The sequence below is a fragment of the Perognathus longimembris genome, chromosome 6, assembly GCF_023159225.1.
Source record: "Perognathus longimembris pacificus isolate PPM17 chromosome 6, ASM2315922v1, whole genome shotgun sequence".
NCBI classification, from domain to species: Eukaryota; Metazoa; Chordata; class Mammalia; order Rodentia; family Heteromyidae; genus Perognathus; species Perognathus longimembris.
Window position 1 is genome coordinate 66,347,516 of NC_063166.1, and position 138,177 is coordinate 66,485,692.

A 138,177-nucleotide genomic window follows, 5' to 3' on the forward strand; every position below is an offset into this window, starting at 1 on the left:
TCCTAGAGACCACCTTAGAATTGTGCTTGACCTCTCTAAGCTGTTATCAGTCTTTTCCTTCCCTTTCTTCCTCTCTCCTAACGTACCTTCCTCTCCCTTTCTTCCCTCTCTCTCAGCAGTGCCAAAGATGAGCCTTGGGCAGCTACACATGTAGATCATATGTGATCTGAGCTACACAGCTAGTCCTACACTTGATCTCATAGATCTTTTGTCTTCCCCTGGCTTTATAGTTATCTGGTTACTTACCTCTCTCCTATTGGAATCTGAGCCCTAGCTCAGTCTGGCATGGCTTTGTTCTTCCCATTAGCATGTAGCAAGTGGAAGTGACTGTCCTGTGCAAAGTTAGGATCCGCCAAGCACTGGTGGCTTCACGCCTATAGTCCTAACTACTCAGGAGGCTGAGAAAGAGTTGTGGCTCAAAGCCATCCCAGGCAGGAAAGTCCATGAGACTTGTATCTACAATCAGCCACCAAAAAACTAGAAATGGTGCTGTGGCTTAGAGTGGTAGAGTGCTAGCCTTGAGCATAAAAGCTCAATGACAGCTCCTAGGCCCTGCGTTCAAGCCCCACAATCAACAACAAAAGTTGAAACTAATTAGTGACCTGAAAATCCCAGTCAACACCAACACAAGTTTAACCCTCTGGCTCCATCTAGCCCAAACCTGAATATGGTTTACAAGTTTCTGCCTATGTATGCTTACCTATCTTCACCTCATGCCAAAGTTCACTTTACTTCCTACTGTGCCACATCTGGTTTCTAGACTTTGCTTTCTCTTAGCTCCGTGCCCAAGCTATATTCTTGCCTGCACCCATTTACTGTCCCTATTCCTTCCCTTTGTTTGTTTATTTTATTGTCAGAGTGAAGTACAGAGGGGTTACAGTTTCATCCGCAATACAGTGAGTACATTTCTTATCCAACTTGTTACCTCCCTCATTTTCCTCCGTCTCCCCCCTCCCCACTTCCCTCTCCCCCCATGAGTTGTACAGTTGGTTAACACCATAAGGTTTTGTAAGTATTGCTTTTGCATTAGTTTGTCTTTTTATCCTTTGTCTCTCGATTTTGGTGTTCCCTTTCCCTTTCCTCATTCCAACCCCTGATAGCAATGTAACTGATTTTAATACTCTGGATATTGTATATCTCTTCCCTTTAAAATGCCACTATCAGCTAGCCCTGGTGGCTCACACCTGTAATCCTAGCTACACAGGAGGTTGAGATCTGAGGAGTGTGGTTCAAAGCCAGCCCAGGCAGGAAAGTGGGTAAGACTTATCTCCAACTAACCACCAGAAAACCAGAAGTGCCCCTGTGGCTCAAAGTGGTAGATCACTAGCCTTGAGCTGAAGAACTCAGGGACAGTGCCCATGCCCTGAGTTCAAGGCCCACAACCTACAAAAAATAATAAAAATAAAATGCCACTATCCCCAGGAAACTTCTTCACACCATCCAGCTCCAGTGTGTGGTTTGTTGTTGCCCTCTTTGGCCTTCTGTGACCATTGGGGTTCCACTTTCTATAAAACTTGGCACTGCTATAAATGGAAAGAAAGCGTCTCTCCCCTGCCAGTCTAGGGCACAAAATGAAGCTTCATCTTGCTAGTTCCAGCTTAGGCTTGGGTGTAGGGTGAGTAATGAATATTTGTTGAGCAGACAAATGAGTTGGGTGATCTCCATGTTTGTGCTTTGAGATCTTCAGGATATTCATGTTTCTGAGTCCTTCTCCCTTAGCTTTTGTCGGTCTGGGAAGTTGGTTTATGTATAGCACATTCTTGCTTGATACTTAGCACTCCTTTTCAAGGAGAGGTGCATGGAAATAATAAGATAACATAATGTATTTGAGGGCATGCTGGCATATTCAATTTCACTGTGGTAGAGTGCTGTGCTGTCCAGAAGGTGGTGTGCTAGCCTAGGACAGGAACTGAGTGCTTCCATGAAATAGCTACGTCTTTACTTATTCATTCATTTCATCGTGTGTGTGTGTGTTTGTGTGTGTGTGTTTGTGTGTGTGTGCACGTGCGCACACATGTACTTGACAAGGCTCAGTCCTTGAGCTATTTCATTCACAGCTGACATACTACCAACCTTGAGCCACAGCTTCTAATTATGGCACTTTGGGGGAAGGGGTAATTGGAGATAAGAATCTCATAGTTTTTCCTGTCCCAGCTAGCTTCCAGACATGATCCTCAGAGCCAAGCCTCCTGAGTAGCTAGGATTACACTCAGGATTACACCCGCGAGCCACCAGTGCCACGCCATGGACTCACTTCTTTCCTTTCCATTCCTTCCTTCTTTCCTTCCTTCCTTTTCTTCCTTCCTTCCTTTCTTCCTTTCTCTTTCTTTCTTTCCTTTCCTTTCCCTGCCTTCCTCCCTTCCTTTCTTCTTTCTTTGTCTTTTCCTTCACCTTACGGGGGGGGGGGGGGGGGGGGGGGCTTGAACTCAGGGCCCGGGCGTTGTCCCTGAGCTCTTTTTGCTCAGGGCTAGTACATTACCACTTTGAGCCATAGTACCAATTCTAGTTTTTTGGTGGTTAATTGGAGATAAGTCTCACAGCGTTTCCTGCCTGGGCTGGCTTTGAACCACAATCCTCAAATAGCCTCCTGAGTAACTAGGATTGTAGACATGGAGACAGGAGCTACCAGCTCCTGGCACACGCTCCTTCTCTCCTCTCTCTCTCTCTCTCTCTCTCTCTCCCCATTTAATTAATTAATATTACTTAGTGCTGGTCCTGATCTTTAATTCAGGGCCATAGGCACTGTCCCTCAGCTTTTGTTTGTTAAGGTTGGTGTTCTACCATTGAACCACACCAGTTAATTGGAGATTAAATTCTTACGGACTTTACTGCCTGGGTTGACTGCAAATCATGAACCTCAGATCTCAGCCTCCTGAGTAACTAGGATGATAAACATGAGCCATTGGTGCCTGGCTAGATATTAGTTTTAAAAAACAAAGTAATTTCTCATGGAAGCTCTGTGTGTGTATATATGTTTGTGTGTGTGTGTGAGAGAGAGAGAGAGAAGGGCTTTCCCTGGAAATCTCTTTTAAAAGAACTTACACTGTAACAATCAACTGTGGAGCCTGGATTAGACAGGATGGGCAAGCAATTATGAGTTTCATGGGCAGAAGGTCCCAGAAGGAAAAACTGTTATGGTGGGGTTAAAGAAGGGGTTGTTAAGCTTCTAAAGCCATGAGAACATCTGCTTAGGTTCTTTCATTTGGAGACGTAGGGAGTGAGGCACAAAAAAAAATAAAAAAAAAATCTGGGTGAACTGAAAGGAATGTCCCTAGAGATGAAGAGACTCCAGTCCTGATGAAACATGCTTCTGGATGAGGGGCTGCTGGGAATCTCCTAAGTGGATGGGGCCCCTAGCTCCTGGCAGTGGAAGCTGACCAGGAAGGCCAAGGTCCCGCTGAATTCTGAAGCAGGTAAGTCTGGCAGGAGCTCCAGGGGGCGGGAGAGAGAAGGAGGGGGGAGGAGGGGAGGGAGAGAGAGAGAATAAATCCTGGGTAAGCGCAAATGTGAGTCCATTACTGTTTCGTACAGTAGCTGTCACAAGTTCAACATGAGTTCAGCACTTTCACTGCGACTGTTTTACGGGGAGTAAAAGTAACACAATGACAAAGTGTAGACCCCTGGTTGTTTGGAGAAGGGGATGAGGAGAGGGGCCGATGGTAGAGGGGATGAGGTAGATTGGAATACACCGCAAACGTGCAGAAATGTAACGACGGGATTCCGCCCCGTAAACCTAATGTAAGCTAATTACAAAGAAACAAACACCAAATAACCGGTCCTGAACACAGGAGAGCGCCGCCCTCCACGGTTCGGATGGAACTACATGCACAAAGCCATGCGCGGTGCTTCTCCCAGCCACGCAGGCCGCCAGCGCGCATGCCTGGGCCCCGCCCCGTGGAAGCTCACGTGTCTGTGGGGGCGTGGCCTCGCGCGCGCAGGCGCATCGCGGGCCCTCAGAGCCCAGCCTGGCCCGGCGGAGCGGGCGCTACGGCCGCGGCCGGAGCCGCGTCTGTACGGCTCCAACATCTGCCGGGGCTCGGGCTGGGGTCCGGGCCCCTAAGGCAGCCCGAGCCCCCGGGGCATGGCCCTCCGGAGAGCGCAGGGCGACGGCCCCACTTTCAGCCGCTGGAACGGCGGCTCCGAGAAGGCAGGTACGGAAGCCGGCCGGGGGCGGCCTGCGAGGCGGGCCTGACGGGCAGGCAGAGGGGCCGGGACAGCTGACAGGGCGGCGGGCGGGCCGGGGGGCCGCGGACGGGGCGGCTTGATGGGCAGGCGGAGGGTCCGGGGGCTGCTGACAGGGCGGCCTGATGGACAGGCGGGGGGCTAGGGGACAGCTGAGAGGGCCGCCGGGAGGCTTCGGGGGAACCGAGAGGGACGCGGGCCCCGGCTAGTCGTGTCCGAGGTTGGGACTGAACCGGCGGAGGAAGGACGCCCTGCCGCAGCGAGCCCGGGAGAGAAGGTCCGGGGCCTCCTTCTAGCCGGAGCGGGGAACTGGGGCGTCCGGGTAACCGAGCCGGGGCCTCGCCCCACGCCCGGCCGCCGGCCACGTCCGCAGACGCTCCCCCAACTTCACTTCCGCTTGACTTCCGCGCCGACTTCTCTGAATTACCAACTAAGACTCGCTCTTTGGAAGCGTGCTTCGGGGAGAATCTTTGTGCACTCACAAACTTGGGCACACGTCGACACCGTCCACTTCCAGGGAAACCTCCTTCCCCCCTCGGCCCCCCCCTCTTGCAGCAGTCACACCCTGTCCCCCTGCGCCCCGCCCGGGCCCCCTACTCCGGGCCACCGCTCTCTAACCCTCTCCCCCAACCCATGCACCTGTATTCATGTTACTTCATTGTGTAACCAACCATCCGCTGGGTTTATACACTGTTTCAATCTGAATAATTTCTACGAAGGCATGGGCTTTTGTTTTTGTTTTCGTGCATGTTCTAAATTATGTTCCCCGTACAGTAAATACATGACAGCTAAAATTCTGAATGTGTTCCCCATGCCAGGCAAAGGAATCTGCTCCGCAACACAGGTACCACACTACTTTGCCATCCTATCCCGGGTGGTGCCCTTAATAGAACTAACCACGCCACCCATTTTACAGATTTTGAATTCCTGGTATTGACATTTTGTTTCTTGAGCTCACTTTTTTTTTTTTTCTTGGTGGTCGAGGGGCTTGAACTCAGGCTTTGGGCTCTGTCCCTGAGCGCTTTTTTTTTTTTTTTTGCCAGTCCTGGGCTTGGACTCAGGGCCTGAGCACTGTCTCTGGCTTCTTTTTGCTCAAGGCTAGCACTCTACCAGTTGAGCCACAGCGCCACCTCTGGCCATTTTCTATATATGTGGTGCTGGGGAATTGAACCCAGGGCTTCATGTATACAAGGCAAGCACTCTTGCCATTAGGCCATATCCCCAGCCCCTGGCTCTGAGCTTTCTTTGCTCAAGGATAGCACTCCACCACCGAGCCACAGTTCCACTTCTTGTTTTCTGGTGGTAAATTGGAGATGAGATTCTCATAAGACTTTCCTACCCCAGGCTGTGGACCAGATCCTCAGATCTGGGATCCCGGCCTTGAGCTCACTTTTATGTTATAAAGTGCCTCTTCTTTTTCTAATACTGGCTGGAAGTTAAGCTGGCACATTCTGGGCTCCTGTTCATTGCAATCTTTTGCTGGGGTTTGTGTGACATCTGACCTCTTGGCATAGTAGTCAGCGCCCAAGTTGCATGGGTCTTGTGACCTGTTGCTGCATCTAGGTTAAGACTACCAGTTGCACTTCCCTTGATTTTGCTTCTCTGGATGACAAGGAATGAATTTAGAGGAGCTGCTTTGGTTGTGTTTTCTTTTTAAACATTGACACAGTTACTAATGCTACAAGTCCCCCTGCATAGAGTTTGTGGTTAGACTGGTTTACTCTGAGGACTGTTTTTCTCCATTGTTGGAGCAAAGCAACCTTTTTCTCTTTGGAAGGGGGGGTGTGTGGTAACTTGGAGAATGAATGTAAGACCACTAAGGTACATCCTACACCTTTTATTTTATTTTGAGACAGGGCCTTGAACTTTCCAAACTCCTGCTTCAGCCTTTCTTTATATTTTAGGTAGCTAATGAATCCCTTCTAATTTTGGAGCTATTTTGTAGGAGCTAATTAGGACTGCCAAAGACAGAGGGCTACAAAAAAACAAAAAAAGACTCCTACCCAGAATACAATAAGATTTTCCTCTTCTGCTTTGTCCTTCAAAGACCTGAAGTTCAGGCATACATTTTCCACTTACTTTCTAAAGTCCATATCAAGAGTTCAGGGGTAGTGTAGGGGTGTTTGTAGAAGTGTTTCTCTGGCTGACTGGAGTTGCTTTGCTTAAGGCTTATTTTATGGTGGGTCATGGGGCTTGAACTCAAGGCCTGGATGCTGTCCCTGAGCTCTTTTGCTCAAGGCTAGCACTCTACCACTTTGAGCCACAATACCACTTCCAGTTCTCTGGTGGTTAATTGGAAATAAGAGTCTCAGATTTTCCTGGCCAGGCTGACTTTGAACCACAATCTTCATATCTCAGCCTCCTGAGTAGCTAGGATTACAGGTGTGAACCACCAGTTCCCAGCCAAGGCTGTCCTTTTTTTTTTGGCCAGTCCTGGGCCTTGGACTCAGGGCCTGAGCACTGTCCCTGGCTTCTTCCCGCTCAAGGCTAGCACTCTGCCACTGGAGCCACAGCGCCGCTTCTGGCCGTTTTCTGTATATGTGGTGCTGGGGAATCGAACCTAGGGCCTCGTGTATCCGAGGCAGGCACTCTTGCCACTAGGCTATATCCCCAGCCCCAAGGCTGTCCTTTTTAATTTGAGTTTAACTTCTGTTTAAAAATTATAAATGCTGGGCTGGGGATATAGCCTAGTGGCAAGAGTGCCTGCCTCGGATACACGAGGCCCTAGGTTCGATTCCCCAGCACCACATATACAGAAAACGGCCAGAAGCGGCGCTGTGGCTCCAGTGGCAGAGTGCTAGCCTTGAGCGGGAAGAAGCCAGGGACAGTGCTCAGGCCCTGAGTCCAAGGCCCAGGACTGGCCAAAATAAATAAATAGATAGATAGATAGATAGATAGATAGATAGATAGATAGATAGATAGATAGATGCAAGACCTAATATGCAAGCTTAATACCAAATAGTTGGGATGGAATTTTGAACTCTCACTTAAGCTTCCGTTATGTAATGGTGTAGCTCTAACTCAATTGTTTGAAGTTGTGGAGAAATTTGAGAGATGGCATAGTTCTTTCTCAGGCCAAGTGCTTTTGGAGGTACTTGTTTACTTTCTGGTGGCCGCAGTCTCTTCCTGGGTTCTGTACCAGAACCAGGATGAGCAGTTGTCTTTATCTGAATGGTTAGGAACTACTGCTTCAGTGGCCATTATCTAAAGAAGCAGTTTAGGAGTATAACTCAGTTGTAGAGCGCTTTCTAGCATGTACAAGTGAGATCCTGGGTTCAATATCTATCACTGCAAAAATCATTTAGTGGACAGTAGGCAAAGCAGTGCCCATACCAATCTCTTTGCCTTTTCCTTGTCAAGTGAGTTACTTTTTCAGGCAGCAGGGATTTGTTTATAGCAGGGTATATTTTGCAGCCAGCTCTAGGAAGTTATTTCATTCCACCACATTATGGTTTTGATAGCCAAATTCTCTACTACAAAGGAATTTGGAAGGTGTCAGCTTTGGAACATAAAATATACTTATCTTGTGAGGCAATAAAGGACTTGTAGAAGGAAGGCCTCGAAGAGAGCAGAGCGGCATTTCTGATTTCAGTAGAGGCAGTGTGTGGACTTTCTTCCTGAGCCAATACTTTACCCCTCAAGTTGAGATTCGTGTTCTGCTCTATAGTCCCTGTGTAGAATTCACCTCAAAGTGGTCATTCAAATCTTTTTCTGGTTATCCGAGGGTGGCGGTGTGATTTTTCTCTTTCTGCGTGTGAATCCGTTGTTCAGTGCAGAGCCTGCTAAGCTGCTCTCTGTCCTGGCTAGGCTAGCAGGTGACTGTCTCACTGTGGTCTGTACACCTCCAGCTCACTTGAGTTTTGTTTTCTCTTAACTTTGTGTGTGACAGTGAGAGCGTACACATTAGGTGCTGTTGAACGGTGTTGGGGGGGGGTGCCATAAACCATTATCAGTCCCCCAAGGAAGGTGGCACCAGGCCTGCACACGGCAGCCGCAGCTCACATTCCAGTAGCCCCACTGCGGGAAGCACATGGAGCTGTAGAGATTCTGCAGTGTGTGTGCTCAGACTGGTGTGTGGAAATAGAAAGCCATGCTACTTACTACAGGAACTAAGCTATGTAATTTACTCTATTGCGTTCACACTTATGGAATCCCACAGAAAACTAAAAGCAAGACATTAAGTTTGAAATTCAGGATTAAAAGAGAATTGGAGCTTACTTAAGAGAAGCCAGTATTGGAGCTGTGCCCTGGCTTCTGAATGAGTTAATGTTCAGGCCAATATTCGCCCAAATCCCATGGAAACCTTGCTGATTGTAAACCATGCCCTTCTCCCCAAGCTCCAAGCGGCAGTCTCCCTTCCCCCTACATTGCCAAATAGCTTACATGGAAACGGGAGCAGAATAGATAAGTCTAAACAAGTTTGAGAAAAACATTCTCTATCTTCAACAATGGGTTAGCCAAATTTCTAAATATCAGCTTCCTTGAGCAACTTGGAGTCGTCACTTCACAGCTCTTAATCTGGGCCTGAGGTAGGTGCACAAATACCCAAAACAATGAAATACCCACTCCTGTTTGTTGTATTGTTTTGTGCTGGTCCTGAGCCTCAAACTCGTGCCTGGGCCCTGTCCCTGCGCTTTTGTGTGCAAGGCTTATCACTCTTATCACTTGAGCCACAGCTCCACTTTTAGCTTTTTGGTGATTAATTGGAGATAAGAGTCTCACAGACCACAGACTTTCTTGCCAAGCCTGGCTTTTTGAACCATGACTCTCAGATCTCAGCCCCCAGCATAGCTAGGATTATAGGCGTGAGCCACTGACACAGGACCTGCTGGGAGCATGGCTCAGTGCCAGTGCTTGCCTGGTGTGTGCAAGGCCGCCCCCTCAGTCCCCACCCCTGCAAAAAACGAAAGCCTTTGTTTTCTGCTCTAGCAGGATGCATCCAGCCCAAGCTTTGTGGGTTTGTTTTTGTTCTGTTGTTTTTGTACTGGAGCTGAACTCTGGGCCTCACATTCCTTAGATAGGTGCTCTACTGCTTGAGCCCCGCCTACAACCATTTTTTTCCTCTGGTTATTTTTTAGGTCACAATGCACTTTAATCCTAGTTGGCTTACACTGCCATCTTATATATGCTTCCCTTCACAGCTGAGATGACAGGCACTTGCCACCACACTCAGCTTTTCCATTCAGATGGGAACTTGTGACGTTTTTTGCCCAAGCTGGCTTGGAACCCCACAGTCTTGGCAGTCTCAACTTCCCTTGTAGCTGGGATGATAGGCATGCACCACCACGGCCGGTTCAGATGGGTTCTTGTACATTGTTTTCCTGGACTGATCTTGAACCTCTGTCTGTTCTCCACCCTCCAATTAGCCGGGATTACTGGCAATGAGCCACTATGCCTGGATCCAGCCCAGGCTTTGACTTCCACCTCTGTTCTCTGTGCCTAATACAGCTTTTCACAGAACTTTACCATGCTTCCTGGACATGGTGTTTTCCCGACAAGGTCTTTGCACCTTCCCTTTCCCCCGTCAGGAACATTTCCCTTTGACACACTCTTCCGTGTGGTAGCATTTTCCAGAAGGTACCAGAGAAGCTGTTGGGAAGCTTTTCTTCCTATGGGTTCCATCACGAGCATGTTGTCCCCTGTGTCACCAGTGTGCCTCTGCAGGATCTTCTCAAGGGCTGGGCGGGAGCCATCCTCACCTCTGCCCCAGTACAGAAGGCTTTACCTGTGACGATGACCGGTGGACAGATGGGCTGGAGAACAGGACACCTGTGGCAAGAGCTTGATATGCCTCAAAAAACACATGACTAGGGCTGGGCGCTGGCGGCTCACGCCTGTCATCCAAGCTACTCAGGAGGCTGAAAGCCGAGGATCACAATTCGAAGCCAGCCTGCGCAGGAATGTTTTGAGACTCTTCATTCCAGTTAACCACATGAAGAAGTAGAGCTGTGACTCCAGTGGTGGTAGGGTGCTAGCCCTGAGCAAGAAAAGCTCGGGCATTGCATAGGCCCTCAGTTCAAGCTCCATGACTGGCACACAAATAAATAAAATTTTTTAAAAGGTTGAGGAGGGAATTGATGTACTGACAGGGAACTGCAGGCTGGATCTTCATGATTTCTAGGGAAAGCAACCATTTAACTTAGCATTCAAACTAGGCTATTTTTGAGAAGGCAGGGAGTACTCTGAGTTTGCACTGAACAGTTAACAGTTCTGTCAAGAGGGTGGGTGTATACTGAGAAGGTCTGGACAGTGCTCTCCCTCCCAGGTTTCCCTGGGCCTGAAGTCACCTAGGTTATTTCCTGTCTACACCTCCAGTTCTGTGTGACTCCAAACCTCTGCTTCTGTGGCTTTTATGTCATAGCTCTTAGATTGGTCACCGGGGCTCCTAGTACCAACTCTTGCTTGTGTCAGGAATGTTCTGTCAGCTTTGTCATGGAGATAGTCATGGGCTGTAGAGAAGATGGCCAAGAAAAGTTTCTTAGTGTGATAAGTGATTTGAGCTCAGGGCTTTGGCTTGCTGGGCAGGTGTTCTACCACTTGAGTCATACCTCCAGCCCATTTACTTTAGTTATTTTTTAGATAGGTTCTCACCTTTTGTTGTGTACCGGTCATGGGGCCTGAACTCAGGACCTGAGCGCCATCTCTGAGCTCTTTTGCTCAAAGCTAGCACTCTACCACTTTGAACCACAGCTCCACTTCCCATTTTTAATGCTTAATTGGAGATAAGAGTCTCACAGACTTTCCTGCACAGACTGGCATCGAATTGTGATTCTCAGATCTCAGCCTCCCGAGTTGATAGGATTACAAGCAATTGCCACCAGCACACGGTTAGATCTCACTTTTTGCCTATGTTGTTTGTGAACTATACTCCTCCTACAGCGTCCTATGTTCTAGGATGGCAGGCACGAACCACCATGCTTGGTTTGTTGGTTCTCATAGCATTTCATTAGCTTTTTTTCTCTAGCTACCTTTGAAGTACCTGGGATTACAGACATGAGCCATTGTGCTAGGCTTTTAGTTCTCTTGTAAAGCTTAACATACCTTCCGTTTACTATCACCCTAAATTGTTTTTGTGATATACTACTCTGGTTGGCCTGGCCTTTGCCTACATTCTGTTGTACTGCTTGGCCTTTCTTGTCTGCAATGAATAGTCCAAATGCCTTGTAGCATTTGGTGTTGCCATGTTAAAGTTTTCTTGTGTTTTTTATTATTTTCTCAATAGTCCATGTGTCACCATCAGACTTGACGAGCTGTTCCTAAAAGCAGACATTGTCCCTGAGAACTCTGAGGGCCTCTGGCTCATGATTTCATATAGGAAACGGGTAGGTGGCAGTCACACACTCCTGCCTGGTTCCTGCACGGCTGCTTGGGCAGCAATGTGCTTGTAAATGATAGTCTCCTTCCGGGGCTGCGGCACTGAGCTTCCTTCCCAGCCCCAGAGACACAGTGCGCCGCTCCCCACTGTCTTAGTGTGTACCTAGGATAAAATACGGTGTGGAGAGTTGGCATTTGTGGTGCTAGGAATCAAACCCAGCACTCGCCCCGTGCTCTGCCACTGCGCCTCAGCCCCAGCACTAGTACTGAGTTTTGAACTTTTTTTTTTCCAGTCCTGGGCCTTGAACTCAGGGCCTGAGCACTGTCCCTGGCTTCTTCTTGCTCAAGGCTAGCACTCTACCACTTGAGCCACAGCGCCACTTCTGGCCGTTTTCTATATATGTGGTGCTGAGGAATTGAACCCAGGGCTTCATGTATACAAGGCAGGCACTCTTGCCACTAGGCCATATTCCCAGCCCCTAGTACTGAGTTTTGAAATACACTTCTCTTGTGTAAAATGAGTTCCTGGGAGTTCCTGTGGAACTCAGGCCTTGCACATGCTGGGCAAGTGCTCGCTCACTGAGATATACCCCGCCCAGGAAACGTTTCCTATATTGAGCTAGATAGGCATTGTGATGTTTGGGTATTGAGAAAGAAGAGGAAATTTTAGTAACAGCTAACTCCTTACTTGTTACCTACATGATCTATTTATGTAGTGTTTCACACATTATGTGCTAATTAAATCTGTAGGTTGATTTTTTTAAATGTGCTGTGAGAGAAGAGGAAGTTATGTTTAATAAATGGCAGCTTTGTGCCAGGGTGACTGTCCTGCCAGGAAGGCCTGGGTCCTGCAGCCTGGAGAGGAAATAATGTGCCGGAGGCTCTACAGCAGTTAGGGCAGAGTCAAGATGTGAGCCGTGGGCTGCCTGCTCTGCATGCATCCTTTTCTTTTTTAAACCATGTCTTTCTTCTTTAAACATATACTTACTGCTGGGCACCAGTGGCTCATATATGTAATCTGAGATCTCTCTGGGCGATTAAGATTCCAAGCCAGTCCAATCTGGGCAGACAAGTCTGTGAAACTCCATCTCTCCAATTAGCCAGGAAGAAAAAAACAAAAAACCAAAAAACCCCAAGGCTGGCATGGCGAAAGTGGAAGAGAGCCAGCTGTGAACAGCAAAGTCAAACATCCAGGTATCAGTGGCTCATGCCTGGAATCCTAGCTACTCAGGAGCTTTAAGGTCAGAGGATCACAGTCCCAAGCCAGTCCAGGCAAGAAAGTCCATGAGACTGTTATCTAACCACTAAAAAGGCAGAAAAAGAGCTGTGGTTCAAGTGGTGGAGCACCAGCCATGAGCAAAAGAAACTCAGAGACGGCACTCACGCCCTGAGTTCAAGCCCAGGAACTAGTAAAAACAAAGCAAAACATAGGATTGTAAATTCATGGCCAGCCTGGTCTGAGTAGTTACACACTGTGTCAAAACCCACCATGAATTATTCTAGACTGTGCCTATGATTGCTTTTCAAAAGGAAGCAACTTGGTATCTATTTTACTGTATGTGTCCTGTTCCCGCCCCTAGATTCAGCACGCTGGGCCTGAAACCGGAAGTGCTGCTGGCTCTGAGCTGCGATGCCAGCCCATGCCCTCCAAGCTGTCTAAGACCTGTGTCACCTCCCACCAAATAGACACAAAGCTAGTCCTGCTAATATGTGCCCCATCCTCCACTCACACGCATGTTTTCCTCCTCCAGATTTTAATGCCAAAAACAAAAAGAAAGTGGCAGAGATATACCAGGCCCTGAATAGTGATCCCACTGACGTGGCTGCCCTCAGACGCATGGCTATCAGTGAAGGAGGGCTCCTGACGGACGAGATCAGACGGGAAGTGTGGCCCAAGCTCCTCAATGTCAACACCAGTGACCTGCCACCTCAGTCAGGTAAGGGGAGCTTGCCTAGTAGCAGGGAGAGAGCCCTAGGAGTTCTGATCCCCAGGCTTGAAGCAGGAGTGGCTGCCTCAGTGGAAACCTGTAGGAAAGGCTTGTGCCCACGCGGAGAGCACTGCAAGGAGCTCGGCGGGGGTGAGGTACAGGCCAGGCAGGGTTTACTTCAGTCCAGGCTGGCTCGGTGGGAGGCAGGTTGTCAGAGGCGAGTCCGGCTCTGGGCTGTGGTAATACATTTTAAGAAACAGAGCAAAAGCCTTATTGGGAAATACAACAGTCCTTTGGAATTATAGTATGCAGAAATGGCTCTGACAGCTGTTACTTAACTCGTTGGCAGAGTCTGGGCTGCAGCTAGAAAGACAAATGACAGCGGTTTCCCCTCACCCTGTTGTTCCCTTTCTTGTTTCCCTGCTCTTGTGGCAAAATGCCAGCCGAAGGGACTCTGCTCTTTACTTGGCAAATCTTTGGGCTCCTGCTGTGTGCCGGGAGCTGGAGGTGACTCTGCCACTGCGGTGTCACCGGCACGTTCTTTGGAATGGGTTGCTTCAGAGCAGTCAGCATTTTGTTGGAAGGCAAATGCACTGGCATGTCCCGCTCAGTCCCAGGGGAGGCTCTGCTGTCACATTCGCGATGAGATGAGGCAGGGCATCGCGGGCGCCTCTGCTACCCTTCAGTGTGGGCCAAGGAAAGCACCCATGTGGGTGTGTTAGCAAGAGCTCCTTCCTGACTTTAGTTCCAGCCTCCGCTTCACAGTGCCTTAGGTGTTGGGTTTGGGGGCAGGGATGCCGTGGATCTGACCCAGGGCCTTGCGCATCCTAGGCAAGTGCTCTACCACAGAGCTCTGTGTGCTCCCCTCCCGCTTCGCAGGCATGTCCACAGTAACGTGTTCTCCTCTAGGGAAGGACCTGCGGCAGATGAGCAAGGACTACCAACAGGTGCTGCTGGACGTCAGGCGGTCTCTACGGCGCTTCCCTCCCGGTGAGAAGCTCGAAAGCTCTCCCATCCTGCCCCACCTGGAGCAAGGCTTCTTGTCCCCCTGTATTGGCTGTCCCCAAGTTTGCATCCCCTCATCCAGTGACCTTCCATTATGACAGCCTGCCCCAGTGGTGGAGAGGAGAGAGCAGGGAGCTGGCCTTCGTGTTTCCTTCACCCCATAGGAGCCATTTGATGGGGATTACTGGGCCATGGCCTGGCTTTGGGAGGCAGATGAGTTTGGAATCCAATTTTCAGATGTGACAGGCAGGGAGGCCCTTCCCTCATGCTTACAGAGTCTGCTCCTAAAACTGCTTCCTGCTTCCCAGGGAGCAGGGCGAGGGAGCCAGCTTCACGCCTTGTCCGCATGCGGTTCCCTCTGGGTCTCCACGGGCGCTTCACCGGCCTCTGTCCTGCCCCATCCCCAAAGATGCTCAGAGACGCTCCTGCCTCCTGCGCTGACTTCATTTTGATAAGACCTGGGCCATTGTCTGGTCTCCTTTTCTTGCCCTGCTAGTCTGGACGTGCGTTCCCTTCCTTCCCTGGGAACCCCCTTTTCCCTCTCCTGTTTTTGTCACATCCATGCCTCAGTTTCCCCTGGTATGCTTTCTTTCTCCATTCATGTGTCAGACAGACTTTAATTTTCACTCCTCTGCTTCGTTATTTAACCTCAGGGCTTCTCAGTTGACTTCGTTTGGGTTCTTCTGTATCTTTGACAGTATGCCTTTTGGGAGATGCTCTTCTCCCGTCCCTGTGTTCAGTGAGCTGGGCCTTTGCCTGGCTTTTGCTCTTCCGGTGTTTTCCTATGAGAGCAGAGTCAGCAATGCAGTATGCCGGGCTTCCACCACAGTTCACGAGGTCACAGGTCTATCCAGATGGTGCTTTGTCTTGCAGCTCACACCAGACGGAAATTCAAAGTGACCATCCTTGCCTTTCATCTGGGTTGCACGTTGTTCTGCCATGCCTTGTCCACGTGAGCCCCTGAGAGCTGGCCGCCATCAGTGTGACTCTTGCGAAGTCGGGGTCCCCTGGGGTGCCAGTGCTCATCTTCCTTGGGCTTTCCAAGTTGGCACAGACAGAAAGAACTCTCTGTGCTGTTTATTAAGACCACTCACTTCCCAGTGAACTGGTTTCCATTTCATACTAGCCAGAGTTGCATCTTCTGGAAACATTTCAGAAGAGCTGCTACAACAAAATTTATGATTTAGCTTTCTAGTTATTACCACCTTGAGTTAGCTGGACCTTGAGGTCCAAGTTCACCCCAGCTCAGAAGTACCTGGGAGAGGCAGGACTTGAACCAGTCAGGCTTCTCTCCTTGGTCTGGCACTTTGGCGAGGCTTCAGCCCTACCCTTTTCCGCACTAACTCAGGCAGAGCAGGTTGGCCATCGTACTGAAGAGCAGATGAGGGCGAGGCAATGCAGGCATTGTATTCAGTGTGCACTGTGAAACACGGACACAGGGAAGGTGAAGGAGCCAGTGACAGTTTTCAAGAAGCATTGTACTCATTCCCTGACTTGTGGAATTGTAATCCCTTTGTACAACTACTTAATAATAATAGTAAAGAGGAAAGAAAGAGGAGAAGCCAGATGAGCATTTCATTCTAAAAAGTTGCAAAATAGGGCAAAGAATTCCTTTTCCTCAGGTTTCTTTTCTTTTTTTGCCAGTCCTGGGGCTTGAACTCAGGGCCTGGGTACTGTCCCTGAGCTTCTTTTGCTCAAGGCTAGTACTCCACCACTTGAGCCACAGCACCACTTCCGGCTTTTTCTGTTTTTATATGGTACTGAGGAATCAAACCCAGGGCTTAGTGCATGCTAGGCAAGCACTCTACCACTAAGCCACATTCCCAGCCCCTCCCCAGGTTTCTTTGTGTGAACATTTTATCATATCTGCTTTAACTGCCTGCTCTCTTCTTCACACATAGAAATCTCATTGTGTTCTGCGTAAGAGTAAACAAATGCAAACCCTTTACCCAAAACAGCGCAGATCAGTGAACACTGAAAAGTGCTCTTAACTAATCTACAGAATTATTCAGCTCTCATTATTTATCCAATAATAATATCCTTTGTGTGAAGAAGAAACACAAATTGTTGTGTTGCCTATTCAGCCCTTATGTATGTTTTTTATTGTATTAGAAGATGGGTAGCAGCACTGGGGTTTGAACTCAGAGCTTTGACCTTGCTGGACAGGTGCTCTACAATTTGACTTTAGTTATTATTCAGAGGCTCACCTTTTTTTTGCCAGAGCTGGCCTCACCTAGCAATAATCAAATCTTCGCCTTCCACATACCTGGGATTACAAGTACATACCTCCATACCTGGATTATTGATTGAGGTGGGATCTGCCTAACTTTTTTGCCCACTGTGGCCTCAAACCAAAATCCTCCTGATCTCTGTCTACCAAGTAGCTGGGATTACAGGCATATACCACTACTCCTGGCCCTCAAAATTTTCTTTATCTTTGAGACAGTATAGGTAGTCTAAGCTCTTGTGTCAGCCTCCCAAGTGCTGCAATTTACAAATAGGCACCACTGCACCCAGAAGTTGTCAGATCTCTTCAGCCTGGTTTAATCAGTAACCATTCCTTTGTATTTTATGGCAGGGCAGTTGTCCTGCTAAATGCCCCTCACGCTTCCTCGTGCCATTCAGGACTGTGTACCCTATAGATATTACATAAGATGTTCTCAACTTATTTATCTTTATATTTTCTTATTGGACACCTTTGTTGGGAATTTCTGGCCCTCTTCTTAACATTCTTGATACTGGATGGTAGGGTGTTCATACAGACCCTCCTCCTCCCCAGGCATGCCGGATGAGCAGCGCGAAGGGCTGCAGGAAGAGCTGATCGACATCATCCTCCTGGTTTTGGAGCGCAACCCCCAGCTGCACTACTACCAGGGCTACCATGACATTGTGGTCACCTTCCTGCTGGTGGTAGGCGAGAGGCTGGCAACTTCGTTGGTGGAAAAACTGTCTACCCACCACCTCAGGTACGCATGCCCCGTAAGAAAACCCCTGGCCCATCTTCTAGTCAGGTGTTAGAATGGTTTGGACACGCCACCCACCCACTGCCCTAGAGCAGGCCCCAACCACGCCCACCGGGTTGTCTCCCTCCAGGGATTTCATGGATCCCACGATGGACAACACCAAGCACATTTTAAACTATCTGATGCCCATCATCGACCAGGTGAACCCGGAACTCCACGACTTCATGCAGAGGTATGTCTGTTTCCTGCACACAGGCCTGCCTGGCACTGCCCCTCCTTCATTTCCTCACCAAGTTCCATTCAGCTTCATTACTGTCTTTCCTTGATTTGTTTAGTTGATCCAGGTTCTTTTTTCCAGTCTGAATAATGAGTTCAGCACAGTGTTAAGAGTCCTGTCTGAGTTGCGTGCACTTTTTCCTTGGGGATGCAAAGGATGGCAGGGTCATGGTCTGAGCTTAGATGTAGAGGGCAGAGGTGGACAGGCAAGTAGGCCAACACAGACTCTGACATTTTTGCCCCAACTTCCACAGGCCTGGAGAAGGAAGGAGAGAAAGATGACCACTGTGCACAGGTTCATCTTCCAAGTACTAAGTACCAAGTACTTCTGCAAAGAAGTCATAGATTAAAGGGGAGGAAAAGAGCCAGGCATGGGTGGCTCACGCCTATAATCCTAGCTACTCAGGGCTGAGATCTGAGAATCGCAGTTCAAAGCCAGCATGGGCAAGAAAGTCTGTGAAACTCTTATCTCCAATTATCCACCAGAAAATCAGAAGTGGTGCTGTGCTGTAGCTTAAAGTGGTAGAGTGAGCGCTATCCCTGAGCAGGAAAAGCCGAGGGATAGCACCCAGGCCTTGAGTTCAGGCCCCCACAACCAACAAAAATGAAGGAGGAGGAAGGGGGAATTTAAGGTTTGGAATATTTGGTTCTGTGCTGCAGAAACGGCCTAGCACGTGCCAGGCAGGAGGTTATGGGGCTCCAGGCAGCTCAGTGGCCTCACAACACTGAAAGTTAATTTTATTCCCTCAACAGGAGTGGACTCGAGGAAAACCTAGGCATCCCAGACACGTCAGTTCCTTGTTCCTGTAGTTGAACATTAGGAGGGCACCCAGTAGCTAGGCGCCAGTGACTCACACCTGTCATCCTAGCCACTCAGGAAACTGAGATCCGAGGATTGCGCTTCATAGCCAGCCTGGGCAGGAAAGTCTATGAGACCCTTATCAGCAATAAATTACCAAAATAGATCAAGAAGCTCAGGGACAGAACCCTAGGCTCTGGAAGTCCTAGGACCAGCCCAAAACAAAAAGAGAGCAACCAGTGAGATGAGATACAATTTTGTTTAATTTATATCTTATTTATTTTTCTGATGCTGGGATTAAATCCAGGGCTTTTCACATACTAAGCAAGTGTCCTACCACTGGTGTATTCCCAAACTCAGGGTATTGGGTGTTTGTTTTTGTTGCAGTAGTGTTGGTACAGGGTTTTAACCAGGGCTTTGTGTTTCACTCATGGTTAGTGCTCTACCATTTGAGCCACACCTCCACTTCCAGCTCTGTCAATTATTTGGAGATGAGAGTCTAGATGATTTGTCTGCCTCCCAGAGCCAGGATTATAGGTGTGAGCCACCGATGTCCTGCCCTCGTGGCTGGTTTTACAAACATTATATTTTGTGAAGAGAAGATGCTGAAACCCTATGTGGCCGAGTTTCCTAGAAATCCTATTTCTCAAATGCTTCTTTCTCACCAGTGCTAAGGACAAAGAAGGCCAGGGAAAGGGGAGGGAGGGCCCTGTGGGAAACCTAACATCCGGATTTCCTTTGCTCCTAGTGCTGAGGTGGGAACCATCTTTGCGCTCAGCTGGCTCATCACCTGGTTCGGCCACGTGCTGATGGACTTCCGGCACGTTGTGCGGTTATACGACTTCTTCCTGGCCTGCCACCCGCTGATGCCCATTTACTTCGCAGCCGTGGTAGGCACCGGCTGCAAAGCCCTTTCCTAGGAAACCTGCAAAGGGTAGTGCTTCCCCAGGCTGGGGCCCTCCACGCAGCTCTGGCGGTGGGCTGATCAGCGCTGAGGTTCTGCGTTACTCCTTCCTTGGCGGACGCAGAGTTTACTAAGCATCTGGGCAGAGAGGCTGCAAGGCGGGTGACGGGGTCCCCCCTGCGTCTAGTCTCTGAGGCAGTGCCTTCCTCCCCGCAGATTGTGTTGTATCGTGAGCAAGAAGTCCTGGACTGTGACTGTGACATGGCCTCAGTCCACCACCTGTTGTCCCAGATCCCCCAGGACCTGCCCTACGAGACACTCATCAGCAGAGCAGGAGACATCTTCCTCCAGTTTCCCCCCTCGGAACTCGCACGTGAGGCAGCTGCCAAGCAGCAGGCTGAGAGGTGAGGGGATCCGGAGGAGGTGGGGTGCCTGGGGCTGGGCTGGGCGGGTCCTGCCATCGGGAGGAGTCCCCTCCTTAGAGCTGTGGCTGTCTCCAGAAAGAGCTCCAGTGGCTTGTCCTCAGCCCACTTAGCGCTCCTTTCCTTGCCCACCGGTGCCCATGGTGTCTCCTTTCTTCCTCCCCCTAGAATGGCAGCCTCTACCTTCAAAGACTTTGAGCTGGCATCGGCCCAGCAAAAGCCAGACATGGTGCTGAGGCAGCGCTTTCGGGGAGTTCTGCAGCCCGAGGCTCACACAAAAGATGTCCTGACCAAACCAAGGACCAAGCGCTTTGTGAAACTGGCCGTGATGGGGCTCACGATGGTCCTGGGGGCAGCAGCGCTGGCTGTGGTCAAGAGTGCCCTGGAGTGGGCCCCCAAGTTTCAGCTGCAGCTGTTCCCCTGAATTGGCCAGAAGAGCCACTTCCTCGCCCAGTACAGCAAGGGCCTCGCCCTCCGTGGGAGGCTGGATTGCCATGATTAAAAGGGTTTCTGCCGAGGGTGATGGGCTCGTGCACCCTTGCCTGCCTGTCCGTGTCCGCCTTGGCCTGGGCGGCAGCACAGCAGCAGAGCCGGCCTGCCGCCCGCAGTGCACCCGGGGGCCCGGCTGCCTCCTGGTGCTGGAGACGGGAGCCTCCCGGCTGCCAGGTAGAAAGTGAGCTGGCAGACAGGAGGGAAGGGGCTGCTCCACAGGGCCTTGCAGTGAAAGCGAAGGGGTGGGGGAGACCCGCCAGGGCGCCCAGCCTCCACCCAGGGCCCCACGCGAGAGCGCAGCGCCACTCGCTGATTAGGTCCAGAGTCAGCCGTGGCCTGTGTCAGTCCAGGAGTCGTGGGCATTCCCAGCCTCGTGAGGAGGAAGCTGGCTTCTGGTTTTGTCTGCCTTCCTTATTCTCCACAAGCAACTTTATGTAGAAAAGATACTTTTATTACTATTTTTAGAACTCTCTACACCTGACAAGGTAGTCTTACCTTAAAAATAATAGTTCCTTCACGGAAGAGATGATCCTCATCAGAGCTTCTGAGAGCCTCAAGTTACTTTCAGCTCCTCTGTGTGACCCTTCCCTTCCCCTTGGCGGCACCCCCGGTGTTCTGGCCCACTTCCTTTCTCTTCCCGTTTTCCAGTAGGTTCCACTCACTTCCTTCGCCTTGTCTTTGGGTTTATCTCAGCTGTCAGTCTCCGCCTGGTTGGGAATGTCATTAGAAACTTAAGGGCACCCAGCAAAGGGCAGACAGCCTGAAGAGCCCTCAGGAGCCGCCCGGGGGCCCTGTCCCAGGGCTCCCCAGGGCTCCCCAAGGCTCTGGGAACAGGGGTTACTCAGTCCTTCTGGGACAGCTTTCCTGTGAGCAAAGCCAGGTGAACTCCATGAACTCTGGCGTGGGGGAAAAAAAAAGTGCCTTTGCTGCTCTAGAGGAGGAGTGCTTGCGGCACGCGCGTGCTCCCCATTCTTTTCTGGGCACCGCGCTCATGGTGGCTGGTTTCTTAGTGGACGTGCCAGTAGCACTGTGCCCAGTGCCCACCTTGGTCACAGTTCCACACCCTCCCCATGTGCCCAGGCAGCTGGGTGTCTGCTGAGTTACACGAAGCACTTTAAAGCCAAAACGCACGCACAGTGGGTCATCCCCCATGTGTGGTCCTGCCTGAGCGGGCGAGGACGTGGACAAAGGAAAACCCTTCGGGACTCAGAGGCAGTGGACATCCGTGCTCTCCCATGGCAACCTTGTCCTAAGCAGGGGGGAGGGGAGGGGAGGAGGCCCATGCTGGAGTCCCAGGCAGCCGGTGGGGTTTGTGCTGTGGCCTGGGGCGCGGTTTGCCCCGGCCCTGCTCCCATCGGGCCTCTCCCAGCCACTGAGGAGAAAGCATTACCTATTTACGTTCAGGTGATTTATTCTGTAAAGAATATGTGTAAATATTTTGTACAGAACCCTGTATGAAATAAACAGCCATACGTGGTAACTAATCCTTTGTCCTCTGACCAGCCCGCCTAGAGCTTGCTGAGAACAGGCCTGCCCTCCAGCTCCTGGCCTGCCGCCCTGCACTGCAGGCGGGCCAGCTGCAGTCTGTGTGCTCCCCGTGGCCTTGACTTTCCAGGAGACCTTGGGCAGTCCTGCTGCACCTGTAAGCCTGAGCTGCCTATTGCAGCTGTTGGGGGGCAACCCTCACTCCCAATTTTCTGTTCTTGCCCATGCACCAGCAGCCTCATTGTTCCTTGCCCTGAATAGAGTCCCCCAGCCCCCAGGGGCAGTGTGAAGGCCTAGGGTTGGCAGGACTGCTTTACTGTTCCCTCCCACCAGGCCAGGCTGCCCCTCGCTGTGTCAGCCATGAGCAAGGGCTCACCCCTGAAGGCTGTGTGTGCACTGAGTAGTGGGGGTTGAAAACTGAAAGAAGGGGCCATGGTGGAAGGTTTTGTCTACACTTCAGGTTCCTAAAACCCTTGAAATTCCCAAGGAGTGGAAGACCAGTGGCTTGTTGCCCTTACCGACCCCCCGCCCCCCACCCCTCAGATGGGCTAGTGAGGTGACTGTTCAGTGCATAGTTTCAGGGTGTCACTGGAAAGACCAGGCAGTTAGGTGGACCTCTGAGGTGGGGTCCTGGGGGTGCAGCTGAGCTTCTGGGGAGCAGGGTGGGGAATGTGGAAGCCCCTTCCCCAACCTCTCCCCCATCTGGCTGCTCCTGCACTGAGTCACTCCACAAATGACTGAAGGTACACAGGAACGGCAGAAGTGTGTCAGGGCGCCCCATCTCCAGCTAGTGTGAGGATCAAGTTAATGGATCACAGCGGGGGTCAGCCCCACATGTTCTGAGGACAGCTGACTACAGCGTGAAGGCCGTGGGTACAAAGCCTGGTGTGGAGCGGGCCTTGTGAGCAGTGAGCGGCCGTGGGATGGCTGTCCCTCCCCCTCACACGTCCGTGGTACCTGCCTCAGCTCTTCTGAGTGGGCACCCTGTGGCAGATTGGCATCCTTTCCAGGGTTGGGAGCAAGTACCTGCTGGGAAGGCCCACATCACGAGCCGACTGTGAGCTGAGTGCCAAATGCGCATCTTGACCGGCTGGGCACCCAGAACCATGCTTCATTAACCTCTGACCAGCAGAGCAGGGACTAATCCTCCATCTTGCTGAGATGGCAGAGGAGAATGGGCCACCTTGACCCCCACAGCAGCAACCTCACAACCCCACCAACCTCCTGGGCTACCTCAGCTCCCCTCCCTTCACCCCGCAACTTCACACACTGACCCTGCACTCAGCCTGTCCCAGCCTCCTCCCACTACTGAAAACAATGGACCCATTCCCAGAGGACTGCTCTGGGCTTCACCCCTCTCAAGGAAGTCCACACCCCTTCCTGGGAAACCATTTTAATTCACTCTGAATGGCAGAATGGGAGACGCAGAGCCGGGCCCAAAGCACGGCGCTTCAGCCCTGCCCGGTCTCCCTCTGGCTCTGAACAGGTTCACAGCAGCTCTAGGAGGCACCAGGCCTCCAAAAACAGCAGAGCAGTTACCCCAAAGATGGATAGGCATGGGAGGTGGTGGGGGCTCTGTGTCCAGGGCGGGGGTGGCATGGGAGCAGAATGGAGTTGCAGGGAAGCTCACAGAGGCTCCAGCCAGGGAGACCTTTGTCTAGAGGCTATTGTAAGGCTAGCATGGGCAGAGGAGGGAGTTGCCAAGAGCACTGAGGTCCAGCCAGCAAGCCCTGGAGAGGGACAGACACTGGGGCAGAGGCCACTATGGACAGCAGCTGACTCAGGCTAGGTCTCGCGAGACCTTGCGAACGTGCCATCCATGCAGCTCAGGCCTTCGCCAAGTACAAAGGCCTCTCACAGGCCAGAAATCTGGGCCAGAGCTCCAGGCGCAGGCTGCCCAGCCACTGCCTCCAGGTGTAAGGCCAGAATGGTGAGGGGTCCCGCCTCCTTCAGTTAGTTCAGTGGCAGTTCTGACAGCTGGGGTGGCAAGGAATCCCATTGACCCGACAGCGGCAGCCCCCACTGGTGTCCCCTGGGCCCTAAGAGACAGAGAGATGGGGACGTCAAGCCCAAACCCGGCACACCTGCCCCTCTGTGCCATGACTCCAAGGTCCTCCCCCAAGGGTATACCGCCTTGTCCTGGCTGCCTGGAAGGAGCCCCCATGGGGCCCTTCCTGGGCCTCTGCAGCCCCCAGCTGCAGAGTTTCAGCCTCCCTGGCCAAGAGCAGAACAGAGGAGCCTTGCCTCGCGTGTGTTAAAAGCTGTGAGCTGTACGTTACAGGCAGCCAGTTGCATCTGGCTTATGGCCTGTAGTTTCCCAAGCTCCCGCTAAGGCCAAGCCCAGCTTGCTGTTCTGGGGGACTTACACCGGGGCCCCAGCGTGGGCCCTTGGTGACCCAGCAGATCTCTGTGTGGCACACGGTGCAGCGGATCCAGTCGCAGCCGTCCTTTTTCTGCACCACAATCTGGCACTGCGGGCAGTGCATGGCCTCGCCCTGCTGCAGCATCACCTGGGGCGAGGCAGGTGCTGAGCAGGCCCACTGCGTGGGAGCAGTGTGGGCCTGCTGGGTTTACAGCCAGCTCCCCACTCCCACCATCTTCCTGGCCGACTCCCATCTCCCAGTGTGAGTGTAGCCAGGGGGGCCCCCGCCTCCAGGAAGCACGAATCCAGCCCTTCCTAAGCCCCGGCTCTCAGAGCCCCATGCCCACAGCCCCGCCTCACCCTCAGCATCTCTGTCGTTTGCCGGGCAGCCATGTCATTCTGAGCCCGAAGGGCCAGGTCGTCCTGATACTCCTTGCAGTTCATGCGCTCGTGGATGGCCTGTGGGGGTGAGGGGCTCTGGGTGAGAAGCTTCCCCAGAGAAGTGGTACTCACTAAACACTGTTGAAGATGAACTATACAACTTGTGGCTGGGGACAGGAGGGAAAAACAGGAGAGCAAGGGAGAAAGTGACATTGTCCAAAAAGAAATGTACTTACTACCTGACTGGTATAACTGTAACTCTATGTAAATCACCTTTATAGTGGCAATGTTTAAGAAGTTAAAAAGAACCAGGAATCTGTGGCTCACACCTATAATCCTAGCTACTCAGGAGGCTGAGATCTGAGGATCACGGTTCAAAGCCCAGGCAGGAAAATCCATGAGACTCTTATCTCCAATTAACCACCAGAAAACCAGAAGTGGCGCTGTGGCTCAAATGGTTGAGTGCTAGCTGAAGAGCTCAGGAACAGCACCCAGGGCCAGAGTTCAAGCCCCATGATCAATTTAAAAAAGAAAAAAAAAGGAAGCTGGGAAAGGAGGGGTGCAGGGCAGGTTGGGACACTCACTACATAGCCCAGGCTGGCCCAATCTCAGTCACTGTGCAGAAGAGAGCACAGAGAGCTGCAAGCAGGGAGTGGGAGGAGGGGGAGGACGGGGAGGGGGGGCGGAGTGGGGGGGGGGGAGGGCTGCTCCTGAGCTGTGGCTCCCAAGGGCACAAGCGAGAAGGCCTGGGGAGGACCAGCAGGGCGGTCTGGGTTTGAGGTCAGAGCTCAGTTCAGATCAGGATTGTGGTATGGTTTGGGGCCAGGCCTCCATGGGGAGCCAGAGCCTGGACACAGGCTGAGATCGGGGCTGGGGTCCAGTCTGGGACCTGGACAGGGGTATTGCTCAATGGGGACTAGAATTCAGTGGATGGCTAGGGCTAGAGTTGGACTCTCCACGGCCAAGTCTTGGTCCAGGTTCAGAGCTCAGGATGGGGCTGAATTAGTGTTGCGATCTGAGTCAGCCTGTGTAGAGCGAGGCTCCTGCAGGGGCCAGGCCCCTCGCTGATAGCAACTGCGGTCAGGGCCCCCTTCCCAGGGGAAGGAGCGGAAGTGCGGTGAGCTGGCAGGAGGAGGGTGTGAGGCAGTGGGCCCCGCCCACCTTGCAGAGCAGGCAGTTGACATGGAAGCACACCGGGCAGGTGAACTCGTTGACATCGTCCTCAAAGAAACACCAGCCCCTGCAGTCAGGGGTCTTGCAGTGGTAGCTGAAGGCGCTGCGGGTCTCTGCCAGGGAGACGCTGAGGTCCAGGAAGCGCTGGTAGTCCTCAGGGGACAGGAGCTGCCACGGATATACATGCTCTATTCATTCACACTCAGAACCCCCACAGCCCAGCTTGTGCCAGCAAGTAGCAGCCCCCTGCAAGCCTAGTCCCCAAATTCTACCCTGCCCACACTAAGCTCTTCACCCAACTTTCCCAGGCTTAAAAATGCCGCCCAGAGGGCTGGGAATGTGGTCTAGTGGTAAAGTGCTCGTCTCGTAAACATGAAGCCCTGGGTTCAATTCCCAAGCACCACATATATAGAAAAAAGCTGGAAGTGGAGCTGTGGCTCAAGTGGCAGAGTGCTAGCCTTGAGCAAAAAGAAGCTAGGGACAGTGCTCAGGCCCTGAGTCCAAGCCCCAGGACTGACAACAAAAAAAAAAGGAAAAAAAAATGCCACCCAGAAGGTCTGGGAATGTGTCCTAGTGGTAGAGTGCTTGCCTCACATACATGAAGCCCTGGGTTCAATTCCTCAGCACCACATATATAGAAAACGGCCAGAAGTGGCGCTGTGGCTCAAGTGGTAGAGTGCCAGCCTTGAGGAAAAAGAAGCCAGGGACAGTGCCCATGCCCTGAATTCAATCCCCAGGACTGGCAAAAAAATAAAATTAAATTAAAAGTGCCACCCCAGAAAGCCTAAGGCTCTGAAGGTGAGGGAGGTGACTGCAATGCCTGGACTGTGCACTTCAAAATGGTTCAAAAGGGGCTAGGTGTAGTGGTGCATGCATGTAATCCCAGCTAGTTGGAGAGCTGTGGTAGGTGGATCAAGATCTCAGGACAGCCTGGATAAAAACTTAAGACTCTTAGAAACAGAGTTCTGGCTCAAGTGGTAGAACACCAGCCTTAAGCAAAAGGCTCAGGGACAGCACCCAGGCTCTGAGTTCAAGCACCAGGACAGGAACAAAACAAAACAAACCAACAGAAGATCCTGAAAGGCAAACTGAAAGCAAAAAGGATCACTTGCCTAGCAGGTATGAGGCCCTGAGCTCAATCCCACTACCAACAACACAATAAAAAACCCAAGGTGATTAAATGTTATGCGCATCTGACCACAACAGAAGGAAAATGGAAAACATTACAATGAATAACGTGAGTGGTGTGGTTAAATCAGCACCTGGACATGTGCACTCGGAGAGGGCAATGCTGTGGTAGAGACGGCACTGCTATCTCAGCCGCTCCTGGACGTCAGCCGAGGAGGCGACAAGCAGGCTCCCCCAAGCACCGCTGACGCGGGGTGACCTCAGCAAAGGCTCTGCAGCGCACTCGCCTGTCCCCCTCCACCCTGCCAGGGCTCGGGTCAGCTCCTCCGGCTCCTCGGGCTCCGCAGCCCTCAATCGCCCATGGCGATGCCCCTAAGCAGAGACGGATTCCCCGGCAGCCCGAGGCCTGTGACAAGCACTGAGAACAGAGGGAATGTCCTCAGGGGTGTCTCAGGCCACAGCAAGCACACCTCAGGTGGCCAGAGCTGTCCCGCTCAGAGGCCCCAGGGACTAAAGTGGGGCTGCTCTGATGTCACAGTGAGTCCTCCTTCTTTTCCCTGGGCCCAGCCCTGCTTCACCTCCAGGAAACGCTTGGGGATGTTTGGGGAGGAGAAACAAAGTCAAAGAAGAGATGCAGGAGTGATAGGGAGAACCTGGGGCCTTGTGTACACATCTGGGTGTTCTTTCCAAAGCAGGCCATCTCTAGCCCCTGGCTCCATGTTTTGGCCAGAGAGCTCAACATGTCCAGTTCTGGAAAGGCTTGTTTCAAACTATGATCCTCAGATCTCAACCTCCTAAAGTAGCTAGAACTACAGGCAGGAGCCACCAGTACCCGGCTGTCCTGGTTACTTTTGGAACAATGTGTCTTGCTTCCTGTCCAGGAGCATGCCTGAATATTGATCTGCTGATTTTAGCTTTCTCATCTTTGTAACTTGGATGAGAGGCAGGTGCCACTGTACCCAGATATCAGTTAAGATCTTACAAAATTTTCCCTCCACGGCTGGGAATGTGGCTTTGCCATAGAGTACTTGCCCAGCATGCATGAAACCCTGGGTTCCTTCCATTCCTCAGCACCACATAAACAGAAAAGGCCAGAAGTGGCACTCTAGCTCAAGTGGTAGAGTGCTAACCTTGAGCAAAAAGAAGCCAGGGACAGTGCTCAGGCCCTGAGTCCAAACCCCAGGACTGGCTAAATAAATCAATCAATCAATCCCTAGGCTGGCCTTAATCCATGAGCCTGCTGAGTAGCTAGGACTACAGGTGTGAGCCCTCTGTACCGTCCTTACTGTCTTCTACTTCAATCTTAAAACAGGAACTACAACCTTGACTGTGCTAGCTTCTCACTTAGGTCATGTAAAGGGAAAGTTTTAGTCAGTAGGTTTCTACTACTTCTCAACTCCTGTCCTGCTCGGGCCCAACACCCGCGCGGCAAGGCTCTTCATGGAATATGTCTGCTATGTGAGGCCCAGGCCCCAGCCAGTGCTGCCGGCCAGCTCCCGGCCTGCAGGACGCCCTCCCTCCCCTCCCCGCCCTTACCGCCCGGATCTCCCTCTCCAGCAGCTTGCCAGGACAGGAGTAGGTGCTGTCAATGAAGGGGCAGGAGACCTCAGCCTCCTGGCTGTTGCGAATGGTGCCCTGCAGGCACTCCCTGCGGGGGGAAGGTGGGAGCTAGGCTCGGGCTGGCGTCCAGGAACTCCACTCACCGCGCACAGCCTGACCCAGGGCCCTTCCTCAAGTGCTCCCGGTTTGGCTACTCTTCAATTCCCCCTTTCCCATGCCACTCGCCGCCCATCACCAACCCATCACCGAGAGCACCACTTCTGGGCACCCAGGGTCTCAAGCAGGCCCCCTCCCGCCTCCATGTACCATACAGGCCCGTGGTTGTGGGGCTTACAGGGCCTTCCCACCACTGGGAGGGGAGCCCGGCCCCCCAGCACCTTTCCCAGCCCAGGGGTGGGAGAGCTCCGTGGGAGGCCCATGGGGGCCAGCTGCCCAGCAGCCAAGGGCAGAGGCCCAATGCCATGCACAGACCGGGCAGCAAGGGGTGGAGGGAGGGTGGCAGCTTGGACCCTGAAGGCTGAAGCGTCCCTCCTGCTGAACCGTGTCAACCAATAAGAAGGGTGCTGCAAGGCCCCGCCCACGCCCCTCCCGGCACAGGGGGTAGGGCGAGCGCACCTGCAGAAGGTGTGCAGACACTCCCGCAGCACCACGGCCTCGCCCGGCGCCAGCGCCGAGTAGCACACCGGGCACTCGGCGGGCTCGGTGTTCAGCACCAGGCTCCGCTGCTCGAGCTGGACGTGCTGCTGGTAGTTCCCCTCCTGCTGCTGCTGCTTCCGCTGGGCACATGGGCGGGGCCGCGGGGTGGGTCAGGGTCTGGGGTGGTGGGGGGGGGGCAGGGGTGGAGGGGTGGGGAGGGACGCTCAAACACAGAGCTGGGTGTTGGGCAGGCAGTTGGGGAGGCCAAGGGGCAGGAGGGGGTCCAGGCTGGAGCTACGGCAGGGTCAGCCAGGAGAGGGCAAGGCCGAGGCCGGGTTCTGAGGGGCGGGGAGGTGAGGCACAGGGTGGAGCCAGAATGGGAAGGGCCAAGCCAGCCCAGAGCTGGGCCACTGATGCCGCTAGGCATGGAGTCAAAGTGAGGGTTGCTGCATGGGTAACACTTGGGGCCGTCACCCCAGGAAGGGGGGGGGGGGGTGAGGAACCAGGTCACAGGAAGGCAGGGAGGAGCCCATGCTAGAGATGGCCTTGGGGTAAGAGTGGGGTCCCAAGTGAAGTGTCACTAGGTAGAAAAGGAGCAAGGTCACAGACAACAGGGGTGAGGTCAGGGTCACAGCTAGGGTGTTGACAGCCAGGAACAGGAGGGAGGGAAGGGAGGGATTAAAGGCAGGAGCAGAGATGCAGCCCACATGGGGCAGAGTAAGTAAAGAACCTGGAGGGCACGGCACATGCCCAGGGTGACCGCAGAGAGGGTGGCAGCTAGCAGTGTGCTCAGAGGGGCAAGGCAGTGGTAGGGGCGTGGCGGGTGCAGGGGCCTCCCGCTCCCGGCTGTCCCAGGACGGGCACCCACCTGCTGGTACTGGCGCAGCGCTTCCTCCTCACCAGCCAGTCGCGCCCGCTCCTCGTCGTCCGGCTGGTAGGATGCGGGGACCTGGTAGGCCTCGGGCCGTGCCCTGCAGCACATCTCGCAGCCGGGTCTCGTGGGCTTGTTGATGAAGGTGCACCCCGGGCACTGCCAGCCCACCTGGAGGCAAGGGGGCTGTGAGTGGAGTGGCGGACAGGCTGGTCTAGGCAGGTGGGTCAGGGGATGCAGAAGGCGAACACTTACCGGCAGGGGCTCTGCCCCTGGCCGTCCTGCTTCCTGAGGGGCTCCGGGCTTGGGAAGGCCAGGCTCCCGAGGACCGCGGGGCTGCAGCGTGAGATCCTTGAAGCCCAGATCTGTGGAAGCAGGCAAGGAGGGGTGGATCCGTGTCCACACTGGAGCGGCCAGGCTGGGCCCTCCTTGCGATCCTCCCTTCCTTCCTGGGCTAGCTCCAGCCTGTCCTGCCAGGTGGGCACCCTGGATCCCGAGGGACCAGCCCTCGTGCACCCACCGCTGTGCTTGTGCACAGCTCTTCCCCGAGCCACCTGAAGGACGGACACTACTACACTGAGGTAGGCCTGATCAAACACAGACTTGCTCCATCCATGAGGGCACTCCTGCCAAAAAGCAAGGAAGCAGGTAGGTGCCAGTGACTCACGCCTGTAATCCTAGCTGTTCAGGAGGCTGAGATCTGAGGTACAAGGTTCAAAGCCAGCTGGAGTAGGAAAGTCTGTGAGACTCTTCTCTCCAGTTAACCACCAAAAGGCCATAAATGGAGCTGTGGCTCAAGTAGTAGAGCACCAGCCTTGAGTGAAAAAGCTAAGGGGCAGTGCCTGAATTCAATCCTCAGTATCCACACACACACACTTTTTTTTTTTAATATAAAGTAAGTAGCTGGGTGCCAGTGACTCACACCTATAATCCTAGCTACTCAGGAGACTGAGATCTGAAGATTGCAGTTCAAAGCCAGCCTAGGCAGAAAAGTCTGTGCGACTCTTGTTTCCAATTAACCACCAGAAAACCGTAAGTGGTGCTGTGGCTTAAGTGGTAGAGTGCTAGCTTTGAGCTGAAGAGCTCAGGGACAGTGCCCAGACCCTGAGTTCAAGCCCCATGACTGACAAAAAAAAAGGAAGTGCGAGAACTTTGAAGTCAGCTCAGGAGTCAAAGGACCAAAGGAGACCCAAGATAAGAAGGCTGCGATTTAATTCCTGAATGCCATGTTGCTAGCCACTGACTGTACTAGACTACTGGCAAAACCAAAATAAGCAAGTGTGCCACCTTTGTGGACATTTCCTGTACTGCAGAGGCGTAGGTGGTAACATAAGAAAATGATCTGGTTTTTTTGCGGGGGGAGGGAGGTATGGTGTCTAGTCATGGAGCTTCTCGGGGCCTGTGCGCTGTCCTTGAACTTTTTTGGTCAAGGCGAGCACTCTATTACTATTCGAGCCAGCCACAGCACCACTTCCAGTTTTCTGGTGGTTATGTAGATAAGAATTTCACAGACTTTACTGCCTAGGCTGGCTTCGAACCTCAACCTTCAGATCTCAGACTCCTGAGTAGCTAGGATTATAGGTGTGAGCCACCAGCGCCTGGTAACACTTATTCTTCTTTGTTTGCTGGTCCTGGGGCTTGAACTCAGAGCCTAGGCGCTGTTCTTGAGTCAGTACTCTACCACTTGAGCCACAGTGCCACTTCCAGCTTTTTCTGAGTGGTTTATTGGAGACAGTCTCACAGACTTTCCTGCCTGGGCTGTCTTTGAACAGTGATCCTCAGATCTCGGCCTCCTGAGTAGCTGGGATTACAGGTGTGAGCCACCAGCGCCCTGGCTGAGACCCTCCTTTTAAGGGAAATCTACACCAAAGCATTTTCTAGGTGAGGACACAGAACGACTTGTAAATCATTTTGTACAAAGAGAATGATAAAGCAAGCCAATGTTAACATTGGAGAATGCATGTTGAAGGGTGCACGGGAACGCTGCACCGTTCTTGGTATGCTCCTTAAACTTTTCTACAGCTCTGAAATATTGCAAAAGTAACACATTTAGAATGAACGCTAGTCCTAATTAGCCTCACACGCAATTTCTGCATAGAGAAAACAGGCACACAGACAGGAAGGAGCTTGCCCAGGGTCACACAGCTGGTGACTTGGGACAGCAGGGTTCGTCGAGGCCCAATACCATGCCAGCTGTTGTCCAACTGCCCCCCTAACGCCCGTGTCCTGTGTTCCCCACAGGCAGTACCCGCACCCCGCCGGGGACACACAGGGCTACCGGGCCAGGGCCTCACCTTCCAGCATCCGGAGCTGCCGCTGCCGCTGCAGCTCCTGGGGGTTGAGGGAGGTGTTGCAGGCCGACAGCAGGTACAGGTAGGCGCTATCCCCGTTCCGCCGCACCCCATGGGAATGCAGGGTCTCCTGGTCTCGTGCCAGCCGTTGCCCAATCACCCACTGCTGCAGGGTGGGTGGAAAGCCGTAGTCCAGGAAGACCTGGGGGGGGGGACACCCCGAGAGGGAGAGTAGGAATTGGAAGCCAGAGAGAGAGAAGACACCAGCAAAACAGGAACACCCCCACGTCAGCACCCTCACTCACCATGTCCTTGAGGGAGGCCACGGTCATGTCTGGCCGTACAGTGAGCCAGATTGTCACAGTGTGCATCTGGGCGTCTTCCACGCTCACGCTAAGCCTGCAGGGAAGGCAGGCCCAAGGCTCTGGCCATGCGAAGAGCTTTTCTTGCATGCATGCACAAGCATGTGCATGCCCAGCCCCGGTCAGGGGAGGGTCTCCCTGGACTCCTGTACCCCTCAGCTGCCTCCTCTATCTAACCACTGCCCCCTCCCCTCGCCCGCTCACACTTTTAGAATAAACCGGGCTCAGTGCACACAGGCCCCAAGCCGTCTCCCACCACCTCTCAGCCAAGCCACCGGCAGAGGCCACAGCCTCAAGCCAAGGCCCCGCAGTGTCCCCGGAGTGCATTAAAGTCAGTGAATCTGCTCAACCACCCCAAGAAGTGGGACTGTACCCCTTTACTACAAACACATGCACGCTACCTGACTGCTAGCATATGCCGTAACTTGGAGGCAGGATTTAAATCCAAGTAGTGGTATTCCAAAGTGCTCTTTTACTTCTTCGCAGTGATGAAATCAAACCCAGAGAATCCCCCATGTGAGGAGGTGGTTCACCACTGAGCTGCAGCCCAGCCTGATATTTCAAGCACCCACTTTGTGTGTGTGTATGTGTGTGTGTGTGTGTGTGTGTGTGTATGTGTGTGCCGGTATTGGGACTTGCACTTAGGGCCTAGGTACTATACCTTATTAACCACTGCCTCATCACACATCTTTAGAAGACCAAAACCAAGAAAAGGAAGAGTCTTGATGCAAAAACAGAACTGACCCCAAAGGAAACAGATCTAGGGTAGGGAACTGGATGGAGACACAGAGAATGACAGGTGAATCTCTTTGATGAGGATCTATGCAAAAACTCTCAATAAAATTCTTGCACACTGAATTCACCAACATGTTAAAAAGATCATAGCCAGGGGCTGGGGATATGGCCTAGTGGCAAGAGTGCCTGCCTCATATACATGAGGCCCTGGGTTCGATTCCCCAGCACCACATATACAGAAAATGGCCAGAAGTGGCGCTGTGGCTCAAGTGGCAGAGTGCTAGCTTTGAGCAAGAAGAAGCCAGGGACAGTGCTCAGGCCCTGAGTCCAGTCCCCAGGACTGGCAAAAAAAAAAAGAAGATCATAGCCAGGCACTGGTGGCTCATGCCTGTAATCCTAGCTACTCAAGAGGCTGAGATCTGAGGATCGCAGTTCAAAGCCAGCCTGGGTAGGAAAGTCTATGAGACTCCTATCTCCAATTAACCACTAGAAAACTGGAAGTGGAGCTAGGAATCAAAGTGGTAGTCTTGAGCAAACAGAAGATCAGGGGCAGCGTCTAGGCCTTAAGCTGGACAACTGGGGCCTCCTGCTGGCCAGGGCCTCTCAGAAGGCAGTTCTCAGGTAGGACCCAAACTTCTGCCCATGTTGCTGGTTCACAAGCCACACTTGGAAGCAGCAAGGCACAGGCTGCTATTATCCACACGGTGGGTAGCAGTTCACCTTGCAGAGCAAACTACTGTACCATCTGCAAGTGAACTGGGAGAACTTTCAAGAAAAGTCAATGAAGGCTAGGCCTCAGGGCTGGGAATGTGGCTTAGTGGTAGAGTGCTCACCTAGCATGCATGAAGCCTTGGGTTCCATTCCTCAGTACCACATACACAAAAAAAGCCAGAAGTGGGCACTGTGGCTCAAGTGGCAGAGTGCTAGCCTTGAGCAGAAAGAAGCCAGGGACAGTGCTTAGGCCCTGAGTCTAAGCGCTAGGACTGGCAAAAAAAAAAAAAAAAGAACGAAAAAGAAAAGGCTAGGCCTGGCCACACACATCTGGAAGAAGTCCCCTGTATCCATTCTCCCTCCTTTCCTTTGTCAAGTACAGCCTCTGAGTTCTAGCTGGATGCCTGGCTGGCTTTCACAGCCCCCATTCAAACGGAGCACGGTTGTGAGAGGAAGATCAAGTCTGTAAGCATTGTACAGAAGTATGGGAACTTCTGAGCTATGTTCTTAAGTGTCTTCCCAGCTGGTACCAGTGGCTCACACCTGTAAGCCTAGCTACTCAAAAGGCTGAGATCTAAGGATTATGGTTCCAAGCAAGGCCAGGCAAGGGAGCCAGAAATGGAGGTGTGGCTCAAGTGGTAGAACACTAGCTTTGAGCAGAAAAGCTCAGGAACAGTGCCCAGGCCCTGAGTTCAAGCCCCAGGACTGACAATACACACACACACACACACACACACACGTCTTCCCTTCCTTCTGATGGAACGGCCACAGCTGGAGCGGCCATCTTCAACCACGCAGCTGTCCTCAGAACAGGGGCCATGAATGGCAGAATAATAAGATGGGAGATGGGAGAAAGAGGAGCCTCCACTGGATCTGTTCATTCAGTTATTTTTTTTCCTGCCCCACATCTTAAAATACCTCCTAAGCAGACAGTTTTATCCCATTTTAAAAATGAGAAAATGAACTGAAATGGAAAAAACAAAAACAAACAACTATCCTGTATCTCATAATTGTTTAGTGACAGAACTGGAGTTTGAAGCCCTATCTTCTGACTACAACTTGCCAGCGAAGCCATGGGTTCGATCCCCCCAGCACTGCACAAGCAAAACAACACGGGCTGCCCACAAGGTCCCTGCCAGCCGTGTGTTCCTCACCTGATGTCCTGAGTCAGGGAGACCTCGGGCTTCAGTTGTACCCGCAGGGGCACCCGCTGCTCTGCTAGCCAGATGGCACATTTCACAGCTGCTTGCTCATCTCCGCCGGCCACTGCCCGGGCCAGGCTCAGGGCCATCTCCTCCGCTGAAAACCAGCACAGAAGCAGTGAGCACCGGGTTTGCTTTGGGGGAAGTCAGAGTGAGGGGTGACAGATGAGGCAGCCCTCTGTCTCCCTGGTGAGCTCCATGTCCTGCACCTAGATTAAAAGCCCCTTTCGCTGAGAGGCCTTCTCTTACACTCCCCACTGTCCTCCACCCCAGGCTCATTTGCTTCCATTTGTCCTTCACATTCAGAGTCCCCCAGACTTCCCACTCATTTATATGACAAAATAAACACAGCTCCTACTGTGTGCCACTCACTGTCCCAGAAACTGGGCTTAGATAGATAAAGCCCCTCAAACTCCCCATTCAGTGCAGGAGACAGAAAAGAGGAAGTTTAACAAGAGAAATTAGAGCGATCCAAGCTGGAAATAAAGAAAGAAACAGGTGCCTGGTGCTGGTGGCTCACACCTGCAACTGTAGCTACTTAGGAGGCTGAGATTTGAGGATCCAAGTTTGAAGCAAGCCTGGGCAAGAAGGTCTCTGAGATTCTTATCTCCAATTAACCACCGTTTATTTAAAAAAAGGCTAGGCCTTGGTGGCTCACTCCTGTAATCCTAGCTGAGATCTAGAGACTGAGATCTGAGGACTGAGTTTCAACCCAGGCTGGGCAGGAAAGTCCATGAGAATCTTATCTCTAACGACTAAAAAGCCAGAAATAGAGCTGTAGCTCAAAGTGGTAGAGCCCTAGCCGTGAGCACAAAAGTTGAGGGATAGCACCCAGCCCCAGAGTTTAAGCTCCAGATCCAGCACACACACACAAAGAAGCCAGCGTGAGCACACGCCTGTAACCCTAGCTACTCAGGAGGCTGAGATCTGAGGATCGAGGTTCAAAGCTAGCAGCTGCAGGAAAGGCTGTCTCTTAACTCCAATTAACCATCAGAAAACGGGAAGTGGTGCTGTGGCTCAAGTAGTTGAGCTCTTGCCTTGAACTTAAGAGCTCAGGGACAGCACCCAGGCCCAGAGTTCAAACCCCATGACCGACCAAAAAAAAAAAAAAAAAAAGGAAAGGATGAATTAAAGCAAGGAAGAGAGGAAGAAGGGAAGGAAGGAAGAAAATAAATAAATAAGGGTTTCTGGGAAGAGCTCACACAGGCTGAGAGCTGAAGGAGGCGGGCCTTGCAGGCCTCCCAGGGTTCTGGGCTTGATTCTGAGAGATCCATTTCCAGTAGTCAATCCAGTGACACCACATGAATGTTCTACTCTGTTCTATGGTGCCAAGGACAGAGGCAAGAACCTCTGATACTCAAATGCACTCAGATCTGTCTCCCCACCAGCCCAGGAGGTCCCCAGTTCGGGGTCCTGTGTCCTCTGGGAGTGACCCACCCAGCCCCCGTGCAGACCCGGCGCCCCCAGAGGAAGGAGGGAGAGCCCACTTTCCGCTAGCCCGCCTCCGGCCGGCGCCCACCTTTCTTTGTCTTCTCGTCCATCTGCGCTGGCTGCGCCCATCCCCCCGGGGGGCTGCGGCTCCGGGAGAAGGCCACCTCCGGGTCACCTGAGGGCGCGCGGCCGGGAGTGACTCAGCCCCGGCCCGCGGTCCCCAGCGCGGGCCCAGCACCCTCCGTGCCCCGGAATCCGGGGCAGCAGCCGGGCGGCATCACACCACCCGGGACCCAGGTGGCATAGGGAAAAGGCCAGGGCCCTGCGTGGGACGGGACAGGCGGGGTGGGGAGCGGAGGGACGGCCCGACGCCACGCGGCGGGGTGCACGGGGGTCCCCGCGGCGTCCCGAGGCCCGGGCTCCGGGAAGGCCCGGGTCATTCCGAAGAGAAAGCGAAAGTACCGGCCCCGGAAGTGAGGAAGGGGGGGGCCGGAAAACTCTCCTCATCGGGACCCCCACCCCTCCCGCAGGCGCCCGGCGGCCCCGGAGCCACCGGCCTCCACGCGGCCTCCCGGAGGCCCCACCCCGGCCTCCCGTGGACCACCCACTCCCGGGCCCGCTCACCCGCCGCGCCGCGCCCCAGTGGGAGGGCGGGCCTGGAGGACCGGAAGGCGCGGGGCAGACGGAGGGGCGGAGCCTTCGTGTGGGCGGGGATTGAGGCTCGGGGCGGGGTCTTGCTAGGGCGGGGCTTGTAGTGGGGCGGGATCTGGGCTAGGGCGGGGTTTGTGATGGGGTTGGAGGGGCCGTGAGGACCCACAGATGGCCTTCTGCTGCTGAGGACAAGTTAAACATCCTACTGGAAGCCGGGAGCCAGTGGCTCACTTCTTTTTTTTTTTTTTTTTTTGCCAGTCCTGGGCCTTGGACTCAGGGCCAGAGCACTGCCACTTGAGCCACAGCGCCACTTCTGGCCTTTTTTTTTTTTCTGTATATGTGGTGCTGGGGAATTGAACCCAGGGCCTCATGTATACAAGGCAAGCACTCTTGCCACTAGGCCATATCCCCAGCCCAATGGCTCACTTCTTGCAATCCTAGCTGAGATCTGAGCATTGGGGTTCAAAGCCAGCCTGGGCAGGAAAGTCTGTAAGACTCTTACTCCCAATTAACCGTCAGAAAGTCGCAAGTGGTGCTGTGGTTCAAAATGGTACAGCTCAAGGTTTGAACAGAAAAAGCTCAGAGACAATGCCCAGGCCTGAATCCAATCCCCTCAAACAACAGAAAAAGGAAAAAGAGAGAATGAGGAAACAAGGCTCTGATTATGATCTGCTCAAGGCTACTCTATTGGGATAGGGAGTTTGGGGTACTGGGATTTGAACTCTGGGCTTCGAGCTTCTTAGGCAAGCACACTACCTCTTGAAAGGTTTGTTGTCTTTTTTTTTCCAGTTGTGAGGCTTGAACTCAGAGCCTAAACACTGTCCCTGGCTTCTTTTTGCTCAAAGCTAGCATTCTACAACTTGAGCGTCACTTCCCACTTTTTCTGATTTTGTGGTGATAAGGAATCAAACAAGTACTCTGCCACTAAGCCACATTCCCAGTGCACTTGAAAGCTTTTTGAACTTAGGGCCTATGTAAACTAGGGCTCTACCGCTTGAGTCACATCTGTTTTTGCTGGTTATTTCGGTGGACTTTGGTTATTTTGCCCTAGCTATCTTCAAATTGTGATTCTTTGGATCTGAGCCTCTGGATTCCAGCCATGAACCATCTGGCCTGCCTCCTCTTCTTTCTCTTTCCTTGACAGGCATGAGGGTACCCAGTATCTCAAGGCTTTCTTCTTGCTAGAGAGGCACTTTCCCACTTGAGCATGCCTCCATTCCAACACTTTGCTGGTTAATTAGAGATGGAGCCTCTCAAGACTTTTCTGTCTAGACTGGCTTCAAACTGTAAACTTCTAGGTCTCAGCTTTCTGAGTAGCTGGGCTTATCAGCATAAACCACTAGTGACCAGCTTTTTCAAGACAGGGTGGCATTACTGTAGCCACCTGGCCTGAAACTTGTGATCCTCTTGCAATTAAAATGTAACACCATGCCTAGCCTCCAGTGTGTGTGTGTGTGTGTGTGTGTGTGTGTGTGTACGACCTACTCCTATGGCTTAAACTCTGGGACTGGCACTGACCCTGAGCTTTTGCAACTCAAGGCTAGTATTCTGTCACTGAAGCCATACTTCCACTTCCAGCTCTTTGGTGGTTAATTGGAGATGAGAGTCTTAAGGACTTCCCTGCCTGGGCTGGCTTTGAACTTCAAGCCTCAGATCTCTCCTAGGATTATAGATATGAGCCACCAGCACTCAGCCAGTGTGAGTGTATTTTAAAGGCCACATATTTTTAGCAACTCCTATCAAAAGTCTGTTTTACTGCCTGCTGAGGTGAGCTATGGGACATGCTGTTATTTGCTGTTGCAATGCAAGCACACATTTGAAACCTGTGGATCACTTCATGACTTCATGGAGTCGGGGCTGAGCCCCTGGAGGATGCCACAGGCAGAGTGAATTAGTAGGAGCACATACCCCTTGCTGGTGATTGTGACCCATCCTGGTGTGTGTGGAGAAGGCTGCATCACTTCTAGGGGAGCGTCTCCCATCCTAGGGAAGAGCTCTGAGAATGGCAGCACTGAGTGGTTTTTGCAAGGTTAAGCTGGGCATTGCTTGTTCTGGATGTTTAAACTCCCTTGTCTTGAGTTAAGCACTATTATCACAGCTCTTACTGATGAAGAATCAGAGGCAAAGTGATTACGAACCTTGCTGATGGTCCAACAGCTAAGTGCATGCTGGAGGCAAGGATTTAGTTCTAAGCAGCCTAACTCCATGGTGTTAAGTTCTCAACTACAGCAAGGCCACTCTCCTTCAACTAACGTAACATATGGTACTTCTCTCACTGTGTACCAGCTCTCTCCAATGACAACAGAGCCAAGCATGGAAGAAGCTAGGAGACTGGACATTTTGGTCCAATTGGCTCTGTGAGTTGAATCAACCATTCCACCCCGGTCACTAAAGTCTAACCCATTCACTGACTTTTTGCTTTGTGCAAGACAGATCTTTTGCTTACACCACTTGCTTGTCTCCATGCCTTAAGCACACAAGGCAAGTGCTCTATCACTGATATGCTCCCAACCCTTCTTTTCTCAGAAAGGTACCCCCACCTCAGACCCCATTACATCTAGAAGAAACAGGGAGTGTGCTGGAAGATCAAAAGGGCTGTGGGGAATCTGTTGTCATAAACCTCTCAACAGAGGTTGAGACATGTCTGGCCTTCATTGTGGGGTTAGGGTTGAAGACAGAAAAAAAAAAACTGGCACGAGATGATCAGGGAAGGTAAAGGAAATCTCATCGAGAAACCAAAGTATTTGTTACTCTTTACTAGGCACAATGTGAAAATATACATTCTCGATTACCAAACCATAGAATTGACAGTGGTCCTGGACCCTGAATGTCCCCAGAACAAGTGTCTATGTGGACCCAGGAGTGGACAGGCCTGGACCCCCATTCCAAACCATGCCCTGAGTCAGATGAGTAGTCTCATGTTGGATTCTTGTCCTTCCAGCCCACATTCTTGGCTTGGCCTGCAAGGAGATTCTTTTATTGTTTTTGTGCTGGTCCTGGGGCTGGAATTCAGGGCTTGGGTGCTGTCTCTGAGCTTTTTTCTCTCAAGGCTAGCACTCTATCACTTAAGCCACAGCTCCACTTCCAGCTTTTGGTGGTTAAGTGGAGATAAGTCTCATGGAATTTCTTGCCCTGGCTGGCTTCAAACCTTGATCCTCAGATCTCAGCCTCCTAAATAGCTAGAATTACAGCCATGAACTCCCAGTACAGGCTGAAACTCTTGTTTTCTTACAGTGCTGGAAATCCAGGGCTTTTCATACGCTAGACAAGCACTCTACACCCCTCAACCCAAGGAGGCTTTTTTTTCTTTCTTGGCAGCATAGGGGGTTTGAACTTAGGACACTGAAGCTGCTAGGCAAGTGCTCTCCTATGTGAAGCATGCCCTCAGCTCCAAAGAAAGTCTTTTTTTGTGTGTTTTTGCTAGTCCTGGGCTTGAACTCAGGGCCTGGGCCCTGTCCCTGAGCCTCTTTGTGCTCAAGGTTAGCACTCTGCCACTTGAGCCATAGCACCACTTCCAGTTTTTTCTGAGTAGTGTATTAGGGATAAGAGTCTTGCGGACTTTTCTGCCGGAGCTGGCTTCGAACCACAATCCTCAAATCTCAGCCTCCTGAGTAGCTAGGATTACAGGCATGAGCACCGGTGCCCAGCTCCAAAGAAAAGTCTTGATGGGAGGCCAGAGCTGAAGGAGCCCAGTTCCGGCCTGACCCAGGTTCACAGTGTTGAGTTGCAGGGTCAGGCCTGCAGCCTTTGGCACAGAGCTGTTCCCAGATCCCAGGCAGCCAGATTGTCAGGAGAGGCCTGCCCTGTGGTCAGCAGGGCTGGCACAGCACAAGTGAACAGTGACCCTGGTATGGCGTGTGCCCAGCCAGACTTGTGGGCACATGCCCGCTTAGCTCCACCAGCCGGGAGTCCTGCCTCCCTTGCTTACTGTGGCTTTCCCAGCACACAGAGCAAGCCAGGCACACACGCACACACAAAGCATCCCAGCTGACATGTGGATGGAAGTGCACGGGTGTGCCCACAGCACACCTGCTCCTCCTCTCCCCCCACCCCTCCCACAAGGCACTTAAGTTTGGTTCATTGCAAAGGGGCAAGAGGAAGCTGGGAGACCCCCACATTCAGCCTGCTGTTTGAAGCTGAGAGTCTACTAGAGCGGCCCTAGCCGTAGAGACTCAGCTCCCCGTCGCCCCCTTCCTCCTCCTCAACCTCCTCCAGCCCTGGTCCGTCGCCGGGGACCACCTGGTCGGCCTCGCGGCGGCGGGGTCGGGAAGGGACTGAGGGGAGGGGGTCCCCTCGCAGCCAGGGGTGCAGCAGGATGCTGGAGGCCGGGAGCCGCTCTGCTGGCTCCCGCCGCAGGAGGCAGCGGACCAGGCAGCGCGCTGGGGCGGACAGGTCCTCGGGCAGCGCGAAGGCCCCGCGCCGGATCTTGCCAAAAAGCAGCACGGGCTCCGTGTCTTGGAAGGGGTAGTGGCCGGCCAGCATGGTGAAGAGCGCCACGCCCAGGCTCCAGATATCCGCCGCCTTGCCGGAGTAGGATGTCCTGGAGCTGAGGATCTCAGGTCCCACGTAGGCCGGACACGCGTGCTTGTCCCGCAGAGAGTCATCCGGGCCGGTCAGCACGCAGGCGTCGTCCAGGTTCTCCAGGACCAGCCGGGTCCTGGGGCAGACACAGAGGCGTCAAGTCCCCAGTGGAGTCCCCACGCCACCCTCCACGCCATCCCCTACGCTGGGACCCGCGACCATGCAACAGGGAAGGGCCAGTCCCGGGCCGCTACACGGTGGATCCTGTCTCAGACAAGGAAGCCCGGGGCTCCGAGAGGCCAAATCATTTCTCAGGCCCACGGGGCAATTAGTAAGATTCCCAAGGGAGCACACTTCCCTGCAAGGGGCTGCAGGGGTTAAGTTTCTCTTGCACACTCAGTGCCCTGGTGGCTGATTAACAGGGGAGGAAACAGGATGGGTGCCAAACATAGCAGGGTCCTGCCTGAAAAGGTCCAAATAACAACACTGTGGCCCAGTGTTTATGGCCTCTGGGTACCTGCCCCGGGGCTAAGCTCAGTTCCTGGCTCATTTCCTTCACCCTGGCTACAGCCAGTATGCAGGACATGTTGGCACAGATCCAGGGCACCGGCCTGGTCTCCACCCCCAGAGCCAAGGCTGCAAACCAATTGTCATTCTCAGGCTCCCATTTCCTGTTTGGTTCAAAGAGAAGCCAGAAATAGTGACTTCAGCCAGGCTCCTGTGACTGCTAGTCAGCCTGTAATTCTGGCTACTCAGGAGGCTGAGAGCTGGGCATGAAAATTCAAAGCCAGCCTGGGCAGAAAAGTCTGTGAGACTCTTATCTCCAACTAAGCAGCAAAAAGCCAGAAGTGAAGGCATAGTTCAAGCAGCAGAGTGCTAGCCTTGAGCAAAATAAGCCAAGTGAGAAGGCAAGGCTCTGAGCTCAAGCCCCCAGTACCAGAACACATGTAAAAATTAATTTTGTTTTATTTTTCATTTTTATTTTTGCAGTGTTGGTGCTCCAACCACAGACCTTCCTTATGCTAAGCAAGCACTCCACCACGGAGCTATACCTCCTGTCCCAGAGTACATATTTTAATGAAAAAAATTCCAGTTTTCAAGATGTTGGTAGCTAATGTCAATTTTTAAAAAACCGATGCCAGGCACCAGTGGCTCACACCTGTAATCCTAACTACTCAGGAGGCCAAGATGTGAGGATTACAATTCAAAGCCAGCCTGGGCAGGAAAGTCCATGAGACTTTTATCTCCAATTAGCTATCAGAAAACAGGAAGTGGGACTGTGGCTCAAAGTGGTAGAGCTCCAGCCTTGAGCAAAAGAGCTCAGGGACAGTGCTCAGGTCCTGAATTCAAGCCCCTCAATTAATAAAAAAAAAAAAAAAGGAAGGAAGGGAGGGAGGGAGGAAAGGAGGGAGGGAGGGAGGGAGGGAGGGAGGGAGGGAGGAAGGAAGGAAGGAAGGAAGGCATGCTTGCAGGGGAAAAAGAAAAGCCTGCATACCCTACTGTTTGCAACTTCTACTTCATTTTTTCTAGTGCTAGCAAGGGGTGGGAGATGACAGAACCCAGAGCTGCTGCTTCTTCTTCTTCTTCTTTTTTTTTCTTCCCAGTCCTGGGCTTGAACTCAGAGCTGGGGCACTGTCCCTGAGCTTCTTTTGCTCACAGCTAGCACTCTACCACTTGAGCCATGGTGCTACTTCCGGCTTTTCCTGTTTATGTGTTACTAAGGAATTGAACCCAGGGCTTCTCGCATGCTAAGCAACACTCTACCACTAAGCCACATTCCCAGCCCCCCCAGAGCATCCTAAAGGCAACACACTCTCCCACTGAATCACATCCCCAGCCCGGCAACATCTCCTGTAAACAACCCACAGAGCACTCCTGATGTGCCCACTGCTCGAAGCACCACTTCCTAAGTGCCTCCTGGTATTGCACAAATGCTGACAGCTTGGGGAAACTGAGTCTCCACTACAAGGCAGGTAATGTCACTGGACAAGACAAAACAGCAGGTGAGAAGCAGCAGCAGGATTTAAACCGGGCTGCAGCTGGAGCTGAAGCTCTATAGATAGAACAATTCCTAGCAATGTGCAGGACCCTGGGTTCAATCCTGACCACCATAACAAATAAATAACAAATACAGGCAGTTCTGTCTCCACAGCCTCCTTTCAGTCAAGTCTTCCAACTAATAGCTTGGAGAGCCCAGAAAACATGCTAAAGCCTACGCATACCACCTTAAAAAACAAATTGGGCTGGGAAGGTGGCTTAGTGGTAGAGTGCTTGCCTCACATGCATGAAGCCCTAGGTTTGATTCCTCAGTACCACATGCACAAGAGAAGCCAGATGTGGTGCTGTGGCTCAAGTAGTAGGGTGCTAGCCTTGAGCTAAAGAAGCTCAGGGACAGTGACCAGGCTCTGAGTTCAAGCCCCAGGACTGGCAAAAACAAACAAACAAATAAAAAACCAAAACCACACAAATTGTCCATTCTATTTCTTACTGAGAGACACCAGTGGTCTTGATGGAAAATATAGAAGGGGCTTGGGGGTGTGGCTTGAGTGGTAGAGTACCCGCCTGCTATGCACACTTGAGGCCCTGAGTTCAACACCCAATATGACAGTCTTCCTCCTCCCCCTCACCCCCCACTCCCCTCCCCCGTCTCCCAAAAAGGAGAGGGAAATCGAAATTCAGCCTTTGGCACACATCAGGGTACAGTAAGTGCTCTAGGCAGGATGGATAGCCTGGAGGTTATTGGGTGAAAGTTAAGAAGAAACAGGATGTTTAATGAGCCTCTAAGTTCCTTCCCCTCACCCCCAGCTCAAGGTAGATATTACAAAAGAACGTTTAAGAATTTTACAAGCCAGGTGTGCACACTGCCCTTCAATCCTGACTTGATTCGAATCAGGAAGAATGATCTCAGATTGAGGACATAATTATTATTATTGGTAGAACCAATAAGAAAATAAATAAATAAAATAATAAAACAAGTAATAATAAAGGCCCTTTAAGTGACTCTTGATTGCTAGGCAGCTATGGCTGAGCCATGGCTCCACCAAAGGATTATGAACTAAAGAACTTTCCGTGGCAGCCACCACATGGCCCTCATGATGAGGACTAATGACACATTAAGGACACATCACTTGAGTCTCTTAGTGTAAAGTGATGAGAAGGGCCTCTTGATTCTGTGGTATTCTTTGTGTGTGTATGAGAGAGAGAGTCAGTGCAGAGGCTTGGACTCAGGGCCCGGGCATTGTCCCTTAGCTTTTTCACTTAAGGCTGGTGCTCTGCCACTTGTTTGTTTGTTTGTTTGTTTTTTGGCCAGTCCTGGGCCTTGGACTAGGACTCAGGGCTTGAGCACTGTCCCTGGCTTCTTCCCGCTCAAGGCTAGCACTCTGCCACCTGAGCCACAGCGCCCCTTCTGGCTGTTTTCCATATATGTGGTGCTGGGGAATCGAACCGAGAGCTTCATGTGTAGGAGGCAAGCACTCTTGCCACTAGGCCATATTCCCAGCCCGTGCTCTACCACTTGAACCACAGCTCACCTTCTGGCTTTTTATTGGTTAATTGGAAATAAGGATCTCTTGGACTTTCCTACCTGGGCTGGCTTCGAACTGTGATCCTCAGAGCTCAGCTAGGATTACAGGTATGAGCCACCTGCAATGCCCAGCTTGTGGTATTCTTTTTTTTTTTTTCTTTCTTTCTTTCTTTCTTTTGGTGCTGAGGATGGAACCTAGGGCCTGGTGCATGAATATGCAAATATGCTACCACTGACCTATATCCTCAGACCTCCAACTTCTTTTGATATTTTTGCCAAAAAAAACCCCCAAAACATCCTAGCCTCCAATCTACAGAGCACGTCAGTCCAATCAAATTGAAGACTCTCCCATGACCAGGTACTGATGAGTACTCTTTGAAAGGATCAAGGCCAGGTGACTCTCCGCTGAGTCACACCCCCAGCCCAGCGCACCTTCCTAGGTACTCTAGAGGTGGCATTTTGAGACTAGCCCTGGCATAAACTGAGGAGCCCCCCCTGGGCCTCAGTTTCCCCACCTCACCCATCTCCTGGGTGCATCCCACGGTCTTGGAGGCGGCACTCACCTCTCCCAGTTGGCGAAGACGAAGCGCCGCAGCTTGAGGTCGCGCAGGACCAGACCGTGCTGGTGGCAGTGCGCCACGGTGGCGGCCATCTGACGGAAGAGCGCCGCGGCCTCGGGCTCGGGAATGCGGCGGCGCCTGCGCACCAGGCTGTGCATGTCCCCACAGGTCCGAGAGAAAAAGATGTAGAGCCGAGGGCCCAGCAGGACCTCCACAGGCCGGGCCACAAGCTCGCTGGGGGGCAGCTGCACGTAGGGCTCCAGCACCGCCCGGGCCTCGCAGACCGGGTACACCTGTGGGCAGAGCCCAAGATGAGCGCCACTAGGGGCCGGGGGAGCCCACTGGCCTAGTAAACAGGTACCGCCACCCCTCTAGGCACTGAGCACTTTCGCCTGCCCACCCAACCCTGACATCAGCACTGCAAAGGCCGGTGAGGGAGGCTGAGAGGCCAGAGGGTCACCAGCAGCTCAGCTGGGCCTTGGAACTCTGGGCCCTTCTTCCTCTGTGCTTTACTGCTACCCTCTCCCAGGCCTGAAGCTGCAAATGATTTCATACAGGAAAACAACCCTCAAAGCAGAGAGATCCAGGTCAGACATGGGGTGTGCTTATCAGGCCCATCTGTAGTTCCAGCACTTAGAAGGCTGAGGCTAGAGGATTGCAAGAACGAGGCCAGCCTAGACAACACCGCCAGACTCTGCCTATAAATGAAGGAGTGTGCTGGGCACCCGTGGCTCACACTTCTAATCCTAGCTATTCAGGAGGCTGAGCTCTGAGAATCGCGGTTGGAAGCCAGCCTGGGCAGAAAAGTCCATGAGACTCTTATCTCCAATAAACTACTCAGAAAAAGTTGGAAGTGGTATCATGACTCAACTCAGGGGATAGAGCACTAGACTAGAGCACAAAGAGGCTCCAGGACAGTGCCCAGGCCCTGAGTTCAAGCCCCACGACTGACAAAAAAAAAAAAAAAAAAAGGAATGAATTGGGCTGGGAATGTGGCTTAGCAGTAGAGTGCTCGCCTAGCATGCATGAAGCCCTGGATTCGATTCCTCAGCACCACATAAACAGAAAAAGTTGGAAGTGGCGCTGCGGCTCAAGTGGTAGAGTGCTAGCTTTGATCAAAGGCAGCTAAAGGACAGTGCTCAGGCCCTAGTTCAAGCCCCAGGACTGACACAAGAGAGGGAGAGAAAGAGACAGAGATCTACAAAGCTACCCTCTCTCAATGTTACACTAACCACCCTTTCACTCACCCAGCCAGCTCACACTCAGCCCACTTGTGCCAGCCACAGGCAGCTAACTGGATTGACAACGGTGGGTCCTACTCTCCTTTGTGAGGATGGTGGGGCTGAGATTCCCAAAGCACCAGGTGCTCAGTCCCTTGGGGCTTTGTATAGTTCCCTTTCCCCTCCCTGGAGCTCCCTTCTCCCACTTCTACCTGGCCAACTGTGCCTCCGCCTTTGCCGGCACCCCCTTAAACACTAACATCCCCCCTGTGTCTCCCAGGGCGGTTGCCATGCTGCAGGCTGCGTGGATAAGCTGCCCTGGAGCTGGGCACAGGCCTGCTTCACCGCCTTGGCTGCAGCCCAGCTGAGGACTTACTAGCTGCTTCCCCAATGCACACATCAGTAAAGGAATACTGCTTCTGCACCCCAGCAATCCTCTGGTGCCCAGACTCTTTGCAGCCCCCTGGGATGCTCCAGGAGCGAGTCCCCAGGACATACCTTGCAGGTGTACTCCAGGCCTGTGGGGTGGTGCAGGGCCCGGTAGGCCCGCCCACCCTCCTCAGGCTCCAGGAGGACATATGGGCCTACCCGGGAGGCAGGGGCTGCTGCAGGTGCACCGTCTGGAGCAGATGCTGGGCTCAGGGGCAGCGGGCAGGTTGGCAGCTCAGGCTGGGGCCCGCTCCGAGCTCGTTTCCGGGTAGGACAATCAGCATCTAAGTCCTCACTGGACTCCAACCCCTTCTTTCTGTCGCAGGGATCTGCTGGGGTAGCCAGAGGGGTGGCTCGCATCTAGAAAGAAGGGATGAAAAGCATTATGGGAGGCAGTGAGTTGCTCCACTCTTCCCCTCTGGGAAGACCTTCCACCAAACAGTGGGAGCAATAACGGGGCCTGTAGATGGGGATTCCTGGGTTCTAATCCCAGCTTTGGCTCTTCCTTGGATAGGTGTGAAAGTTCTCTCACCTTCCTGCCCAGGTTTTTGTGAAGTGGGAACAGGATGTGACACTCACAGGATTTGGGGAGCAGAGGCTCACACACCTGTAATCCCAGCTACAGAGGGGGCACAGATTCAGAGGACTGGGGTTCAGCCAGCGACCTCCCCTGGCCCGCCTTCGCTGCCAGGCCCCTCTTGTGGGAGCAGAAACGGTGGCAGGGGTGTTTGGGGGTCACAGAAACTGGGGAAAGAGCCCCTGAGACTGGGAAAGGGCGAGCCACGGGAAGGAGGTTGAGGCGGACAGCAGGGGAGCTGCACACCCTGAAAGCTGAAGGTGCACCCCACGCCGTCTGCAGAAACGCACTACCCGCGCGCACAGTACCCACACACACCGGGCAGCCCCGAGGCCCCGCGCAGCCGCGCTCCGCTCCCGGCGCGCCCGCCCTACAGGTGTCCCCGCAGCACCCAACGCCGCCACCGGGCGCCCAGCCCTTCCCACCACCGCCGAGCCCCGCGCCCACCACCACCCCGACTTCTCCCCCGCAGCGACCCCGACACTGTACCCGCTCGCACACGGGCCCTGCACAACCCGCAAAGCCCCGCGCTCACGAGGCCCTTCCGCACCGCCCTCCGCCCCCCCCGCCCCCCCCCCCCGCCCCGCGCCACCGCGCCCTACCGGGCGCAAGCTTCCCCGCTCGAGCAGACCCCACAGCGGCCCCGCGGCAGCACCCGAAGCCAGGAAGGACGCGGGCTCCCCGCCCAGGGGGACCCCGTGGCCGAGAGTGAGCCGAGTGCGGCACTCGGACGCCCGGGAGTCCCCGAGCTGCCCTCGGGCCCGGCCGCCCCCTCCAGCCCGCCGGACCCCGCAGGTGCGCGCTGCTGCCCTCCGGCCGGGTACCTCGTCCTGCCGCCCCGCGCGGGTCCCGGCGCCGCCCGGGACCAGAGCCGCCTGGACACCGGCAGGGGGAACGCCGTCCGCTCGGCGCCCTCCGATCTCGTGCCTCAGGTCCAGGTCGCGCCCCGCAGACACGTGCAACACCTCCGCCGCTTAAGCTGCAAGTGTGCCCGGGCGCGCCGCGAGCCCGGCTCCGGCTCCGAGCCCGGGTGATGCAAACCTGAGCTAATCCGACGCCGCCCGCCTCCCCGCGGCGCCGGATTGCACCATCCCCACCCCTGTGGCCCGCCCGCCTGTCCCCGCCCCTCCGGCCCGCCTGTCCCCGCCCCCCTGGCCCATCTGTCTCCACCCCTCCAGCCCGCCTGTCCCCGCCCCCTGGACCGCCTGTCCCCGCCCCTCCGGCCCGCCTGTCCCCGCCCCCCTGGCCCATCTGTCTCCACCCCTCCAGCCCGCCTGTCCCCGCCCCCCTGGCCCGCCTGTCCCCACCCCTCCGGCCCGCCTGTCCCCGCCCCTCCAGCCCGCCTGTCCCCGCCCCCCTGGACTGCCTGTCTCCGCCCCTCCGGCCCGCCCACCTGGGCTCCGCCCCTCCGGCCTGCCCACCGGGTCCCCGCCCCTCCGGCCAGCCCCGGCCTCCACAGCGAGGTCCGCCCACAGCCCCACGAGGAGCTGGCCAGCCAGGGGTCTGATCACCAAGCTTTCCTGAACGGGGCTGGAGGTTGCGATGCAAACTGCGATCCCTAACTCCCTGTCACCTTGGGGGAAAAAAATGTTTACTTTCTAGGCCTCCGTTTCCCCGTCTATAAAGTGGAAAGAACACGCTTCCTTCTTAGGCGTGTGTGTGTGTGTGTGTGTGTGTGTGTGTGCTGGGTTCACATCCGAGATACCACTGGAACCATGCTCCCCAGCCCTTTGTGTTTACATTTCGAGTAAAATTGTGGGGTTTTTTGCGCTTTTTTTGCCAGTTCTGATGCTTGGACTCAGGGCCTGAGCACTGTCCCTGGCTTCTTTTTGCTCAAGGCTAACACTCTGCCACTTGAGCCATAGCGCCACTTCTGGCCGTTTTCTGTATATGTGGTGCTGGGAAATCGAACCCAGGGCTTCATGTATAGGAGGCAAGCACTCTAGCCACTAGGCCATATCCCCAGCCCCCGTTTATATTTCGAATAAGGTCTCATGTGTAAGTCTGGGCCAACCTGGACCCCATCCTTCCATTTATGTTTTCAGTGTGGTTGGGACAATAGACTTGCTTCACCAAGCCCAGCTTCAACTGGTTGAGATAGAGTCATGGGAACATTTTGCAAAGGCTTGCCCCTAAAACTATCTAGCTCTGGAGTAGCTAGGATTACTGGCTTCTTTAGTTCCAACAAATACAAAACAAATCAATAAACAATACAAGAGCTGGAGGCTGGTGGCTGGGTCCTGTAATCCTAGCTACCCTACTGGTTGAAATCTAAGGACCTAAAGGACTGAGCCCCAGATCTAGGAGGCCCTGTCCCCTCAAGTTTAGAGCACCCCTGTGAAGCCGCAAGGGTACAGTAGCTTTCTTGAAAATTCCTATTAGGTCTTAATATCAACGTATACCAGTTCCAAAGACGTGTTCACCTTTGTTTTCCTGAGCTCCAGGGACCAGCTGCTCTGGGGTTCAGAGCATACCAAGGGATTCTGGGATCTCATTTAATCCTGGCTACTTTTCTGCTGTAGGAAATAATGAATGAACTTACTTTTAGTCTATGAGAGATAGCCAAGGATGGCAGGAATGGAGGTTCTCCTCCCTCTCTCCCCTCCTCCTCCCCCCCCTCCTCCTCTCCCTCCTCTTCCTCCTCCTCTCCGGGTTTGGGCACTGTTCCTGAGCTCCTTTTTGCTCTAGGCTAGAGCTCTCCCACTTGAAGCAAAGCACCACTTCTGGCTTTTGCTGTGGTTAATTGGAAATAAGAGTCTTATGGACTTTCCTGACTGGACTGGCTTCAAACTACAATCCTCAGATCTCAGCCTCCTGAGTAGCTAGGGTTACAGTCATGAGCCACCAACACCTAGCAAGATTTTCAGGAAAAGAAGAAGTGAGCCATGAAAAGACACAAAAAGATAGAGAAAATATCAGGTACAAAGACTCACGGTGGAGACACTAGCTATTTTACAACTCTAGGCATTTTACTACCTTTTATTTATTTATTTTGAAACAGCCACCGTCACCTCCCTTCTCCAGACCTGAGGAGTTCAAGTGAGGGGTTACATAGTCCAGCCAGCTTGGCAGACGGGAGATTTGAACTTGGGTCAGCTGATGCCATTGTCCACAGTGTCCTGGGATTTTTCACCCTCTTTGTAAGGCCACAGCCTCCACATGAACTGGTAGGTATGACCACTGGAGTGTCACCTGGAGCATAACCCACAAATGTGGGGACCTTGTCACAGTGGTGCTTGTGAAATAAGTAAGGAAAGTTGAGTTGGCTCGGTGTTTACCAAAGCAGACTACGTTCTATACTGGCAGGATGCCGGGGAGAGTTTAGAGTCTCCGAGACCCTGCATGAAATAACCGTGTAGTGGCTTTCCACTCCACGTGCTCCTCCTGTTTGTCCACTAGCTTAGGCATCTGCAAGGATGTCTCAGTGGTTCAGCACCTGCCCAGCAGGGACAAGGCCCCTAATTCAAACTCTAGCACTGCCAATGGCTGGGGGAGAAAGTCTCACTTAATGTCTCTTGTGCTTTTCACACCTCTTTTTTTTGGGTGGGGGGGGTAGGGGAGTGCTGAGACTTGAACTAGAGCTTAGTGCTTAGTAGACAGGTGTTCTACTGCTTGAGCCACACCTCCAGCCTCACACCTGTCTCCTTCATGGAAGGCTGAGCTCATTCCAGAACCTTCAGCCAGAAACAGGATTGAGATCGAATTGCATAATCTTGTTTTGCTTTCCTTGTGTTTGATTTTATGGTAACCTCTTCTACAGAACCAGTAACGGTGTTCCATTTGAGTCGGTGATTTGGAATTTCCATTTCCATTAAATGTGGAAGGGGTTTTAATATTTTTTCCTTCCATTTTTTAAAAAAGTGAGCTGGGCAGAAGGAAAACATGGAATAGGAATAAGAATGAATGTCTTGGGGCCAATCAATTCGGAGAGATGTCAGGTGACTCCAGAGCTGCTGCCTCAGAGCCTGCGCGCCGCCTGGGGAGCCCTTTACCAGGGGACGAGGCGATTCCCCTTTCTCTGCAGTCTCCTGGACACTTTGCACAGGTCTCTCATCATCTAGCCCTGGCACAGGCTGAGCCCAGGAGGGGCAGGAAGGGCCAAGGCAAGTGGCCCAGGAGCCACGAAGATTGTGATTCCTGGGCCCCTGTGGGTGCTCCCCTTACATCACCCCATATCACCCTCCCACTTCCCATCCCATGGCCGCCTTCATCCCAGCCAGAGATGAAGAAACCAGGACTCAGAGAAGTGACATCATTGTCCTGGGGGGGAAGGAGCCAGAGGGATTTAGTCAATTGGTCTGGCTCAAAACCCAGGTTGTCTCTGTGCTCAGCCAGCTACCTTGTACTCATAAGGAATTGAGCAAGCCAGGCACTGATGTCTCACCTCACACCCGTAATCCTACCCACTCAAGAGGATCTCAGTTTGAAGCCAGCCAGGCAGAGAAGTTGTGAGATTTTAATCTCCAATGAACCAGCCAAAAGCCAGAAGTGAAGCTGTGGCTCAAGGGATAGAGCACCAGCTTTGAGCACAGAAGCTATGGGAGAGTGCCCTGGCCCTGAGTGTAAACGTTTGTACACACATACACACACCTCAGTGCACATGAACACAGGCAGTTAATGGGCTACAGTAGTAAGGGGAAGGTGGGCCCCATTTCCTGAGCATGATTCTGCAGCAGGCCTGGTCTGGGCCTTCTCTCTCCTTTTCCTACCATCCAAGCTACATACAGCCTGTGAGCCCAGGACGGATTTCTGCCCACTTCACCAGTGAGCAATCTGGAAACCAGAGCGCACGAGTCATCTGTCCCAGGCCACGCAGGACACAGACAAGCTTTGAACCCAGTTCTGAGTGGCTCCAAACCCCTCATCCATCCTCTATTTCAGAAGCCTCAGTGGGACTGAAGGAAAGTTCCAGAAGAAGCCCTCCCTGAGAGGAGCTAGAAGGCAGCAGAACTGCTGTTTTGGGCTCTGAGCTTGCCTCTAATTTGGGGTGACTTTGGGTAGCTACCCCAGTCTCTGCCTGGCTCAGCCATATAATTACTGCTTTGTATGTGTGTGTTGGGGGATGGGAGGGCACGGTGTTGAATCTCCAAACTTCCAGTGATCCTTAAATCCACTCCCTTCCTGGACTGGGCTGAGTCACCTGGCCCTGCTCATCTGCCTTCTGGCATCCAGCGGGTCCCGAGGCCATCAGAGGCCAGGGAAGGAAGAGATTTCCCTGCTGGGTCCAGGCCACTGCCCCGCCCTTCCCTTCCGAAGAAGAGCTGGAGGGGTGAGGGGGGCGGGGAGGGCCCTGATGCACAGTGTTCAGCCAGTTGCATCAGAAAGCCTTATGCAAGACACTCTCCCAGACAGAAACCACCCTGCCCCTGACCTCTGCTCCCACCCTGCTGCCCGCTTAGGCCAGCACGGCTCTTCTGGAATGACAGAAGAGAAAATGGGACCTGGCACTGAGAAGGATAAAATTCCTGACTGCCAGGGATTTCCTGGGGATCTTCCCGGGTATCAGACACCAAGCCCTTAAGCCGAAGCCCTCCTGCCTGACCTGGGGCTGTAACTGCACTCTTGGACATAGTCTAGGTCCTGGCCTAGGCAACCCTCAGCAATAGTGAGCTCCCTCATCTGCCCCCCTCCTGCCCCCAGCACTGGCTTTAGTCACCTGACTGGACACTTATCCCAAACCATGTTTTCAGTTCCATTTCTACTTCCTGCCAGAATTACAGGCCTAGGACAGATGTAGCTCTGTCAGATCCATTATTCATGACCTCAGTCCCTAAATAAGCCACGACTCCGGCCCAGACACTGTGGTGGGAGATGTCTTCTAGGATTGGAAAGCTGGGGCTCACACACTGGCTGGCATCGGCTAGATCTAATATACACTGGAGTGAGATAAATTATACAAGACTCAGACATTGGCACACAGTGAGACCCAAGGAAGGTATTCTTAAGCAAGGAACACAAAGGCACAATACAGATGTGCATCTGATCATATAAAAATAATAGTTATGGAAATGAACTCCAGGAAATGGAAAAGAGAGATTTTTCTTTTCTTTGTTACTGCTTTTGTTTTCTTTTTTGTCTTGTTTGTTCCCTTACCTGTCTTTGGGAGTGTAAAGAGAGACCCAGAATTGAAGAGACAAAGGGTGAATAACTACAGTGGTGATACTCACTAGACACTATGTTGAAAATGAACTATATAATTTGTGGGTGAGGATGGAAGGGGTAAATTGAGAGAGAGCAAGGGGGAGGGGGGAACATTGTCCAAAAAGAAATCTACTCTTTACTTGACTTAGGTAACTGTAACTCTCCTGTACATCACCTTTGTAATAACAATAAAAGAGTGAGCTGGGCACCTATTACTCCCTCTCCTTGTCAGTAAGCCACGCCTTGTCTGTAGGCCACGCCTTGGTCCTGGGCCACTCCTTGTCTGTAGGCCACGCCTTGTCTGTAGGTCAGGCCTTCATAGATCAAGCTCCATCACTGGGCAAGGCCCCATTCCTAGGTTATACCTGATCTGTAGACCATCCCATCTGTAAGACACTCCTGACCATAGGCCACGCCCCATCAATAGGCCACGCCTCACCCATAGGCCACACCCCATCTCTAGGTCATGCCTTGTTTGTTGACCACCCTTGCCATGCCTTGTCCATGAGACATTTAGCATTTCCAGTCTTTGAGTTTCCCACAGTGTTTGGAGAAATTTGAGCCATCACTGTTGAAATGGGGTTTCTTTCTTTTTTTTGTTTTTTTTGTTGCCGGTCTTGGAGCTTGAACTCAGGGCCTGGGTGCTGTCCCTGAACTTCTTTTGCTCAAGGCTAATATGCTACCATGGAGCTACAGTTCCATTTCTGGCTTTTGTGTTTTTTTGGTAGTTAATTAGAGATAAAAGAAGTCTCACAGACTTTCCTACCTGAGCTGGCTTTGAACTGTGATCATCAGATCTCAGCCTCCTGAGAAGCTAGGATTACAGGCGTGAGCCACAGGTGCCTGACTAGAAATAGAACTTATAAGTGAAGTGTTTGTGCATTTGTACTTTTCCTAGAGATCTCCCCACTGACATGGATCCCTGCAATCCCACCAGCAGACCGCCCAGGGGCCCAGCTGTCTGCACAACTCCCATGGCACAGGGTGGCCCGGAGCTTTCTGATCTTGGCCAACTTAGAAGCACGGATGCGTATTTGTCTAGCTTTTGCAGGGTTTCTCTGGTTCTTACCCGTGAAACTTTCCACAGTGTACAGCCACTAAGGCAGCGGAATAAGAGGAGCTCCCTCCCCTTTCCCACAGCACCATTCCAGGGCCTCCTGAAGTGGCCTGGCCAGGGTGAGCAGAGGGGGGGCTCTGGTTTAGCTGTGCCTGTGGACATCGTGGAGACCTTGAACAGAGAACAGTCTCTCTCCCTTCAGTTCCTGTGCCCTGGCTCTCTCTTCCTCACCTTAGACAGGATGTACCCAGCAGCCTGCTTCTCTCTCATCTCCTCCATGTCTGCACTCCACAGGCTGCCTGGGCTCCCCTCCACTACTTAGCCTTTTCCCTCTTCCTGTCCTGTAACCTTTCCTTGGCCCAGGGTTTCCAGAAATCTGGGCTGGGGTGATAGTCAGCACTGGAGTTGGCCCCACGCTATATTCAGGAAGATACTAGAATTTTAGCCCAGGGCTTGGGGGGGGGGTGTAGTTCGCTTTGGAGAGCACTTTTCTGTCTCCTGAGTGCAATGGCCAGAGTTCCAACCCCAGTATTGCCAAAATGCATAAACAATAAATAGAAGGGCTGGGACTATGGCCTAGTGGCAAGAGTGCTGGCCTGGTAAACCTGAAGCCCTGTGTTCGATTCCTCAGTACCACATATATAGAAAAAGCCAGAAGTTGCGCTGTGGCTCAAGTGGTAAGTGGTAGAATGCTAGCCTTGAGCAAAAAGAAGCCAGGGACAATGCTCAGGCCCTGAGTTCAAGCCCCAGGACTGGCAAAACAAAACAAAACCACAGCACCACTTCTGGCCTTTTTGTATATATGTGGTGCTGAGGAATCGAACCCAGGGCTTCATGTATATAAGGCAAGCATTCTTGCCACTAGGCCATATTCCCAGCCTTGATTCAAGGTAGAGTACTAACCTTGAGCACAAAAGCTGAGAGACAGCACCCAGGCCTTGAGTTCAAGTCCCAGGATCAACATTACAATAGAAGAGATTATCATCACTGATCCTACTCTTAATTATGTGTCAGGGTATAGAACACATGTGCACAAATGTGTGTATATGTATTCTGATGTACATTTATTCGTGTGCTGGAAGGAATGCATATCTCTTAGACTGAGGGCAAGCTCTGAGGTGAGGCTTGAATCGCTGCCTAACTCTTATTCTCATGTAACCTTGGACCGGCCACCTGCCCTCTGTGAGCATGAGGTCTCCTGCCTGCAAAGTTGGGGCAACAATCAAGGAATGCGCCCCCCCCACCCCCCGCAGCCTTGTTCAGTCATCTTCCACTCTTAACTGTTCTCTGGACTCCAGTCCTTGATCCTACAAAGTGCTTCCTGCCTCAGGGCCTTTCCCCATTCTGTTCCACCTCTCTAGATGAGACGCCTTTCAAGGTTTCCCTTCAAGAATGAAATGTCAATTTCGTAGACCTTGGCAGAGCATTGCCCTCACTCTACCTCTACACTCTACCTCTCCATAACCGTCTTCCTGTACCCCTAGCGTGAGTCCTGGTTTGACACATTCTCATTTATGTATCAAGTTTTTCTGTGTTGTTCCTGACCCCACTAAAATGTAAGGGCTGCCCATGCCCCAGCACCGCCAGCTGTGCTGTGGGGGGTGGTTATTAATTTTATTTATTTTTTAAATTGTTATTTAAAGATGATGTACAGAGGAGTTACAGTTACATCAGTCAGGTAAAGAGTGCTTGGACAATGTCACCCCTGTGATTGTTAAATAAAATGTGAAGCCAGGCACTAGTGGTTGAGGCCTGTAATCCTAGCTACTCACGAGGCTGAGATCTGAGGATCCAGACACAAAACCAGCCCAGGCAAACAAATCTGTGAGACTCTTTATCTCACTAGTCACCAGAAAACCAGAAGTGGAGCTGTGGTTCAAAGTGGTAGAGCTCTAGCCTTGAGCAAAAAGAGCTCAGTGACAGAGCAGACCCTGGGTTCAAGCCTCATGACAAACGAAAGGAAAAAAAAAAAAAGGAAGGAAAGAAGAAAGGAAGGAAGGAAGGAAGGAAGGAAGGAAGGAAGGAAGGAAGGAAGGAAGGGAGGGAGGAAGGAAGGAGGGAGGAAAGGAAGGAAGGAAGGAAGGGAGGGAGGGAGGGCGGAAGGAAGGGTGGGAGGGAGAGAGGGAAGGAGAGAGAGAGAGAGAAAGAACTTCACTCAGCAATTGGGCTAGCAAATGTTTCGGTCCTGTACAAGGAAGTATGGGAGAACTATATGGGGAGCCTCAGGAGGTCATGGAGGGAGAGAAACTAGTTTAGCCTGTGGTTCATTGCTGTAACTGAATGGTTTTTTTTTCTTTTATTGTGCTGGTACTTAAACCCAAGACCAGGGCACTGTCTCTCAGCTTTCACTCAGGCTTGTGCTCTGCCATTTGAGCCACAGCTCTACTTACAGCCTTTTGATGGTTAATTGGAGTTAAAAGTTTCATGGACTTTCCTGCCTGGGCTGGCGTTGAACCTTAATCCTCAGATCTCAGCCTCCTGAGTAGCTAGGATGACAGGCACAAGCCTTCAGTTCCTGGCTCAGACAGTAATGTTTTTAAACCAAAGCCTTGCATAGGTTTTAGTCCTCTAGCCCAGGAAGCCCCAAAGCTGCCAGGTAGGTCCAGTGCTCAGCTTTGCGCCAGCAGGGTGGGGTCCCTGTGGCCCAGCAAGTATCCGCAGGGCCCGCCAGTGCCAGGCCAGAGCAGCCATTGCAGATGCAGATGAAAATGGATTGACCCTTCCCTTATTCTATCATTCCTTCCCTTACTCTCCCTGCCTCCCTTGTGCTCTCCCTCCCTCGCTCCCTCCTTGCCCTCTTCCTCCCTCCTCCCTCAGAAGCTCCTGGAGCCAGGGAAGCTGCCATGCTCCCTCCACCTCTCAAACACGAGCTGTCAAATCCCCCCAGCTCCTCCCCTGCTCAGGCCCACACCCCAGAGGACACGCTGCCTTCCTCTCTCCTTTCCCCTGCCTTGACCGTGTGTGCCATGGCTGGATGGTTATGAAGTCCTCCGAGCTCTTTCCTCACCAGGTTCCCAATGGCCTGGTGTCCAGAGCTTGGCTTTGGAGCCGCCAGGCCAGGAAGCTCCCAGCTGGGTTGACACCACCATCCCGGGGCCAACAATTGGAGCAAAGCCACCGTCCCAATGGCCGTTCCCAGCAGGGGGCGCACCTGCGACAGACCCACCCAAAGCTACCGCTCCTACCAGGACCTGACCTGCCTGAGGCCACAGGCAAGAAAGTGAGCTAGGGCACGTGTGTCCCTATGGGGACAGCTAAGTGGCAATGGGTGTGCACGTCACTGCCTGGCAGGACCAGGTTCAGACCTCAGCAACTTGACACTCCACTTCTCAGAACCTGGTCTTACTTGGGGATAATAAGTGCTCAATAAAGGCCACTGCTCAACGTAGCAAAGGAAATGCAAATACACAACAGAACTGTCCTTTCCACTGTGGACATGTCTAGATCTACAGATCTCATCCTAATATTATGTGTGTGTATGAGTGTGAGTGTGTGTGTGTGCGTGCGTGCTAGGGCTTGAACTCAGGGCCTGGGTGCTTCCCCTGAGCTTCTTTTGCTCAAGGCCAGTGCTCTACCACTTGACAGCTCCACTTCTGGCATTTTGGGGGTAGTTTATTAGAAATAAGAATATTACGGACTTTCCTGCTGGAGCTGGCTTCAAACCGCAATCCTCGGATCTCAGCCTCCTAAGTAGTGAAGGATTATAGGTGTGAACCACTGGCATTTGTCTTTTTGTTTAATTTTACCCAGTGCATGTTGGTCTGCACTAGGCACATGACAGGCAACTTGTGCTTCATACATGGTTACTCCTTTCTAGTTGTTTCCAACCATGTACCCCTTTTCCATCCTGAGAGACATCAGTCTCTTTCTCCAGGAGCAACGTTCCTAGGACTGATGTCCTTAGAGACCCCCCTGCTTGTTCCAGTAGGGGTGAGGTGGGAGGTTATCCCCTGGGTCAGTACCCCTGGAGGTCCCGCAGGGGGAGAGGCGGCATCAGGTGGTGTGGAGTTGGGTGCACAGGCTTACTGCTTTACAGCTGTGGAACAAAAGGTGAACCTCAGAGGCCTGGCTGTCTGTTAAAGGGGCTGCTCACGGAGGAGATAATCGGGAACTGAACACTGGCTGATGATAGAGGAAGGCACCAGGAGACTCAGCAGCAAGGGGAAACCCCTGAGACTCAAGGCCGAGTTTGTCAGCAGGGAACAGGGGTGATGGGAAGTGGGCCACAGGACAGTCTGGGACCACGGAACTGAAATCCAGCTCCCAAGTGCATACAGTTGAAAATACATGGCTGGAATGTGGGAGCCCAGGACCTCACATCATCGGCTGATGTCAGGGTTTAAGGACTGACCCCCACCTTATTGCCTCAGGCCCATACAAACACCAGGCAGAACCTCAACATGTGAACCTGCTTTGATGTGCAGAACGGACATTTCACCTAGGCCCGGCTGTAAACAACCCTTTGTGCGCCCCAACTTGCTAGACCTAGTGGCGATAACCTTTGTCTCCTTGCTCATACCCCATATAAGCCAAGTCCCAAATTCACCCCTCGCACAACCTCCAAACTGTCAGGAAGGCCTGTACCCCTCTCTGTTCCTCAAGAAACAGTCCTTGCCTGTTGACAATTGAGTCTGGCCTATTCCTTTTCTGTTCTCCAAGCACTGAGAACATGGCCCTGTCCATGTTCATAGGGGTCAGTTGTTCTGGTCCTGAGCACTTTTCCACATTCCTCTCCAGGTGAGAGACTTCCTTCCCACCCAGGGGCCGGAGAGCAATGGACCAAACCAGCCAGCATGTAACTCCAACCTGCAGAGGCCTTGAAAAGGTCACTATCTATTCATCATTAGTTGCAAACCTGTAAATCAAAGAAAATAACCCCCTTCTTAAAGGGTTATCCTGTGGGGTATAGTGGCTGACACTTGTAATCCCAACCTTTCAAAAGGTAGAGATCAGGAGGACTGTAACTCAAGGTCGGCCCCCAGCAAAAACTCAGGGAGACCCCAGTATCAATAAGCTGAATGCAGTGGATCACCTGTCTTCCTATAAACAAGATCACAGCCCAGGCTGGCCTAGGCAGGCACATGAGGTGCTATCTCCAAAGTAACCTAAAGTACAAAAGTGCTAGTGGAGTGGTTCAGTGGTAGAAGCCTTGCCTAGCAAGCAGAAGCCTTGAGTTCAAACTCAGTACCATAAAGAGGGGAAAATGAGAAGCAATGGACTTATGCACACAGTAGGGGACTCTTTTTGTTGTTGTTGTTGTTGTTGTCAGTTATGGGGCTTGAACTTATGACCTGGGCACTGTCCTAGAGCTTTGTCACTCAAGGCTAGTGGTTTACTACTTTGAGCCACAGATCCACTTCTGGTTTTCTAGTGGTTCATTGGAGATAGGAGTCTCACAGACTTTCTTGCCCGGGCTGGCTCTGTACCATGCTCCTCAGATCTCAGTCTCCTGAGTAGCTAGGATTATAGGCATGAGCCACCAGCACCCAGCTAAGGCACTCCTGTGAGTCTGTTTTTCCCCCCATCTCCACACCCCAGGAGGAAGGAAGCTAAGGCAGTGTCCATCCCAGTTGTTTATTGAGAGAAGTGGGATGGGAGGAGACACAGGGCACAAGGACAACGGGGTCTGGCCTGGTTGGGAAGACCTGAAACCTTCCCGGAGGCCTCACGGGGAAAGGACACTGGGAGCCATGAGATCCTGCAGCAGTCCCTCCTGCTGTCTCGGGGCTCCCCCTAGTGGCAGAGAAAGGAGATGCTGCCTGTCTGGCGGCCTGTAGAAGAAAGGGCTGGGCCTCCAGGACATTTGTCAAGGTCGGGGTCAAGGTCAGGGCCAGTGGGCATTGGTGTCTACAGGGGTGGCCTTTAAGAGACTTCTTATATTCCCTGGCTCTTAGATATTATTTATATTCATACCCAAAGTATCTTTGGTGTCACCTGGGGCTATAGGTGAGTCTCTCTGACCAAACCAGTCCCTGATCCCTAGGAACAAAGAAGCTGCGGTTTCTGTCCCCACTGAAGAACCAGTGATGGGAGGTTCTTGCTCTGAGACCCTGGGAACCTCCCTCTGCCTCTCATCTGCACATGGAGGGGGCAGGGAGGGGAAGAGATGCCCACCACTGACTAGACTGTGATGCTCTGTGCCACAGTGCAGGAGAAAACACCATGAAGAAAGAGGTCAACTTTTTCACTCTATGCTGGAGGGCAAGTCCACATGGACATTCTGGGCACGACTTGTGTGCCCACATCCTGGTGAACGAGAACACCACCACCATCTTTGTCTATGGAGGAGACAGGAATGTCACAGACATGGCAATCTGCGCCAGACCCCTCACCATAGAGGAAAAGGGGGGAATTGATCAGAAAGGGCAGGGCTCAATCAAGGCCACAGATGGGGAAGAGTGGGGAGAGGCTGAGGGAAGTGCTCTACCCTTGAAAGGGCTTGGGGTAGGGGGAGTCTGGAGAGGTGTCTTGGATGGTTAGGACCCTATTCCTGGGGAAGGGGCTGGGACTGGGGCTCCAGAGTGGATACAGAGTTGGGCCTTGGTGGGGGGGACTTGAAGAGAAGGGTCCGGCGAAAGGAGAAGTTGGGGTGGGGGGTGAGAAGTGCTGGGGAGGAGGCTTCAGGCTCCTCCTTGAGCTTCTGTGCTCAAGAGTCCCGCTTGGGCTGGATGGTCTGGACCGAAGACGGCCCAAAGGGGCTGGTGGGTGTGGAGAACCAAGACTGACCGCTGGCATCGTGGAAGATGGGGGACAGCTGCTCGGGCTCATCCCTGAAGACTTCCACATGGCTGTCGGCTTCGGTGTCCAAGGGCTCTGCCTTGGTGTCCTGGCTCATCCAGCCCGTCATGGCCCAGAAGAGGCAGGCGGCTAGCAGGATCCCAGCCGCCCCACAGAGCGCCGTGCCTGCCAGACGGCAAGTGCTCAAGGCCCGGTTGTAGTCGGCTGCCCGCGCATCCAGCGTGGGAAACCTGCCATCGCTGACCGTCTCCATCTTGGGGGGCACCGCATAGCCAGTGGTCAGGGCTGCTATACCCAGCAGCATGAGTAGAGTCCCTGAGGACAGGCTGATCTGGGGAGAGGCAGACAGAACAGGAGGCAGGCAGCGTCAGTTGGGGTCCCTGCTAAGGATCACCTTGGATCCCACTTGCAAGGAAAGGTAAACTCTTGACCTCACCTTAGGAGATGGGAATCAGGCTGGTGGCTCACACCTGTAATCCCAGCTACTCAGGAGGCTGAGATTTCCGGTCAAAGCGAGCCTGGGCAGGGAAGTCCATAAGACTCTTATCTCCAATTAACCACCAGAAAACCAGAAGTAGAGCTGTGACTCAAAGTCATAGAGCTCTAGCCTTCAGCACAAAAGCTCAGGGATAGCACCCAGGCCCTGAGTTCAAGCCCCATGATTAACAGAGAGAGATGGGGTACGGGGGGGGGGGGCGGGAATCAGAGAACACACCTGTGAGATCTGAATGTCATGGAATCCTTCCTTGTTGGTTTGTTCTGGTTCGGTTTTGTGAAGCGGGATCTTGCTATGTAACCTAGACTGGCCTTGAACTCACAATGCTCCTGCTTCAGTTTCCCAAGTACTGGGAGATTATAGGTGTATACCACCACATCTGACTCTGTTTGGAATCTTGAGGCCTCTTCATTTCCTTTTCAGTTCCCATCTTATAGTGGCTTTCCCCATCTTACCCCCTTGTCCTTTATTCTCCCCGCCTCCCTCCTGGTCTCTCCTCCCAAATGCCCCTCCTTAGGGACACCTTCCAGGACCCCTCCAGTCTGGGCATGTGTCCCACTTTGTGCCCACCTATCCTTCAGGGCACCTACCCCACAGCACACTGGGACAGTTATTGTAGTTCCTGGGGACGTAATGTTTGTCTGTTTCAATAGATGAGAGCCCTGTGAGTGCAACTGTTTGGGCTTCTCTGTTGCCTACACATGCTTTCTGAATGACTGGACCACAGCTAGGAGGCTTTTGTTTTTTCAGTCCTGGGGCTTACACTCAGGGCCTGGGCACTACCCGAGCTGCTTTTGCTCAAGGCTAGCACTCTGCCATTAGAGCCACAGCACCACTTCTGGCTTTTTCTGTTTATGTGGTACTGAGGAATCGAACCCAGGGCTTCCTGCCTGATAGGCAAGCACTCTACCACTAAGCTACATTCACAGCTAGTTCTTCAAGGACCGAGGACAATTCTGTGCCTCCAAGAGCCTAGCACAGTGCCTAGACGTGAGATTATATTTTTTCTGTATGAATCAGGCTGGCCTCAAACTCAAGATCCTCCAGCATGCTCCTTAGAATGTATAAATACATATCTTGTCTTGGAAGCCTTTTGTTGTTGGTTATGGGGCTTGGGCTTAGGACCTGAGCATTGTCCCTGAACTTATGTGTTCAAGGCTAGTGCTTTACCACTTTGAGCCATAGTGCCACTTTTGATTTTCTAGTGGTTAATTGGAGATAAGAGTCTCACGGACTTTCCTGCCTGGGCTGGTTTGAACTGTGATCCTCAAATCTTAGCCTCCTGAGTAGCTAGGATTATAGGCGTGAGCCATTGGCACCCAGCTTGGAAGTCTTTCTTGAGACAATCTCCTTCCTCTATCTTCTGCACACCTGACCTGGTGGTATAAGGTGGTGCCTCTGTAACCCCCAGCTGGCCTACAATTCCTGGTCCTCCAGTCTCAGCCTCTGGAATGTTGGAACTGCAAGTGTATACCACTATACCTACCTGGTGACATGCTTTTAATTTCTGGCTATCTTTTCCTTCTCTATACCAACTATAAAGCTAGTTTGTTGATACTCACAAAGCAATTTTCTGGGATTCTGACTGGAATTGTGTTGAATCTATGGATCAGGTTGGGAAGAAGTGACTGGACAATATTGAATCTTCCTACCCAGCCAGGAACGTGGAATTTCCCTCCTTCATTTAGTCCTAGGCTTGAGCAAAAGAGTTCAGCAACAAACATCCAGGTTCTGAGTTAAAGCCCCACAACTGACCCCCCCCCCAAAAAAAAAACTGGGTTGAGTTTCTGGATCAAACTTTACCTGAAGGCCCTCAACCTCTGGCTTCTTCTAGAAAATGAGCTTTATTATTAGAACTGGTTTGAGTTGGGCTTCCTGTTGCTTAAAGTGCGGGACTTCTTATTATCTGTGTTCATGCTGTCTTCTGAGCCCTAAGCCCAGCCTCATTTCCACAGGAACTGCTCTAGCCTTACCTTCCAGCAGAGCGAGGGCCAGGGCTGGCGGGGACACAGGACCGGGGGTCCTTCAGGGTCGTCGCTGAGTGCAGTACCTGCACAGTCTTCATAGAAGAGGTGCAGATAGGAGCGGACTCCATACCACTTGCTCTCCTCAGCATTGCTGCCATGGCTACAAGCACAGGAGCGGCTGCAGCTCAGCATCATGGGTCCCTGTGGGCACAGGTGCAGCTGGCAGAGGGCCAGTGGGAGCCCTAGTTTCCTCTCACCCCGAATGCTCCACCCTCAGGGGCCAGCCAGGCCCTCCAGATCCCTAACTCCACTTCCCTGAGCACTCTGAATGAGCCCATCACTGAGTGCTTAGCCCAAGGACCGCCCATCCTTGTGTGAGCTTACTACCCAGTCTGTGTGGACAGGCCACCCAGTGTGTGACTCGAGATTGGAGCCCCATGCCTACTGCTTTCTCATTGTGTGACCTTTGGCAAGGGCTTTCACACCCTCAGTTTCCTTATCTTCAAGGTAGGGGTCACGGTGATTCCTGTTTCATTCAGTAACTGTGTTTAGTGCTGACTAAGGGTAGCTCCTGTAATTCTTACTGAAATTTCTTCATTTCCATTCTGAACTCTTTGTTGCTCCATATCCTTCAACGCCTTGCTCCCTTTCAGAGCTTCTTCTAGGGGTGCTGTCAAGGCTGACTCCAACACCCCCCTCCCCCCGTCCCTGCATCAGGGCCTCAGCTTTGCCAAGAAGATTCCAACTAAATAAAAAGTGTGCTTGCTATGAAGGTAAGACACATCCCAGCCCCACGCCTTTCCAATCATTGTGAACACACACACACAACACCACACAGAGACGTACAAAGGCAGACACACACGTAAACACACAGATGTACACACACGGAGTGTTTCTTGGAGACCCTGCCAAATACACAAGTACACAGCCTTCCTTGCTTGTCAATAAAGCCCATCCACTGATCAAGGCTCTCCATCCTCCTCATAGTTGAATGGAAGGAAAAGGAAAGAGGTGAACACACACACACACACACACACACACACACACACACACACACACACACACACACACACACACACACACACACACACACACACACACACACACACACACACACACACACACACACACACACACACACACACACACACACACACACACACACACACACACACACACACACACACACACACACACACACACACACACACACACACACACACACACACACACACACACACACACACACACACACACACACACACACACACACACACACACACAGTGGGACATGGCAGGGGCCAAAAGCAAAAGAATGAGAGGAAGGAGGGGGCCAGAGGGTTGGAGCAAGGATCAGGTGGGGAGTGGGGGCGGGCCAGCGCGGCGACGGAGGCGTGGCCACTGACGGGAGGGGCGTGGCTAATTCGCTGGAAGAGGGCGTGGCCTGCGCGGTACGGGCCTCCAAGCAGCTGCGATGGGGGGACGGGGATGAATGAATGAGCTGCCCAGGGCGATCTGGGAGGGAGCAGCGAGCATTAACCGGAGACCTCCGGCTGGGGGGGAGGGAGGGGACTTGAGGGGGGCGCTCCCCTTTCATTCACGGCCCACCCAACCCCAGATGTATGGTAATCACGCAGCCCCGCCGCTGCGGGGAAGGAAGGTGACCTTGACGGCGGCCCCCTCGGCCCGGCCCCGCCCCCTCGCCCTGGGCCCTCCCTCTCAATTTTAGGGCTGCGGGGAGGAGTCGAGGAGCCGGAGGATCCCGCGGGTTGCCATGGGAACCGCAGGGGAGGTGTCCCTCCCCGGCAGCGGGGGATGGGCTGAGTGGGGAGGGAGCGGGAAGGGGAGGGGGCCGGGGCGGGGGGGGCGCTTTGCGGAGGAGGCGCCGGGAGGAGGCGACCGGCCCGAGGGCCCGAAGATGGGTGGAATCTGCCGTCTCGGCACCGCTTCATCGGGTCGTCCCCAGACCTCCCACCCCCCCGACCCGCCGACCCGCCCAACCCACAGCCCCACGCTGCCCGGGCGGGGAGAAGGGGTGTCCGCCCCACCCCCGGGGGAGAGGGGCACGGAAACAAGCCTTCCCCACAGAACCGTGTTTTTCCAATCTGAACACTCCTCCTTTAGACGAAATTAATTACGACCCTGGCCTAGAGGGAAACTGAGGCAGGGCAAAGTAGATACGGGGGTTTCGACCGGTGTAACGGGGTGTGTGGGGGGGGAATCTGGCCTTCGAAGCCTCCGCCTAGGTCTGTTGACCCTGCGGCGCCGAGGGGCGCCAGGCCCGTGCTGTCTCGGTCCCCGCTACTTCCCCGGGACCCTCCCCTCCGAGCCCCCCCTCCACCCCCCGGAGCCCCGGGCTCGGGCGCGGACGTCCTGCCCGCGGCGGGCCGGCCGCGGCTGGGGCTCCGGGAGCAGGCGGGGCTGGCTGGAGCCGCGGACACCACGGTGGAGGGGTCGGACGCCGAGCGGGGGCTGAGCTCACCTATCCGATCCGCCTGCGGTCTCCGGCGAGCGGGCAGGAGCTGGGGCTGGAACCCGAGCCGAGCAAAAAGTGGGTTTGCTTCGCGCCTGCGCCGCAGTCCCGGGCGGGGGGTGATAGGGGGGCGGGAGAAGGAGGGGACGCCCGCCTCCCCCTAGGGGCTGGCTTTGCAGACTGCGTTCCCAGCCAGCCAACGTGAACCTTTCCCGAGCCCCCTTCTCCCCAGCTCGGACCTCATAGCCCTTCCTCCCTCGCGTAGGGCCTGGACCTCCCCACCCAAGCTCCCACCGCTCCTCGCCCCCCCCCCCCCACGCATCCCCTCCTGAGCCTCCATCTCCTGACTGTATCTCCCACCCTGCCATAAAAACCCGCACCTCCTCTCAGAGCCCCCCTTCCAACACAGCCTCGCATCTGAGCACCTGCTCTCGCAGCCAGACCTCCCTCCCGGCCCCACATCATCAGGCCACACCAACTGAGCCCTACTGGCACCTTCTGGAAATCCCCCTCCCCCTAGGAGGGGGCCCCCTAATCCCTCCCTGAGGGCTCTCAACAGTCTCTTATTATCTCCTCCATTTCTTTTCCTCTTTGAGTCCCTCTTTCCCTAAGGTGGGAGTTGGGATGGGGGGTGATCTTGGGGAGTCTCACCCTGTTCCCTCTCTGACTCTGCGTCCCAGCCTACCCCAAGTCTTGCCTTGGACAGTGTGTGCCAACTGCCCTCTCTGTAGAGAATCAGCTTGGGCCAGACAGCAGAAGCAACTCCATGCCTGTCCAGTGGCTCACACATTTGCTGTGTGATTTTAGGAAAGCCCCTGGATCTCTCTGGAATCTTACCAGAGACCATGGCACAAAAACAAGCCTTCAAGCTTGAGCATCTCTTCTGCCTCTGTCTGTTCTGAAGGGTGGGCACACCGGGATGACTGAGGCCTACAAAAAGGGGCTACCTCTTTCTTGTTTATCCCCAAGCCTCCCACAGTGCTTGGAATCAAGTAGAGAGCTCAGTAAATATTTACTGAACACAGCCACAAATGCATGATGCTTTTTATGTCTTGAAGTGCTTCAGGTGTACTACAGTGCTTATTTAACTCTGTGTGTGTGTTGGTAGAGGCCACTCCATGGATGGGGCAAATGAGTTTCTAGAGGTGATGGAGAGAGATGAAGTCGTGGGGGGGGAGGGGTGACCCTGAGCCAGCAAAAGAGGGCTTCGGTATACTCTAGGAGGAAAGGAAGGTGGCCACTGGGAAGAGATACAGCATGAAAGTTGTGAGCTGAACTGGGGAGGCGAAGAGATCCAGAGAATCTTGGTTCTGCTGATTGCAGCTGATGTAGAGCCTCAGTCTCTTCTATAAAATGGAGACAAGTAATTCACCTCTCAAAAGGGTTGAACAAATGAAATGTGCATGTAATGAGAGGTTCAAAGCTCTTGGCATGGACTCAAAATTATTGTTACTATTATTATTGTTCGTTGTTTGGTCAGTAAGTAACATAGAAAGTTGAGTGGCCTGGCATCTGATAACCTGCTGTAGAGAAAAACAAGAGGTGTTGTCTTTTGAGAGGAAGGTTGTGGTTCAGTAGGAGTGTCAGAAGCAAAGGTGAAGGAGATATAGAAGTCCAGGCTGAAATGTACCACCTTGCTGTCCTCGCTCTTCAGGAGGCTGAGGCAAGAGGATCCTCAGTAGCTAGGATTAAACCCAGCTTTTGGCACCCAGCTTTTACAACATTTTTGTTTTTGCCAGTCCTGGGGTTAGAACTCAGAGCCTGAGCACTATCCCTGGCTTCTTTTTGCTCAAGGCTAGCACTCTGTCACTCAAGCCACAGCACCACTTCTGGCTTTTTCTGTATATACGTGGTACTGAGGAATCGAACCCACGGCTTCATGTATACAAGGCAAGCACTCTACTAGGCCATATTCCCAGCCCTTTTACAACAATTTCTTAAAAGGGATAACTGGAGGGGCTGGGAATATGGCCTAGTGGTAAAGTGCTCATCTGGTGATGACATGAAGCCCTGGGTTCGATTCTTCAGCACCACATATACAGAAAAAGCCGGAAGTGGCACTGTGGCTCAAGTGGCAGAGTGCTAGCCTTGAGCAAAAAGAAGTCAGGGACAGTGCTCAGGCCCTGAGTTCTAGCCCCAGGACTGGCAAAAAAACAAAACCAAACAAAAAGGGGTAACAGGACCAGGTGCTGGTCCTGTTCCTATAAGCCTAACTACTCAGGAGGCTGAGATCTGAAGATCGAGGTTCTAGGCCAGCCCAGGCAGGAAAGCCCATGACACATCTCCAACTAACTGCCAGGTTAACATTCTACTACTTTGAACAGTACTACTTCTGGTCTTCCAGTAGTTAATTGGAGATAAGAGTCTCAGAGGGAATTTTTTGCCTGGGCTGGCTTTGAACTTCAGAACTCAAATTCCTATGTAGCTAGGATTATAGGTGTGAGCCATTAGTGCCCAGCAACAATAAAGTTATTAAAAAACAAAAAAACAAGGAGCTGAGCATAGAAAAATCTGTGAATAAAAAGAAAAAAAAGAAAAATCTGTGAATTTGTGAAAATGCTCTAGGGCAAAGATTAAGGGTATAGCCTTCACTTCGATTTAAAATTTTTCCCTCTCTTGGGATTAAAACACCCCAGAGGTCAAAATCAATCAAAAGTAAGAGGTTGGATTGTAAAAAGCTTTCAGTGAAGAATTGCTCACACAACTTCTCAGATAAATGAAATACTGCAGCTTCAGAACCCATTAGAGGTACGACTTTGCACCAGTTGCTCTGGAGAGCCGCCATTAGAATAAGAGAGCACCGAAGACAGCTAGGGAACAAAGCTGACTCACAATGCATTGAAGAGTAAAACCAGGTAAACCTCAGCTCTCACCTGTAATCCTAGCTACTCATGAGGCTGAGATCTGAGTATTGCAGTTTGAAGCCAGCCCAGGCAGGAGAGTCCATGAGCCTCCTATCTCCAATTAACTAGCAAAAAGCCAAAGTAGGGGTGTGGATCAAGTGGTAAAGCACCAGCCTTGAGGGAAAAGCCTAGAATGAAGGGCCCTGAGTTCAAGCCCCAGCACTGGCACACACAGGGTCATACCTGTAATCCTAGCTATGCAGGAGGCTTAGAGGGCTGGCTGAAAGCCAGTCCTTGCAGAGAGCACCACAAGACTCTATCTCCAAAATAATAAGCAAACAGAGGCACTGGTGGTGTGGCTTATGTGGTAGAGCACCAACAAAGCGAACTCCCTGAGTTCAAATCTCAATACCAGAAAAAAAGAAAATAGCTAAATTGTTAAAGCTGGGTATGGTAAGCATGTATTTGTAATCTCAACACTTGGGAGTACTTAGGAAGAGCCCAAGCTTATATAATGAGCCCCTATTTCAAACAATAACAGAGTTATAGGTGTAAGGTCCACCCCCGGGGAGGACTCCATGCAGATGCCTCCCACCTGTCTAAGTCTGTGCCCAGTACCTGAGGTACCTGAGTTACCTAGGTAACTGGCACACCTGGAGGCAGTTACCTCCTTCTCTGTGGCCAATCCACCTGGCCATATCTCTCACCCTTTCCTATATAATCGGGATCAACACAGTCCTCGCTCTCTTTCCTTTTCTCTTACTCTCTCTTGCTCTTTTCTTTTTCCCTTCTTCCTTTCTCTCTCCCCGCACCTCCTTCTTGTGTGGGCTGGCAGTTTGCTTTCCCCCCCAATAAGCTCCTTTCTGCCTGAACCATGTGGCGGATTTCCTTTCTGGTGAACCTTACAATGGGTAGTGTGGTTTATTGGTTTTGTTTTATTTTTGTGGGGGGAGGGCAGGGGAGCTTGCGGCTTTTGCACTTTGCTAAGCACCTGCTCCACCAAGCCCAGCATGGTTTTAGTACATAGAATGATGAGTCAAATGAAGTAGAAACCTAAAAATAAATAAATAAATAAATCACATGCCCAAACATTTCACAAGCGTGGGCTGGTGATTGTCTCAGGCTGATTGGTCCTAATCACTAGCATCTATTAGGATAATGACTGCCTAAGAACAAGAAGAAAGGAAGGAAATGTTGGATAAGTAAAGAAACTGGAGCTCTTGTGAACTGATGAGAGTGCAGAATGGTACAGATGCTATGGAAAATAGTATTGTGATTGATTCCTTGAAATATTAAAAACAAACAAACAAAAAACCCCACTTGTGCTGCAGGCTGGGCATGGTGGTTCACACCTGTAACCCAGGCATTCTGGAGGCTGAGGCAGGAAGATCAAGTTTTCAGCCAAGGTGTGGTGGCTTATTCCTGTAATCAACCCTCGCTACTCAGGAGGCTGAGATCTGAAGGTCATGGTTCAAAGCTAGCCTGGGCAGGAACGTCTTTGAGCCTTTTAGCTCTAATGAACCACCAGAAAACCAGAAGTGGTGCTGTGGCTCAAAGTGGTAGAGTGCTAACCTTGAGCTGAAGAGCTCAGGGACAGCACCCAGGCCTAGAAAAAGCCAGAAGTGGTACTGTAGTTCAAGTGGTAGAATGCTAGCCTTGAGCAAAAGGAGCTTAGGGACAGTGCCTAGGCCCAGAGTTCAAGGCCCAGGACCAGAAGAATAAATAAAAAGAAGAAAAAAAACAACATGTTGGAGATGGATGGTGCTGGTCCACTCGATAGTATGACTATATTTAATGCCACTGCATTGTATGCCTAAAAGGATTAAACTTACAAAGTTCATGATATGCATTTTACCACATTTTTAAATCAAAATGTTCTTTTTCCTTGGTGGTGGGTGGGGGCAGTCCTGGGGCTTCAACTCAGGGCTTGAGAGCTATCCCTTAGCTTTTTCACTCAAGACTGCGCTCTACTACCACTTGAGCTACAGCTCCAATTCCACCTTTTTGCTGGTTAACTGGAGCTAAGAGTTTCACAGACTTTCTTGCCCCAAGCTGGATTCAAACTGCTCCTCAGATCTCAGCCTCCTGAGTAGCTTAGGATTGCAGGCATGAGCTTCTGACACAAGGCTGAATTCAGCAATTGAACCCAACACATACAAAAGCCTTAAAGAGTTGGTGGCAGAAAACCAGAACCTGAGATGAGAGGCACAGAGGCAGCTTTTCCAAGTTACACAGAAAACCCTGCCCAGCCCCCACCCCAGATTTCTTCCATTTTGGGTTTGTGTCCAGGATTCCATAGAGACCCTTGGCTTCAGGCTTTCTGGAACAGAAAAAGAACTTGACATTTAGTTAAAAGGAAACCCCCAAATCAACTGAGAGTGAGAAACTGGGTTGCTAAGAAACCCCAAAGGGATGAGAGAGCCACTTGGCATCCATCACCAGGCAACGTAGAACGAGATGGGCAGGTCTGCTTGCAAACACCTCTGCTTCCTCTCAGGAGCTGCCTCGGGTGCCAAGCTGGGCATGCTCATGAAGACTTCTAGCCCAACCACCTAAGTGGAAGGTTGGGAGAAACTGAGGGCTTAAAGGGGGCTGTGTGAAGAGCCCAAGGCCCCTCTGATTTCTCAACAAGAGCAGAGACAGTATGGGAGCACATTATTTCTGGGAATGGGCAAGTGTGCCTGAGGAGGAGTTAGGGAGTAGCTCATACATAAGTCTATAAAAGAGCTAAGGAGGCTGGCACCTGTGGGTCACACCTACCTGTAATCCTAGCAGCCCAGGAGGCTGTGATCTGAGGATCCAAATTCGAAGCCAGCCTGGGCAGAGAAGACCATGAGACCTTTTTTTTTTTTTTTTGGCCAGTCCTGGGGCTTGAACTCAGGGCCTGAGCACTGTCCCTGGCTTCCTTTTGCTCAGGCTAACACTCTACCACGTGAGCCACAGCGCCACTTCTGGCTTTTTCTGTATATGTGGTGCTGAGGAATCAAACCCAGGGCTTCGTGTATGTGAGGCAAGCACTAGGCCATATTCCCAGCCCCTCCATGAGACTCTTATCTTTAATTAACCATCAAAGGGACTGGGAATATGGCCTAATGGTAGAGTACTTGCCTCGCATACACGAACCCCTGGGTTCGATTCCTTAGCACCACATATACAGAAAAAGCCAGAAGTGGTACTGTGGCTTAAGTGGTAGAGTGCTAGCCTGAGCAAAAGGAAGCCAGGGACAGTGCTCAGGCCCTGAGTTCAAGCCCCACGACTGGCAATAAAAACCAAAACAACAACAACAATTCAGGCGAGGCACAGCAAGGACAGCTCATCTCCGCTCCGTGATGGCTGAGCCTCAGCTGGGAAGATACTCCAAAAGCTGGGAGGGAGGGAAAGGACAGGGCTAGAGTCATCTGGAGGTTTCTGGGCTCAAAGGTGGCCTGTCAGGTTTGGGTTGTCAACTGGAGTACCCACAGGTATCTCCCATGTGGCCAGGGCTGCTCATGTCATGGCAGTTAGGCTTGTTGGCCTCTTGGTGTGGGGGCTGGGAGTGACTCAGCCTTACAAACCCTGCGCTTCACAACTCTGTGTGTGTGTGTGTGTGTGTGTGTGTGTGTGTGTGTGTGTGTGTTCCAATCCTGGGGCTTGAACTCAGGGTTTGAGCTCTGTCCCAGAGGTGATTTTTTTTTTCTTTTTGTTCCAGGCCAGTGCTCGACCATTTAGCCACAACTCCACTTCTGGCTTTTTGGTGGTAAATTGGAGATAAGCTGAATCCTCAGGTCTCAGTCTCCTAAGTAGCTAGGATTACAAGTGTGAGCCACTGGCGCCCAGCTGCTGCATCCTTTCTGTTACCGAGACACAGTGAGGTGAAGGGGAAGGCCAGCCCATACCAAGGGGGAGAATGTCATTGAACTTGGAGTCATGTTTGAAAGCCATCACTAAAGCGGGGCACTAATCCTAGCCACTCAGGAAGTGAAAACCTGAGCCTAGTTCAAAGCACTGAGAAGACAAATCCTGGAGACTCATCTCCAATGAACCTGATTAAAAGCTGGATGAAAAGGTGTGGCTCATGTGGCAAAGTGCCTGCCCTGAATGAAAAAGCCAAGTGAAAGCCCTGGGCCCTTGAATGTTATCTATTCACCAGATACATTTGGGGATGGTTCCTTCTGAGCCAATAACCGGAGCAATAGCATGGCAAGTTAGCCCTAGCACTGGCACACGTACATATAAAAAGTGGCACAAAAATAGTGGGACCAGGGACAAAGGCATTTCTGTCCTATAACCAGAGGAACTCAACTCTGCCTATTAACTAGAGGTGCTTGGAAAAGACACTGTGGATCATCAAGGATTGCAAGTCAGCCCAAGAGGACCTGCAGAGGTCAAGATGTGTCTTCGAACTCCTGACCTCTCTGGACACCTGACTCATGGACTGTGACCAATCAATGGTGGTTGTTCTAGGCAATTGTTTGTTAATCTGCTGCACAATAGTCAATGTCAGTATATGGATGTTGTACCCGTACTAGTGTTTGAACTCAAGGCCTTCCACTTGCTCACTTGGTGCTCTACCATTTGGGCCACACCTCTGACCCAGCTTTTTTTCAGGCTTGATTAGATGGAGTCTTGCAGACTTTTCTCCTTGGGCTGGCTTCACAGCTCATTCCTCTGGATTTCAACCTCCAAAGTAGCAAGAATCACAGGTGTGAGCTACCAGCACCAGGCTGTATGAGTGCTTCCCAAGCCTTGGAACCCAGAGCTCCAACTGTCCCTGTGAGGGACATGAGCCAACCTTGACTCCATGACTTTCTGGGTGGAGAGGAGTGGGCCAACACCGCCATTCTCCACTTGAACAGATGTGCATTCTACAAATCGGCCACCAGGTGTCCCCAGAGTCCCTTACCCACCATTCAGGCCTGAAATGGAAGGAACCAGAACAAGACAGCCCGGTTTTACTGGTGCCCCAGGCTTTCCCAGGCGAGCCCCCCCTCCCCCGCAAGCCCGCAGAGGGGCTGGTCTAAGGTACCCCAGCTCAGGCACCCTCTCTGGCTAGGAGTTTGGCTTTCCCTCACCAGCCATGCAGAAGGCCAGCCACCTTGATCACAGCTGCCTTGACTGGGGGAGGTGCTGAGGTGGATGGGTAGAGCTCTGTGTGTGGTCGTCCACGGTGAAGGCTGCCTAGTTGGACAGACTTGGACGATACCAAAGTTGGTGCTGAGAGCATTGAAGGTTAGAGACTCGACTTCTTTTGAGACAGGAAGAGAGATCTGAGGTATCTGGCTGCCATAGCCAGGTTAGTGACCCAACTCCCTTTGTCTACCCTTGAGCTCTCTGCTGCGGTTCTCCCAAAGCAGACAAAGAGATGAGTCTGGAGTGCAAGATGTTTATTAACAGGGATATCTGTGAGAAAAAAATGGGGCAAGATAGGACACACTGGAAGAAATCGTCACCGTAGGGATGAGGTGTGACAGCCAAGGGACAGCAGAGGCAGCCTGAGAAGCTGACCCGAGGCTGGAAGCCCTTCCTTGCAGGGACTTGTGTGTGCTAGTGTTCTCTGCCTCTATGCCTCCTTGAGGGGGCCAGCTTCCTTTTCCCTCTCCTACTGGCTGGCCTCAAATTTGTGACGTCCTTGCCCCATCCTCTTGGAGTGCAAGGATTATAGACATGAACCACCATGTCTTTTTGTTGTTGTTGGTTGTGGGACTTGAACTCCATGCCTGGGCACTGTCCCTGAGCTCTTTTGCTCATGGCTGGCACTCTACCAGTTTGAGCCAGTGTCTCTTCCAGTTTTCTGATGGTTAATTAGAGGTACATCTCATGGACTTCTCTGCCCAGGCTGGCTTTGAATCATGACCCTCAGATCTTAGCCTCCCGAGTAGCTAAGATTACAGGTGTAAGCCACCGGAGCCTGGCTTTCTATACCTTTTTGATGCTACTCCCCAAACTCTTCTGATTCTTCTCCCCAACCTGTTTCTAACTAGGAGGATGAGAGGAGCCCTCATAATTCTCACATTAATAAGCCTTGGTTTCCACAGAAAAAAAACAGGTTTCATCTGAGCTTAGGAATTCACTGGACCTGGCAGATGGAAGAATTAGGGGTAGGGATGTTTGGGGGCAGAGGAGGGAAAGCATGTTACTCAGAACCCGACAGGCAGGAACTGTGTTTTCTGTGGCACTTTTGGTTATTCACTTTAAGTCAGTGCTGCTGGCCTGAGTTTGCCAGGCCTTGGGCTAACACACCTGCAGACTAGCACAGGGAGAAGGAAGCACTCCACAGACCATGTTGGCATGTCAGTGACCTTGGTCCCCCCTGTGACCTCCAGCTTCCTTCTCTGGACCATGGAGCAAACACAATGTATGGGGTACATCTTGTCCAATGCTTCTCTGCTTAACTCATTTCATCTTGTGAAGCTGGTCCCATCATGGCCCTCCTGTTAACACATACAGAGACTTGGGACAAGTTGCCCAAGGTCACATGGGCTCAGAGGAGCTGGGCTCCGAGCAGTGTGACCAACCTTGCTTCTGAATTATTATCTAGGTAAGGCCCAACTTGATCCCCTGGCTCAGACCTGCCTACACCTGTTCTCATTTGGCCCAACTTTCATTTTGAAATGATGGTGACGCAGAAACAATCACATTTCCAGCTTCTTTTGAAAAAAAAAAAAAAACAATAAAAAAGAAAACATGTGGCTATCTGGCTACTACCGTGTGCTGCTTTGGCACTGGGTCTCCACTGGGAGGTGGGCAGCTGCCACCACTGGGTCATGACCAGGGTCTACCCAAGACACACACTGGTTTGTTACCTGCGTCGTGGACACCACAGGGACCAGCTTGCTATCCTCTGGGAAGGCAGGGAGTCCTGAGACAAAGGGAGAGAGGCCCAGAGGGCCTAGATGCTCTGCTCAGAGACAGCCAACTCTCTCTGCAAGGGCCCAAGTCCTATGGAATCTAGGCCACAGTGTGGGGAGGGGTGAAGAAAGCATAGACATGCAGAACCACAGGGCGAGGTCGGGGCAAATACACTTTATTCAGTCCTGGCATCAGACTGGCGGAAGTCCTGCTGTGGGTGCCAGCGCCCCAGAGGGAGAGATTCCCCCCCAACTCAGCTACAAGACTAGTTCTTCAAGACCACAGACAGTGACATCTCTGCACTCACATGACATTTTTTTCATTGTCTTTTTGTTGTTTTCTTAAAAAAGAAAAAAAAGAAGGAAAAGAAGAAAGAAAACGAAAAGAAGAGCGCAAGATAGGCCCAGAGCCGGAGCACCAAGCTTAAAGGAGGCAGCTGGTGGCTTTGTCAGCGAAGGGAACGCGTGGGGCAGAGCCCTGCGGAGATCCTGGGCAGGGGTCCCCGAGGACTCTGGGACCGTTTGTTCCTGAGATTTGTGTGTGTGAATGAGAATGTGTGAGCACCCAGAGGGTGAACACACGCCGGTGAGATACAGGTAGTGAGGGCAGGGGGGTGGAGGGAGAGGCCGGAGGGGGGCCGGGGCTTTGGGGTGAGAGGGTTAACAGCGTGGGGGCAGGGTTCCCAAGGACACCCTGAACTGGACACGATTTTCTAACAGCAGCGCCGTCCTTATTTCACACGGGAAAAGGCTGGGATGCAATCGGCCTACGTCCACTCTCCTCAACCCATCCTTATCCGGTCCCCCAGGTCGGGGACGATGGTTTCTCTCAAACCACTCTTTCCTGCCGCTCCAAGCTCCTAGCACCAGCGTGCCTCAGTTTCTCCCACTGAATACTGCAGCTGTGATTGTGGATGGATTTGGGTGATTGGAAGGGACAGTTGTTAGGGAGGAGCCCGGGCTGAGAAGGTGCCCTGAGGTGATAGGGCGTTTCCCAGAGTGGGGGAGGGAGCAGCTGGGACCTGTCTCCAGATGGGTGGGTGCATCAGCTCAAGTTTTCCGGTCCCTTCCTTTCTCAGACTGCAAAAACCTGACTCCAAATCTCTCGGGGGCAAGTAAGGGACGTCTCTGGGGACCAAGTCTGGCTGCAACGGCGGTTGAAGCCTAGGGTGTGGTGGGCGTGGGCAACCCCATGGGGGGGGGGGAAGGGGCCGTGCCATTAGGTGAGTTTCCAGCTCAAATTAACCCCACCCGGACAGCTCTCTCCCTTCCCAGTGCTCCTCCCATTAAGGCAGTGACGCCCCGTCGGGTTGGGTGGGAGCCACGGGCTCTGGGATCAAAGGATTTCTTAGGATCGCTCCACACTCGTCGACCGCCCTCCTTCACCCAGCAAACGGCAGGAAGCCTGCAACTGGCCCGGGATCAGCCCCCTCCTCCCAAGCAGCACTGGGCATGCGCACACGCAGGAGGGCGGGCCCAAGCGGAGGGGGAGGGCCGTCGCGCTGGGGTGGGGGGGTGGAAGGAGCGCGCCCCACCCCCGGTGGGGGAGGGGCGCGGGAGGGCCGCCCCTCAGGATCGCCCCCCAACCCCGAAGGCAGGCTAGGCGAGGGCGGAGGGGGATCCGGAGCGAGGGAGGGGGCGTGTCCTCCGGCCACGAGGAAGGGCGTGAGCAAGGCGGGGGGGGGAGGGGTGCAGGTCTGTAAAGGGGGGCTAGTCGGCATCGGAGGGGGGGCTGGCTGCTGGTGGCTGTGCGGGTGAGGACTGGATGGGGAGGGACCTGGATGTCAGGGAAAGGGTGGGGGTTGGGCTGCCTTGGGGTGTGTCTGTGGGGGAAGGGCGCTTCTGGATCTGGGGGGGGGATGGGCACATCCAGGAGGAGTGGGGGGAGAGGCTGCGCGGGAGATGGGGTGCCAGCCTCGGCCTCCGAGGGGCCCCAATACCTGATTCCTGTATGTAAACAGCTGGTTTGGGGGCGTGCGCGCCCCGCTGACGGTGGGCTCAGTAGGTGAAAACCAGGTCGGCGATGCTAGACGGGCGCCAGTCCCCCGCGATCATCTCGGTCACCTCGGGGGTGCAGTAGTCCGGGAACTCGAAGTGTGACGTGCCCGTGGCGGGCAGCAGGTCCGGGTCGCGGTCCAGGGAGCTGCAGTCCAGGGCGGTGGAGACCGGGGGCAGCCTGGACAGAAAGCCCAGCGGCTCCTCTCCGGACGCCACAGTCTCCTCTTCGCCTTCCTCCGCGGCGGCCGCCTCCTCCTCCTCTTCCTCCGGCTCCTCCTCCTCCGACGGGGTCGGGGAGGCTGCTGGCGCGGCCCCCCCCCTCGCCCGGCGGACCCGGGGCGCGCTCGGCCGGTCCCCGGGCGGCTCGCCCCGCCGGGACCATCCTCCACAGCTCGCGTCCGGGCGTCTCCACCAGGCGCACTTCCAGCAGCTCCTCGTCGTCGTCCTCGTCGTCGTCCTCCGGCGCCGCCGCGCCGCTCCCCAGGGGCCCTCCCGCAGCCCGGCGGCCCCCGCGGCCCGGCAGCTGCGGCCCGGGCTTGAGCCGGCTGCCGCCTCCGGGGGGGCGGGGCCGCGCCTTGGCGGGCGCCCCCTTGCTCTTCTTGCGCGGCCGGTACTTGTAGTCCGGGTAGTCCGCCATGTGCTTGAGGCGCAGCCGCTCCGCCTCCCGCACGAACGGGATCTTCTCCGAGTCCTGCAGCAGCTGCCAGCGGCGGCCCAGGCGCTTGGAGATCTCGGCGTTGTGCATGTCGGGCCACTGGTCCATGATCTTCCGCCGTTCGTGCTGCGACCACACCATGAACGCGTTCATCGGTCTCTTGATGTGGCCGCTTGGGGTCTTGCACCAGCCGGGTTCGCGCGCCCCCTCCTCCGCCGGCCCGGGCCCCGGGGGCGGCGGCCCGCCGTCCCGCTTGGCCCGCGCGCCCCGCTGCTGCACCATCGCGCCTGGGCCCGGGCCGCTAGACGCCGCCGGGGGCCGTCCGCATCCTCCGCGGCTGGGGATGGGGGAGGAGGCTGCTGCGACGAAGGGGCGGCCCCGCCCCGCGGCTCGGCCCGGCCCCTGTGAGCTGGGGAGCAAGGAGCTGGGCGCTCCGGCCCAACGGACGGCGGGGGGTGGGGGGAGGTCAGTGGCGCGGTCTCAAGCGGGTTCGGCGCGCCCCCGCCGCCCCGGGCAAGTTGCACCCTGCCGCACGCCGCACATTGTTTTGCGGGGGTGGAGAAATAGCGCCGCCCGGGCCCCCCGCGAGCTCTTCTCGCAGCCTCCGGCTCCGCCGCGGCCCGCGCGCGCCTGTCCCCGCCCGCCGCCGCCTTCCAGTGTCTTTCTCCCCGCGCGGCCCCGCCGGCGCGCGCGCCACCTTCCCCCCCACCCCCCTTTCGCCGTCTGCGGGCCGCTGCGGCGCGCGCGGGGCCGCCCCGTGTAAACACCGAGGTGCCCGCCTGGGCTGCGGCCCCGCCACGCCCCGCGCTCAGCGGCGCGTCACCCGTTGCTGGGCAGAGAACCCGGTATTTGCATCTCCCAATCGCTGGACGGTGGGGCGGGGCGGTCTCGCGCCCGGGATTTTGGGGGGGCGGGAGGCAGAAGGATGAGGTCGGTTTCTTTTCTTAGGTTGGGGGCTAGCGGAGGGGTGTGGGGGGGAGCTGATGAACTTCCATCTGCTTCTCAAAAGCTTTTCCTGGCTCCGCGTTGCCTTTGCAATTTTAGCGCATTCGGTGACACCTGCCAGCAGGTAGGGCGCCCGATCCTTTCTCTCTGGGGGCGTCGTCCCAGAAGAGAGAATTTCCCCCCCTTGGGGAAGGAGGGGAAGAGATCAAGACTTAGAAAAGGAAGGAAGCTCACTTTGTCACAGATGTAGCCCCACACTGAAACTCAGCAAACAGCCACAGATGAGCTCAAATGCTCTGACATCCAATGAACGACATTTTTATCTAGTTTGAGGCGCTGCAAGAACCCCGAGATAGAAGGGAAAGTGATGCCTGCCTCTACAAAGATGAAGCCCCGAGGTCATGCACCCTGTGACTCGAGTCCTGGGCTCTCGGTGCCGGCGCCCTCCCCAGCTGGAGCGCACCGAGGATGCGGGGCGCAGCGGAGCTGGGACGCGCGACTCCAGCGGCTCAGATCCGGCCCACGGACGGGCCGCCCGCGCGCTCGGCGGTGTGCGCGTCGCCCCTCCCCTGCCGGGGGAAGCGCGCACCGGCGCACGGGCGCTCGGGCGCGGGGAGGAGCCGCCTAGGGGCGTGGCCAGGCCGCCGGCACGGGGCGCGTGGCGGGGAGGGGCCGCGCGCTCCGGGCTCACCACGTGTAAGCGAGTTCTGGCACCACCCGGCGTGTGCCGCCCCCGAGGGAGGTCACCTTCACGCTGTCGTGGGTCTGGGGCGCTGGGAGGGGGCGCCGAGGCCTCGCCCTTGTAAGCCAGAGTTGGGAGGGGCCCGGACCAGGGTCTAGAAAGTGGCACCGCCCGGGGGCGTGGTGGGCCGGCGGCGGGCGGGGAACGCGCCTCCCGGGAACTGCTGGGGGCGACGCCGGGCGAGTGCGGACCCAGACCCAGGCCCAGGGGTTCCGGGGTTCGGTGGGGAGCGTGGGCGGAGTTCGGCTCGGCGTGGGGGGGCGGGGTGGTTGCCGGTGCATCCTTGGTGGGAGGTGGCGACTCTTAAAGGCACAGCGCGCGCGGAAGGCGATGCCTCTGCTCCCGCCCGCGTGTTCCCTCCACCTCATTGGAGAGCTAGAAATCCTTACATTAGAGTCCCCACAACAGCCCGGGTTGCTCATTCATTGTTCGATGGAATCAGACGGGTGAATGTTCACGTCCCAGCGCCTCCTTTTGCTTTACTCTGAAAATGGAAATAAAGTACCTGCACCTTCCTCTGGTTGTGTTTAGGGATTAAGTGCAGTCATGAACGTAAACACATTCCTGATGCTTCCTAAATGATCTGGGATTAGAGTTCCCAATACATAATTTAGCACAGGTCTTCAACATAGATGGCGACTTGATGAGGAGAGAGAAAGGGGATGGATTTCAGAAAAGGTATCAAAGTAGTAATTGTGGCAAAAATAAAAACTTCCTTGATAATTTTAGGACCTTTACACCTTGCACATTTAATGCTCTTTTTTTGTGATATGAATGAACTTTGCAGAGCCTTCAATTCCATGCTAAGGCTTTCACAATCTTTTTTTTTTTTTTTTTTTTTTTGCCAGTCCTGGGCCTTGGACTCAGGGCCTGAGCACTGTCCCTGGCTTCTTTTTGCACTCTGCCACTTGAGCCGCAGCACCACTTCTGGGCATTTCCTGTATATGTGGTGCTGGGGAATCGAACCGAGGGCTTCATGTATACGAGGCAAGTGCTCTTGCCGCTAGGCCATATCCCCGGCCCCAGGCTCTCACAATCTTGTCTTTGACCCTGACCATGTAGCTGTCCTCAATTTTAGTTTGATTGGAACAAGATTTTCCCTGTTCTCAGCAGGGAAAATGATACATCTGTTCTAACATTCCTCCCTTCCTCCCTCTGTGTTCCCTTGCCTACCCCCTCCTTGTTATATTCCCTCCCATTCCACTGCGTGCACACTGTGGTGCACACTGGAGGACCTTGAAAGACCCTCATCTGCCTTTCCCCATGCAACTGTCAGGACATAGTAAGGAGACAGATGGGAAGGTAGGGTGAGTTCACTGAGGGATGTCATTGCTCCCTCTGCGCCCCCCCCACCCCATTTTATTCAAGAGACATTTATGCTGAATGGGGGCAACTGGTAGCCAATGGTGGTGGTTCATGTTTATAATCCTCAGAAGGCTGAGAATGGAGAATCAAAGTTTGAAGCCAGCTGTGATGAAAAGCCCAACGTCTGAGAGGTTCTTGTTTCCAATTAACAACAACAAGCCCGAAGTAGAAGTGTGGTTCAAGTGGGAGAGCCAGCCTTAAGCTAAAAAGCTGAGCTAGCCTAGCTCACCACCAGTTAACTGGAGATAATAAGAGCCTCACCTGACTAACTAGCTTCAAACTGTAATCCTCAAACCTCAACCTCTTGAGTAACTAGGATTACAGGCATGAGCCACAAGTACTGGGCTGGTGTGTGTGTGTGTATCTCACAGTGTTGCCTGTCTGGTCTCGAACTCCCAGGCTTAAGTGACCTCTTTGTTCCACTTCTGAGTGCTGAGACTATAGAGTCACTTATGGCCTAGTTGGAGATGGGAAATTTGGAGGGGGAAAGATGGGCCAGAAGTTATGTTTCAAAAATATGCCCATAAATTGCTTGATATTCCTAACTCCTCTCCTCCCACTCAAGTGCAAGCTGTAGTTAGTCACTTGCTTCTAACTAATAAAATGTAGCACGAAAGATGATATGTGACAACCAAGGTTCAAACACTGTCTAGCTCTGCCTGGTGGTGACACATGCCTGAGAGAAACCATTTAAAGGAGGAAGGATTTATTTTGGCTCTCAGTTGGCAGTGGGCCGGCTCTGTTGCTGCATGTCTGAGGCCAGGCTGAGTGTCATGGCAGGGAAGAAAGCAGTTGTGCAGGCAGGAAAGCAGTTCACCTCCTGGTGGCTGAGAAGCCAAGACAAGAGATGGGAGGAATAGGCCTGTGCACCCAGTGCAAGGTCAAGACCCTAAGAGCACCCCCCCCCCCCCGCGAGTCACTCACCAGCCCTACCCCACGTAGCACCACCAGCTAGAGATCAAGGCTGTGGAGGACATTTCATATTCAAACCCTAACAGACACAAAGGCTTCATAGTTTGCTCCTTCGTGTATCTGTCCTGGGAGAAGCCATGTTGTAAGAACACTCCCATGTGGACAGGGACTGAGGTCTCCTGCCACCAGCCTCACTTGTCTGCCATCATGGAAGGAGATTCTCCAGCCCAAGTCAAACCTTCACATGAATACAACCCTGGGCATCATGTTGACAGTAGTAGCCCTGTGAGAGGCTGAGACCACAGGGGTACGTTGCTGTGCGCTGCTTGAAAGTAGAAAATTTTAGCTGGGCACCAGTGGTTCATGCCTGTAATCTTAGCTAATCAGGAGGCTGAGATCTGAGGATTGTGATTTAAAGCCAGCCCAGGCAGAAAAGTCCATGAGACTCTTATCTCCAATTAACCACTAGAAAACTGGAAGTGGAGCTAGGGTTCAAAGTGGTAGAGTGTTAGCTTTGAGCAAAAAAAGCTCAAGGACAGTGAGTGCCCAGGCCCTGAGTTTCAACCCCTCATGACAGCAGAGAGAGGCGGGGTGGGAGGGAGAGAATTTGGAGAGGGAAAGATTGGCCAGAAGTGTTGCCCAGAACCTTAACCAGAACCACCCAATTAATCTCTTCCTAGGTTCTTGATCCACAGAAACCTGAGCTCTGTTAGGCCCTGTAAGCTTAAAGTAATATAGAGTAATAGATACAGTCATTCGTTATCCATGGAGGTACATTTGAAGGTGTATATCCCAGTGTCGTGCCTGAAACTAGCCCTGCGTTTACCAGTTCCCCCTTGCTATATGCACACGCTGATTTAATACCTTGTCCATCTTAAATAAGCACTGTTACTTTGCAGTTGGAGATGCCACAGCAAAACTAGCATTGGATTTTTTTTCTCTACAATTTCATGTATAGAGAACTCATTCTTATTCTAGATCAAAGCAAGCTCAGGTATAATCTTTTTTTTTCCCCCTTTTTTTGGTCGTGGGGCTTGAACTCAGGGCCTGGGCACCATCCTTGAGCTCTTTTTGCTCAAGGCTAGCACTCTACCACTTGAGCCACAGTGCCACTTCTGGCTTTTTCTGTATTTATGGTTCCAAGGAATTGAACCCAGGGTTTCATGCATGCTAGGCAAGCACTCTACCACTAGGCCAAACTCCTAGCCTATAATCTTACTTTATTTTATTTTTTGTTGTTAGCTGTGGGGCTTGAACTCGGGTCCTGGGCGCTGCGCTGTCCTTGAGCTCTTTTGTTCTAGGACAGTGTCTATCACTTTGAGCCACAGCTTCATTTCTGGTTTTCTGGTGGTTAGCTGCAGATAAGGACTTTTCTGCCCTGACTGGCTTTGAACTGCCATTCTCAGACCTCAGCCTTCTGAGTAGCTAGGCTCACAGGCATGAGCCACCAGTGATGAGCATAATTTTCTTATTAAGTTGAAAACGTTCAGCTTTTCTTTTAAAGGAAGCCCTTGATGGCTTTTCTTTGGCAGTTACCAGCAACCTAACTTTTGTGCTTTGGGGCTATTTTTTAAGTAAAATAAAGAGTTCCTTAAGCATGAGCACTGTAGGGCCAGGGCAGTGGATGTGATCAGGAAGATTGCTGACAAGGGACAGACAGGTAAGCGGTGGACACGATGTGGATGCAGGGGACGGAGGGTGACACGTCCCAGGCAGAGCAGGACAGCTGGGGAGTTCATGACACTACTCACAGCGGCACACAATTTCAAGCTTATGAATTGTTTGTTTCTGGAATTTTCCATTTAATAATCTGTGGTCAGACTGTGGTTGACCTTGGGCAGCTGTCACTGCAGAAAATGAAACTGGAAGCCAGGCATCAGGCTCATGCCTGTAATCCTAGTTACTCAGGAGAATGAGATCTAAGGATGAGGGTTCAAACCCACCCCAAGCCAAGAAAGTCTGAGATACTCATCTCCAGTTATCCGTTAAAAAGCCAGAAGTGGGGAGAGGAGCCGTGGTTTCAGTGGTAGAGTGCTAACCATGAGCAAAAGAGAGTGACCGGTGCCCAGACCTTGAGTTCAAGCCCCAGGAAAACAATCTGTGTGTACTTGATATCAAGATCCTTGTCAGTCAAATGTGTCTTGGTGTATAAACAATTGAAGTGCTGATTTACCCTTTACAAAGACAGTATTGAAAGTCAAACCAGGCCAACAGCTTGATTGTTGGGGAGGATACTTTTTATCACTGAACTGGTATAGAATTGTCACATAGTGGTAATAATAAGCATGGGGAGTGACTTTGGTCTGTTTTATGAGTGTCTAAGTTCTCTGCTGACACCATACCTCTCTGTGGCCCACACACCCTACTTGGTACAGTACTGCCAGCACTCTGCAGCTTCTGTAATACCTTTCAGTTGTGTGGCTCAGAAGGAGGATTTTAACCTGGTTTCTGTCCTCACCACTGAATCGCGAGCACTTGGCACAGTAGCTCTTAATCGATTCAGTGAAGGAAGAAGCCTGTTCAGGTATGGGCCAGAATGTTCTAGTTACACCCCATTTGTGTCTAAGCTCCATAACCCATCTGTGAGCAGTGTGCTACTCAGCAATGTTCAGAATGAAAACACAGGCAGTTTGTTGTGTGGTTCATGCTTCTGAGGATGGAATCCCTGGCAATATACGTGCTAGGCAAGTGCTTTACCACTGAGCCATATCCCAGCCATTATACGTGGCTGAGGAGCACTTCAAATGTGTTCAGCATTTGCTAGGCACTGGTGGCTCACACCTGTAATCCTAGCTACTCAGGAGGCTGAGATCTGAGGATTGTGGTTCAAAGTCAACCTGGGCAGGAAAGTCGATGAGACTCTTACCTCCAATAGACTACTCAGAAAAAGCTAGAAGTGGTGTTGTGGCTCAAGTGGTAGAGCACTAGCATTGAGGAAATGAAGCTCAAGGACAGGCCCTCAGTTCAAGCTCCAGAAAAGGCGCACGCGCATGCGCGCACACACACACGATAGAAGTGCTCAGTATTGGAGTTCATAGATTTAGTATTAAAAGTATAAAGTATCAAGTCATTTTTTCGGCTGCACTTTGGATATTTATAGATAGATGGATAGATAACATCATTTTTTTCCCCTTTTTTCTTTTTCAGGTGCTAGAGATCAAACCCAGGCCTTTGCTCATGCTAGGCCAGTGCTCTATCACTGAACTACATCCCCAGCCCCAACTTTTTGGTGGCAGTATTATTACTGAGTATGTAGCACAGGATGGCCTTGAACTCTTTTTCTCTTAAAAAAATTTTTTTTTAAGGTGGGTGGGGGGAACGGGGTGGGGAGCAGGGTGGGGTAGCTCATGCCTGTAATCTCAGCTACTCAGAAGGCTGAGATCTAAGGATCATATTTCTTTTTTTTTTTTGCCAGTCCTGGGCCTTGGACTCAGGGCCTGAGCACTGTCCCTGGCTTCTTTTGCTCAAGGCTAGCACTCTGCCACTTGAGCCACAGCGCCACTTCTGGCCATTTTCTATGTATGTGGTGCTGGGGAATCAAACCTAGTGCTTCATGTATACGAGGTGAACACTTTACCACTAGGCCATATTCCCAGCCCCAGTAAGGATCATATTTCAAAGCCAGCTGGAGCAGGAAAGTCTGTGAGACTCTTATCTTCAATTAACCACCCCAGAACTGGAAGTGGAACTATGGCTCAAAGTGGTAGAGTTCTAGCCTTCAGCAAAAGAGCTCAGGGACAGCACCTAGGCCCTGAGTTCGAGCCCCTAGGGAAAAAAAAGTGGTTGAGCACTAGCCTTGAGGAAGATGTGCTCAGGGACAGCACCCAGGCCTTATTTCAAGCTCCATGATGGACCAAAACATAAACAAACATGGATTCATGTTTGATGTAGATACAGATGGTTAGATATGGAAATGCAGATATAGTTTATACACTCAGATCTGTTTTTTTCTTAAAGGCTCTGACTCCTAAGCAACTGTGACACTAGTAGCAATGAATACGCTTAGTGCTCAAAACTTGGTCTCCTCTTTCTCAAAACAAGGAATCAGATATGAGAAATGTCTGGCTCTGGCACTGGGGCAGGAAATACAAAAGCTATACCTCGACCACTTTACAGTGCTAGAAAATAAGGAAGTGCTTGATAATAATGAGAAAAACCCTACTACACAAAGATGGGGAGGGGGTGGCAACAGGAGCCAACTGAAAGTTCCCAAAGGCCAAAGCTAAAACAATCTGAGCAATTGATAAAATTAAGTAGTGTTTCATAATAACTTAGAAAATGTAATAATTATCCACGTGTCCATACTGGTGTAAATGATGGAATAAAAGAAGAGAAATCTTCAGTGCATAAAAATTCTAAGTAATTATGTAGCTCCGCTTAAGGAAGTGAAGGAGTTTAACTTCCCATTAAATGTGGGTTCAGTGTAGTGATTTCCTTCCAAAGAGTACAGGGGTGAAAGGAGTCACTTTACCTTGGAAAGACCTGATGTCTGAGGAACTGCCACAGCCAAAAGGAGCGTAAGAAGACAACTAAATGCATGCCAGATACTGGATGATATGAAATTAACATTACTGTTCTATTAATGGCAGTGAATGTACCATAATAAAGCATGATGATGTTAATAATACTGGAAACAGGGTGGGTGAGGTATACAAGAACTTTGTATTTGCAAGTTTTTGACATCTAAAACCAGTTCTAAAAAGTTTGTTCTTCAGATAACATAAGGTTTTGTTGTTTTTTGTTTTTTTTTTTTGGTGTGCTCTTCCTGGGACTTGAACTCAGGGCCTGGGCACTGTTCTTGAGTTTTTTCGCTCAAGGAAATTGGGTTATCACTTGAGCCACAGCGCCACGTTGTTTGTTTGTTTTTGGGTGGTTAATCTAAGAAAGAGTCTGAGACTCCTGCCTTGGCTGGCTCTGATCTGAGATTCTAGGATCTCAGCTTCCTGAGAAGTTAGGTTTACAGGTGTGAGCCCCCAGGCGCCCAGCATTTGCTCTTCTTATATAAGCCAACCAAGATTACACAGACTGAAAGTAACAGAGGCGTTGCTGCTAGTTCCTTCTAATTTGGAGAATTCCTGAAGAAAAAGAAGAAAAAAGAAAAAAAAAATTGACTCCTGATCCTACATTGAAGGTAAATGGAGCGTAGCATCGAAGCTCATTGGTGGAGTCCCTGGGCTGAGGGCGGGGCTCCAAGCCTGGAGACCTGTCGATTGGTTAGCCGAGATGGAGCTTGGAAGCCCATTGGTTGTGCCGCTGGGGGATGGTGTGATGGAGAGCCGAGGGCAGCGAAGTCGGTTTCCATGGCAACCGAAGCTTGAAAGAGCCGCTCCGAGTTCCGCGCTCGCCCCAACTCCTCCTTCCAGAGGGGGCAGGGCGGCCTGGATTTGAGAGCCGGTGGGAGAGGATTGGGGGCTGGGAACTAAGGGAGCAGGGCCTTCCCCGGACTCAATCAATACATCCTGGCTACGTGTGCAGTGGGTTCCACGAGCTGGGTCGCGGGCTCACCCTAAAAAAGAAAAAGTCCGCCAAACCGAAAGGCCTGGGAGGGGCGAGAAAAATGTAATTCCATCTTCCCTTAACCTCCCCACTGGTAACACTGGAGCACAAAGCCGAGCACCTCGTGGGAGTCAGGACTTCATGTGAGAAATAAACGGAGAAGGGAGGCAAGGAGGGAGGGAGGAAAGAGGAGGTGAGGACGACGTGAGACCCAGGGCCTGTCCTTTGGGGCTAGAACCCCAATTAACCCCAAGATCAATGACAGCCTTGGATGTAGGGGCTTGGGGGGGGGGGCTGCACAGGCACTGCAATAAGGGCATGAAGGCCAGTGGTTCCTTTTGTCTCTCCAGTATTACTTAGGAGACTTGTCTACAATAAAACTCCTTTTTTAGGCGCCCAGTGGCTCAATGCCTGTAATTCTAGATACCCAGGCTGAGATCTGAGATCTGAGGAATGAGGTTCAAAGGCAGCCCAGGCAGGAAAGTCTGTTGAGACTCTTATCGCCAATTAACCACAAAAAAGTTGGAAGTGGAGCTGTGACTCAAGTGGACAGAGTGCTAGTTTTTATTTAATTTTATTTTTGCCAGTCCTGGGCCTTGGACTCAGGTCCTGAGCACTGTCCCTGGCTTCTCTTTGCTCAAGGCTAGCTCTCTACCTCTTGAGCCACAACGCCACTTTTGGCTGTTTTCTATATATGTGGTGCTGAGGAATCAAACCCAGGGCTAGATGTATATGAGGCAAGCACTCTACCACTAGGCCATATTCCCAGGCCTAGAGTGCTAGTTTTGAGCAAAAAAAGTAAAAAATAAAAAGCTCGGGGGCATCATGGGTTCAAGCCCCAGGACCTGCATATAAATAAAACAAAACTTCCTCCTTGGCTTCAAATCAAGCTGGCTCCTTGGCTTCAAATCAAGCTGGCTGTGTCATTTACGTGCTGCCATGGCTTTAACTCTTGAATTTTATTGTTGTTGTTGGTTGTGGGGCTCGAACTCAGAATCTGGGCAGTAGTCCCTGTGCTCTTTTTTGCTCAAGGCTAGTGCTCTACCACTTTGAGCCACAGCGCCACTTTTGGTTTTTTGGTGGTTAATTTGAGATAAGAGTCTCATAGCTTTCATGCCTGGACTGGCTTTGAACCATGATTCTCAGATCTCAGCCTCCTGAGTAGCTAGGCATGAGTCACCAGTGCCTGGCTTTTTTTCTTTTTTGCCTGTTCTGGGGCTTGAACTCAGGGCCAGAGCACTGTCACTGGCTTCTTTTTGCTCAAGGCTAATAGCACTCTGCCAACTTGAGCCACAGCACCACTTCTGGCATTTTCTATATATGTGGTGCTGGGGAATTGAACCCAGGGCTTCATTATATGAGGCAAGCACTCTTGCCACTAGACCATATTCCCAGCCCTTAAAAAAAAAATTACAGCCATATGAGTTGAGCTCAGGGCCTGGGCACTGTCACTGAGCACCCTACCACTTAAGCCACAGCTCCATTTTTTATTTTTTTACTTTATCTCCCTAATTGAAGAGTCATACAGACTTTGGTGTCTGGGTTGACTTTGAGCCTGGATCCTCAGATCTCAGCCCCCTCAATAGCTAGGATTACAGACATGACCCACCACGGTGGAGGTGAATTTTGTTGAGGCAGTCACAATAACTGCTCACCTGGCTTCTAAGTGACAATGGTCCAACCTCTGCCTTACAAGTTGTCTGGGGCCTTAAGTTTGAGCCACCATGCCCTGCTCTATATTTTTCTTTTGCTGCTTCTCATACTCCATGGTTAGCTATTTGCATGAGTAGAATTAGGAGTCCCGGGGACTTGACTCTTCTATTCACTAGGAATGTATATGTACACTTTTTGTGGTACTGGAGTTTGTACTCAGGGTCTCATGCTCGCTAGCACAGTGCTTTACCACCATGCTATGCCACCAACCCCTTTCCCTTTATTTTTGACATTTTTGTGATGGGAAGCCTGGGCCATGATGCTATTTACACTTCTTGAGGCAGATGGGTTGATTGGCATGTACCACCATGCCCAGATTTTTCTGATGAGATGGAATCTAGTAAACTTTTTGTCTTAAAACCAGCTAGCCTAGGCTGGGAATGTAGCTTAGAGGTAGAGTGCTTGCCTAGCATTCATGAAGCCCTGGGTTCAATTCCCCAGCACTACATAAAAAGTTGGAAGTGGTGCTGTGGCTCAAGTGGTAGAATGCTAGCCCTGAGCAAAAGAAGCTTAGGGACAGTGTCCTGGCCCTCAGTTCAAGCCCTAGGACTGGCAAAAAACAAAACAAAACACAAAAATACCTACATAGGATTGGGTAATTACCAAAGGTGTTAAAAAAATGGGAGTGGAACATGGTGCTGATGGCTCATGCCTGTAATCCTAGCTACTCAGGAGGCTGAGATCTAAGGATCATGGTTCAAAGCCAGCCTGGCAGGAAAGTCTGTGAGATTATCTCCATTGGAAATGGAACTCTGGCTCAAAGTGGTAAAACACTAGTCTTGAGAAAAAGAGTTCAGGGACTGTGCCCAGACCTTGAGTTCAAGCCCACAGCCAACAACAATAAAAAGTGTAGAAAGGCCTGCCTGGAGAGTAACCATTCTTTTTTAGTTTTTCTTTTTTTGCTGTTCCTGGAGCTTGAACTCAGCCTGAGTGCTGTCTCTGTCTGGGCTACCATTTGAGCTACAGCTCCATTTTTTGCTTTTTGTGGTTAATTGGACATTAAGAGTACCCCAGCTGGTAGATCAATCCTCAGAACTCAGCTTAAGTTGCTAGCATTACAGGCATAAGCAAACTGCCTGGGCATCATTCTTATATATGGCTGATGAGCTCTGTATCATACCTTTCTGGCCACTCCTCTAATCATATCTGTGACCCTGGAGAGCCAGAACGCAGTGTGCTCTGTCTTCCCCTGGATCTTCCTCATGTGTGTTTCTTGCCCACAGCTTCTCTAGGGAAAGCTTTGCTTCAGGCATTGTATACTGGTGTTTTCTGCAGAATCGCCTGCTTTCTTACCCATCTCCCACTACAAGTGCACTCTTGTTCATGGTAGATAAGCAAAGTACTTAGCATGGGCCTGGCTCCCACAGCCTGCAGATTTGTAGCTTAAGAATTAATCAGCCAGTCTGCGAAGACCTCTGCACATTCTCGGAAGAGTCCATCCACAGTTAGGAGTTGTATGTAACTTGGGGGCTGCATATTCAGAGGAAACTGGGGGAGGTGTGATTTGCTCTGCCCTGGGCTCTGTCCTCTGACAGCCAAGCAGGGGGCCCCTGTGGGGGGATGGGCAGGGAAACATTTTTTTCCTTTGCTGCTCCCTGAGTGGGGGAGGAGCAGGAGAGGGAAGGTTTCTTCCACCAAGTGTCTTGGCAAGTTGCCCACTAGGAGGAAGGGGGTAGGGAACAGTGAAAGCAGGCTTTCTCCCAGCAGGCTGCTGGCCTCCAGCCCTAGCAGAGGGAGGGAATCTGTTGGAGGATGGGGAAAGATGGGAGGAACCCAGGAGGCTTAGGTTTGGTACTTTGGGACGCTGGAAGGACTAAACTGACTCTGAAAGGCAACTCTAATTTAGCTGTGGAAGTAAGTCTTAAATCACCCAGATTTTTTTTTAAAGTCATACTAGGGTTGGAACTCAGCTTAGGCTTGCTGCCACCATAGCCAGTGCCTGGCCTTTGTTGGAAACTTATAAAACTCAGGACCAGAGGGTTCTCGGGGTCTGCAGAACACTGGGCCAAACTTAGCTTATTGTGAGTGGTGGTACATGCCTGCAATCTCAGCATCCAGGGAGCTGAGGCAGAATCATGGATTTCCAGGCCAACTAGTGGGAGAGAACAAAGTACTCTTAAGGGTGAGCTAAGTGATTGTAATGCAGTATAGGTAACAACTCCTCCAGAGCCTAGCACACAGCACAGCAGGTGTTAAGTGCTGCCTGCAGGGTGGGAAAGGTTATTTGCAGGGCAAACAAATGGATTGTAGGGACTGGCTAGGAACTAAGCACTGGATAACAGTGCATTTAACACTTTCAAAGAAAAGGCACTGCATTTGCAATACAAAAGATAAATATTTATTCAGAACAAAACTTTTTTTAAACAAGTGATTTTACATTCTAAGCCACAGGGAAAATAGCAAAAACATACAGAAAAACTAGAAGAAAAGCAGTGTACTGTCTTTTCTACTTTAACTTGGTAATGGAGCTGACCCAGGTCTCTCGCTTGGCCCATTTCCTAAGTACAGTTCACTCCTGATTTTGGGTGAAGCACCCTCCTCCCGGGAGTGGAGGTTGTGCAGGAAGTAGTGGAGGTTGTGCAGGAAGTAGCGGTGCTCCGCCAGGGTTCTGAGCTGTCCAGGTTCAGGTGGGATGTTAGTGAACCTTTGTTACTTTCTCTAGCTCAGGGGCACTTCCATGTTCACTGGTGGCAGTGAACGGAAAAGAGGATAGCCTCTAAAGGACCTGGCACACGGTATTTCCGGGAACAGTGGAGTCAGTTGCTTGGTCCTTAGCTTCCCCAGTATTTAGAAGCTCCTGCCAAACTTTTCTGTTCCTTTGCAGGTGGTTTCTCAGTTCTGCTCTGTGAGCACACGGTGGAGCAATCAGACCTGGGCTGGCAAGTGTTGAGGAACTTGTTGTGAAGTGTGAGAGGTAGTGTGATGAGCACCGAGCACCGGGTTCGGGTCAAGGAACTCTACCATGGGCTAGCTCTGGCACCAGATGGGATGTGCGACTTTGACCCAGTGATTTAATCTCTCTACATCAGCTTCATCTGCTGGAAAAACCAAGGAACTGGGGGAAAAGACAAAGGGACTGGGGTAAACCGCCTTTCAAAGGGCTTTTCCAGCAGGAACAATTCTAGATTCCATAATTCTATGAAAAATGGCTTAAGTCATCAGAGCTGTCCGGGTCCGTGCACTTTTAGACCATAAGAGAGGCCCTTAGCCACCAACTCAGAGCTTATTGATTCAGATTATATATACACTTCGAACAACACCGGTTTCACAAATTTTCAGACCACGTAGATTGGAAGCAGCAAATTAAAAGGGGATGGGGAAGAGCTGCAGAAAGGTAGACACTCTTTGACAGAAGCCACACCAACAATGTTTTCAATTCAACTAACACTGACAGAGTGCCTACCACGTGCTAAGCCCCTGCACCTGGCTGGCACTGGGGCAGAAATGAACCAGGCAGCCCTACAGGGTGAAACCTGGGAAGGAAACGACTTAAGGGAAAGGTGAGGTAGGGCGGGGTGGGGGGAAAGTACAAGAAAAACAAACCCCAAACAGTACAAAACCCCCAAATATAAAAACGAAAAAAATTTTAAAAAGTTTTAAAAAAAGGGGAGGGGCAACATCATCTGCTCACTACAGTGCTGGACAGTCCCTTACTGGCGGGCGAGGCTCACCAATTCAGAAAGGGCTGAAATGGAGTAAACTTGGTCGAAGAAGGCAAGAGACAAAAATGTCTCTGTGGTTAAATTTTCAAAAGATCTCTCTTCCAAAACCGTTAAAAAAATGCTTTTCAAAAAACTTTTGGCACTTAAGAGGGGTAACGCTGGCTGTGTGTTCACCCTGGCTGAGAGGCAGGCGGCGAGGGGGTTGGGGGTGTTCAGTGCCCGGCCAAGCCTGTGAGCTGACCTGCCACAGAGTTGTGAACCGCTTTGGGACACTGGGCAAAAGCGTGTCCTCGCTTGCCACAGAGGTTGCACACTATGCCCTTCCGGCAGTACGGGCTCAGGTGGCCTTCCTCCCCGCACCTGAAACACTTGTCCTGGGTGCAGGTGCCGCTCATGTGGGTCCGGGAACCACACTTGAAGCACGTCTTGGGCTGCCCCTTGTACCAGCTGTAGCCCCTCTCGGCCCCCAGGAAGAAGGCCCCCGGCAGGTGGCACACGCCTCCCTCCCCCTGGCGCAACTCGATCTCGCACTTGTACTCCCCGGTCCAGATCCCAAACCTGTCCGTCACTTTCACGGGCACGGCCAGCACGTCGCAGTGGCGCTTGAGCCAGGTCACGATGTCCTCCACGTCCACGGTCTCGTTCCGGAAGAGGATGAAGAGCGTCTTCAAGCTGGACTTGCTCCGCCCGAGCACCACGAAGTTGTCCCAGCAGTCCTCCAGCTCGCGCTTCTCCTCGTACACGCGGAGGAACAGGGCCAGCTTCTCGGCGGAGCGGAAGCTCACGTCGAACTCGCGGCTGCCGGGGATCTGGATGACGGCGTAGATGTCATCGGGCTCCATGCCGATGGAGCGCAGGATGAGCGCGCCCACCACGAAGTCCCGCGTCGGGCAGGCGCTCTCGTCGCCCTGGAAGCAGATGCGCACGAGGAAGCGGCCCTTGCCGGGGCCCGCCGCCCCTTCCTCCAGGAGCGGCCGCTCGGCCGCGTCCTCCGACACCCCGGCCATGGCTGCGGCCGCCCCGGCCTCCGCCTTCTTCCGGCGGCCCACCTCAGCCGCGGCCTTCTTCTGGCGCGCGTCCGCCGCCTCGCCGGCCGGGTCTCTCCGGCGGCCTTTCAGGTCCCCGCGGCCGGCCGGGGGAAAGTCGTTGAGGCCCGCCGCCGCCAGGCCGGCCGGGACGCCGAGGCCGCTGCCCACGCCGCCGCCACAGTCCTCCTCCCGCCGCCGCGCCTCGCGGAAGTCGCCCTTCTTCTCCGCTAGGTTCTTTACCACCTGGGCCCAGCCCATCTTTTCGCGGGTGCCCTCGGCGTCCTCGCTCCGGGCCGCCGGGCGCGTGAGGGGCAGGAGCTGAGGACGGCTGCGCTTCCTGTCCTCCTCCATGCCGCTGCCGGTGGCCATTTTACCTCTTTCCCGTCATCCTCCACTCGCGCTCGCCGCCAAAGTGCGCCCATCGCGCGCGCGCGCGCCCCCGCCGGGGTCGTGGGGGGTCTGGGGGGTGTGCGTGCCTGCGTGCGTGCGAGCGTGCGGGTGGGAGTCTCGGAAACCCGAAGCCGCGCTCCCTCCGTGCCCCCCGCGGCGTAGCTCTCCCGCGGCGCACATTGGCCAGCGCCTGCCCGGGGCGCTGCGGGCGGCCCCGCCCCTTCTCTCGAGACGCCCCGCCCCTCCACCGTCAATTCCACCCCTCCCCCTCCTCCCTGCAGCCCCGCCCCCACTTTCCAGGCTACCCCCCCCCACCAGCCAATTTCCCGCCCCTCGGTCCTCCCGCGCCTCCAACCTCGCGCCCGCCTCCCCCGGCACCCCCTCCTCCCCGCCCCCCTTTCCCGCCGCATCCCGGCGGCTACCGGCCGCCCCTTCCCGCCCGCCCAGCTTCCTTCCTCGCACTCCGCGAGAGCTGCCCGGCGGGCGCCATGCAGCGCCCACGGCCGGGGGCTGGGAGGCGTCGGGGGTCGGCGGGAGGCCGTCTCCGCCCGCGCTCCGGGCGGGGTCCCCGGGCGCAGCAGCGCGCGCTGGCACCGCCCTGCCGCCTGCCGGGTCGCGGTGGGGCCAGTCCCGAACGGAAAAGTGGAAGGAACGGTTTAACACGTAGGTTTTTGCCCCTTAAACCTTTTACCATTAAAAATTTGCTGTCTCCAATCCCAGTACGCTTCTGTCCATTGCGTGCGTGTGCGCGCGCGTGTGTCCGTGTGTGTGCTCAAGGCCAGTGCCCTACCATTTGAGCCACAGCTCCACTTGCGACTTTTTGGGTGGTTAATTGGAACTAAGAGTCTCAAGGATTTCACTGCCTGGGCTGGCTTCGAACCGGGATCCTCGGATCTCAGCCTGCTGGTTTGCTAGGATGACAAGCTTGCGCCCGGTTTGTCCATTACTTGTGGATCTGTTTCCAAGTAAGTTACGTGGCAGTGCTTTAATGCTTTGAAAACCTCTATAGCTGGCCCGAGTGGCTCACGCCGGTAACTACAGTGGAGGCTGAGATTGGAGGAAGATCCCTGGGGCAGACAGATCCGTGAGGCTCTTAATCTCCAATCCACCAGCAAAAAGCTGGAAGTGGTAGGTGTTCCTCCAGTGGGAGAGTCCCAGCCTTGGGTGGAGGGGAAGAGAGCACACGAGGGCCTAAGTATCAGCCAGTATCAGCCCCCAAAAGAAAAGAAAACACTGCTATGGTACTTATGAATATGAATACAAATCAGCAGGTTGCTGGTTTTATCCCTGGAGTCTTCCTTTCCAATAAAATTCTCCCCCCCTGTAGCACACAGGAAAAAAATGTCCTCCTCTACAAACGGGGGGGGGGGGGCGGGAGGCGGAGTTGGGAGATTGGTTAAGTCCTGAAGTGGTAATAGGGAGGCGCTCACCTTAGGAAGCTTTTTTGCTTCGTGCACTTTGCTTCTGACATTGTTTACAGACACTACAGGAACCCGTGTTAACCATGCAGTGCTAGGCATAGCCCACACTAATTAGCGTGGCTGTCTCCGGATTCCCAAGTGAATGGGTTTAACACCCCCCACCCCCCATGTCTGTTCATTTCAAGGGGTCCTCAGTAGCTTTGCAGGCCTTAAGTTTTGAGACAGGGTCTCACTATAATAGCCCAAGTTGATCTCAAACTTTCCATCCTCCTGGCTCAGTTTTCCCAGGGTCACAGTTATGCATCAGCCTGGCTTAACCTTCTCAGCTATCCTTCCTGCCTCTCTCCCTCCCTTCCTCTCTCCCTCCCTTCCCTTCTCCTCCTTCCCCTTCCCTTCCTTTGTTTTCTTCTTTCTTTCTCTTTCTTTCTTTCTTTCTTTCTTTCTTTCTTTCTTTCTTTCTTTCTTTCTCTTTCTTTCTTTCTTTCTTTCTTTCTTTCTTTCTTTCTTTCTTTCTCTCTCTCTTTCTTTCTCTTTCCCTTCTCTCCTTTCTTGGTCCTTCCTTTCCTTCCTTCCTCTCTCCTTCCCATCTCCCTCCCTCTCTTTTTTTCTTGCTGGTCTTGGGGCTTGAACTTGAGGTCTGGATGCTGTCCCTGAGAGTTGTTTCCCCCCCCCCCCCCCCCTCTCAAGGCAAGTGCTCTACCACTTGAACTACAGCTCCATCCATTTCTAACTTTTTGGTAGTGAACTGGAGATAAGTGTCTCATGAACTTGCTTGGATTGGCTTCAAACTGCACTCCTCCATGTCAGCTTTCTGAAATAGTTACAATTACAGGGATGAGCCACAGGCACCTGGCTCCCATCCTGTGTGGGTAAGTGCGTGCGTGCATGTGGGACTGTTTGTGCAACTGTGTGTGCTTTCATACTGATATTAGGGCTTGAACTCAAGGTCTTGTGTTCTTGTTAGGCTTTTTCCTTCAAGGCTGTTGCTCTACCACTTAAGCCATGTCTCCACAGCTGGCTTTTTGATGGTTAATTGGAGATAGCGTCTCAGAGATTTGCCTGCTGCGTCTACCTCCAAACCAAGATCCTCAGATCCCTTAGATTACGGCTTTCTGAGTAGCTGGGATTACAGGCATGAGCCATGGTGCCCAGCTCCTAACTTGTTTTTGAGAAAGGGTTTTGGCCTTGAAACATGATCCTTCTGTTTTTGCCTCCTGAGTAGCTGGAATAAGAGATGTGCCCCATCATGCCTTTTTGTTTGTTGCTGTCTGTGTTTTTGGTGCTGGTCCTGGGGCTTGAACTCAGGGCCTAGGTGTTGTTCCTGAGCCTTTTTGTGCTCAAGACTAGCGCTCTATCACTTGAGCCATAGCTCCACTTCCAGCTTTTGAGTGGTTAATTGGAGATAAGAGTCTCATGGGGACTTCTCTGCCTATGCTGGCTTGCTGGCTTTGAACTGCAATCCTCAGATCTCAGCCTCCTAAGAAGCTAGGATTGCAGGTGTGAGCCTCTAGTGTCCAACTATCTCTGAGCTCTTTTGCTCAAGGCTAGTCCTCTACAGCCACAGTACCACTTCTGATTTTCTGGTGGTTAATTGGAGGCAAGAGTCTCACAGACTATCCTGCCAATGCTGGCTTTGAACTGTGTGCCTCTTGAGTAGCTGAAATTACAGGTGTGAGCCACTGACACCTGCCTCTATGTGTTTTGAAAGGTAGATAAAGCTAGGAGCTTTGTCCTAGTATTTTTTTTTCTTTGCCAGTCCTGGGGGGCTTGGACTCAGGGCCTGAGCACTGTCCCTGGCTTCTTTTTGCTTGAGGCTAGCACTCTACCACTTGAGCCACAGCACCACTTCTGGCTTTTTTTGTTTGTTCATGTGTTGCTGAGGAATCAAAGACAGGGCTTCATGTATGCAAGGTAAAAGCACTCTACCGCTAAGCCATATTCCCAACCCAGTCCTAGTATTTTTTTTTTTTTTTTTTTTTGCCAGTCCTGGGGCGTAGACTCAGGGCCTGAGCACTGCCCCTGGCTTCTTTTTGCTCAAGGCTAGCACTCTACCTCTGGAGCCACAGCGCCACTTCCAGCTTTTTTCTATATATGTGGTGCTGAGCAATCGAACCCAGGGCTTCATGTATACGACGCAAGCACTTTACCACTAGGCCATATTCCCAGCCCCCAGTCCTAGTATTTTATAGTAATATCGCCCTGTTGAAGTTTAAGCGATTTCAATTCGTTTGCTCCCTTCCAATTGCTTTTGAAATGGGAATGTACTTTAAAATCTCTTCTGCATCTAACAAACCTACTGTGTCTAGAGAGCAGTGGAGTGGGGGTGGTGGTAGTATAGAGTAGCAGTGGTAATGTACTCTGTGAAGTATGCAGTCAGGACCTGTGGCTAGATTTGTGTGGGAGGGGGACTAGGTTTTTAAGGATGACTCTGAGAAGAGAACTTCCGTTTTGAATGGGAGACTATTTTTTTTTTTTTTTTTTGCCAGTCCTGGGCCTTGGACTCAGGGCCTGAGCACTGTCCCTGGCTTCTTTTTGCTCAAGGCTAGCACTCTGCCACTTGAGCCACAGCACTTCTGGCCTTTTCTATATATGTGGTGCTGGGGAATTGAACCTAGGGCTTCATGTATGGGAGGCAAGCACTCTTGCACTAGGCCATATTCCCAGCCCCGGAAAAGACTATTTCTGAGGAAAAAGCACCATACAGAGTTGCCTATTGGGCACCTAAGTGGAGATTTTTCAGTAGCCAGCTGGGTGTATATGGCTATAATTGAAGGGAGAGGTCTGGACTAGAGATAAGAATCTGGGTGGCAGGTGGGCACAGATGACATCCCAAGCCATGAGGCCTGAAGGGAGGATGCGTGGAGAAAGAACAGACAAAGAAAAAGAGAAGAGGGCCAGGACTGAGCCCTGGGACAGTCAACAATAAAGGGAGAAGAAGGTTGAGCAGCAGTGGCTCAGGCCTGCACTCCTAGCTATTCAGGAGGCTGCCATCTGAGGATGGAGGTTCAAAGCCAGCCTAGGCAGGAAAGACCCTGAGACACTTTATCTCCAATAAACTACCAAAAAGCTGGAAATGGAGCCGTGGCTCAAGTGGTAGTGCACTGGCCTTGAGCACAAATTCTCAGGGTCAGCCCTCAGGTCCTGAGTTCAAGTCCCAGGACACACACACACACACACACACACACGGACGGGGAGAGGAAGAAGAGGAACCTGTAAGGGAGGCTGAAAATCAGGTGGGAGGCTACTCAAGGGAGAAATGCAAGCCTTCAGCATCTTGGCGAGGACCCCCCCTCCCCCCTAGAACCCTGGAAAACCGGGCTGGGCCTGGGGCGCGTGCAGCACCTAGCCTGAGGAGATTTGTCCCCCCCGGCGCTCCGTAGTCAGGCGTCTCGTTTCCATGGAGACCGAGAACTGGGAGCGCGCCCCGGGTCCTAGCGGGGAAGTTTGAACGTCTCCGGTAACCGTTCGACCCTCTCGGAGGCGAGGAAGCCGGAGAAGACAAGCGGGAGTATCCGAAGGCCAGGGCCTTGCGGACTGACGACTTTTCCGTGTTTTCCTAATGGCGAACCTCTCCCGGGCGTAAGTGGGGAGGTGGGTGGGGGTGACTGCACATGCGTACTTGTTTGCTTCCCCGGGCAGCAGCCCCGCCCTCCCGTCACTCACAGCCTTGTGGCCCCGCCCCCTTGGCCCACACCCCCGGAGGCTCCAACTCCCAGGTTCGCTGCTGGAAGCAATTTGGGCCTGGAATGATGGAAGCCTTCCCCATCCCCCACCCCCTACCCCCACCCCCCATTCCGGGCCAAATATCTCATCTCTTTACAGAAATAGCCGCTCCGGAACGCTGTCCACCATCCACAGGTTCCAGGTGAGTCCAGGAGGGTTTGGGCAGGGTGTGTGTGTTAGACTGTAAAGGCATGTGGGGTGGTCTCCTGAGCTCCAGACTGAGTTTCCTGAGGCTGAGTGTTGGGTCCTTCTTTGGTCTGCTGTTCTCAGCACCTTACCGAGGAGGTGGATTTCCTTAAGAAATTCTGGTTGGCTGATTTAAAAGAAAAGCCACAGCCAACATTTGTGGATTCCCTTATCACATGCGTTAACTCAGTTAGACTGGGTTACAAGAGCCACCTTATAGATGAGAAAATAGAGGCGCAGAGAGCTGAAGACATTTGCTTCAGGTCTCAGGTATCTGAGAAGGTTGAATGCATCATACCGTGTGACTGTGTCCCTGGTTGGATTATGTTTCCCTGTAGCATTCCAATCAGAAACTGAAGCAATGGATTCTGCCCCCTCTCCACCGAACTGTCAGCCATAGCAAAAGCAAAATGAAGTCTTCAGGTAGAGTACAGCAAGGTAGGCAGAGGTGTAAGTGTTTAGGACCAGCTAAAGTACTTCTCATTGAGGATGTAGCTGGTACTATTACAAACATCTTGAGGTATAGTGCCTTTTATTTTTTTTTAGTAATAGGGTTCGAATTCAGGGTGTTGCACTTGCCAGACAAAAGGTCTACCACTTGAGCCATGCCCTTAGCCCTTGCGGCTTTAATTCTGATTTTTCAGATATAGTCTGAAAACCTCCTCTTCCTCACTTCCCTGCAGGCCAGCCTGGGCCCTCCATCCTCTAGTTCTGCCTCCCTTCTAGCTGGGATTACAGGTGGTACCATCATACTGGGCCTCATGGTGACCTCTTGCCCTTTTCTCACTTTTTTATCTGACCTTCCTATCTGTCAGGTTGGGAGAGCAGAGATTTGGACTTGGGCTACTAGTCTCTGGTTCTCTTGCGGCCCCCAGTTATGTCAGTGATTTGCAGGACATTAACAGTAAGAGTTCTGGATTCTTCTAGCCAGGCATTGGGGGGGGGGGGAGAGGGTCTGTTTGGTTTATCTTAGCATTTCCATTAAGGCTTTGAAGTTTCCTCCTGCTCTCTGCTCATTCCCATGGTAACTACTTTCCCTTGGGCATGCCCTGGCCTGTAGCAAGGCCTAGAGGGGACCTGGGAGCTTCTTGGCAGGTAGACATTTCATCATGTGATGACATCACACCTTAAGGCTGTGAGTAGGTGGAGCTGGGCCCCCTCTCTGCACTTTTCACCCTCTCTCCGCCCTCTTCCATCTCTTCACAGTGAAGCCCTCCAAGGCTGCCATGCTGTCAACAAGCCAGCTGAAGCCCTCCAAGACTGCCATGCTGTCAAGAAGCCAGCTGAAGCCCTCCAAGATTGCCATGCTGTCAACAAGCCAGCTGATGACCTTATCCGAAACGCAGGGAAGGGAGCAGCTCCACACAGGGATGATCCAGGCCAGACTCCGGTTAATGCGGGTGGGTGGAGCTTCTTCCCCAATCCTAGGGACTGAGAACAGGGCAGGCACCTAGTTCTCTGCACTGAGCACTTCCCGGGGCTCCAGTCTCTACTCATTTTTTCCTCACAGCAACCCCATGGGTGTACTTACCATTTCTATTTTACAGATGGGGAAACTGAGGTGCAGGGACATGCAGCAGGCTTGTGTGGAGACCCAGGTTCAAGGGTTTGCTGCTGTTTAGACTCAGGCTGGCCTTGAGCACTTGGATCCTTTTGTCTCAGCCTTTTTTTTTGCCAGTCCTGGGCCTTGAACTCAGGGCCTGAGCACTGTCCCTGGCTGCTTTTTGCTCAAGGCTAGCACTCTGTCACTTGAACCACAGCACCACTTCTGGCCATTTTCTTCTTCTTCTTTTTTTTTCTCTTTCTAATGGCCATTTCCTATATATGTGGTGCTTCATGTATATGAGGCAAGCGCTCTACCACTAGGGCATATTCCTAGCCCCTGTCTCAGCCTCTTGAGAGTGACCTTGGGCAGCACTGGACCACTGGAGAGTTTGGAGTAGAGCAGGGATACGGTGGAACTTAAGTTTCGGCAGCAGTCCTCCAGCTGCCTCTGCCTTGCAAGAAGGAAAGAGGGAAACTATCCCGTTGGTTGTTGGAGATGGAGGATTTCAGCTCTATCAGTCTCAGGACAATGATTTAGTCCATCTGTGCTTCTGCAGCGAGAGCCTTGCCTCGCCTTTGCCTGGCACTGTGCCTGGTACTGAGGAACAGCTCTACGAGGCACTCGGAGCTCATGCAGTATGTAACTTACACTTTTTTTTTTTGGTCAGTTTTGGGGCTTGAACTCAGGGCCTGGGCACTGTCTCTAAGACTCTTTGTGCTCAAGGCTAGCACTTTACCACTTGAGTCACAGAGCCACTTTTGGTTTTTGAGAGGTTAATTGGAGATAAGAGTCTCATGGACTTTTTCACCCACGTTGGTTTTCAACTACGATCTTCAGATCTCAGCCTCCTGAGTAGCTGGAATTACAGAGGGTGAGCCAACAGCACCTAGCACACACACGAATACACACACACACACACACACACACACACACGTAATCTAATGGAAAACCTGCCAAGCAGAGAGGACCCAGGCAGAAAGGAACTCAACCTCTCCTGGACCCACACAGGAAACAAGCAAGCTCATCATAAGAAAAACGCTCAGGTTAGGCATGAAGTCCTAGGAGGACAGTAAGCTGGGAAAGGGGTTGTAATTGCATGACTGTGGATGGAGGAAAGGATGCAGAAGGAAGCAAGTCAGAGCGTGGCCACTGAATCGTTTCTCCCAGTCATGTGGGAGTGGGATGTGATAACAGTCACTATTCCTGGTACTGCCCAGCAAGGCAAGCTTCGTGAGCCCAGGGCTTGGTCATTTCTTTCTTCACAAGCTGTTTCTGCTTATTTTTATCTAGGGACAGGGAGGTAAGATAGTGGGTGGGGTGGCCAGAAGCCCAGACCTGGATGCTAACAGCCCCACCATGTGTGACCTTGGCTAATAATAGTGCCCACCTCCTCGGGCATGGTGCTGGACACAAGTCAGCACTCACTAAATTTGTGTCGTTCTGCAAGGGGTCTAGGAGCTAAGGGCTGGGAAAGGGTCATGTCCAGAGAAGGACAGAGGAATGAGGAGACAGAAGGAAGAAAAGAGAGCACAGTTAGGCCAGCAAGGAAGGAAGAGCACCTGGTGCGGTACCAGTTACTGTCCATCGAGCCGCAGGGCATGAACACTGATGTGCTTGTGACTTTTTCTGTCTCTAGCAGTAGCTTTCTGAAGCAGGCATACCAATCATACGATCAGCACCCTTAGATTGAGTATTAATGGGCTCTAGGAGGTTAATGAACATCTGCGGCTTAGATAATAAATGGCGGAACTGAGATGTGAACTGAGGTGTGTGGGCCTCACACCCCAGGCACTCCATTAAGGCCGATCATTCTGATCTTGTTTTAGTATAGTGGAGAGACCCAAACTGGGGCTTAGGAGCCTGGCTTTCACCACCAGGTCTTGGCTGTGTAACACTGAGCAAGTCACTGAACCTCTCTGAACACTGCCGAGCCTCCACTTACCAGCTAGAGGATGAGCTGACCCCATGGGCTACCTGTAGAGCAAGGCCCTGTGCTTGCCTGCCGGCGTGGCACAGGCCCTCCGTAACTGTTAGGATCGGTCAGTCATGTGTACCTACTGAGTGTAACCTCCGGCCAGTCACTTAACCCCTCAGACCTCCTGTTTCCAAGCCCAGGCTGTTGTCTGATGAGACAGGATATAAGGGTCCATTCAGCCAGAAGGTGGCTGACCACCTCTGTTACTTTCTTAACCTACCTGGGGCCTTATACTAATTATCATCACCATCATCATTATTTCTACATAACACTGATTCCAAAAAACCTCTGAAAACAAGGCATATCTTTTTTTTTTTTCTCTGCCAGTCCTGGGGCTTGAACTCAGAGCCTGGACACTGTCCCTGAACTCCTTTTGCTCAAGGCTACCCCTTGAGCCACAGTGCCTCTTCTGCCTTTTTCTGTGATTAGTTGAAGGTAAAAGTCTCATGGACTTTCCTGCCCAGGCTGGCTTTGAACCTCGATCCTCAGATCTCAGCCTCCTGAGTAGCTAGGATGACAGACGTGATGCCACCGGTGCCCACAGAGCTGGGCATGTCCCCCCCCCCCACATACGAACTGAGGGGGAGAGGTGCATTGCACGGGAGGGAAGCACCCATCTCCCCCCTCTTACACAGATGGTGGGGAAGGGCAGTCCTGCATTTAGGGGATACACGGGAAGCCAGGCAGGGTGGGCTGCTGGGCAGAGAGGAGCGGGTCCCCAGGCCCTGCGGAGTGGGGGGGGCTCCCCCCTCCCGCCCTGCTCTGATGCCCTCTCCCCCCACCTCGCCCTGCATCCCGCAGTCGATGGTCCGCAGCCAGCGCGCCTCCCTCAAGGAGCTCTGCAACCACGAAGCCTTCCTCTCCAAGCTCAACCAGGACCTGGTGAAGACCATCCAGGACATGGAGGACGCCACGGCCCTCAACGTGCGGGCGTTGCTGCAGCAGCAGCACGTCCTCGGGGTGAGGGCGCCGCCGCTCCGCCTCCTGCAGGCGCCCCCTCCCCCGCAACGGCGGGCCGCCGGGCTTTCCCAGCCCCCGAGCGCCCTCTCCTGGCGGCTCCCACACATGCACGCGCGGCTTCCTCGCACCTCCTAGGGTCATATATTATATAACATGCCTTGTCCCCTGGTAGGAGAGACTTGGTGACACTAGGGTAGGGGTGCGTGGGGGCTATGCCGGAGGGTGGGAACTTGGGGAGCCCAGAGGGTGTGTGTGGGTGTCTCTGATTTAGACATGGGAGCATCAGGAAGGCTTCCTGGGTTGAAATCTGCAGAGAAGGCATTCACTGGTAGAGACTGGGAAGGGTACTTGAGATCTGAGGCAAGAGGGAGCACAGTTGCCCCCGCTAGCCCCCCCCCCCCCCCGCAAAAAAAATAAATCTGCTGAGCATGGCTGAATGATAAGGTGTGAGGAACAGATGGGAGAAAGGTAAGGTTAGTCCTGGCCAGGGCAAGCAAGGCCCGGTCAGCCATGGTAAGAGGTGTCTTTTCCCCTGGGGTCAGGGCTGGCTCCGGGAGCTGGCCTGTGCTGTCCCTACCACCCTCACAGACCGTCATCGGAATCTTGGAATACTCCAATAAGAAGAGGGTACAGGAGTTGAGTTCTGAACTTCAGGAATGGGAAGAAAAGGAGGAGCACAAGATGAGCAGTAAGAAGCTTCTCATCCTTGGCCTTCAGCCTCATCATCTTCACCCTGTACCTACCCTATACCTCTCATCCCTTCCTAGCATATGGGATTGCTAGAATGCTGACTTGATGACTTACTGACGGAGCCTATGGCCATTCCCAGGTCTGCCTGCATTGAGTGAATGTGTGTGTGTGTGTGTGTGTGTTTTGCAGGGCTTGAACTCATGGCCTGGGCGCTGCCCTAAACCTCTCTGTGCTCACGGCTAGTGCTCTATCACTTGAGCCACAGTGCCACTTCAGGTTTTTTGAGTGGTTAATAATTGGAGATACAAGTCCCATGAGGGCTTTTCTGCCCAGGCTGGCTTCAAACCTTGATCCTCAGGTCTCAGCCTCCTAGAATTACAGGCATGAGCCACTGGTGCCTGGCTCCTGCCTGCATTTTTCTGGCAACGCTTGGTTATTACAACCATTTTATAGATGAGGCCAAAGCTATGGGAGGTTCTATAGCTAGGAGCCTGAATCCAGTCCCAGCCTGGACTTGCTTCATGTCAAGGCCCCTCTCAGAGTTAGGTAGCTGAGCCAGGATCCAGGTCTTGGGGCTTGTATTGTGCTGGCTATGGTTCCTTTCTCTGAGCACACTAGATGCCCCCTGAGGGGGGGGGTTATCAGCACAGATATCGGTGATCCCTTCCGATCGAGGAAGGTAACAGTACTAGAGCTTCAACTTAGGGCCTGGAGCTCTTGTGCTGGGCTGTTCCCACTCCTTACTGACATCTCCACATCTGGCTTTTGGCTGGTAAACTGGAGATAGAGTCTCTCAGGTTTGTCTCCCTGGATTGGCTTCGAACTCCCTCCCTTTCATCAGACCTCACTCTCCTGAGTAACTAGGATTATAGGTGTGAGCCACCAGCACTCAGCCAGACTTGGCCAGGGATTGATTATGTTTAGGGAGCCAGTTGTCACCCCAACTCCAGAGGGAGTGTTTGAGACTGGAGGCTGGAAAAGGGTGGTCTTGGGATCACAGGGATCACAGCCCTGGCTGGCAGAACTAGCCGGCAGGTGAGGAATCTTCCACCGGTGCCATTTCTATTGCCCAGCATTGCCTCCCCTGCAGGCCTGAGAGACTCCCTTGGGGCTTAACTTTTCACCACTTTGGGCCTGCCCCAATCAGACCCCAGTCCCTTGGCCAAGGAGGACTGGGTGTCCTGAGCCTCATGGGAAGCTAGCTCTCCCCCAACACTTTGTAGTGGTGTTACTTGGGTTTGAACTCAGGACCTGGGTGCTGTCCCCTTCACTTTTTTCCACTCGACACTGGCACCCTACTACTTGAGCCACATCTCCACTTCCAGCTTTTGGTGGTTAATTGGAGATAAGAGTTTCATGGACTTTTCCACCCATGCTGGCTTCCAACTATGATCCTCAGATCTCAGCCTCCTGAGTAGCTAGGATGACAGGCGTGAGCCACCAGCACAGTGCCCAGCTGTGAGAAGTCTCTTTGAAGAAGAAAGACCCTGCCTCCTGCCCCTCCTGTTGTGCCTTCCCTCCCCAGGCCTGGAGCAGGAGGTACAGCGGCTGAATGATGAGATCAGTGCGACCCATGAGGAGGTGAACTTCCTGAGCACGTATATGGACCACGAATACCCTGTCAAGTCAGTGCAGATTGCCGATCACATGCGCCAACTGCAGCAGGCGAAGGACCAGCAGCAGGTAGGAGAATCCTTGGCCCTGTTGCGCCAGGCCACGTGTGAGGTGGGACTTGGTGGACACCCCTACCCCCTTTCTCCTGGCCCCCAGGATGAGCTGGATAACCTCAATGAGATGCGCAAAATGATCCTGGACTCCTTGTGCAATGTGATTAGAGAGAAGCAGAAGGAGATGCTGAAGTCTCTGATGACAGTGAGTAGCCTTCTGCTGTGATGGGCCACCAGGTCCCGCGACAGCCCTGCTGTCTTCCCTGCCCATCGGCCTCCGGCGCTTCCAGACCCAATGCCCGTCTCTCCCAGGCACTGCTGCCCAGGGAGAGGCACCTGAGGGACGGACCCCCTCCTTCGTCCACAGAAAATCCAGCAGCCCTTTGAGAAACGTCTTCAGCATAAGACCCTGAATAGCCAGAACATGCAGAGACACATGGCCTTTCTCAAAGATGTGAGTAGAAAAGAGAAAAGTCGTGTGTGGGGTACCAGCTTGTCCTGAGTTAGAGCTCAGGGGCTCCCCTGCTCTGGGGCAGGCCTGCTCCTTGCCAGTATCCTTTTTTTGGTGCCAGTCCTGGGGCTTGAACTCAGGGCCTGGGCACTGTCTCTGAGTTTTTCTGCCCAAGGCTAGCTCTCTACCACTTGAGCCACAGCACCACTTCCACCTTTTTTTTTTGGTGGTTAATTGGAGATGAGTCTCATGGAGTTTTCTGCTGGGGCTGGCTTCAAACCATGATCCTCAGATCTCAGTCTCCTAAGTAGCAAGAATTACAGGCGTGAGCCACCATTTTTGTCCTCATTCATCTGGGAATAGGTTTGATGCTGGTCTGGGCCATGCCTCAGTGACCACTGTCACTGCCTGTGATCCATTAGCAATACCACAGTAACTCCCTCCCTTCGTCCCTTCTTTCTCCTTCCTGCCACTCAGTATCAGGGTTATCTGCTACCCCCTCTGGAACTGATTTTTTTCTTCATCCCATGGCATCATCAGTTCCTAGGGTGTTAGTCTCCTATAATTCTTGTAATCTGGCTCTCCCACCCCATTGGAACATGTCTTCTTCTTTCCCCATCCCCTCACCCTTGCTACTGTGAACTCTTGTCACTCACTTGACAAGCCCTGCCTTAGGCAGGGAAGCTTCCTGTCTGGAGTCCAACATATCCTAGGGCCAAAGCCCATACCCCTCCCCCATACCCTTTTGTCCTTCACTGGGGGCCTGTGGACTCATCGTGTCTCTCCTATTGTGCCTCCCCCACCTCAGTTCATTGAGGAGATGAAGAAGGAAATATCCATATTAGCAGATGAAGTGAAGGAGCCCGAGTCCCAGGTCTTGGACCCCCGAGAGATCGTTTTTGAGGATGTTCTACTTCGGAGACCCAGGTGTGTGATCTCTTCACAGCTAGCCGTGCTTGGGCTCTGGAAGGCTCTTCTCAGGGAGTGCAGCCTCATATCAGCAACAGAGCCCCATCCAGGGAGGAGCCTGGGTATTTACCTCTGCCTCACCACTGGCCAGTACATCTCTGGACCTCATTTTCCTGTGGGTTTTTTTTTTTTTTTTGGTGGTCATGATTGAACTCAGGGCCTGGGCGCTGTTCCTGCACTTTTCTGCTCAAGGTTAGTGGCTAGTGCTCTACCACTCTGGGCCACAGCTCTACTTCAGGTTTTCTGGTGGTTCTTTGGAGTTGAGTCTCTTAGCCTTTCCTACCTGGGCTGGTTTCAAACCACAATCCTTAGATCTTAGCCTCCTGAGATTATAGGTGTAAGCCACCAGCGCCTGGCTCTCATTGTCCTGTTTTGTCAGAGAGGCTGGGTTACGTGGGTCTCTAAGGACCCTTCTAGTCTCCTGATTCCATGTGTTGACCAGGTGGGCTGTTAGGGAAGGCTGGGGTCTTGAATCCAGTGATAGGGTATGGCCCAAGTGATAGAGCCCTTGGCTAGCAAAGGGAATCCCTGAGCTCATGAGAGAGGGGGGGGGGGGAGGGAGAGAGAGAAGCAGGGTGGGTGGGAAGGAGTGGGAGAAGGAGAGGAAAAAGAAAAACCCAGAGCAAGTGGTCCTGACTTCACAGAATGCCTGTCCTGAGTTTGGGACCTCAGTGTCCCCGAGGTTGAGTGTTCCCTGTTGGCCTTGGACTCCTCTCTAAGGGAACATTGGTCCTGCCAGGCGAATTTCCTTTTTTGACATTTCACTTACACATGTTGGTGTATGTGTGCAAGCATGCATGTGTATGTGTATGTGTGTATGGTTGGGTCCCTCCAGTAAACACCACTGTTGGGAGGAACTGGGGGCCCCTGTGAGAATGTGCTCCCCCTTCCCACTTGGCACTCTCCTGCCCTACACACTCCTTGCTGCTTCCCACCAGGTGCTCCCCAGACATGGCTGTCACCCTCAACATCCCCATGGAAGACCTGCTCTTCTAGGGGCGGTGCCCTCTCTTGGCTCTTCCCGGGCACCGGGGCCTTTGATTGGACTTCCAAGATCGTGTCTCCATTCTGCAGTTGCTCCTCCCTTTTCTCTCTCCCGCCCCCTTTCTGTTTATAGTTATTTTTTTCTCTTCTCTCCCTTCTTTAAAGTTGGCGTGGCTACCTGGCCCAGATGGGAATTCCCAATTGAATCCACCATTCTTTCCTGCCAAATAAAGCTGGACTTGCATTTGCATTGTGTGTGCTGTGGTGGTGATGGCTTCACAGGACCCTGATAGGAATGGATTTGACCTGAGGGTCAGGGGCAGCCACTGTGCCGGCTGCATCCAGGAGTGCCGGAGGGCCCTCCACCATCTCTGTGAACCCTCCCGGAGGAACCCAACTTTCCTTCCAATTCTGCCCAGACCAACTGAGATGGTGCCCAGGCAGGAGACTCCTTGAGATGTGTTCACCTGGGAACCAGCCATCCCTCTTCTAGGCCAGCCATTCCACTGTCCACTGCCCTTCCCCATCTACAGAGGGACATGGACCAAGCTCACACTCCAGTATCGTACACCCTTCAGAGATGTACTGCCTGGTTCCTCTTCTTCTTTTCTTTGTTGGTTATGGGGCTTGAACTCAGGGTCTGGGTGCTATCCCTGAGCTTTTGTGCTCAAGGCTAGCAGTCTACCACTTTGTGCCACAGCTCCACTTTCGGTTTTCTGGTGGTTCATTGGAGATTAGAATTTCATGGCTGGTTTTGAACCACAGTCCTCAGGTCTCAGCCTTCTGAATAACTAGGGAGCCACCAGTGCCTGCCTGCCTGGTCCTTCAAGGGAGGACCTGAAGGTACTTTGGCTGGCAGGTGTCCTTTGGCAGTCAGACTTCAGATCAGCAGAGAGCAGCTTACCTGAGGTCATGCCTTTCCAGCATGCAGTGACTTTACTGTGCAGATAGCAAAGGGCATCTTGGCTCACCCGGAATAACTCTGAAGGGCCATTCCAGCTCCAGAACTCCCCAAGCACTGCTGGAGCTGAAGGTGTCCTGCAGCTGGATTTCTCTTTCCTTCAGTCATATATATATGCACTGTCCCTGAGCACTGAGCACTGTCCCTGGCTTCTGGCTTCTTTTTGCTCAAGGCTAGCACTCTACCACTTGAGCCACAGCACCACTTCTGGCCATTTTCTATATATGTGGTGCTGAGGAATCGAACCCAGGGCTTCATGTATATGAGGCAAGCACTCTTGCCACTGGACCGTATTCCCAGCCCATGAGTACATTTCTTTTGGGTCAATATCACCCCTTCCCTCGCTCTCGCCCAGTTTTTCTTTCCCATCCCTGCCTACAAGTAGTATGGTTCATTTTCAACTTAGTGTCTGGTGAGTGCCACTGCTACATTTGTTCCCCCTTCCTCTCTCCATTTCTGTGTCCCCCCCCCTTGCCGTCCCCAAAACAGATAAGTGAGCAAACAAGACATAAAGAAAATGAAAACAGCAACAAAGATAAAAACCTCTTGCTTCCTAGAGTTCATTTAGATAAATATTATTTTGTATGATCCAATGCACATAGGCAATGAGGCTTTGTGTTCCTCTCCTAAGAGTATCTATCCTCCTTTGGTCTCACTGTGTGTGAATGTCCAGAGAGAGATTAAATTTTTTTTTTTTTTTTGCCAGTCCTGGGCCTTGGACTCAGGGCCTGAGCACTGTCCCTGGCTTCTTTTTGCTCAAGGCTAGCATTCTGCCACTTGAGTCACAGCGCCACTTCTGGCCACTTTCTATGTATGTGGTGCTTGGGAATCAAACCCAGGGCTTCATGTATATGAGGCAAGCACTCTTGCCACAAGGCCATATTCCCAGTCCCATAGGGGATTTTTTTTTTTTTTGGTCCTGGGGCTTGAATTCAGCCTGGGAGTTGTTTTTGAGTTTCTTTTGCTCAGGGCTAACACTCTACCATTTGGCAGTACCATAGTGCCACTTCCAGCTTTTTTGAGTAGTCCTGTGGACTTTCCTGCCTGGGCTGGCTTTGAACTGCCAGGATTATAGATGTGAGCCACAGCCACTCAGCAGCATCTTTAACATTGTATTCCTTCAGATGTCCTGTTTGCAAGTTTGACTCTCTGTCTCTGTCTCTGTCTCTCTCTCTCTCTCTCTCTCTCTCTCTCTCTCTCTCTCTCTCTCTCTCTCGCCTGTTTTGTTTTTTTGCCAGTCCTGGGCCTTGAACTCAGGGCCTGAGCACCCCTGGCTTCTTTTTGCTCAATGCTAGCACTCTATACTAGAGCCACAGGGACACTTCTAGCTTTTTCTATATATGTGGTGCTGAGGGATCAAACCCAGGGCTTCATGTATACAAGGCAAGCACTCTTGCCACTAGGCCATATTCCCAGCCCAAGTTAGACATTCTGTAAGGTAACTTTATTTCCTCCTCCTTCCTTGCTTAAAGCTCCATCTAGCAGGAGTCAGCTTGGGTGGATCTTCTGTCTGTACTCCCCTGTCTTTGTACCCATAGTGGGATTTTGTGTGGGAACTGGGATTATTGGCTGCACAGGGAAGGTGTGGAGCAGAAAGGAGGAGCATTGGGTGGGTGGACTGGTGAGCATATACTCACAGGCGGAGTGCTGAAGACAGAGCTTCAATGTGTAGCGATCCAAGCCCACCAGTGTAACAGTTTCTTCCAGGCAGCAGGGTTGCAGACAGTTGAACCTGGATGCTTCTGGTTTCGCTGAATATATTGTATTGGCCATGGCAAATAGTGTGAGGCAAATCTAGATGTGTTGGAAAAAAGCACTCAAAACAATCTCATCACTTTAATTGCCTCTGAGTGTCACCTGGAAGGAAAACTCCATTCTCTTGGGGGAGGGCAGTAGACTGGTCAAGCAGCGTCTCTGTGGGCAAAAGTCCAAGTTAGAACTCCAGCTCAGGGCAAGGGTCCTAAGAAATGTGATCTCATATGGAATCTTCTGGTGAAACTACAGATAGGCAGGTGACATCACCTTTGGTGCCAGGGCACACAGGTCCTGAGTGTGGAAGCCAGTCGGTCTGGTGGGACCCAGGGACAGTTGTCTTCTCAGCTGAGAGCCATGCAGACACATTTCCTCCACAAGTGAGGACTGTCTGGTTTGTTGGGAGATGGCAGTTCTTAGGCAGTTCTCATATCGAGGCGCTTTAGCACTCCGTTCTGGCAGGCTAGTCAGGAGTGCCATTTCCAGTGTGAGCAGGAGAGACCTTACATAGTGGAATTGGCTTGAGAGGTTGCTGGCCTAAGGGGGCAAAAAAGACCCTAAGGTCAGAAGGGATGGTACAGTGGCTCACGCCTATAATGCCAGTTACTCAGGAGGCAGCGATTGGGAGGACTGTGGTTCAAGGTCAGCCCGGAGGAAAAAGTGAGACTCCCATCTCAACCAGTAACGGGGCCTGATGGTGCGCTTCTGGGGAGCGCAGTGGCTGAGTGGAGTGGCCGCAGGGAGACACAGGTAGGTGGATCGTACCTCAGGCTGCGCTGGCATCAAGACCCCCACCTCAGAAGTAACCAATGCAAGCCAGGTACCCGTGGCTCACGCCTGCAATCCTAGCTACTCAGGAGGCTGAGATCTGGGCGTCATGGTAGGAAGCCAGCTTGGGAAGTCCATGAGCTTCTGTCTCCAGTGAGCTACCAAAAAGCCAGAAGTGAGCTGTGGCTCAAGTGGTAGAGTGCTAGCTATGAGCAAAGAAAGTCCAGGGACACTGGCCAGGCCCTGAGTTCAACCCTCTAACACCCCCAAATGCAAAAAGAGGCTGGAGGTATGGCTCAAGTGGTATAGTGACTGCCTAGGAATACAAGTTCAACATCCAGTACCACTAAACAACAACAAGCATACCTGTGGTTGCTAGGTGCTGGTGGCTCATGCCTGTAATCCTAGCTCAGGAGGTTGAGATCTGAGAATTGTGGTTTGAAGCCAGCCAAGGCAGGAAAGGCTATGAGACTCTCATCTCCAATTGACCACCTAAAAACCCGAAGTGGAGCTGTGACCTCAAAGCAATAGAGTGCTAGCCTTGAGCAAGAAAGTTCAGGGACAGTGCCCAGGCCCCAAGCTCAAGCCCATACCAAGAAAACCCCCAAACAAACCAAGATTCAACCCTGAGGTTGTTAGAGAAGAAAGATGATCCAGTACTAGGAACCAAACGAGCCTTAATACACCTAAGCCTGACATGAAGGCCATGCAATGACATTTTTTTATGATTGTGCTCACTGTGGTGGAATTCACCTTCCTTTCTGTGATTGCACAGAGAAGGAGAGGGCAAGCGGCTTGGGATGTAACCCCCGGGGTCAGCAGAAATGCAGACTGAAGAGGGCCAAGGTGACTGGGGGTATTTCTCACGTGCATCCGTGTAGATTCCCTGCCTCTTGCTCACTGTGGGATCCTGTCTGCTCTGTGGAGTGCAGTTGCCTTCCCCCCCACCCCCCCCAGTGAGAGCTCATCATTGTTACCAGCGGGGCGCCGGCACCTCCAGCATGGGCAGATTTAGGGTTCTGAATGTCGAATTAGCATCAGAGGACCTGGGACCGCAGGGGTGGACGCTCAGGGATGATGAGATCCTGCCCCATCAGCTGTCCTGTCTGTCCCTCTGCCTTTATTGCAGTATGGAGGGCAGCAGGAGTGAGAACAAATGTGTGTACCCAGAAAACCAACACTAGGTATGGCCCAGTGGCAAAGGTAGGCAGGCTCATGTCTTCAGAGCATTTGAGAAGACACTGTGTACCCCAAAGGACAATTAGTGTAATCAGTATTGTGGGCAGGCATACCCCAAGCACTACCTTATGACCTGGCATTTTTTTTCAGTTGACTACTACCTTTTAATTCATGTATATGAATTACATAGAGTAGTGGATTTCATTGGGATGGTTTCATAATGCATATTAAGATACCTTGGTCATATCTACCGTCACCTCCCTCTTCCCTTTTTTAGTCCCTTTCCCTCCCTCTCTCTGATTCCCTTCTTTTGTGCAAGGATGCTCTGTGTTTATGGTTCCTGCTCATCTCTCTCTCTCTCTCTCTCTCTTTGCCAGTCCTGGGGGGCTTGGACTCAGGGCCTGAGCACTGTCCCTGGCTTCTTTTTGCTCAAGGCTAGCACTCTACCACTTGAGCCACAGCGCCACTTCTGGCTGTTTTCTGTATACATGGTGCTGGGGAATAGAACCCAGGGCTTCATGTATACAAGGCGAGCACTCTTCACACTAGGCATATTCACAGCCTTATCTATATATTTTTTCCAGTACTGGGGCTTGAACTCAGGGCCTAGGTACTGTCCCTGGCTTAATTTTGCTCGAGGCTAGCACTTTACCACTTGAGCCACAGTGCCACTTCTATATATGTGGTGCTGAAGAATTGAACCCAGGGCTTCATATATGTGAAGCAAGCACCTTACCACTAGGTCATATTCCCAGCCCATCACCTACCTGTCTATTTATTTATTGTCAGTCATGGGGCTTGAACTCTGGGCCTGGGCACTGTCCCTGAGCTCTTCAGCTCAAGGCTAGTGCTCTACCACTTGAGCCACAGCATAACTTCTTGTTTTTTGGTGGTTAATTGGAGATAACAGTCTCACAGACTTCCCTTCCCCGGGCTGGCTTTGAACCACGATCCTCAGATCTCAGCCTCCTGAGTAGCTAGGGTTATGGGTGTAAGCCACCAGTGCCCAGCTATCTCTCCTTTTCTTTTAGATTCTACAGATGAGGGGCTGGGTATATGGCCTAGTGGAAAAGTGCTTGCCTTACATACATTGATTCTACAAATGAGAGTAAATATGTGATCATTTTCTTTCTGATTTTGGCCTATTTCATGTGACACAATGATCTCTGGTCCCTTCTATTTTTCTGAAAGTAAGATGATTCCATTATTTTTAGTGGCTGAGTAGCACTACATTACATGTTTGTATTACAGTTCTTGTTCTATAGCATATATGAATTATATAAGGTGGGTTTCATAATGATACTCCCTCACTATCCTCCTCCCCTGATCACTTTGTCTTTCACTAATAGTCCCTCTTCTATTATAATTTCCCTATATTTCACACAGCAGGCATTACATTTTAATTTTAGCCGGAGTGTTTCAAGTCTGTTCTGGAGCTGGCTAGCTGGTAAGTGGAACCTCCTGTTCTGAGCCCATCTCTGTGAGTTAGGTAAAGTGTGCGCTTTAGTCTGTTCTTGATTTTTGTCTGGGTCCCCAGTAGGAACTGGGAATGTTTGGTAAGAGAGGTTTCCAAAAAGCCTATTTGGTCATATCCACATTTAGCCAAATTTGCGTTATCTTGCTGTGGATATACCGATGATGGCCAGCAGATGGCAGTAAAGGCCGATAAACTTGGCGCGCTGATTGGCAGTGATTCAGGGGCGGGCTCCTGGGGGAGCACATCCGGTGCGTGCGCCGCTCAGGGGGCGCTTGGCTAGTGAGGATGGGTCTTTAGTGTGATGAGGGAGGGAAAGGCTGAGTCCGCGCGTGCGCACGCTCTCACCCGACCCCGTTATCACCTAAACCACATCTCCTCATGGACTTTCCTACCGGAGCTGGCTTCGAACCTCGGCCCTCAGCCTCCGGAGTTAGCGTTGCAGGGGCCTCCAGCCCGGGCAGGGGTCCGAGTGTGGCTAGGGTGCCAGCTGGGATCCCTGGCCTGCGCCCGCCCCGCCGGGGGGCTGGGCCCAGGCCCTAGAGGCCGTGGCCGCCACCACTCGCCATTGTCGGGTCCTGGGGGTGGGGGTGGGCGTGGGGGTGGGGGGAGCGGCCCAGCCCCCGACCTCCACATGGAGCCTTTCCCCTCCCCAGCTGGGCCCAATCCTGCCCGGGCCTGTGCCTGCCTCTCTCCCTCCCCACCTCCCCCATCACTTCCTCTTTCACTAATAGTCCCTCTTCTATTATAATTTCCCTATATTCCACACAGTAGACACTACATTTTTTTTTTTTTTTTTTTCCAGTTCTGGGCCTTGGACTCAAGACCTGAGCACTGTCTCTGGTTTCTTTTTGCTCAAGGCTAGCACTCTGCCACTTGAGCCACAGCGCCACTTCTGGCCATTTTCTATATATGTGGTGCTGGGGAATGGAACCCAGGGCTTCATGTATATAAGACAAGCACTCTTGCCACTAGGCCGTATTCCCAGCCCTACATTTTTCTATCTGTAATAAATGTTTTGTATGTTGAGGACCATGTGAACTTTTAAGATTAGAAAAAGAGAAAATAGGCAGGGCCTGGTAGTGCACACCTATAATCTCATCATTGAGGCAAGAAGATTTTGAATTTGAGACTAGTTTGGGTTATGTAGTGAGATACCATCTCAAAAGGAAAAATAGCAAAAGAAATTATTAAGGGAAAGATGGTGCTGGGCATGGTGGTACACGCCTGTAATCTAGAGGCAGAGGTAGAATAGAAGGATCAACAGTTTAAAGCTAGACTGGAAAACTTAGTGAAGTGTTGCCTCAAAATACAGTACGAGAAAGATGGGCGATATGGCTCAAGACAGAACACTTGCCTCCCCCCACCATCCCCTTCTCTTTTATCCTCTCCCAGAGAGCCAGGCCCTTTCATCCTGAATACTTGATCGAGTTGACTCCTGTCCATTTCCCTAAGAGTTATCAAATACTCATCAAAAAAAGAGACACACAGACACCATTGAAAACTTCCCTTCCTTCTAAAATAGATTTCTCTCCTGCTGAATTTCCATGTCTCCTCCTCTCTATCATTCCATTCTCCGTGTGGAAGGTTCTGGGTCACTCAAGGTCATTGGAGATCTGAACAAGAGAGAGGTAAATGCTAGAGACAAGAACTCTATGCCTGGAGGATGAGAATGTGCCAGGGGCACGGGCAGAAGGGCACATGGGGGCTGAGCGACCTGTGTGCCTGGCCTGGAGCTTCAAGCCTTATTGAGCTTCAAATGAGATCAACAGGTGGGCATTGAACCAGGGATGATGGAGAAATTTCCACCATCATGGTGAATTGATTTGGGCAGACTACTTAATTGCACACACTGAATAGTACTGAGAACAGCTAGAAGAATGGCATCCTGTCTTTAAAGAGATATTTCTAGGGCTTGGATGTAGCTCAGTGCCGGAGCACTTGCTTTTGTGCCAGTGCTTGGGTTCCATTCGGAGCACTGCAAAACAAGCAAAACTAAATCCTTCCTTCCTTTTTGTTTTTTTTTTTTTTTTTGCTGGTCATGGGGCTTGAACTCTTGGCTGGTGCTGTCCCTGAGCTTTTTTGCTCAAGGCTAGAGTGCTCTGCTTCGTTGAGCTACAGCCCCACTTCCGTGTTTCTGGCAGTTAATTGGAGATAAGAATCTCACACTTTTTTTCCCCTGGTTGGCTCTGAACTGCCGTCCTCAAATCTCAGTCTTCTGAGATTAGGATTACAGGCATGAGCCACCAGCACCCGGCAAAAATAATTTTTTTTAAAGTCAAGAAAAGAAAATATACTTTCCAGCTCCCCGTCTGGCAAAGATGAGGCAAAATGAGGACAACTGTGTTCTGTTTCTGTTTAAATTTATGTAAAATATTTAGAAAGCAATTGTCTCTGTATATGTACATACATATATCCCATATATTCTTTCTCTCCCTTCTTTCCTTTGTTCCTTCCTTCTTCCCGTCCTTTCTTCTTTCTCTCTGTTTTCTTTTTACTTTGTCAAAGCAATTCTGAACAAGACAAACCAAATAAAACAAGCAAATAAGCAAATAGAAAAGGCAACATGAATCAAAGCTGGAGGAATCACACTACCTGACACCAAAATGCACTACAAAGGAATGTTAACCAAAACGGCGGTGTATGGCTGCTAGATCAATGTAACACAGAGTAGAGAGCTGAGACATAAAAGCACAAACTGACTGATTTTTGACAATTTATCGGGAACTTGCAATGAAGGAAGGACAGTCTCTTCAGTAAATAAAGATGGGAGAACTGCATGGTCAAAGGCTGAGATTGTATTTTACCCTGCAAAAAAATGAACTCAGAATGGATAAAAAACCTAAACATAGCATCTACTACTTTGATAATACCAGAAAAAAATAGAAGAAATGCTTCAAGGGTCTGGGAATGTGGCTTAGTGGTAGAGTACTTGTCTAGCATGCATGAAGCCCTGGGTTCAATTCCTCAGTACCACATAAGCAGAAAAAGCCAGAAGTGGCACTGTGGCTCAAGTGGTAGAGTGCTAGCTTTGGGCAAAAAGAAGCTCAGGGACAGTGCCCAGGCCCTGAGTTTGAGCCTTTGGACTGGCAAAGAAAGAAAGAAAAATACTTCAAGCCATTTGTATAGACAACAGTTTTCTGGGTAGGATCTCAAATGAACCAGAAACAAAAATGACAATCAACAAATGGGATGTCAGCAAACTTCTGCACAGCCAAGGATTAACTGAGTGAAGGGACAGTTTACACAATAGAAGAAAATGCTTGTAATTCACACACTTAATAAAAGGGTTAATATCCAACTCAAAAACTCAATACAAGGAAAATAGCCTGGTTTCAAAACAGTTAAAGGGTATGAAGAGACATTTCTTAAAAGAAGACATGAAAATGGCCAACACGTATGTGAAACCAAAACCCTCAACATCTTTAATAATTGTGATGCCACAGAAACCAAAATTCTCAACATCTTTAATTATCATGATGCCACACATTACATGTTACAACTGGATTCTCAAAAAGCCCAACAGATAAGAATGTTTGCAAGGATATGGAGAAAAGGGAACCTTTCCTGTTAGTGTAAAACAAGTTATTTGGGTATTACGGCAAATAACAGAGAAGATCTCCAGAAAATGAAAAATAGAACTGAGAACCAGCCACCTTTCTGTGTTTCTGAGACCCAACAACCAAGACGTGTGGTCCACCTGTCTCCGTCATTGAGTGGCTAAGGGAAATTTACACACTCAACCCCCACCTCCTGCGAATGCTATTCATCTATAAAAAGAGGACAAAATTCTGTTCTTTATGAGCACATGGATGAACCCAGAGGCTACTGTGCATTGTGTTAAGCAAAATAGGTCAGGGGTAATAATTCAAATATTGTATCCTCTCATGAGATTGGAAAACTTGATTCTACAGAATTAGTGAATAAATGTTAGTTCCTAGATGAATTGAGGGGGGAGTTGTTAGTTGGAGGAGGGCGAGTTGATGGAGATGCTGGCCAAAAGTCACAAAATCTCAGTCAGGTGGCTGGTGGCTATGGTTCACCACGTGCTGCATTTTTTTTTTGTTTTAGCTTGTATGAATTGTACAAGGAAATGGGTTTTGTTTCCATACATGCATATATGAATTATGCTTTGACCATGTTCACCCACTCTGTCACCCCTTCTTATTTTCTTCCCCACTTTCCTCTTCTAAGTTCCTAAATCCTCTTTGACTTTCACTCCTTCCCCTCATCCATTCTATGCACAACAGAGGCATGCAATACTTGTCTTTGTAAGACTGGCTTGCTTCACTTAGCATGCTTATTTCTGGTTCCATCTGTCATTCCTGAAGATGATGTAATCTGTGTCTTCTTTGCGGCTCAGTAAAACTCCACTGTATATATAGAACTTTAAAAAAAATCTGTTCATCTGTTGATGGGCACCTAGGCAGATCTCTATAGCTTAGCTTTTATGAATAGTACAGCAATAATCACTGGTACACAGGTAGCTGCATTGAAGGCTAACTTTGATTCTCATAGATATGTAACCAGACATGGTACAGCTAGATCATATGGTAGTTCTATTCTAATTTTTTTGAGCAACAGTCATACTGACTTCCATAATAGCTATACTAATTTACATGTTTACCAAGAGTACATAGATTTCCTTTCCCTCCAGATTCTCACTGGCATTTATTGCTATTTTTCATTCGTTCGTTCGTTCATTCATTCGTTCCTTCCTTCCTTCTTTCCTTTTTCCCTCCCTCCCTCCCTCTCTCCCTCCCTCCATCCCTTCTTTTTTTCTCTCTCTCTTTGTGCCAGTCCTGAGGCTTGAACTCAGGGTCTGAGCACTGTTCCTTAGCGTTTTTGTTCAAAGCTATAGCACGCTACCACTTGAGTCACAGCTTCACTTCCAGCTTTTTGGTGGTAAATTGGATATAAGTGCCCAGACTGGCTTTGAACTGAGCTTTCCAGCCTCTAGAGTAGCTAGGATTATAGCACCACTTGTTGAAGAAGTTGTCTCCCCTCTGTGAATATTTTTTGGCACCTTTTTCTGGAGTGCTTATAGCTGTGTGTGTTTATTTATTTTTATTTATTTATTTATTTATTTTGGCCCGTCCTGGGCCTTGGGCTCAGGGCCTGAGCACCATCCCTGGCTTCTTCCCGCTCAAGGCTAGCACTCTGCCACCTGAGCCACAGTGCCCCTTCTGGCCGTTTTCCATATATGTGGTGCTGGGGAATCGAACCTAGAGCTTCATGTGTAGGAGGCTAGCACTCTTGCCACTAGGCCATATTCCCAGCCCATGTGTGTTTATTTTTTGATCTATTATTCTGCTCCATTGGTCTTTGTGCCAGTGCCAGACTTAACAAGCCACAGTAGAGAAGTAGCTCAAGTGGCAGAACACTAATCTTGAGCAAAAAGCCCAGTGACAGTTGAAGGCCCTGAGTTTCAAGCCCCAGTACCAACACCAAAAACCAAACAAACAAAATGCTTCTTTAACCTTGAGCTTTGTTTCCTTGACCTATGTAACTGTTGTGTCCTGGAAATGTGGCCAACCCAAGTTTAATGTGCTATCACTGTAAAAATAAAACATGTATAAATGCATGTAAAATTATGTTAGCAATTTTTTGTATTGATGTGCTATCACTGTAAAAATAAAACATGTATAAATGCATGTAAAAATAAATGCATGTAAAATTATGTTAGCAATTTTTTGTATTGATTTGCATGTGGATATTAAGCCACACTTTTGAAAATCAATTTTACCTGTTTCTGGGGCTTGAACTCAGGACCTGGGTGCTATCTCTGAGCTTCTCTTGACTCAAGGCTGGCATTCAACCACTTGAGCCACATCTCCACATATGGCTTTTTGGAGGGTAATTGGAGATAAGAGTCTCATGAGCTGGGGGCCGGTGGCTCATACCTGTAATCATGATTACTCAGGAGACAGAGATCAGATGATTGTGGTTCAAAGCCAGCTCGGGCAGAAAAGTCCATGAGACCTTTATCTCCAATAAACTATTCAGAAAAAAACTACAAGTGGCTCTGTGTCTCAAGTGGTAGAGCGTTAGCATAGAGTAGCTCAGGGACAGTGCCCACGCCCTGAGTTCAAGCCCCAGGACCACACACACACACAAAAAAGTCTCACGAACTTTCTTGCCTAGGCTATCTTTGAACCTTGATTCTCAGATTTCAGCCTCCTGAATGGCAAGGATTATTCTTTCTTCACTTTTTGTTTTCTGGGTCCTGCTCCCCCGCCCCCAAAAAGCAAGCAAGCAGCCAAGGAAGCATATCATTTGATACTTTCCTTCCTGTTGTTCCAGAAAAAGCATAGTTGATGAGAGTCCTATGTTCATTAGGGGAGACATGGTTGGGCCAGCCATGATCCAGCCTCAGTGCTCAGTCACCAATCCTGGCCTTGCTTGGTCCCCAACTACTCTACATAAAACTCCATCCCTCTACCTCAGCCTCAGCTAGGAGGTCACCATGACAACAATAACCTAACACCAATGGCAGGTGCTTGGGCTGTATTGATTGAAAGACCAATGACCAAAGACACCGTCATAGGTTTTATTTACTTGTAGGCCTGGTTTCATTGGAGCTAGGGATGCTCTGAGTTGTGAGAAAAGGTTGAGGTGTTCAGGTCAGGATCCATGTCACGGGTCCTGCATTTTCTCAGGCGCCCGTGGTGGTCTTGGCAGTGTTTATGGTAGTGGTGGTGGTGAGGAGGCGCTGGCAGGCTTTGAGCTTTGTTTGGTGACCCTCCTGGACAAGGTGGCCGTGCTTGTCTTGCGTCTTGGTGCCTTGTTGCTGCTGCTGCCACCGAGTTTCTCCTGCGAGGCCTTTGGGATGATGGCGGAATTGGTATTGTAGAAAGAGCTGGCAGTTTTCATTTTGGACAGGACAGGAGACTGATCTGATTTTTGCATCAGGACACTAAAGTTGTTTTCATTCCTGAGCATTTCCGCAAGGTTTTCATCAGGTAAATGGGGTATTTCATGCTGTAGGTAGTTTCTAATCAGCTCGATCACTTTGGGTCCAACGCAACATTTTTTCTTCTTGCATTTCTTTATCTCCTTTTCATCTGAGCGGCAGTCACTCTTGCATTTCCCAAAACCCATTAAACACTTCCTAAAAAGAAATTCTGCACAGAGAAGAAAGAGAAACCACTGGGCCATGGTTAATAACTAGAGATGATGTTAAAACTGCTGAAAAGTGAACAGAGCAAGAGGGAGTTAGTTCCTCCTTAAGACTAGTGGATAAAAGGAATATTGACGGACGCTCTCGGGCAGGTCAAGAGAGTCTGTCGAGAGTTGTCAATACCTGTAGAATCCAAAATAAATCTCTTATTTTGTCCGTTTTCCTCCAGTAACTTAAAAAACAAACAAACCAACAACTGGGGACACAGAGAGGAAAGAATAGGGAACCCAAGAAATTGTTTTTAGGATAGCCCCCACCCCTAGCCTAGCATCTTAGCAACTTGTAGAGTGTTGCTATCTTATCCTATAGCCTTAGTGTGCGAAATCCATCATAAAGAGATTCCAAGGAAGAGTTAAGATTATTTTTTCAACTAAGGGTTATTAATGGTATGTGTTACTTGAGGTCTGGTATGATATTTCCACACATGCATACAGCGAACCCTGATCAAACATAGCCTTCTTTACCCCCATGTTCTCTTCCCTTTGCCAACCCCTAGTAATGACTGATCTGTATCCCATTGAGGTAGCTGATGATGATGAGTGTGTGTGTGTGTGTGTGTGTGTGTGTGTGTATGTCAGTTGTGGGGCTTGAACTCAGGGCCTAGACACTGCCTGTAACTCAGACTGTAGACTCAGGCCTGTAACCCTATTCAGGAGGCTGAGATCTGAAGATTCATGGTTTGAAGCCATCCTGGGCAAGCAAATCCAATAGACTTTTATCTCCAGTTAACAAGCAAAAAGCCAGGAGTGGACCCAAAGCTCAAATACTAGCCTTGAATGAAAAAACGAAGGGACAGTGCTCAGGCCCTGAGTTCAAGTGCCAGTACTGGCACACACATGAAAAATTTCTTAGGAGCATTAAAGGTGGGGAATTGTTCCTCCCTTAAACCTTAGCTTATAGTTTAAATTAGAAAGAGACCTGGAACAAGGTAGACCTGTGCTAAGTCTTAGGGAGACACCATTATCTGTTGGCTATTTTCTGAGTATAGCTTTCAGGGTGACAGCGTTAGGCAAAGTCTAGGGGCTGAGGCCTAAGGGGGCATCACAGGGGTGATGAATGCCTGAGGCAGTAGGGCAGTTCCTCCGCCATCTCTCCCTCCTCCCAAGCCCTCTTTTTTTCTTTGCCAGTCCTGGGGCTTGAACTCAGGGCCTGGGCACTGTCCCTGAGCTTCTTTTTGCTCAAGGCTAGCACTCTCGTACTCGAGCCACAGTGCCACTTCCTGCTTTTTCTGTGTATTTGGTGCTGAGGAATTGAACCCAGGGCTTCGTGCCTGCTAGGTAAGCCCTCTACTGCTAAGCCACATTCCCAGCTCCTCTCAAGCCCGCTTAGACCCAGACGTCCACATTACCTGAATTCACTTGGTACTGTAGCATGAGGCTGGCAAAGATGGGAAAAAGTAGCTTCATGGCTGGGTGCCAGAGAGGAGACTTAGAGCTGGGTTGGCTTTGGGACTCCAGCCTTTATTGGCTTTTTCACGGCCTTAGGCCATGAGCAGTGACGTCAAAATCACAAGGGCTACTTAGGGCTACTCAGGAGCTTGTACTTTTTCTCTGATTTTTTTTTAAACAGTCTACACTTAATTGTTCATGGGGTGGGGGAGGGAAGGGGAGACACAGATGTCTAAGATACATTTTGGGATTCATCCTTTTCTTTTTCCTCCTCCTCTTCCTCCTCTCCTTGATGCTGGGGATCGAATCCAGGGCCTTGTCTGTACTTAGTCAAGCAGTTTACCAACCACACATTTTCTTCTTTTTTTTTTTTTTTGCCAGTCCTGGGACCTGAGCTCAGGGCCTGAGCACTATCCCTGGCTTCTTTGTGCTCAAGGCTAACACTCTGCCACTTGAGCCACAGCACCCCTTCTGGCCATTTTCTGTATATGTGGTGCTGGGGAATTGAACCCAGGGCCTCATGTATAGGAGGCAAGCACTCTTGCCACTAGGCCATATCCCCAGCCCACATTTTCTTCTTAATGGTGGAGCAAGGCAAGAGTTATGTTGATTCACTGTTTTTGTTTGCTTACTTGTTTTTGTTAGTGCTCAAGGTTAGTGCTCTACCACTTTGAGCTACAGCTCTACTTCTTGTTTTCTGGTGGTTCATTGAAGATAAGAGTCTCATGGCCTTTCTTTCCTGGGTTGGCTTTGAACAGTGATCCTCAGATCTCAGCCTACTGAGTAGCTAGGATTGGAGGTGTGAGGCACCAGTGCCCGGTGTGATTCATTGTTTGTCAGTCCCATTATAGCCAATTCATTCAGTACATGAAAATATGGGGGGAAGGGGGAAGAGCATAAATAACCAACCCCTGGGGTTAGAGGCATGGCTCAGTTGGTAGAAGGCCAGTCAATGAGTGAAAACATCAGATACTGAATTCAAGTTCTGGTCTTGGACAAAAAGAAAGAAAAGAAAAGAAAAAGGAAATCTGGAGTCAGAGAAGGCTAGAGATTACATCTCTTTTTCTTCTCTTTGGTGTTCCTAGTGGCCAGGATGTGTACTGATCAACACAGAGACTCAGTCCGTGTTCCTTAAGTAGCATTTGTGGAAGACTGCACTCGGCACATCTAACTTTTGAGTGTAAAATGATTTCCAGAAATCTTATCACGCACAGCTGTGATTTCTTGATCATGGTTGATTGATGAGGTGTAAAAATAGAATCAAGTCTACCAATCAGATATTTGAATCATTTCTTTTTTAAACCTTTTCTAATAAATTGAGATACTAAAGATGATTGGCCTTGACTGTCTTTAATTGTCCAAGTTCCCAAGGCATCTTGGGTTCGAGTGTTCCTGGGATTAGCTATCTTTTCTCTTTGGGGGTGCTTGAACTCAAGGCCTGAGTGCTGATCCTGAGCATTTTTGCTCAAGGCTAGTGCTCTACCACTTCAGCCACAGCTCCACTTCTGGCTTTTTTTGGGCAGTTAATTGGAGATAAGAATCTCATGGACTTTCCTAGCCAAGTTGGTTTTGAACTGTGATCCTTTGAACTGTGATCCAGCTTTTGCTGATTATTTTTTTATTTATTTATTTTTTTTTGGCCAGTCCTGGGCCTTGGACTCAGGGCCTGAGCACTGTCCCTGGCTTCTTTTTGCTCAAGGCTAGCACTCTGCCACTTGAGCCACAGCGCCGCTTCTGGCCGTTTTCTGCATATGTGGTGCTGGGGAATCGAACCTAGGGCCTCGTGTATCCGAGGCAGGCACTCTTGCCACTAGGCTATATCCCCAGCCCCTGCTGATTATTTTTTTAACATAGTGTCCTGTGAACTTCTTTTGCCTGGGCTGGCCTCAAACCCTGATCCTTCCATTCTCAGCTTCCTGAGTAGCCAGAACTAGAGTTGTGAGCCAGTGGTACCTGGTTTGAGCCTTTTACCATCGCATCTCTGTTTCACATTACCATGCTTAGTTGGCAAGTAATAGAGTATTAAACCTGCCAGTAAAAAGAGAAGCCTTCTTAAGGCTTCTATCTGGGCTCTCTGGGGTCTCCCTGCTGGGTTCTCTGGACCTCCATCCTGGGCTCTCAGTCCTGGTTCTTTTGTCTCTCCATTTTGGCTCTCTAGTCCCTCTATTCTGAGTTCTCAAGCCTCCTTCCTGGTCTCTTTGGGGCCTCCATTCTGGCTATTTTGGGCCTCATTCTTGGGCCTTCATTCTGGTTCTTTTGTGTCTCCATATCGGGCTTTTTGGGGCCTCCATCTGTTGCCTCCATCCTGGCCTCTCTGTGGCGTGTATCCTGGTTTTGGGAGTTTATTCATACATAACATACATACTACACACATAAACATTATATATTCTCACACATATATGTTTCTATATAAACATAAAGTATATATATATAGTATATTGCATATCTGTAATAATATTATATATGTTTCAGAAATAATGGCCAATGTTCTTGCTCAGCTTTTTGTGCTTCTAGATCCCCTTATGAGAGTGGGTGGATGGGTGGGTGTGGGGGTTCCGGGAAGACAAAACCAGAAAAGGAATAAGTCTGTGAAAGTATGAAAGAGGTGAAGTAGAGAACAAATACTAAATCTTATGAGGAAGAAATTTTTTTTTGAGCCAAGTGCTGATGGCTCAGGCCTGTAATCCTAGCTACTCAGGAGGCTGAAATCTGAGGACTGCAGTTCAAAGCCAGCCTGGGCAGAAAAGTCTGTTCTTTTGTTTTCTGTTTGTTTTTTTGGGTGCCTGTCCTGGGGCTTGAATTCAGGGCTTGGGCAATATCCTTGAGCTTTCTTTGCTCAAGGGTAGTGCTCTATCACTTGAGCCATAGCTCTATTTCTAGCTTTTTTTTTTTTGGTGTTTAATTGGAACTAAGAGTCTTACAAAGTTCCTGCCTGTGCTGGTGTCAAACTGTGCTCCTCAGATCTCAACCTCTTGAGTAGCTAGGATAACAGTCATGAGCCACCAGTGCCTGCCTTCTTTATAACTTTTATTATGGAAATATGTTGGACTTTATCAAAGGCTGTTTCTGCATTGATTGAGATGATCATGTAATTTTTCTATTTGTATATGAATTTGCATAATTTGTATTTTATATTTGTGTCATTTGGTTTGGTGATTATGTGCTGTATATATAAACTCACTGATTCGCATGTGTTAAACTATCTTTGCATCCCTATGGACCAACTTAATAATTGGTATATGATCTTTTTAATGTGTTGTTTAATTTGCAAGTTTTTTTTAAAAATAAAGAGTATCTTTATTCGAAACCTTCACGACATAGACACCAAGCATTGACACACTAGCTGTGCATATTACATTCTAAACACAAATTAAGAAATGCATTGCCGAGCACTGGTGGCTCATACTTGTGATCCTAGCTACTCAGGAAGCTGAGATCTAAGGATCACTGTTCAAAGCCCTCCCAGGCAGGAAATTAACCATCAGAAAACTGGAAGTAGTGTGGCTCAAAGTGGTAGAGTGCTAGCGTTGAGCAAAGCAGCTCAGGGACAGTGCCCAGGCCATGAGTTCAAGGCCTGAGAAGGGCAAAAAGCAAAACCAAAACAAAACAAGAAAAAGAAATGCACTGAGACTGGGAATATGGCCTAGTGATAGAGTGCTTGCCTCGCATACATGAAGCCCTGGGTTCAATTCCTTAGCACCACATAAACAGAAAAAGCCAGAAGTGGCACTGTGGGTCAAGTGGTAGAGTGCTAGCCTTGAGCAAAAAGAAGCCAGGGACAGTGCCCAGGCCCTGAGTCCAAGCCCCAGGACAGGCAAAAAAAAAAAAAAAAAAAAGAAAAAGAAAAAAGAAATGCACTGATTAGCAAGTATTTGGAGAATTTTTTTTTACAATTCATTTTTTATTATTTATCATAGAATAATAAAGATAAATTAGCTTTGGGTCTTCTCAATAATTGGCTCTAGATTTTCTTCTCAAGTATTTGGAGAAATTTTCATAAAGAAAATCAGTTTATAATTCTCATTTTTTGTTGTGTTCTTATGTAGTTTAGGTATCAGGGCAATACTAGGTTCACAGAATGTGGGTGGCAGTAGTTCTTCCTTTTCTATGTCTGTTTTTATTTTTTGTTGGTCATAGGGCTTGAATTCAGGACCTGGGCACTGTCCCTGAGCTTTTTCACTCAAGGCTAGCACTTTACTACTTTGAGCCACAGTGACACTTCTGGTTTTCTGGCGGTGAACGGGAGAAAAAGAGTTTCACAGCCTTTCCTCAGGGGTTGGCTTTGAACTGAGGTCCTCAGATCTCAGCTTCCTGAGTAGCTAGGATTATAAGTGTGAGCCACCAACACCTTGCTTGTTATTGTTTTTTAGTTTCCATTTTGTTAATTTCTGTCCTGATTTTAATTATTTCTTTCTACCTACTAATTTGGGGTTTGTCCTTTTATTGTTTTTCTAAGTGTTTGGCATGCATCTTTCTCAATTTATTTTAACTAAGGTCTCTCTGTTTTCTTGTTTTTTTTTTTTTTTTTTTTTTTTTTTTTTTGCCAGTCCTGGGCCTTGGACTCAGGGCCTGAGCACTGTCCCTGGCTTCTGTTTTGCTCAAAGCTAGCACTCTGCCACTTGAGCCACAGCGCCACTTCTGGCCGTTTTCTGTATATGTGGTGCTGGGGAATTGAACCCAGGGCCTCATGTATACAAGGCAAGCACTCTTGCCACTAGGCCATATCTCCAGCCCCTCTCTCTGTTTTCTTAATACAGGCACTCACAGCTAAAAACTTTCCTCTTAGCACCACCTCTTCTGTGTCTCAAAATTGCATTTTCATTTTTTGTTTGAGTCTAGGCATTTAAAAAATGTTGTGATTCCTTGTTTCTTGAATGATTTATTGATTATTCTGCAGTGTGTTGTTTAGCCTCCATGTTTTTGAATATTTTCTGTGGTTTCTTCTGCTGTTGACTTCAAGTTTTATTCCATTTGGGTCTAGAAAGATACAGCAAGTTATTGCTACTTTTTTTTTTTTTTTTTTTTGGTTGGTAATGGGGCTTGAACTCTGAGCCTGGGCACTGTCCCTGAGCTCTTCAGCTCAAGACTCTACCGCTTTGAGCCACAGCTCCACATCTGGTTTTTTGGTGGTTAATTGGAGATAAGAGTCTTTCGGACTTTCCTGCCCAGGCTGGCTTTGAACTGCAATGACCAGATCTCAGCCTCCTGAGTAGCTAGGATTACAGGTGTGAGCCACCAGTGCCTGGCAAGTTATTGCTGTCTTAATGTATTTATTAAGATTAGACTGATGTCCTAAAATATGATCTGATTTGGAAGGTGTTCCATAGCTTCTGAGAAGAGCATGCATACTGTGGCGATTGGGTTGAATATTTATTAAGTCCATTTGATATGTTGTGTTACTCGATTCTGAATTTTTTGTTGGTCCTCTTTGGTGTGGATGATCTATCTACCGGTGTGATATGGTATTGGAATTGCTCCTTATTATTGTGCTGGAATCAATCTGTGCTTTTATTTCCAGTAGTGCTTGTTTTATGAAATTAGGTGTACCAACATTCTGTCATATATGTTTATAATTATTTCATATTCTTTTTTTGGGGGGGGCGGGGTCTGGTGCTAGGGCTTGAACCTCTATGCCTGGGTGCTGTCCCTGAGCCTCTTTGTGCTCAAGGCTAATGTTCTACCACCTGAGCCACAGAGCCAGTTCTGGCTTTTTCTGAGTAATTTATTGGAGATAAGAGTCTCACTGTTTTTCCTGCCTGGGCTGGCTTTGAAACACGATCCTCAGATCTCAGCCTCTTGAGTAGCTAAGATTACAAGTGTAAGCTGGCTTCAATTGAGTTTTTTTTTTTAATCTGACTTATTAGGCTTTTCACTTCTAGAATTTCAATTTGATTTTTGTTTTTAGGATTTTTGTGTCTTTATTGAATTGCTGCTTCATATCCTGTCCTGTCTTTCTTAGTGCATTTAGCTGTTTATTATTTGTATTCTTTGAAATTCATTCAACTGTTCTCTTGGAATTCATTCATTCAAGTTTATATATGTTCTCTCTAATTTTGTTTAATTATAAGACTCATTAGAATAAGTGTTTTGGTTTTAAAACTCTTTACTATCCAAAAGATTGTTGACTTTTTGGAGGTTCATTCTGTATTATTTCAAAATTTCTTCTGTTTCTGCATTGGGATTTATACATTGGAAACCAAGCCATTGGTTGGGAGAGAGAGAGAGAGAGAGAGAGAGAGAGAGAGAGAGAGAGAGAGAGAGAGAGAGAGAGAGAGAGAGAGAGAGAGAGAGAGAGAGTGTGTGTGTGTGTGTGTGCGCCGGTCCCTGGACTTGAACTCAGGGCCTGGGCGCTGTCCTTGAGGTTTTTTTTCTTAAGTTTAGCCACAGCTCCACTTCTGTTTTTTGGGTGGTTAATTGTAGATAAGAGTTTCATAGATTTTCTTGCCTGGGCTAGCTTTGAACCATGATCGTCAGATCTCAGCCTCCTGAGTAGCTAGTGTTTGTGGGTTTTAATCACCCACTTTCTATTGAAGTGTTCTTCATATTCTCCATAATCACTTTCTACCTAGACACGGTGACAAGGTATTTCAATAATCTCTGAGTCACGATTAAGGCATGGTTTTACTGTCTCCAGAGTTGCTCAGTCTCAAACTCTGTCTGGAAGCCATTACCTACAGCCAGCCAACAACTCCTGAAGCTGGAGCACTTCATCAGGCACAGACTTTGTGCTCTGAATTTACTATTTTACTCAACAATGAAGCTTTCTCTAGCCAGCGAGGAAAGGCCCACCAAGCTCCATGCCCTTCATTTCCCAAGTTCCCAGTGGTGCAATCTGCAGGCAGGCGTGTGTACACGACTCTCTCTACCACCATTTTTCATGGCTGTCTTCCTTCCAGATGCTATGTTCCCAGATTCCCTGGGCTGTGATTATTTATTGCCTTCAGGTCCCCAGAACTGCTCAGTCTCAAACCCTGCCTGGCAGCAGAACCTCACAGCCATCTTCGAACTCCTGGACCCTAAGCGCCTTACCAGCCGTGGGATCTATGGTCCATTTCAACAAGAATTCTTAGATGATGCATCGTTCTCTCATTGGGGGCAGGCAGGGCCATCCAACACTTTACTTCCTGAGCGCAGAGCTGATTGAACTGCTCAGCGTGCCCACATCAGATTCCCTAACCACCTCTGTGGCCATCTTTCTTCCAGATCCTGTGACTGCCGTGTTCTGAGACCCTTTGTACTGTGATTGTTCTTTGTTTTCAAGTCAAGACTAGCCTGACCTTAAACAACGGGCCCTTTCTCAAGATAGCGCTTTGTCACAGTTCTCCAAGTTACCTCGTGTGGAAAAATGTCTTTCTTGCCTGCTAAGCCTGTCATGCTGGGGAAGGCACTGTTCTATCAAATCCTCGCACTGAGCTCATGGACTTGCATCCAGGCTTGAAAAATCTGTCACCAAGGCCACCTAGCTTACCTGGTGGTGGAGATTTTGGCTTCACTCTCCATCCGGGGACCCACGTTGTAGCGGCAAGTTCATTCCTCATTTTCTCTGTCGCTTTTCTGTTTCTCTATGATTTCAGCTGTCCGGTGACTCTTCTGCGATTTCTAGTGCTCTTCCTCTTCTCTGAATATCATCTCCCCTTTGTTATGCCAAACCTCCTCATTTCCAGTGAGACAGAGAAAGGGTCTACTCCATTGTAACCACTCACTTAAAATGTTTTTCAATTTGTGTCATCTTCTTGAACTGTAAATTAATTTGAACCTTGTTGTTTTCTAGTGCACGGAAGAGAGCAACAGGACAACAGGAGCAGCATTTCCCTGGAACATGTCAGAAATGCAGGACGCATGCCAAACCATCCCAGAATGGATGGAGTCTGCATTTGAGACAGAAATGTGGCTCAGTGGTAGAGTGCATGCCTTGTATGCCCAAGACCCTGGATTTCATCCTCAGCACTGAAAAAGAAATCTGTATTTTAGAAAGATCCAAGATGGTTTGTTTCCACTTTAATGCTTGAGGCATTGATGAGAAATAAGTTTATTATCTAAACACGTGGGCAGTTTTCATCAATATCTTGGCTATTGATTTTTAAGTAATTACTACTTAGTGGGATGAGAATAATGTGTATGTGATGGTTTTTGATATTCAGCAAGACTGCTTTATTGGTCTTTTTTCTGGTTTAGTTTTTAAATACTAATAAATAAAATCCCATATATTTCTCATGCACATCTGTATACATGATGGAGTGGCTACATGGAGCTAATTAACATAATGTATTCCTTTGTGTATTTATTATTTGCTTGTGGTGATAACACTTAAAAATCAACTCCTAGTGATTTTCAAGAACACAATGGGTTGTAATTAACTGTGACCATTAGGATGTACAGCAGATTTTTTTTTATTTTTTTATTTTTTTGGCTTGGACTCAGGGCCTGAATACTGTCCCTGGCTTCTTTTTGCTCAAGGCTAGCACTCTGCCACTTGAGCCGCAGCGCCACTTCTGGCCATTTTCTGTATATGTGGTGCTGGGGAATCGAACCCAGGGCCTCATGTATTCGAGGCAGGCACTTTTGCCACTAGGCCATATCCCCAGCCCTGTACAGCAGATTTTTTTAAACTTTTTTTTTTTTTGTCAGTCCTGGGGTTTGAACTCTGAGTTCTGATCCTGGCTTCTTTTTGCTCAAGGCTAGCACTGTACCACTTGAGCCACAGCGCCACTTATGGCATTGTCTCTATATGTGGTGCAGAGGAATTGAACCCAGGGCTTCATGTGTGTAAGGCAAACACTCTACCACTAGGCCATATTCCCAGTCCTACAACAGATTTTTTTTTGTAATTTATTTATTAATTAAACAAAATTTTTTTGACAAGGTGTTGTGCAAAAAGGGGTACAGTTACATAGTAGGGCAGTGTGTACATTTCTTGTGATATCTTACACCCTGTTTTTCTTTCCCTTCCCTAGGTCAGGTAGACATATATACGATACACAATGTACCAAAAACATATACAGTAGCCACGTGGCCTACGCCAAAGAAAATTTGCCTAGGGCTTTAAATGCAATGTCGACATTAGACAATATGTCGACAATAGTCTTATATGAATGTACATACATAGCTTTTGAGCTATTGTATTCCACTGAGAGGTCAATTTTTGACCTTTATATTACAACAGATTTTTTTTTTAACTCATTCATCGAACTAAAATTCTATTTCCTTTGACCTACCACCCTGGCACATGGAAACTACCCTTTGATTCTCTGTTTCTGTGAGTGTCAAGATTTTCTAAAAACTTTTCTTGCTATATCCATGTTTCTGGCTGGGGAATCACAAATTTGAAATCTTTCCTCCTATGAACTCAGGGCAGTACCCTTTTTAGGGAAATACCCTGCCCTTGAGCCAAACCTCTGGTTCTAGAACAGTTATATTCTTAACCAGGTGCTGACAGTCCTCAAGAGATGAAGAGTTGCTATTAGCACATGCTAATGGAGGTACGGACGAGGAAAAGGTATTATGAAGGCCTGCTGACTGGAGATTTTCTACTAGAGGTAATACTTGCCAGATTGCACTGGGGAGGGAGGAAGATGCTGCTCCTGTCTTGGAGCCACCCAACAGTGCAGGATGAGCAGCTGCCCTTGAGAACACCGCGCGGAAGTGGTGCCCTCCAGGAGAACCACGATGGCTATTGACGTCTGGGAGGAATGGGGAGATTGCATGAAGAGGTTTTGGTTTTATGGACTGTTTACTTTCCTCTGGGATTTCGAGTAGGGACATTAATAGAAAGGGAGACATGCAGCGGGAGTCCAGCCTTGGGTTTGCCTGAAGATTTACACACAGATTAGCTCTAGCACTTCCAAAAAGAATCCGCATTAATTGTGTGAGCTCCATGCTGAAGTTCACTCAAGCAGCTTTCCTGCCAAATGTGTGGGCTCAAGAGGACCCAGGCTTGTCAAGGTCATGGGAGGTCACCGCCTCCTCTCTACCTACAGTTCCACTGAGCCTCCTCACTTCCACTGGCTGAAAGATGCAGTCAATTGATTGCTTCCTGGTGAGATTACCCTCCAGCCTTCCGCCCTTGAGGTTCTACAGGATAACTGAACCCAAACACTTGAGCAATGCATTGTTGAAATGGGTTAGCATCTCTTTTGAGCATCTGTTCCAATGTGGGAGAATGGAGGAAACGGCCACACAGGTTGTTTTCTATGTTCTGCAGCTCAGATAAGAAACATTGTTTGAGAAAAAAACTCCTGCAACATGGCCTCGTATCACATCTGAAGAAGGTCCAGTCTACAGGTGGCGTCCTACAAGGCGTGGCCGAGGTGAGATTTAAGAGTCACAAATTGTCATACACTATCTCTACTCCAACCATAGCTTTAGTACTTTGGGGATGGAAAGGCACAAGTTAATCTTTAGAGGTTTCATTCGGCAGTGGAAGCATTTGTGAGAGGAAAGGGAAAGGAATGGGATTTCCATTGGGGAGAACGGAGCGGACCTAGCTTACACTGCACATGAAGTGAGAGCTCTAGAAGGTCACTTCATGTCCTCTGAGCCTCCGTTCTGTAATTGAAAAAGTGTTTGGGAGTGTCAAGGGGAAGGAAGGAGAGGGAAGGAGAATGATGGAGGATGAGTAATATTCAAATACATTCATTTATGTATGAAGCTGGCATAAGGAATCATACTGAAAGCTGTTGAACAAGAAGAGGTAGGGGACAGGGAGAGAGGGAGTGATAGAGGTGTGATTTGACTCCATTTGTTGACTGCATAATGTGTCATGATATATGCAATATGTGAAACTCTTTGGTTTGATGTGTGTTAAATGAAGAAATGATAGGAAAGTAAAACAGGCTTTGGTGAGGAGTGAGTATCCACAGGGAGTGGGGAGGGTGAACGAGGCTAATCATAATGAAAACACTTTATTTTTAGGTATGAAAACAGAACAATGGAACTTGTTGAAATGGTTTTAAGAGGGGGAATAGGAAGGATAAGGGAGAGTGATAGAGAGGGTGAGATTGATAATACATTGTATGCATGCATGTCTGGAAATATCACAATGAAATCTCCTATGTACAACTATGTATACTAATAAACATTTATTAAAAAAATAAAGCTGGGTGCCAATGGTTTACTCCTGTAATCCTAGCTTCTCAGAAGGCTGAGCTCTGAGGATCATGGTTCAAAGCCAGCCCAGGCAGGAAAGGCTGTGAGATTCTTATTTCCAATTAACCACCAGAAAACCAGAAGTGGCACTGTAGCTCAAGTAGTAGAGTGCTAGCCTTGGGGTGAAGAGCTCAGGGACAGTGCCCAGGCCCAGAGTTCAAGTCCCATGACCAACAAAAAAAAATATGGAAGTAGATGTGGCTCAAGTGATAGAGCACCAACCTTGAGCAAAAATTCCCAGGAACAGTGCCCAGGCCCTGAGTTCAAGCCCTAGCACTGACATAAACATACACACAAAGCCTTAATAAAAATTTTGGCAGTGACACTGTGTCCCAGGTGTTGTAACACGTTGATACCATGTCTTTACATGTGATAACTCGGCACATAGTGGCTGTCACCAGGGCCCAAGCTCCCTTCAGCTTGCTGCTATCACTTTTCTCCTTCGTGCCCTCACCTGCCTTTTCCCTATGGTTACAGCCCTGAAACAAAGAGGGAAATAAAGGAACTGTCCTAGTAGAGGGAGACTGGATGACAAAAGGCCTTGGGAGATGGACTTAGCATCTGTGTTATATGGCTCTAGGGCAAGTTCAGTGGTCAAGGTGGCCAGAGTGAATAGTACAAGGAGCCCATTAAGGAGCTTCTAATAACCCTTGTGGCAGGACAGACAGATCTCAAACTTCTTGTTCCTGTGTCTTATCTCTTCTAGCATGGTTCACACCAGGTACAGCACGATCTGTGTGTACTTATGTCCACACACTTCTGCCATGGCCCAGAAAGCAGAGCCTTAGGAGAGACTTCCTCTACCATCCTGCTGATCTAGTGTAGTGCGCCTTACACATGCTACTGAGAGTGTGTACAGGTAATTGTGTGATTGTGGTGGGAGTGAAGGAGGAAAAAAATACATATGAGTGTCAGAAACGAGATGGATTCATTTGTACAAGAAAATTAAACAAAACAAAAACTAGAAATGGCAAAGTAAGCAATAGAATATATGTAACACTTCTATTTATTTTGGGACAGTGGACAATGAACTTTAGTATTTCTATGGTAAGCAGGGAAGAAGTAGAACTCTTTTTTTTTTTTGCCAGTCCTGGGGCTTGGACTCAGGGCCTGAGCACTGTCCCTGGCTTCTTTTTGCTCAATGCTAGCACTCTATCACTTTAGCCACAGCACCATTTCTGGGTTTTTCTATATATGTGGTGCCAAGGAATTGAACCCAGGGCTTCATGTATATGAGGCAAGCACTCTACCACTAAGCCACATTCCCAGCCCAAGAAGTAGAACATTTGGCATTGTGCAATTCCAAACCAGTTGTAAATCTGGCTATCTAGATGCACAATTATTTATTCACTTGGATTCTTAAAATACTTTGATATAAAATATCTTTTCATGTTGGATTCTTGGATATATCCAAATGGAAATCACTATGTCTCCTTCCTTCCCTTCCTTCCTTTCTTCCTTCCTTCCTTCCTTCCTTCCTTCCTTCCTTCCTTCCTTCCTTCCTTCTTTTCTCCTTCTTTTCTTCCTTCTTTTCTCTCTTTTGTAAGCTTTTTTTTTTTTTTTTTTTGCCAGTCCTAGGGCTTGGGACTCAGGGCCCGACCACTGTCCCTGGCTTCTTTTTGCTCAAGGCTAGCACTCTACCACTTGAGCCACAGCGCCACTTCTGGCCATTTTTTATATATGTGGTGCTGGGGAATCGAACCCAGGGCTTCATGTATACGAGGCAAGCACTCTTGCCACTAGGCCATATTCCCAGCCCTTTTGTAAGCTTTTTAATTTTTATTTTTGTCAGGGCCTGAGTTTCACTCAAGGCTAGAGCTCTGTCACTTTGAGCCACAGCATCACTTCTGGTTTTCTGGTGGTTGATTGAAGGTAAGATTTTCATGGACTTTCCTGCCCAGGCTGGCTTTGAACTGCAATGCTCAGAGTTCAGCCTCCTAAATAGCTAGGATGATAGGCATGAGCCACCAGCACCTGGCTTCTCTCTTCAATTACTTTCTTTCTTTCTTTTCTTTTTTTTTTTTTTTGCCAGTCCTGGGGCTTGGACTCAGGGCCTGAGCACTGTCCCTGGCTTCCTTTTTGCTCAAGGCTAGCACTCTGCCACTTGAGCCACAGTGCCACTTCTGGCCATTTTCTATACATGTGGTGCTGGGGAATGGAACCCAGGGCTTCATGTATACAAGGCAAGCACTCTTGCCATTAGGCCATATTCCCAG

At 51.0% G+C, this 138,177-nt stretch overlaps 8 protein-coding genes across 9 annotated transcripts; 2 read left to right on the plus strand and 6 right to left on the minus strand.

The window, feature by feature from the left end:
- The first annotated feature begins 3,947 nt into the window (after positions 1–3,947).
- Tbc1d20 (TBC1 domain family member 20) lies at positions 3,948–21,765 on the plus strand. The gene is made up of 8 exons (XM_048348949.1): positions 3,948–4,151; positions 13,248–13,433; positions 14,334–14,414; positions 17,209–17,395; positions 17,523–17,624; positions 19,216–19,357; positions 19,588–19,775; positions 19,962–21,765. The coding sequence occupies exons 1-8, from the start codon at positions 4,082–4,084 to the stop codon at positions 20,215–20,217; spliced, it is 1,212 nt and encodes a 403-aa protein (XP_048204906.1). The 5' UTR covers positions 3,948–4,081; the 3' UTR covers positions 20,218–21,765.
- A 1,382-nt stretch (positions 21,766–23,147) lies between these two features.
- Positions 23,148–37,268, minus strand: Rbck1 (RANBP2-type and C3HC4-type zinc finger containing 1). 2 transcript variants are annotated; one of them, XM_048348951.1, is made up of 13 exons: positions 37,238–37,268; positions 36,702–36,788; positions 35,135–35,279; positions 32,478–32,571; positions 32,176–32,374; positions 30,137–30,246; positions 29,879–30,052; positions 28,990–29,150; positions 28,351–28,462; positions 25,675–25,854; positions 24,493–24,591; positions 24,137–24,280; positions 23,148–23,809 (listed from the first exon to the last, which is right to left on the minus strand). In XM_048348951.1, the coding sequence occupies exons 2-13, from the start codon at positions 36,721–36,723 to the stop codon at positions 23,729–23,731; spliced, it is 1,521 nt and encodes a 506-aa protein (XP_048204908.1). In that variant the 5' UTR covers positions 36,724–36,788; positions 37,238–37,268; the 3' UTR covers positions 23,148–23,728. The 2 variants fall into 2 exon arrangements, with proteins under 2 accessions (XP_048204908.1, XP_048204909.1); XM_048348952.1 differs by lacking the exons at positions 28,351–28,462; positions 37,238–37,268 and having other exon boundaries at positions 28,990–29,187; positions 36,702–37,153.
- Positions 37,269–41,162: 3,894 nt separating this feature from the next.
- Positions 41,163–49,118, minus strand: Trib3 (tribbles pseudokinase 3). The gene is made up of 5 exons (XM_048347445.1): positions 48,919–49,118; positions 47,587–47,877; positions 45,872–46,161; positions 41,406–41,921; positions 41,163–41,369 (listed from the first exon to the last, which is right to left on the minus strand). The coding sequence occupies exons 2-4, from the start codon at positions 47,875–47,877 to the stop codon at positions 41,423–41,425; spliced, it is 1,080 nt and encodes a 359-aa protein (XP_048203402.1). The 5' UTR covers positions 48,919–49,118; the 3' UTR covers positions 41,163–41,369; positions 41,406–41,422.
- A 12,674-nt stretch (positions 49,119–61,792) lies between these two features.
- On the minus strand, positions 61,793–67,038 carry Nrsn2 (neurensin 2). The gene is made up of 3 exons (XM_048347446.1): positions 66,976–67,038; positions 64,500–64,694; positions 61,793–62,361 (listed from the first exon to the last, which is right to left on the minus strand). Exons 2-3 carry the CDS (start codon positions 64,686–64,688, stop codon positions 61,939–61,941), a joined length of 612 nt encoding a protein of 203 aa, XP_048203403.1. The 5' UTR covers positions 64,689–64,694; positions 66,976–67,038; the 3' UTR covers positions 61,793–61,938.
- A 9,757-nt stretch (positions 67,039–76,795) lies between these two features.
- Positions 76,796–79,934, minus strand: Sox12 (SRY-box transcription factor 12). Its single transcript, XM_048348954.1, is given in 2 exon segments — positions 76,796–78,950; positions 78,952–79,934. Coding segments are annotated over 2 exon segments (936 nt in total). The 5' UTR covers positions 79,572–79,934; the 3' UTR covers positions 76,796–78,634.
- A 12,529-nt stretch (positions 79,935–92,463) lies between these two features.
- Positions 92,464–95,779, minus strand: Zcchc3 (zinc finger CCHC-type containing 3). The gene has a single exon (XM_048348955.1). It carries the CDS (start codon positions 95,519–95,521, stop codon positions 94,337–94,339), a length of 1,185 nt encoding a protein of 394 aa, XP_048204912.1. The 5' UTR covers positions 95,522–95,779; the 3' UTR covers positions 92,464–94,336.
- Positions 95,780–100,282: 4,503 nt separating this feature from the next.
- Positions 100,283–110,222, plus strand: C6H20orf96 (chromosome 6 C20orf96 homolog). Its single transcript, XM_048347447.1, has 11 exons — positions 100,283–100,542; positions 100,786–100,828; positions 101,211–101,295; positions 102,157–102,272; positions 105,195–105,353; positions 105,942–106,041; positions 107,569–107,726; positions 107,814–107,915; positions 108,078–108,164; positions 108,970–109,088; positions 110,069–110,222. Exons 1-11 carry the CDS (start codon positions 100,523–100,525, stop codon positions 110,124–110,126), a joined length of 1,047 nt encoding a protein of 348 aa, XP_048203404.1. The 5' UTR covers positions 100,283–100,522; the 3' UTR covers positions 110,127–110,222.
- A 12,710-nt stretch (positions 110,223–122,932) lies between these two features.
- Positions 122,933–124,834, minus strand: Defb129 (defensin beta 129). The gene is made up of 2 exons (XM_048349383.1): positions 124,777–124,834; positions 122,933–123,372 (listed from the first exon to the last, which is right to left on the minus strand). The coding sequence occupies exons 1-2, from the start codon at positions 124,832–124,834 to the stop codon at positions 122,933–122,935; spliced, it is 498 nt and encodes a 165-aa protein (XP_048205340.1).
- Positions 124,835–138,177: the final 13,343 nt, after the last annotated feature.

What these genes read in the sequence shown, in the direction of transcription:
- Tbc1d20 (XM_048348949.1), top strand. Translation starts at nt 4,082, where the DNA reads ATGGCCCTCCGGAGAGCGCAGGGCGACGGCCCCACTTTCAGCCGCTGG. An exon ending in TCTACGGCGCTTCCCTCCCG is followed by an intron (nt 14,415 to 17,208) that starts GTGAGAAGCTCG and finishes CCTCCTCCCCAG; the next exon opens with GCATGCCGGATGAGCAGCGC. An exon ending in CTCCACGACTTCATGCAGAG is followed by an intron (nt 17,625 to 19,215) that starts GTATGTCTGTTT and finishes CTTTGCTCCTAG; the next exon opens with TGCTGAGGTGGGAACCATCT.
- Rbck1 (XM_048348951.1), bottom strand. Translation starts at nt 36,723, where the DNA reads ATGGACGAGAAGACAAAGAAAG. An exon ending in TGTCTGCACACCTTCTGCAG is followed by an intron (nt 28,463 to 28,989) that starts GTGCGCTCGCCC and finishes TTCCCCCCGCAG; the next exon opens with GGAGTGCCTGCAGGGCACCA. An exon ending in AAACGACAGAGATGCTGAGG is followed by an intron (nt 24,281 to 24,492) that starts GTGAGGCGGGGC and finishes GCCTCGCCCCAG; the next exon opens with GTGATGCTGCAGCAGGGCGA.
- Trib3 (XM_048347445.1), bottom strand. Translation starts at nt 47,877, where the DNA reads ATGCGAGCCACCCCTCTGGCTACCCCAGCAGATCCCTGCGACAGAAAG. An exon ending in GCCTGGAGTACACCTGCAAG is followed by an intron (nt 46,162 to 47,586) that starts GTATGTCCTGGG and finishes CTCTGCCCACAG; the next exon opens with GTGTACCCGGTCTGCGAGGC. An exon ending in GTCTTCGCCAACTGGGAGAG is followed by an intron (nt 41,922 to 45,871) that starts GTGAGTGCCGCC and finishes TGTCTGCCCCAG; the next exon opens with GACCCGGCTGGTCCTGGAGA.
- Nrsn2 (XM_048347446.1), bottom strand. Translation starts at nt 64,688, where the DNA reads ATGATGCTGAGCTGCAGCCGCTCCTGTGCTTGTAGCCATGGCAGCAAT. An exon ending in GGCCCTCGCTCTGCTGGAAG is followed by an intron (nt 62,362 to 64,499) that starts GTAAGGCTAGAG and finishes GCCTCTCCCCAG; the next exon opens with ATCAGCCTGTCCTCAGGGAC.
- Zcchc3 (XM_048348955.1), bottom strand. Translation starts at nt 95,521, where the DNA reads ATGGCCACCGGCAGCGGCATGGAGGAGGACAGGAAGCGCAGCCGTCCT.
- C6H20orf96 (XM_048347447.1), top strand. Translation starts at nt 100,523, where the DNA reads ATGGCGAACCTCTCCCGGGC. An exon ending in ATGGCGAACCTCTCCCGGGC is followed by an intron (nt 100,543 to 100,785) that starts GTAAGTGGGGAG and finishes ATCTCTTTACAG; the next exon opens with AAATAGCCGCTCCGGAACGC. An exon ending in ACATGGCCTTTCTCAAAGAT is followed by an intron (nt 108,165 to 108,969) that starts GTGAGTAGAAAA and finishes CCCCCACCTCAG; the next exon opens with TTCATTGAGGAGATGAAGAA.
- Defb129 (XM_048349383.1), bottom strand. Translation starts at nt 124,834, where the DNA reads ATGAAGCTACTTTTTCCCATCTTTGCCAGCCTCATGCTACAGTACCAA. An exon ending in ACAGTACCAAGTGAATTCAG is followed by an intron (nt 123,373 to 124,776) that starts GTAATGTGGACG and finishes TTCTCTGTGCAG; the next exon opens with AATTTCTTTTTAGGAAGTGT.